Source organism: Salvelinus namaycush, chromosome 12 (assembly GCF_016432855.1).
Source record: "Salvelinus namaycush isolate Seneca chromosome 12, SaNama_1.0, whole genome shotgun sequence".
NCBI classification, from domain to species: domain Eukaryota; kingdom Metazoa; phylum Chordata; class Actinopteri; order Salmoniformes; family Salmonidae; genus Salvelinus; species Salvelinus namaycush.
The window spans coordinates 13,241,043-13,385,221 of NC_052318.1; the positions used below are offsets into that span (position 1 = coordinate 13,241,043).

Consider the following 144,179-nt stretch of genomic DNA (forward strand, 5'->3'; position numbering starts at 1 on the left):
CAAATGTTGTGTTTGGACCATGTGGTAATGGTTGAAAATCAAGCTGAATGTTATTTACCCTATTACATAGATACCGTCACCCAATTGTTGAGCTGCAGTTTAAGATGGCATATATGGTCAGTTAACTGTAGGTAGGATGCTAAGGTGAAGAGACATAGAACATGTTGGGATAGAGAGAAGAAATGTGAACGTGAACACAAATATCTTCAACAGATGACAAGTTTATTTCAACTCAAATAATTTACAGTTGCACTGGAGAAAAGTTTTGGTCATCGTTACCTTTGACCCCTTGTATTCACATTTAAACAGAGGAGCTATTTACTGGGATGGTGCAGCAGGTTAGTGCAAAAGGCACAATGGCTGCTATAAGAAATGAAGGAAAACAAGGTCAACTGGTTGCCATGCTCAGTATTGGGGGATGGATGTCGTAACATTTAAGGTCCGGGTGAGAACACATAACTAATATCCTGTGCTGTGAGAGTAAGGTCAAATTCATGTCTACCAAATTCATACCTCCTGTACCATAATACAAAATGTTGGTGATCGTATAGTCAACTATTCTACATATAGGGTGTGACAAAACCCAGGGACACCTTTAGCAAGCTAAGCCTGATGTGATGCCTATGGAGATAATTCTGAATGACGGGATGATGAGCATGAACTGAAAGCAAAACAGACAGACCTACAGCCATCTACTTCGAGGACAAAAACAACAAAGTAATATTAAGGCAATCTTTCAAATGGGCAGGCATTTCTCACAGGGAAGAAAAGGACAAAATCATAGGAATTACAATGAATGGTTGCTGGGCTGACAACACAATGCTTTGTTTGTCACCCATCAACCCAGGACACAGTCTTTACTATGTACTTATGAAATGACACACTACAATGTAATATATTCAGCTCTGACTGAAAGCACTAGTTTTAACCTTAACATGAACTTCTGAAATAACAAGAGAGGAGATATCAGTGGAATTAATGCAGTTCTATGGAGGGGGAGCATGTATTGTATGCCACACTCGGTTAGCTACTGCAGGAAAACCAAGTTGATATGACAGCACCCTTAAAACCCATTTCAAATGAAATCCGAAAACCAATTCTAAAAATGATAAGGGATCAATTAAATCATCTGCAAATAAAAGCTAGGATCATACTGACATGTTTGAGAAACTGACAGATGAAAAATATGCAATTTAAATAAAGTAATTGCAACAAGAAAAACAACAATATAATGAAAATACTGTTCTGTCAAAACAAAACTGGAAATTAAAGTTTGGGGTAAAGGCTCATTGACAAAACTAAAATCTAATCAAAAAGGTACATCACATTCCAAATTGTTTGGAATACATTTTTTTACATTTAGTTATCATAGTTGTAATGTTGGATCGCTGCTGTAAATTGATTGTGTACCTTTTACATTCATTAAGTACTGTATATCAATAACGGAACAAATTGAAATAATTTTAAAAAACAGAGGTGAATCAAAATGGATTAATCGTTGCCAGTGAAGAGCTTTGTCATATACAGTAAATCATTCCACAATTACACACTTCTCCATTACCAGAACCCACATTAAAAAAAGTGCTTAAAATAGAGCACAAAAAATTATTAACGTGCATTCCAACATTCAATTACTCAAGGGCATACCAGTCGTCAGCATACACTAAATTCAAGGAAAAAGAGCGTTCTTTCTGCTATGCATGACAAGCTTAGATGTCAGAAGTATCACAACACTTGATTTAAAGCAACAAGCTTATTGGAAGAACATAGGAGATGGAGGTTGACATTTTGTTGCTACCAATCTTTCTAGAAGTCCACTTGACATAGCCAGGCCTCTTGTCAGTTAAAATTTAACTTCCAGGTGCTATAAAAGGCTTGTGGCCTAAAACACTCCTGAGGCGGGTAAGCCGGCCTCCCACACACACAATTGCAGGACTTTCAGAATGCAAGCAAGGATAAACCACTCAAGAATACACAAGTGAATGATGAAGAAACTGAAGTGGAAGAGAAGGCAGCAAAATCTTATTTCAGTGTGACAAAGGCCCGTTGTCACGAGGAAACCAAAAACTTTTCACCATACACACATGAAGAGACGCAGGAACTTGTATTACCCGGACTGGATTATGTGAGGGTCAAATGTGTGACGAAAATGGGACAAAGACTGGTGACAATGTGGAAGTGCAGTTCCCATTCAGTCAATTTTGCATTAGGACTTCTAGCTTTGCTGATATTGCATTTTGGAATTTTGTCACCAATGGCACGGGGGGGCTCAGGCAAACTGTTTCTGTACTGAATTCAAGAGTTCCTACAAATATTTACACAGTAGATACAGGCACTTATATGTCTTTGGTTGGAGTGATCCAACATTGCAGAAAAATGCATTCACAGAGCTGTACAGCCCAGTATTATTTTCAGGGTTCAGTAGGCAACTGGTCTTTTTTTATTTTACTTCATCCTCGGTTATATTTCAGTTCTGATGGCGATCCTAGAGTTCTTCTTACCCCTCTGACAAGGCCACCTGAGAGGAGAGAAAAAAGAAATTCATGCTACTGCAGAATCATCCCTCTAACCGACTAGTCTGTCACAGCGTACAAATGAGGACCCTAGGGATGTTATGCTGAATAACAGTTTCCTAATGAGCCAAGTCAACTGTAAAACAGGAGCAACCAGATCTTTGTAGTGCTCAGGCATGTCGGGAATGCTCCGTCAGATACTGTAATCAGACACCTGGAAATTGGTTTAATTTTCAAGTTTTAATGTCACATGCACAAGTATGTATGTGCATATATAAATATTATGTGTGAGTGAGCAGATTGACTGAGTGTGTCGGGCCTGTGAGTGTGCATAGAGTCAGTGTAAAAAGAAAAAGGCCAATAAGGATAACTCCGTATGTGTGGCTATTTTGCTAGCTATTTGTCAGTCTTATTGCTTGGGGTTAGAAGCTGAGAGCCTGTTGGTGCCAGACTTGATGCACCGGTACCGCTTGCCGTGCAGAAGCAGAGAGAAAAGTCTATGGCTTGGGTGGTTGGAGTCGACCGATTTTCCGGGCCTTCCTACAACACCGCCTGATATAGATGTCTTGGATGGCAGGGAGCTGTGCCCCAGTGATGTACTGAGCTGTCCGCACCACCCTCTGTAGTGAGGTGCTATTGCCATACCAGGCAGTGATGCAGCCAGTCAAAATGCTCTCAATGGTACAGCTGTAGAACTTTGAGAATGAGGGACCATGCCACATTTTTTCAACCTCCTGAGATGGAGGCGCTGTCGCCATTTTAAGCCTTTAGTGATTTGGATACGAGGAATTTGAAGCTCCCGTCAATGTGGGCATTCTCACCCCCCCATTAGCTCCTTGGTCTTACTGACGTTGACGGAGAGGTTGTTGTTCTAGCACCACACTGCCTGGTCACTGACCTCCTCCCTGTAGGCTGACTCATCAGCGCCAGTGATCAGGCCTACCACCGTCATGTCGTCAGCAAACTTGATGGTGATGAAATCGTCCGTGGTCACGCAGTCGTGGGTGAACAGGGAGTATAGGAGGGGAATAAGCACACCCCTGTGGCACCCCTGTGTTATGGGTCAGCGTGGCGTAGGTGTTGAACGCTAAGCTGTAGTCAATGAACAGCATTCTCATAGGTAATCCTCTTATCTAGGTGGGTGAGGAGTGTGGAGAGCAATTGATTGCTTCATCTATGGATCTGTTGGGGCGGTATGCAAATTGAAGTGGGTCTAGGGTGTCTGGGACAGAGTTAACCTTTTGTCAATAGGGGGGCGCTATTTTCACTTTGTAAAAAATCGTGCCCAAATTAAACTGCCTCGTACTCTATTCTTGCTCGTACAATATGCATATTATTATTACTATTGGATAGAAAACACTCAAGTTTCTAAAACCGTTTGAATTATATCTGTGAGTAAAACAGAACTAATTTTGCAGCAAACTTCCTGACAGGAAGTGAAAAATCTGAAATCGAGGCTCTGTTCCAGGGCCTTCCTATTCATTTGCTTGAAATCTATGGATATACATGCACTTCATACGCCTTCCACTAGATGTCAACAGGCAGTGGGAGGTGGAATGGGGTGTCTAGCTTGATCTGAGGTCGAACAAGAGCTCTTGGAATGACGTGACCCCAATTTCCTTTGTCTAGCAAGGCGCGGGAAGGACATCGACATTGGCTTCTGAAAAGCGTTCGGTATAGACGTCTAATAACTCCGGCTTTGATTTTATTTGACACGTGATAATATCACCGTAAAGTATGTTTTTTCAATATAGTTTTATCAGATTATTGAACGTTTATCGGGAGTTTTGGCATTTTCCGTTCTCTGCGTTTGGTGAAGATGGACATCTTCGCGCCACTTGGCTAGCTAAGGTTGCTAATTCGACAGGCGAAGAGGACATTCTAAAACCAAACAGCGATTTATTCTGGACAAAGGACTCCTTGTACAAGATTCTGATGGAAGCTCAGCAAAAGTAGGAACCATTTATGATGTTATTTCGTATTTGTGGAAAATGTTTAGTTCTATTTTCCGCCCTCATTGCAGGCGCTGTCTCGCTATAACGTAAGCTGTATGTCGTACTAAAGTTATTTTTAAAAATCTAACACAGCGATTGCATTAAGAACTAGTGTATCTTTCATTTTCTGTATAACATGTATTTTTTAGTAAAGTTGATGAGTTCTTTGATTAGATGACTGTCCAAAATATCTCCGGATAATTTTGTGCAGTTTGGCTACGTATTCACATTGTAAAACCACGATTTGTACCGCTAAATATGCACATTTTCGAACAAAACATATATGTATTGTGTAACATGATGTTATAGGACTGTCATCTGATGAAGTTTGTCAAGGTTAGTGAATAATTTTATATCTTTTGCGATCGCTACCTTTGCGGTGAATAAATGCGGTTGTGTGGTTGGCTATTGTGGTAAGCTAATATAATGCTATATTGTGTTTTCGCTGTAAAACACTTAAAAAATCTGAAATATTGGCTGGATTCACAAGATGTTTATCTTTCATTTGCTGTACACCATGTATTTTTCATAAATGTTTTATGATGAGTATTTAGGTATTTCACATTGCTCTCTGTAATTATTCCGGCTGCTTTGGTGATATTTTTTATGGTAGCGGCAATGTAAAACTATGATTTATACCTCAAATATGCACATTTTTGAACGAAACATAGATTTATTGTATAACATGTTATAAGACTGTCATCTGATGAAGTTGTTTCTTGGTTAGTGACTAATTATATCTCTATTTGGTCGGTTTTGTGATAGCTACCTATGCGGTAAAAAAATTGTGAAAATATGCGGTTGAGTCTTTTGCTATTGTGGTTAGCTAATAGAAATACATAGTGTCTTCCCTGTAAAACATTTTAAAAATCGGAAATGATGGCTGGATTCACAAGATGTGTATCTTTCATTTGGTGTCTTGGACTTGTGATTTCATGATATTTATATGCTAGTATTTACTTGTGGCGCTATGCTAGGCTATGCCATTCAGCTTTTTTACTGATGAGGATGCTCCCGGATCCGGGATGGTGACCAAGTAGAAGTTAATGTGTGCCATAACCAGCCTCTCAAACACTTCATGATTGCAAAAGTGAGTGCTACAGGGTGGTAGTCATTGTGGCATGAAGCCTTAAGAGTTCTTTGGGGATTACAGACTGGGACAAACGTGGGGATTACAGATGGAAAAGGAGAGGTTGAAAATGACCGTGAATATGCCTGCCAGCTGTCCTGCGCATGCTCCGAGAACACGCTCTGGAATACCGTCGGGCCCCGTGGCCTTGCGTGTGTTAACCTGATTAAAGACCTTTCTCACATCGTTCTCGGAGAACGAGATCACCCAATCCTCTGGGTAGGACGTCCCTCACACCCGGCACGATGTCGTTATTGTCAAAGCGTGCATAAAATGCATTAACCTCGTCTGGTAGAGGCATAGTTGGGCAGATCACGGTTGGGTCTTCCTTTGTAATCCGTAATGGACTGTAGCCCCTGCCACATGCGGCAGAAGTTGGAACCTGTGTAGTATGATTCCACCTTATTCCTATACTGTCCTTTTGCTTGTTTGATGACTCTGCGGAGGTCATAGCGGGACTTCTTGTACTTATTCCGGTCCTCCACTGTTGCTTCAAGATTGTCTACGATAGCTCTGTGTGCAGTAGCCCTGTCCTTTAGCATCAACCTCAGTGTTAATACAGGGCTTGTCTTTGGGGAAACAGCAAACCCTCACTGTGGGGACAATGTCGCCAATCCATTTTCTAATGAAACTGGTGACGGGGGTGGTTAGCTCGTCAATGTTAAACATATTCCAATCAGAGCTAGCAAAGCAGCATAAGCTCCGATTCTGGTGACCATTTCTCAACGGAGAGTGTCACAGGTACTTAATGTTTGAGGTTCTGGAAGCAGGAGTACAGAGTCGTGATCTGATTTGCCAAATGGTGGACGAGGGTGGCCTTGTATGCTTGCGGGTAGAATAACAGTGGTCTAGGACTATCGTCCCTTGGGCCGTTGGAGACGTGTTGATTGAAATTGGGCATCACTTATCTTAGTGAAGCAGAATAAATCTGGCAACCAGAAATCCAGCATCTGGATGTAGATGTTCTTGCTTGATTATAGCCTTGTACAGTTCACTAAGTGCCAGCTTGTTATTTTTCTTATCCTGAGGTGGAGTGTATACAACAGTCACGATAACAGCTGAAAACTCCCTCGGGAGGTAGAAGGGACGGCATTTATTGGTTTTATTAACAAAATGACAGTTTTACCCCAGAGACTCAGCAATATCTTTTCACACTGTTTAATACGATATAAAAGGTGACTAGCTGTGTTGTGCTGTGTATTATTGCTCTGTATTGCATTCTGTTGTACCTTTTCACTCCGGGTGAAGTTTCCTCTAGATACAGATCTAGGATCAGCTTTGCCTCCACCAAACCTCAACCATTAGTGGTGGAAAATTATAAACTGACCCAAGATCAGTGTCTAAGGGCAACTTTACCCTACACCTACCTTTTCAGCGCAAAAGTCAGGGTTGGTGGTTGTCCGTACTTTCCCTGGCCGGCCCTTGATGACAGCATAACAGAACATGGTGATGACCATCACAAAGAGGAAGTAGCTGGTGTGCATTAGGTGCAGGTTGATGAGTGAGCGGTCGTCCTGCAAAAAGAGAGAAATAGCCTCAGCGCCAGGTAAACACTACCTCATGAAGGACAACATACTGCATACTGTACTTGGAAACTGGCTATTTTCTCTAATAGCCAGTTCTCCCCCCCATGTATTGTTCCTGTCATTTCAAATATAAATAATGTTTTAGGAAAACTGGTTGGTAATTGAATAATGCCATTGGTCCCCTAGGATAAATCTGGTTAAAGTCAAATGTAATTTAATTGCAAATTGTGCTTCTGCAATATTGCTCTATCTTTAGTTAGTTAGAACATATTAGCTAATGTGCACTTGGGGATTTAGATTTACAGTTTCCATTATGAATGCATTATAGAATTGAAGAGAACACAGGATGATAAAAATCACTCACGATATGAAGTTACACATAATTAAACTAGACAAGCGCCTATGTCCAAGCTGTATACCAAAAACAGTACTTATCTTCTTAAAAGGACTCATTTTGATTACAAACACTACATGGCTAAAAGTATGTGGACAGCGGCTTGTTGAACATTTCATTCCAAAATCATGGGTATTAATATGGAGTTGGTCCGCCCTTTGCTGCTATAACAGCCTCCACTCCTCTGGGAAGGCTTTCCACATTGCCGCGGGGACTTGCTTCCATTCAGCCACAAGAGCATTAGTGAGGTCTGGCACTGATGTTAGCGATTAGGCCTGGCTCGCAGTCGGCGTTCCAACTCATCCCAAAGGTGTTCGATGGGGTTGAGGTCAGGGCTCTGTGCAGGGCAGTCAAGTTCTTCCACACCGATCTCAACAAACCATTTCTGTATGGACCTCTCTTTTTGCACGGGTGCATTGTCATGCTGAAACAGGAAAGGGCCTTCCCTAAAGTGTTGCCACAAAGTTGGATGCACAGAATCGCCTAGAATGTCATTGTATGCTGTAGCGTTAACATTTCCCTTCAATGGAACTAAGTGGACTAGCCCGAACCATGAAAAAAAAACAGCCCCAGACCATTATTCCTCCTCCAGCAAACTTTATGGTTGGCACTATTCATTGGAACAGGTAGCATAATCGACCAACATAAGTGCCCAACCTCACTAATGCTTGTGGCTGAATGGAAGCAAGTCCACGCAGCCTTCCAAGAAGAATGGAGGCTGTTATAGCAGCAAAGGAAGGACCAACTCCATATTAACGTCATGATTTTGGAATGAGATGTTTGACGAGCACTTTTGGCCATGTAGTGTAAAAGGCTTTACTCTAAAATTTTCTCAGTCTAAACCCTCAGCAAGGTTATCCACAAACACAGGCTGCGTCTGAAATGGCACCCATAGGGCGCTGGTTAAAAGCTGTGCACTAGAGGATACGGTGCCATTAGGGACTCGGACATAAAACAGCCCTGCTGCAGACAGTGGCTGCTGACTCACGTCTGGCACGATGACGGTCAGCTTGGGGTTGAGGGTGTGGTACACCTTCCCGATGGCTCCTTTGTAACACCAGAAAGGGTTGTAGTCCTGCGTGTACTTGGTGTCCGAGTCACGGGCCGTGGTGAAGATCTTGTACCAGGACGTGGCGTTGGTGTAGGTCTCTGGGACACAGTGGGGCGGTTGCCTGGAAGGCAACATTTAATAAACTTGAATACCTTGCCCTGTTTCATTCTATTTTGTTATGGTCAGGAGACGTGGTCATGAAAAATCTTTGTTCTGTGTTAAGACTATTCTGTTTGGACCATGAAGTTTCGCACCAATGCTTAGTACTCAGTTTGATAAAACTTGAATTTAATACAAAAGTCTCCTTGTACCGTAGTACAACTGATATTCTACGAACAGTGTGCACTTAGTTGTCAGTGTTACTGATGTGAGGTTATTCACTGTCATGAGCAAATGACTGATGATTCCATCAGTTTTATTCCAATGTCAAAAATAAATTTTAATATTTCACTATACGTATTACAAGATTGCCTAAATGCAAGTCCAACATTGACTATCAAATACAGGTCTAGTCATGAAATACAAAGATCATTTAGTATATGGATGCATCACAATTCAGGGGTTTAGTGGCACTCACACTGTGACAGGGAAGACGTTGCTGGCAGCAGTGATGGTCATACAAGTGCTAAACACCACTTGTTCACAGTGGCCGTGCAGCACGCACTCATCAGAATTCCATGACGCTGGCAGTGTGAAGGTGATGTTCATCTCCTCGTGGGCATCCCTGCCTTTGAGGACACACACACACGTAAGCAATGTTCCCTCTAAGATGCGTGCAGCTCCCCTCGGACTGCCACACAGAATAAGATTGAACTTCACTCAACTTTCTACAGTTCTCCCCTTTAGTTAACACTGTCAATGTTTCGCTCAACTTTGGGAATTGTGATCGAATCAACGCAATATTAGCCACTTTCAATGTAATATACCGAAACAAAAACAAACTACGCAAGATTTAGTATGCAAAGAGATGTTCTTATAGGTAGTGCCATTAGAATAGGATTCTATTACACTGACAGGCAAGTCAGTACTCTACACAGACCGGTGCGCCATTACCAATCAGAGCTGCAGTAGGCCTATATGCAAATAGGCATTGTCATATATGGATCTGTGCCATTCACTTTGAACTGGACTGTGTTTAGGCTACAGCATGAGCGGTCGTGAATAGATGCGCTTGTTTTGAGATCAAAGTGAGAGTTGCATGTAGCCATGTGTACACATTTGTTCATATTCTTTGCTAGTTAGTGAGTTATTAGCCCAGTTATAGCTCATGTATAGTCAACAATGGAGAGTGATTGCTTCCAACAAAAGCACAACATGTGCACATTTCTAGCCATCTTTGAAAAGCAAGACAGGTAAAGATCTTTATGTCTTAACTTAACTTCTCTAGGGTAGGGGGCAGCATTCGGAATTTTGAGATGAAATGCATGCCCAAATTAAACTGCCTGCTTCTTGAGCCCAGAAGATATGATATGCACATAACTGGTAGATTTGGATAGAAAACACTCTAAAGTTTCCAAAACTGTTAAAATAGTGTCTGCGAGTATAACAGAACTGATTTGGCAGGCGAAAACCTGAGAAAAATCCATTCAGGAAGTAGTTTTTTTTGTTGGTTTTGTAGTTTTCTATTTAATGCCATTAGAGTATCCATTGACTTAGGACTAAAATTGCAGTTTCTATGCCTTCCACTAAATGTCAGCAGTCTTTAGAAATTGTTTCAGGCTTGAATTCTGAAAAATGAGGAAGTAAGAGCAGTCAATGAGTGGACCCTAAAGTTTCACAGAGCTTTTTCATGCGCGAGACCGAGAGAGTGCCTTTCTTGTTTACCTTTTAAATTGACTACGTTATTGTCCAGTTGAAATATTATCGATTATTTAGGCTAAAAACAACCTGAGGATTGAATATAAACATCGTTTGACATGTTTCTATGAACTTTATGGATACAATTTGGATTTTTTTGTCTTCCTGTTTTGACTGCGTTTGAGCCTGTGCATTACTGAAGAAAACGCAAACAAAACTGAGGTTTTTGGATATAAAGAGACTTTATCGAACAAAAGGAACATTTATTGAGTAAATGAATGTCTGCTGAGTGCAACCATATGAAGATCGACAAAGGTAAGGGATTAATTTTCTCTCTATTTCTGAATTGTGTAACTGTTCTACTTGACTGGTTACTGTTTGTAATGATTTGTCTAGTGGGCTATGTTCTCAAATAATCGTAAGGTATGCTTTCGCCGTAAAGCATTTTTTAAATCTGACACCGTGGTTGGATTCACAAGAAGTTAATCTTTAAACCTATGTAAAATGTTTTGTTTTCTGAATTTTTATAATGAGTATTTCTGTATTTGAATTTGGCGCCCAGCAGTTTCACTGGCTGTTGAAGAGGTGGGACGCTAACGTCTCACGTACCCAAGAGAGGTTAAGGATCGGACCCTTTTAAAAAATGAAAATAGCCTAAAATTACATACCAAATCTAACTGCCTGTAGCTCAGTACTTGAAGCAAGGATATGCATATTCTTGATGCCATTTGAAAGTAAACACTGAAGTTTGTGGAAATGTAAAATTAATGTAGGAGAACATAACACATTAGATCTGGCAAAAAAAAAAAGTGTTTCCTTTTCATCATCTTTGAAATGCAAGAGAAAAACCATTATATGACAGGCACAATTTCAATTTTGACCAATAGATGGCAGCAGTGTATGTGCAAAGTGTCAGACTGATCCAATGAACCATTGCATTACTGTTCAAAATGTTGTATTAAGTCTGCCAAAATGTGCCTAATTGGTTTATTGATACATTTTCAAGTTCATAACTGTGCATTCTCCTCAAACAATATAATGCTATTCTTTCACTGTAATAGCTACGGTAAATTGGACAGTGCAGTTAGATTAACAAGAATTTAAGCTTTCTGCACATATCAGATATGTCTATGTCCTGGGAAATGTTACAACGTCATGCTAATCACATTAGCGCACGTTACCTCAATCGTCCCGCGGGGGGGAGGACATTGATCCAGTAGAGGTTAAAAGGAACAGTGTTGTATTTTGAGACAGAATAAGGTAAGTAGCCAATAGGCAGAAGGTAGCATAATGTCTGATTCTGTAAAGTAGTTTCTTGCATCAAACACAACATGTTCAGTCACCTCCTTGTCTGAAGGACAAGTGGATAAACAGGTTAATGGCAAGCCCTGCATGTTTTTGTTTTTCTTAGTCTCATGGAATGTAAGCATTGAACACCACAGAATGGCTGCTACCGTAGGCTGAATGATAGAACAGGGATGTGTTTTTCTCCATTGTTTTTCTTGGTAGGCCACTCTGGTATGCCTACATTATGATCAAATAGCCACAGTAGAATATTTGGCCACTTAAAATGTAAAGCTAGTACAGCCTCAGTGTTCATTTAACATGCACCGGAAGTTGCACCGAGTTTGGTCAGTGCCAAAATTGAGGAAACGTTGCTTGGAAGTACCCCCGACAGGTAAAACAGCATCACAGTTGGCCCCTGGACATGTAAAGAATGTGCAGTTGACAAGAGCTCCACTGTAAGGAATATGACATATGTCCTGCAACAGCCCATTTAGCCTCCATCAATATATGTCATTCAATTCACATGTAAAGTTGTATTGTGGGGGGAAAACAAACGCTGACTGCAGGGTTTTTTTTGCCATTGAAATCCTTGGGCAGGACAAAAAAACTATTGGGATGGAAAAACACTGAGTGTAAACAACTTAATCAGATATCACGCAACACGTCTGCCACGCTGAGCTGCAACACTGGTGCCCCTCAGGGGTGCGTGCTTAGTCCCCTTCTGTACTCCCTGTTCAGCCATGACTGCGTAGCCAAATACAACTCCAACGCCATCATTAAATTTGCTGATGACACAAGTGGTAGGCCCGATTACCGACAACGATAAGACAGCCTATAGGGAGGTTAGAGACTTGGCAGTGTGGTGCCAGGACAACAACCTCTCCCTTAATGTGAGCAAGACAAAGGAGCTAATCGTGGACGACCGGAAAAGGCAGACCGAACCGGCCCCCATTAACATTGACGGGGCTGTAGCGGAGCGGGTCGAGAGTTTCAAGTTCCTTGGTGTCCACATCACCAACTAACTATCATGGTCTTGTATTGCACATTTTTATTTTTGTGTTTTTCTTAACTAATTTCTTTGTTCATGCAAGTGGCTGACTGAACGAATCCTCACTATCAGTAGCTGCAATTTGGCAGTACGCCCAGACCTTGTTTTTACGAACGAAAGAACTCAGTTAAAGGTCTCAGATTAGAGAGAAGAAGCCTCATGAGGTATTGGTCGGTCACATGAATGAAACAAAATGGTAATGATCAATTAATTATGCTAAATCATGCAAATATAACTTGTCTGCGTATAGCCATATATAAGACAACAGCTGGGACTGCCCAGGCAAAGCTCCTGATTGACATGTGTACTATGGTGCATTGAGTTTAGAGGTCGGCCGATTAATCGGGGCCGATTTCAAGTTTTCATAACAATCGGAAGTCGGTATTTTTGGGCGCCGATTTTTTTTTTTTTTTTTACACCTTTATTTAATCTTTATTTAACTAGGCAAGTCAATTAAGAACACATTCTTGTTTTCAATGACGGCCTAGGAACAGATTTTTAACCTTGTCAGCTCGGGGGATCCAATCTTGCATTGATTACATTGCACTCCACGAGGAGCCTGCCTGTTAGCGAATGCAGTAAGCTAAGGTAAGTTGCTAGCTAGCATTAAACTTCTCTTATAAAAAACAATCAATCAATGACTGTCATTGCTCCAATGTGTACTTAACCATAAACATCAATGCCTTTCTTAAAATCAATACACAAGTATATATTTTTAAACCTGCATATTTAGCTAAAAGAAATCCAGGTTAGTAGGCAATATTAACCAGGTGAAATTGTGTCATTTCTCTTGCGTTCATTGCACGCAGAGTCAGGGTATATGCAACAGTTTGGGCCGCCTGGCTCTTTGCGAACTAATTTGCCAGAATTTTACGTAATTATGACATAACATTGAAGGTTGTGCAATGTAACAGGAATATTTAGACTCATGGATGCCACCCGTTAGATAAAATACGGAACGGAATAAACGTTTTGTTTTCGAGGTGATAGTTTCCGGATTAGTCAAAGGTATATGGTTTAGAGAGAAAAAGTCGACGCGTTATAATTTCTGTAATAACTTGCGGCTGAACTTGAAAGGGGTTCCTTCGTTATTTTACCGTTCATGTCTTCCATAGAGAATGTCTTGATCTACTTCAAATAAGGTCTGTGTTTCGTGCAGGCTTAAACCGCCTCGACGTTTTGATACCCGTGTAAATCTCAATAGGATAAGGTAACGTTTGTCAACATATTTTCATAAATCCACTCTACAAAAAAAATGATCTTCGCTTATATTTAGCCAATATTGATCAGAGTTACCTTGTCCTATGGATATCTACACAGTTATAAAATTGGCACAGTGATGTAAGCCTACACGAAACACAGACCTTATTTTAAGTGAATCTAAAAATATCCTATGGAATAAATGAAGGAACCGCTTTTCAGATTTTGCTAGGTGTCATGGGAATTATGACTCGCACTTTGGTTGTCAATTCTTACCATGCCCATTATTAAAATAGGATTTCCTGCATATAGAAATTAAAGTTTTTGTTTTCAACATTCATCACAGGTAACTTACTCTATTTTTATTCAAACAGTTGAGAGTATTTGTCTCCTAAGCAGACTCTTCAGTATCATTGTCACTTCACAGCTGTGTGCGTGTTAGTATTTATGTATTATATTAAGTTAAAATAAAAGTGTTCATTGTTCATTCAGTATTGTTGCAATTGTCATTATGACAAAAATGTGTGTGTGTATGATATATATATATATTCAAAAAAATTATATATATATATTTGTTTTAATAAATCGGCCGATTGATCGGTATCGGCCTTTTTTGTCCTCCAATAATCGGTATCGGCATTGAAAAATCATAATCGGTCGACCTCTAATTGAGTTGGTTGGAACCTCTCTAGCGCGCTGACAAATAAACAATGATTCAATTAAGATAGACTTCGAGTGTCCCTGTGTAAGAATTTCCACGACAGCCCAAACACACCAAGACAGTCGTGAAGAGGGCACAACATATTTTCCCCATCAGGAGACTGAAAAGATTTTGTATGGATCCACAGATCCTCAAAGATTTCTAAAGCTGCACCATCGAGAGCATCCTGATTGGTTGCATCACTGCCTGGTAAGGCAACTTCTCGGCATCTGACTGTAATGCGCTACAGAATATAGCACATACACCCCAGTACATCACTGGGGCCAAGCTTCCTACCATCCAGGACCTATATACTTGGCAGTGTCAGAGACAAGCAGTGCGGAGCGCCAAGTCTAGGACCAAAAGGCTCCTTAACAGCTTCTATCTCCAAGCCATAAGACTGCTGAACAATTAATCAAATGGCCACTCAGACTATTTTACACTGATCCCCGCCATTTGTTTTTACACTGCTGCTACTCGCTGTTTATTATCTATGCATAGTCACTTCACCCCTACCTACATGTACAAATTACCTTGACTAACCTGTACCCCCGCACACCGAATCGGTACCGGTACCCCCTGTATATAGCCTCGTTATTTTATTGTGTTAATTTTTATTTATTTTTTTAAATTTGTTTATTTGGTAAATATTTTCTTAACTCTTTCTTGAACTGCATTGTTGGTTAAAGTTTTGTAAGTAAGAATTTCACGTTAAGGTCTACACCTGTTGTATTCGGTGCATGTGACAAATAAAGTTTGATTTGAAGTACGTAGAAAAGATAATGGACCTCTACATATATTTTTTTTAAATAATATAATCTTTGAGAACTAACAATTCTCAAAATAAAAGCCAGACAGTGAGGGATAACTGAAAAATCCAAGAACAATGAATTTTACAGTATTGATTTTATTATTATGTTTGAGCAAAACACAGCACTGCTTTAAAAACTGTACATTTCTCTCAGCTCCATGGCAGAATATGTAGAATAGCAGGAAATTAGCATCAAATCTAAAAATTATTATCTCAGCTTCATGGAGAAATTTGTAGAGTTGCAGGAAACTGGCTTAAATTAAAAATGTCTTTACACCGCCAAGATGATTGCCTTTAAAATGTCACGCCTCCTACCATGTCCCCTGCCACACCCACCACCTAAGTCCCTTTTGATCCAGAAAACACTGAACTGCAAACATACATTTTCAAACAGTCAGACAGCTTTGAGACTGGCCTACTATGCCCATGCAAAGCCTGCAGGTGACGTGCACGGAGAAGGAATTTGGCATTGATTTCTAATAATCCTTATGTTGACAAGGGACTATTGTCTCAGTTGAGTGGCAAATTGCAACAACAACAACAAAAAAAAGGGGGGGATACATCAATACCTATTCAGTCTGGGCCTGAAACACACTCCGTAGCAACAAAGGCCAAAGGCACTTTGTTCTTCGCCCTACCACGGGACAGACTGGGAGGAGTATCTGGACTACTAGCCACTGATTGACTATACAATGCTTCACTGTTCACTCCCACTGAGCCACTCTTTAAGCTCCCCATGAAAAGTGGTAACTCAAAACCTATCGATAAAGGATTGACTGAACCACCAAAGAACTGGCTAACAACACTCAGACTCCTGAGAAGTTGTGACAAAAACACAAAACAAATGCTTACACAAAGGATGGCTACTTACAGTCATAAATCCACCGCTTTCCTGCATCCACTTACAGGTGAATCGAACTCACAACTAAATAAATAATGTATTGGCTTGGACAGTCAAATAACACACTTCAACACAGAGGGGCTTTTTTAGACTGTGCATCTACCATAGTTGCTGGACCTGTGCTGAAAATGACAATGTGAAAGAAAGCATTTAAGCAGCTCGGTACGATAGTGTGAAAAGGATTAATGCACATAGACCCTGTAACATGTGAAGGAAGAAGGGACTGAAGACACAAGTGGACTCACCGGCCAGGCCGACCTGTCCCACCAGCACGGTGGCGTAGAGGTGGGTGATGTTACGTGAGTAGCCCCCGAAGGGCCTCAAGGGGTCCAGGGTAAGGGTGATGGGCACAGAGATATTGATCGGGCCCGGGTCCTCCAGAAGCAGCGGGGCCTGGGTGCTGGAGCGCGCCTGGCCGCTGGTCACCGTGCTTTCGGGCGTGGTTGACTCGTTCAGGCTGTGCTTAAGCGTCTCATTCTCTGATACGCAGAAGTCAATCTCGTTGAAGCGCAGAAGGAAGATGTTCCAGTCCTGGAGAAGGGGAGGAGACAGTCATGCATCTATCCATCTGTGGCTCTGGTGTTGGATAGCACAGCTTATGGCTGTTGACTATATTTAAATAATCACCAATAGTATGGTTAGGTTAAATTGTGACTATCAAGTCAAACTTCAAGAAATTAGTTTGGCTAAATGAGCTAATAACTTTGATGTATGACAGCCATGTATAGTTCAGCTTCAGATATCAAGAAACCTCCTGCTGCATGGGTTTTGTACATGTTCCTATGACAGCATCAGTATTGATGTACAAGTGGGAGGCGTGTCCCTCCTACCTCAGTCATCTCTGGGGATTTGATCTCCTTGATTTTGAAGAAGTAGCCGATGGTGAGGAAGGCGATGGCCACGGCGCTGACGCTGACCATAAAGATGACCAGTGGCGGACGATTATTGATGTAGCTCCTCAGGTTCTCCAGAGGATTTAACAGGTACACCTGCAGACAGACAAGGCATGCACACCTAATTTGGTTTCACTGTGCCTCAGGCTCACACAATGCCAGGTCTCTCAACTCATCAAGCTTGATGAAAAGTGTCATAGACAAACACAATGGACACAAATACTCAAAGGCATTTGCTGTGTGACTAACTGGAGAAAATAATGAGCTTGAGATACTGGCATAAAATGTATGAAAAAACAGCATGGTTGATTGACTCAACTGGGGCACAGAGAGGGATTGTCTATGACAATCATTAATTGGCATTTACTCCACACAGAAGTGGTTTTCATGGTTCAAGAAACGTATTGCTGCAAAGAGGGAAGAAACAGTATCAGAGCTTGGCATCCTTGTCAGAAAACAAGCGAATTAGGTGGCGTGAGGTAATGAGAATGTCTACTTACCTTTTTCATCAAAGACATGAACACACATCTGACATAACTCCATAGTGAATTGCGTGAGTACATCCCTGGGCCCTCAACAGGGCTGCCAAACCACTATGCACGTTGCCAAAGAGAAACTAATGCGCTGCTTCCCCCTTCTTTGCATACAGCAAAAAATAGATGCCTGAAAGTCAATGTCCTTAGTTCAAGCGCACACTAAAATGGGGTGCCATGCAACCTTGCATAAGACCTGAAAGACAAGGGATATTCCTGTTGAAACATGCTGCACACACTTTGATTGTTGTTGTTTATTACTTAAGGATCTATTTTAGCCTCATCACAGGCTGCTTGTTGGCAAGGTCTTCGGAATCCAATTTGACAGAATATAAAAGGCATGAATGACAACAATGTAACGTTACCTTGGTTGGTACAATTCTAGTTGAGTTGGTTTACAATGCTAACTAGCTAGCTCCCTATCCACCAAGTAAAGTAGAATTACATTACCAACGTTAGCTAGCGCTGGTTGCCATATTAAAAACGAAAATAATACACAAACGTTAGCTAGTAGGTAGCTTATTAACGTTAGTTAATTCACAATGACATGGGTTGATGTGAGTACGCTATAGCGTTAGTTAGCTAACTAACGTTATGGCTGCAATTAGTTAACGTTAGCTAGCTAACGCGTTAAATGCAATACATGAATGGCAATATACTGCCACTGGTAATGATTTTGGCTAGTTTGTTAGCTAACATATGGATTGCAAACAACCGAGTTGATTATTTGTAAACTACCTAAACTAGCTAACGTCAGCCAAAACAATCAACATTTAAAGCAGATGGTGTACTGTAACTAATATAGTTATGCTAACGTCGTTAGCCATCTAGCTAGCCAAATACACCGACACCGGTATTAACTAAAGTTAGCCATCTGAACTATAGTAAAAGGCCTTACTTACGTGGGGTGCATGACGTTAGCTATATCGAACACATGTTAACGATAGATAATAGTTAAATATAATAAAAACTCACCATTTTCTCAGCGCGCACGAAGTTAGCAGATATTGTGTGACTTCGCTGACGGGCTAACTAGCGCGCGCTACTATACTTGCTAGCGGAGTGTCTAGTCGCAGAGTCCCGGGAAAAGTAAAGACCGGAGAATGGGGACAGTCGGGATTTTAGTTTTGAAATAACCACTTACTCATTTCCATTATTTGCCTATCCCAGCGAGGCTCAAATGTTACACATCTGTTTGTTTATTAACCTTGTTTTACTCGGTCGTTTCCCCCCACTGCGAAGATGTGTAGCTAATTTTACGTACTATTTTAATATTCTGAAGAATTTACGCCAAATTTCACCATAGGTGCATTCACAAGCTACACATTTAGCGTATGCGATGACAGAGCATGTTCAGGGTGTTTGCACATTCTCATATCCGGAATTACGTCACGACCACTTTCTCTGGAAGAGCTTCCGAAAATATAGCGGCATATATATTTTCAAAAACTTGAAAGCATAACAAACTACAATGGATAGTTTGTCAAAACTGTAAAGTTGAAGTGTATGTAGACCATTTAGACATCCCATATTACAGTGAACGGCTTGCTAGCTTCTTTCTGGACATAGCTACTGCTAGCTCCCGAGCTAGCTATGTGCCATGGTTGTTCTCAGAGATGGCATGTGTCCTGGATTGAGTGAAGAATTGGTTGTGGCTTTACGGGCAGCAGACATTACAACAGGTACGTGGGTTTTAATACATTTGTTTACTCTGGTTAATCTAGCTAGTTGATGTGGCAATGTTGGTATGACAAAGTATTGAACTACAATAATAATACAATCAAAGTTACATTATCCTTTTTTTAAGTGGAAGATCTGGTGTCATCAGATACAGAAGACCTTGCTCAAAAATGTTCCGTGTCCTATAAGGTAAAAAACATGAAGTAATGCATTTCTATAATTATTATGTGATCTTGCAGACGTTGATTAAACTTTATTAAACGAGCATCATGACCATTCGCCTGAGTAGGGTTGTGACGAGATGGAGTACTGCTACGACCGGAAGTGACGTTTCTTAGCAGGTTAGGAGAATATTTTAGCTAACCCTAAACCTTTTCCTGATCTTAACCTAATTATCCTAACCTGCTCCGTTAATTCTCCTAATACAGAGGTGTCAAACTCAGTCCATGGACGGCCTAGCTGTTTTTTTGGTTTTCCTTTCAATTAAGATCTAGACAACCAGGTAAGGGGAGTTCCTTACTAATTAGTGACCTTAATTCATTAGTCAAGTACAAGGGAGGAGCGAATACCAGCAGACACTCGGCCCTCCGTGGAATGAGTTTGACCTGGTCCTAACCTGTTGCGTAAGTTCTCCTAACCTGCTACGAACAAGTTACTTCTGGTTGTAGCTGTATTCCACCTAGTCAGAACCCCTGAGTAGCCGGTTCTCTGCACGTAGAGAATGAACGTGATGCGCAGATGCCTCAGGAAGCTCCAGATCTTTTATTGCTGCAGACAAAAGATCCTGAAAAAGTTGGATCCGCAACCACTCCGTTTCTATAATGAGACAATGTTACAAACACTTTTGGCCACAGACTAACTCTGCATTTCAGGCCCTGCTGGCTATACGCAGAGTGCTCCTTGCCCAGCACACAGCATTCCCTGTATCAGGTGCTGATCTATATGAAGACCTGCTGAGTTCAACAGCCATCCTCTCCACAGGCAATCCTAGGTGAGAATCTGCACATCACATTGAAGACCCTACATCAAAACTGTCTGAGGGACTTTCTATCAGCCAAAACCAGTCAAGTGCCTGTAGTCTTGATGAGTATAAAAAAACAGAAGAAGTCTAGCATGAGACAAAAGTTATTGGGCTAAGTCTTGAGGGTCGATAATTACAGTTGAAGTCGGAAGTTTACATTTAAACTCAGTTTTTCACAATTCCTGACATTTAATCCTAGTAAAAAATTCCCTGTCTTGGGTCATTTAGGATCCCCACTTTATTTTAAGAATGCAAAATGTCAGAATAATAGTAGAGAGAATGATTTATTTCAGCTTTTATTTCTTTCATCACATTCCCAGTGGGTCAGAAGTTTACATGCATTCAATTAGTATTTGGTAGCATTGCCTTTAAATTGTTTAACTTGGGTCAAACGTTTCAGGTAGCCTTCCACAAGTTTCCCACAATAAGTTGGGTGAATTTTGGCCCATTCCTCCTGACAGAGCTGGTGTAACTGAGTCAGGTTTGTAGGCCTCCTTGCTCGCACACGCTTTTTCAGTTCTGCCCACAAATGTTCTATTGGATTGAGGTCAGGGCTTTTTGATGGCCACTCCAATACCTTGACTTTGTTGTCCTCAAGCCATTTTGCCACAACTTTGGAAGTATGCTTGGGGTCATTTTCCATTTGGAAGACCCATTTGTGACCAAACTTTAACTTCCTGACTGATGTCTTGAGATGTTGCTTCAATATATCCACATAATTTTCCAGCCTCATGATGCCATCTATTTTGTGAAATGCACCAGTCCCCCCTGCAGCAAAGCACCCCCACAACATGATGCTGCCACCCCCGTGCTTCACGGTTGGGCTGGTGTTCTTCGGCTTGCAAGCGTCCCCTTTTTCCTCCAAACATAACGATGGTCATTATGGCCAAACAGTTCGATTTTTGTTTCATCAGACCAGAGGATATTTCTCCAAAAAGTACGATCTTTGTCCCCAAGAGTGATCAAATTAATTGCAAAGTCCCTCTTTGCCATGTTAATGAACTGAATCCCCAAAATAATTTCCACTGCATTTCAGCCCTGCCACAAAAGGACCAGCTGACATCATGTCAGTGATACTCTCGTTACCACAGGTGTGAGTGTTGACGAGGACAAGGCTGGAGATCACTCTGTCATGCTGATTGAGTTCGAATAAGAGACTGGAAGCTTCAAAAGGAGGGTGGTGCTTGGAATCATTGTTCTTCCTCTGTCAACTATGGTTAGTTGCAAGGAAACACGTGCCGTCATTATTGCTATGCACAAAAAGGGCTTCACAGGCAAGGATATTGCTGCCAGTAAGATTGCAACTAAATCAACCATTTATCGGATCATCAAGAACAAGGAGAGCGGTTCAATGGTTGTGAAGAAGGCTTCAGGGCGCCCAAGAAAGTCCAGCAAGCGCCAGGAGCGTCTCCTAAAGTTGATTCAGCTGCGGGATCGGGGCACCACCAGTACAGAGCTTGCTCAGGAATGGCAGCAGGCAGGTGTGAGTGCATCTGCACGCACAGTGAGGGGAAGACTTTTGGAGGATGGCCTGGTGTCAAGAAGGGCAGCAAAGAAGCCACTTCTCTCCAGGAAAAACATCAGGGACAGACTGATATTCTGCAAAAGGTACAGGGATTGGACTACTGAGGACTGGGGTAAAGTCATTTTCTCTGATGAATCCCCTTTCCGATTGTTTGGGGCATCCGGAAAAAAGCTTGTCCGTAGAAGACAAGGTGAACGCTACCATCAGTCCTGTGTCATGCCAACAGTAAAGCATCCTGAGACCATTCATGTGTGGGGTTGCTTCTCAGCCAAGGGAGTGGGCTCACTCACAATTTTGCCTAAGAACACAGCCATGAATAAAGAATGGTACCAACACATCCTCTGAGAGCAACTAATCCCAGCCATCCAGGAACAGTTTGGTGACGAACAATGCCTTTTCCAGCATGATGGAGCAACTTGCCATAAGGCAAAGTGATAACTAAGTGGCTCGGGGAACAAAACATCGATATTTTGGGTCCATGGCCAGGAAACTCCACAGACCTTAATGGCATTGAGAACTTGTGGTCAATCCTCAAGACCCCACAAATTTTGACAAACCCCAAGCATTGATTATGCAAGAATGGGCTGCCATCAGTCAGGATGTGGCCCATAAGTTAATTGACAGCATGCCAGGGCGGATTGCAGAGGTCTTGAAAAAGAAGGGTCAGCAAATATTGACTCTTTGCATCAACTTCATGTAATTGTCAATAAAAGCCTTTGACACTTATGAAATGCTTGTAATTATACTTCAATATTCCATAGTAACATCTGACAAAAATATCTAAAGACACTGAAGCAGCAAACTTTGTGGAAATTCATATTTGTGTCATTCTCAAAACTTTTGGCCACGACTGTAAAGTTGCAAACCATAGTCTGACTTTTTTATGGCGGTTTTGGAGCAGTGGCTTCTTCCTTGCTGAGCGGCCTTTCAGGTTATGTCAATATAGGACTTGTTTTACTGTGGATATCGATACTTTTGTACCCGTTTCCTCCGGCATCTTGACAAGGTCCTTTTGCTGTTGTTCTGGGATTGATATGCACTTTTCGCACCAAAGTACCTTCATCTCTAGGAGACAGAACGTGTCTCCTTCCTGAGCGTTATGACGGCTGCGTGGTCCCATGGTGTTTATATTTGCGTACTATTGTTTGTACAGATGAACGTGGTACCTTCAGGCGTTTGGAAATTGCTCCCAAGGATGAACCAGACTTGTGGAGGTCTACAATTGTTTTCTGAGGTCTTGGCTGATTTATTTTGATTTTCCCATGATGTCAAGCAAAGAGGCACTGAGTTTGAAGGTAGGCCTTGAAATACATCCACAGGTACACCTCCAATTGACTCAAATGATGTCAATTAGCCTATCAGAAGCTTCTAAAGCCTTGACATCAATTTCTGGAATTGTCTAAGCTGTTTAAAGGCACAGTCAACTTAGTGTATGTAAACTTCTGACCCACTGGAATTGTGATACAGTGAAATAATCTGTCTGTAAACAATTGTTGGAAAAATTACTTGTGTCATGCACAAAGTAGATGTCCTAACCGACTTGCCAAAACTAGAGTTTGTTAACAAGAAATTTGTGGAGTGGTTGAAAAACAAGTTTTAATGACTCCCACCTAAGTGTATGTGAACTTCCGACTTCAACTGTATGTGCTCGAATCATATCAAAATGCAGCACTGTTAAAAGATTGTTGCTTATCAAATTGAACCCCTGGAGCGGCAGGTAGCCTAGTGGTTAGAGCGTTGGACTAGTAACCGGAAGGTTGCAAGATCGAATCTCGAGCTGACAAGGTAAAAATCTGTTGTTCTGCCCCTGAACAAGGCAGTTAACCCACTGTTCCTAGGCCGTCATAGAAAATAAGAATTTGTTCTTAACTGACTTGCCTAGTTAAATAAAGGTAAAAAAAAATATTTAAAAAAAATCGAATTGAGCCCTACTGATCCCCAGATGGATAGGCTAGTAGTTTGTCCCAGGCTAACACACACAGTGCTACTACAAGCATTAGTTTGGCTAAACATGTGTACATACACCAGATGACAGGGGAAGACCGGATACATACACAACAATGTAAATCACGGTTATGTGATGGTATTACAACAGACAGCAGAAGACAAATTTCTGTTTCAATGGGCAATTAAGGTTGTGGGCGATTCCAGCCTTATGGATTGTTACATTTGCGTGCAAAATCTCAACTTTAATGTCTCACAGCATGAACAAACAAAATATAAATGAAACTTTGATGTGTGTCTATAGTAGAGGTCGACCGATTAATCGGAATGGCCGATTAATCGGGCAAGTTTTCATAACAATCGAAATCGGTATTTTTGGGCGCCGATTTTTTTAAATTATTTTTTATTATATATATATATATATATATATATATATATATATATATATATATATATATATATATATTTTTTTTTTTACACCTTTATTTATTCTTTATTTAACCTGGCAAGTCAGTTAAGAACACATTCTTAAGATTTTTAACATTGTCAGCTCGGGGGATCCAACCCTTGCAACCTTACAGTTAACTAGTCCAATGCTCTAACACTGATTACATTGCACTCCACGAGGAGCCTGCCTGTGCAGGGAATGCAGTAAGCTAAGGTAAATTGCTATCTAGCATTAAACTTATCTTATATAAAAAATAAATAAATAAATGACTGTCATTGCTCCAATGTGTACTTAACCATAAACATCAATGCCTTTCTTAAAATCAATACACAAGTATATATTTTTAAACCTGCATATTTAGCTAAAAGAAATCCAGGTTAGCAGGCAATATTAACCAGGTGAAATTGTGTCATTTCTCTTGCGTTCATTGCACGCAGAGTCAGGGTATATGCAACAGTTTGGGCCGCCTGGCTCTTTGCGAACTAATTTGCCAGAATTTTACGTAATTATGACATAACATTGAAGGTTGTGCAATGTAACAGGAATATTTAGACTCATGGATGCCACCCGTTAGATAAAATACGGAACGGAATAAACGTTTTGTTTTCGAGGTGATAGTTTCCGGATTAGTCAAAGGTATATGGTTTAGAGAGAAAAAGTCGACGCGTTATAATTTCTGTAATAACTTGCGGCTGAACTTGAAAGGGGTTCCTTCGTTATTTTACCGTTCATGTCTTCCATAGAGAATGTCTTGATCTACTTCAAATAAGGTCTGTGTTTCGTGCAGGCTTAAACCGCCTCGACGTTTTGATACCCGTGTAAATCTCAATAGGATAAGGTAACGTTTGTCAACATATTTTCATAAATCCACTCTACAAAAAAAATGATCTTCGCTTATATTTAGCCAATATTGATCAGAGTTACCTTGTCCTATGGATATCTACACAGTTATAAAATTGGCAAGGTGGTGTAAGCCTACACGAAACACAGACCTTATTTTAAGTGAATCTAAAAATATCCTATGGAATAAATGAAGGAACCGCTTTTCAGATTTGCTAGAAGGTGTCATGGGAATTATGACTCGCACTTTGGTTGTCAATTCTTACCATGCCCATTATTAAAATAGGATTTCCTGCATATATAAATGACAGTTTTTGTTTTCAACATTCATCACAGGTAACTTAAACTCTATTTTTATTCAAACAGTTGAGAGTATTTGTCTCCTAAGCAGACTCTTCAGTATCATTGTCACTTCAGAGCTGTGTGTGTGTGTGTGTGTGTGTGTGTGTGTGTGTGTGTGTGTGTGTGTGTGTGTGTGTGTGTGTGTGTGTGTGTGTGTGTGTGTGTGTGTGTGTGTGTGTGTGTGTGTGTGTGTGTGTGTGTGTGTGTATTTATGTATTATATTAAGTTAAAATAAAAGTGTTCATTCAGTATTGTTGCAATTGTCATTATTACAAAAATGTGTGTGTGTGTATGATATATATATATATAAAACATTTTTAATTTTTTTTATAAATCGGCCGATTAATCGGTATCGGCTTTTTTTGTCCTCCAATAATCGGTATCGGCGTTGTAAAATCATAATCGGTCGACCTCTCGTCTATAGTACCCTTTGGGGGGAGTGTATATCCAAAAAAGCGGACTTATAAATATTAGCATGTTGGAGAAATATAGCAAATAAGAGATGCTATGGATCTTAAATTAAATGGATAAGCTTTTTGAGAAGACTGAACATATTAGCAAAAGTCTGTGAGTTTGTCTTAGATCAAAACACGGTTAGCCATTTCGAAGGAAGGCTTGGCTGCACACAAACAATAATTTAGAAAATACTGTCATTTCCATTATTACTTTTAGAGAGGAAAAACTACCCTTATGGATGTAACACCCCACAAAGTCTGAAATAGACATTTAAATCTTAAAGATTTCTTGATAAAAATCAATCATAACACATTTGTTGTCGTCTGAAACATTTCTAAAATGTCAATTGAAGGCATAGTAACTTAGGACTATATAATTACATGATAGCCTGAATGCATACAATTTTCTACGTTAACCCCATACACTTGTGGAAGTTGTCCTATATAGATAGGACAAAATTGAAATGTTTCTAACAGAAGAACAACCATGGTAGCAATTGAGAGAGAACACTTTGGAGATTATCAGACCTAAGGTAAGGACAACAGTTCACCTGAAACAAGACTGAATCCAAATATTACACTTTTGATTTTGTGTATTTTAAATTTACTGTACTTTTAGCAGCATTTTGTCTATAAAGAAATGAAATACTCTGGATACATTCAGTAACATAATAAGAATATTCATTGACATTTTGGAGTAGGTGCAAGATAAAAGAAGAAAAAGTACAAGGGTTTTAGTGAAAGGTCTAACTGCTGTCTCCAAGTGACCATACACCTCTCCTAACTGTGCACAGTTCCAAAGTAATTGCACTTTTATGACAAGGAAAGAGCCTTCATCTATAAGGTGCTTTTAATTTTTTTTACCTCTCCTAGCTTTGCTATTGAGAAACTGATGCAGGCACAGTTGTTTTTTGTTTGGAATACAGCCCTGTGTCCCCAACATCACACAATTACTGTTGTTGTTTTACACAATCCAAAAGCGTACCATTATACATTTGCAATCTGGGTCAGGTGGGCTTCATTTGAAAGCTAAGTTATAAAATACGATCTTAGTGTTAGGCTTTCAAAAGGCACTTCAGACAAACCGATTTGTAATTTTGGTATACATAGAATGGAGTCACGAGTGCATTCAAGTGCATGTTCCGCAGCAGATTTTCTTCACAATATGCCAAACATAGGCTCATTCTGTTCAGGACAACCCAGGGTATAACGCATGTCATCCTTGTAACTGTGGATCAAACCTAGCGATCATGAACGTTGATCATTTTAATTACATGAGTTTTCATTTGGAAAATGTGAAGTGCGCATTTGGACTCATGGGTGTGTGGTTTGCTTGTATGACATCAAAGCGGTGTCATACAACAAATGTGCAAAAGAAGCGCAACTAGCTGGAGAGGTGGGGGCATCTTCTTGTTACGTGGTGCTCAAATTTCTAATGGCTTTCAGTCAAAACCCATACAGGCTGTGAAGCGGAGAACAAATTAGTCGCGTATTAATGACAATTTGCTATTTTCAATCAGTATACGGGATGACTGGCTGTGAGTGGAAAGGGCTACCTGGTCAAATAAAGCCTGCACTCTGACATTAAGACCTTAAGGATAATTATAAAAGTGGTTTCATTTGTTAATGACTAACTGTATTTTGCATGCTCAGGTTGACTTTCCCACTGAATCGCCCTTTTATTATTGTACTATGACTTGATGGGTTGGTTTTAGCACCGAGCAGGACTTCATAGCCTTGGTGAATGATAGTGTTTCTTTTCCTCCAGTCTAGATAAGCTTCTAGACTCTGGCTTGTACACAGGAGAGCTCACAGAGTTCGCAGGAAGCCCTGGAAGTGGAAAAACCCAGGTGACCTTTTTCCCACAATCGTATGTCATTGGCAAAGTTTACACCTTGCTTATCAGTGTGGTTGGTTTTCATAGAATGACCCAATGGATGCTGGTATCACTACTGTCTAGTGTATTGAGTACAACATGTTTATGCTGCCTACATTTCCCCCTCTTTTAGGTGTGTTTTGGTGTTGCAGTGAATATATCTTACCAACTGAAGCAGAGCGTCATATATGTTGACTCAACAGGAGGACTGTCGGCAAGTCGCTTGCTTCAGATGCTCCAAGCGAAGTCGTGCAATATAGAAGAACAGGTGAGCTGGAAGTGTGACAATGAAAATCTAGTTGAATTAACATATTCATTTTCATCAAATAAATTCTCACCACACAGTTCTTACCCGTTGTTGTGCAGATGGAGGCTCTTCAGAGAATCCAGGTCTTTCCAGTGTTTGACATCTTCTCGTTACTCGACTGTCTACATCATTTTCGATGCGTTGGACTTCAGCAGGTAGGCCTTTGAATGTGTGTGTGCCAAATGGCACCTTATTCACTGGTGCACTAATTTGGACTGGGCCCAAAGGGCTCTGGTCAAAAGTTGTGCACTATATAGTGAATAGGGTGCCATTTGGGATGGACTGTATTTGATGTTGCTGAAATATGAATTCAATTGAGGTTGTTTTAAGATAACTATAATAATGACAACTAACATAACTGATCATTCATTATTGCATCCATCTTGTCATATATTTTACAGGCATCTGCGGGAGGTGGCTCAGTCAAAGCTGTAATTGTGGATTCAGTGTCAGCAGTTATTTCTCCCATACTGGGAGGCAAACAAAATGAAGGTACTATGATGAAGAGTTTCTCATGTGATAATTTCAAGTAGATTATACCTGTTCATTTATCACATATCTTAATAACATTCCCTTTTGAAATAATATTAAGATATAGTATCTAATAACACAAGCAATGCTGTATAAAGGACAGCCAGTGGAATGTAATTGATTTAATGAAGAGAATGGCATAATTGTACTCTGCAAAGGGAGTCACCATTGTGGTTGATATAAAATGCAATTTTAGCATTTATTGCATTGTCTATTTGTATAGCACCATAATGACCTTTGGTGATTGGAATTTCTAGGCATGTCCATGATGATGCAAGTGGCAGGGCTGTTGAAGACAATCGCCAAAGACTTCAATGTAGCCGTTCTGGTGAGGGCAACTGATTTTTTGGTCCTGTTTGGACATCTACACTAAGTGGGGGTTTATTTTGAGACAGTCAGATTCAAACCATGCTGACTGGTAGCCTAGGCTGTACATGTGTAGCGGGGTCCACACAGGCTACACGTTGTGTACATATGTGGTAGAGTAAGGCCCCACAATGTGTTGTAATATTTAAAATTCGCAGCAGCTAATGGGGATCCATAATAACTAGTGTGCTATGACCTGAGCCTAATCAAATGCCACAGTGATAAGAATCATGTACCCTCAGGTTACAAACACTGTGACCAGAGACGGCAATGGGCAGCTGAAAGCCGGACTGGGCCAATCGTGGAGTCACGTACCTAGAATTCGGATTCTACTGCAACGGCTCGAGAGGCCGGGATCCACTTGTTCTAGCGTACACACTGCCACTTTGGCCAAGTCCTCAAGACAGGTAACCTATTGAAGTGTTGACATGGGCTTGTCCATGTTAGTATTCATTCTTAGTCCAAATAAGATAGAAAATGTCATACACATGAGGCCCATTATTTTCAGCCTCAGTTCTATGCAATCACAAGAAAGTGGTGAGATGGAAATCTGTGGTATAACCCAAAAATGTGATGTCATTGAGTCCTGTTGCACTGGAGATGTGTTCAAATAGGACCAAACTTAATGCAGATTTAACCTGTTCTGTCTCTTAGCCTTGTCATCTGAAAGAAGAGTTTGACTTGCAGTGCTGGGGCAGGTCTGAAGAACAGCTGTATGGAAAGTCAGGAAAGAGGAAGCTGGAGAACACTGAGCCCAGCTAGGCCTCAACATCCATGGTGGTGCTCATTAGGTATCAAATGGAAGAAAACTGACAAAGGATATTCAAACCAGTTTATTTTAAACATTAGCACATCAAAGGTATTGTGTGAATTAAAGGATATTTCTGACATAATTTTGTAAACCAGAGTGCAACCAGGTGACAAATCTAACAAACCTCAATTTAGTGTTCCACTTGCCCATAAGAAAAAAACGATTGTTAAAAAAATTGTGACAGTGTCCTGCTAGTCTTTTTTTCCCCTCATCTTGCATTTCATGTGGAGAACATGCATTGTTAGAAGAAGCTCTCTCCTAGATACTATGACAGTCTACTTTCATCATTGGACATGTCCATGACATGTTTAAACTACTTTAACTCTTCCTAATAGTATTGTTATCTACACTACACACTCGATCAAAGGAACCCCGTTTGAAGTGAGCACCTTGGCGTAGGTCAGCTGGACCTAACCCGTTCACACAGCATGGGCACACAATTGCAGAAACCAAACTGATAAAGACTAACTTAAGTAATTATGGTTTATTTGAACCAATGCTACTCGGATACGAAAAAGGACTGGAAACAAAATAAATAGAAAGATCCATGGATGGAAACATTACTCAGCCCATAGTCGACAGATACTACTCCTAGCCTGACGTAGTTAGGTCTATATCTTTCTTAAAACTCTAATCATACTCTGCCATGACCATCACAATATCTCATGATCTGGTCCTGTGTCCTTGTGGTTATATCATTCAACTAAGTTTATATCGGTTTTAGCTTGCATCAAGCTCGGCTGTAAAACATGATCAGCGTATAATGGTCCATTGTTTGTTAAGCCAACACACTTCAAAATCGCACCAGTGTTCAGCTGGGGGGGGGGGGGGTGTAATTAATGTTCATCAGCAGGGAGGCACCACCCGTCTCTTGCGGATACACTCCCAGATCCAGCCGGGGGTGACTCTCTGGGCATGGCTGTCCTCCTCGGGCTCAGTCAGGGTGTGTGTGGCCGAAGCGGCGTCATACTCTGCCACCAGGTCTCCGTCGTAGGCCACAAAGTAGCGCCGCAGCTTGGTGTGGTCCTGCACAGAGTCTGGCAGGACAAGCTTCACCCCACTGAAAATGTCCAGTAGAGTCTGGGGAGAGCAGAGAGGAGGAAGTCTTTAAGACACAATCCTTAGTTTAATTTATTCTATCATTTATTAAAATGACAGTAAATATTACAGATTGCACCTTTAACTAAATACAGTATTACAGATAGATCATCCAATAATAAATAAAAACATTTATGTTCTAATATTTCATCTACTAGCATGTCTTGTTAGAACTTTTTGTTTAGAAGAATTTGAGCGTGAATCGCAGTTGGTGACCAATGGAACAGAAACAATGAAGCACCCACCTTGTCATTCCTGGGTTCTGCCAACTTGGAGGGGGTCATCTTAGTCTTGCTTTGTCCATTACTGTGATGGACAGTTTCAGTCTTTACCTGGAATACATTGGAACGCAGATACATTTTGCGGGATGCAAGGCTGAAATCTAATCTGGATGTGAGAAATGTAATGACCCAATAAAAAAAAGTCTACTGATGCTACTTCGTGGTTCACCTATGCAGCACCCTACAATATTGCCAAATAGGATAACACCAGTTGCTATGGTTGAGTGTAGGGTACCTTCTTTGCGCTGGGCTCTTCTGAGGGCATTTTCCTCTTGGTTGCTGGAACAGGGGAGGGAGGCTCTGTCTTCACTGCCTTAGCTTTGGGGGTATTGCTGTTGCCTGTGCCTAAGGTAATGGAAACATCACATTGAATCAAAATATATTATTAAGAGTCGGGTTGGAACCGGTTCAGGGAACAGAACCTGAAACAAATCGGGAACGAAAGTTCTTTAGTGTTCCCGGAACAGAAGTGTTACTTTCAAATCTTATAAAAATAAATATTCCTAATGTCTAGTATATAATTCAGTGAAGTTATGCTAGTAATAGCCTAAACACATTGCAATTGATGTCATGATGTTCAGCACTTCAAGCCAACCCCCCCTCAATGTCCACCCTTCTCTCTCATCCACCCATTAAATTTGTCGCAGCTCACGCTTGCACTTAACTGACCAATTAAAACATGTAAACTAGCTTTCCCATTCCATATCAAGCTGCTATATCGGTGCTAATTGGTGACGTACAATAATGAGAAATGTAAAAACGATGTTGAGTTCAAGGGTTAAAACATTTACAAAAAGGAACTATATGAATATGACTTTTTTGGGGTTCGAACCGGTTCAGAATTTTATGCTGGTTGGAACACTGGACCGAAAAAAAAGGGGTTCTCTTCGGAATGGAATGATTGGAAAATAATTTTGGTTCCAAGTTGTTAAGAGTACATTATTACTATCATGAGGAGATCGTGTAGTTTCCCTAAAGTTTCAAACAAAAAGGATGGAAATCTCAAACCAAGGAGAGTTGTCATACCATGTTTTTTCTTCCTCTAGGTTTTTTTTATTTATTAGTTGGGTGTACAGATGCAGTACTTTCCAATAATGAATTCTAACAGTACGAACGTGTAAATAAGTATGAATATATACATGTCCGCGTTCAAAATTTCAGACGCACCCATGCATATACACATACTTATTGACATATGTTCATAGTGTTTGTTTGCATTATTGGTGACTAAAGCGTCATCTACATACCCGAGACCAGACCCATGTCTATGGTACTCACTGGTCTTTCTGGGCGTGACTGGTCTCTGGGAGGTGGAGGGTGGAGAGTTGCTCCCACTGTCTCCTGAAGAGCCCTTGTCATCCTCACCTCCTTTGGAGGGCCCTGCTGTCACCTCAAAGTCACACCTCTCCTTGGAGATGCGGAAGAGCTCCTGAGGGAGAAAAACAAAAGTTGTGAAGTTAATTTGCGTATCCCCTAGTAACACTATCTTTGAGGAATAGTTGTGCTGCGTACAACAACCGTTTATGACAGGAAAGGTTTTGCATTATATAGTAGAGATGTAATAACAAAAATACTCAATGTGAGTTTGAGCTATTGCGTATAAACGTCTATTCAGCTCAGACTACCGTATCGCACCAAAACCACCTCAGCAGCAAACCAAATGAAAAGACTCCACTCAATGCCATCTGTGTATAACACATTTTGGTTGCTATTTGAATATCGGTTCACAATTATAGTACAAGTTCCACTGTATCTGTTTGACTAAAAGACAACGGCTGACCAAGTGGTACTGTTTCTAATAGTTGATCACATTTTTTTATCCTTTACTTCTACATGGATATTAAGTCGGTTGCACAGAGCACCTATAAATAAGTATTCAATGGTTTTACATTACAGATTGAAAAAAAACATCCAATAGAAGCCCTACATAGTTGCATGATCAGGGTGTTCCTTACTTTGAGCTGCATCAGGTTGGTGGCGCTCTTCCAGTCCTTGTCGTCACGGACACGCGTCATGCGGGGGAAGCGGATGGATATGCCGTCGGCGGTGTGCATCTCCGACTTGGAGAACTCCGCCCCCGTGATCTCCCACACCGGCGCTTTCTATCTCATGGAGAGAGACATACGAGGATAAAGTCAGTAGAACTCAGGCTGCATCCCAAAACACATTTTAGTCAATTAGCAGATGCTCTTATCCAGAGAGAATTCAGTTTAGCGCATTCATCTTAAGGTAGCTAGGTAAGACAACCACATATCACAGTAAGTACATTTTTCCTCAAAGTAGCCATTGTGTACATTTGTTTGGGGTGGGGGGTGCTGTGTGATTATTTAAGATACTCTTCAACGTAGGGTTTCAGATGTTTTTGGAAGATAGGCAGGGACGCTGCTGTCCTAGCTTCAGGGGAAGCTGGTTCCACCATTGGGGTGCCAGGATTGAGAAGACCTTGGACTGGGCTGAGCGGGAGTTGACCTGCCGTAAGGGTGGGAGGGCCAAGCGACTAGAGGTGGCAGAACAGAGTGCTTGGGCTGGGGTGTAGGGTTTGAGCATAGCCTGAAGGTAGGGAGGGGCAGTTCCTCTTGCTGCTCCACAGACAAGTACCATGGTCTTGTAGTGGACGTGAGCTTCAACTGGAAGCTAGTAGAGTATGCTTAGTGACATGGGAGAACTTGATGTTTGCAGAGAACCACAGGGTCTTGTCCAGGGTCACGCCAAGGTTTTTTGCACTCTGAGGGGGATAATGTGGAGTTGTCAACATTGATGGAGGTCTTGGAGCGGACAGGCCTTCCCCGGGAGGAAGAGCAGCTCCGTCTTGTTGAGGTTGAGCTTGAGGTGGTGTGCCAACATCCAAGCCGAGATATCTGCCAGGCACGCTGAGATGCGTGTCGCCACCTGGGTGTCAGAAGGGGGAAGGAGAAAAGTAGTTGAATGTATTCCACATACCAATGATAGGAGACCATGTGAGGATATGACGGAGCTGAGTGATTTGCTGTATGAAGAGGAGAGGGCCTATAACCGAGCCCTGGGGGACAGCAGGAGTACATGGTGCAGACACAGATCCTCTCCACGTCACCTGGTAGGAACGATCTGCCCGATAGGATGCAATCCAAGAGAGTGCAGAGCCTGAGACACCCAGCCCTGAGAGGAATATCTGATGGTTCACGGTGTTGAAGTCAGCGGCTAGATCAAGGAGAATGAGGAGTCAGCTTTGGCAGTACGGCGAGCTTACGTGACATAGAAGAGCAGTCTCGGTTGAGTGACACGTCTTGACTGGTTAGGGTCAATAAGATTGTTCTGAAAGCGATAACGAGAGAGTTGATCAGAGACATCACACAAGTGTTTTGGAAAGAAAGGAAAGACAGATACTGGTCTTTAGTCACGTGTTTGAGATGTCGTCAACCTTTTCAAAGTGGTTGACGAAGTCGTCCGCAGAGGGAGGGAGTGCAGGATTAATGACGGAGGAGACTGTAAAATAGTTTCCTAGAGTCAGAGGCAGAAGTTTGACAGATAAAGTGGTTTTAGCAGCAGATAGAGGAAAAGGTAGAGGCAGGAAAATGATAATAGGTCCTCCAGAAGTTTAGTACCCCTTCACATTTGGAAAGTATTCAGACCCATTCCCCTTTTCCACATTGTTATGTTACAGCCTCTAAAATTGATCAAATAAAAGAAATTCCTCAATCTACACACAATACCACAATGTCAAAGCGAAAACAAGTTACCTTATTTACATAAGTATTCAGACCCTTTGCTATGAGACTCAAAATTGAGCTCCGGTGCATCCTGTTTTCATTGATCACCCTTGAGATGTTTCTACAACTGGAGTGGAGTCCGTGAGGTCTAAGGAATTGTCAGTAGAGCGCCGAGACAGGATTGCGTTTAGGCACAGATCTGGGGAAGGTTACCAAAAAAATTCTGCAGCATGGTGGTCCAAGAACACAGTGGCCTCCATCATTCTTAAATGGAAGAAGTGTGGAACCACCAAGACTCTTCCTAGAGCTGACTTCCCGGCCAAACTGAGCAAGAAGGACTTTGGTCGGGGAGGTGACCAAGAAACCGATGGTCACTCTGACAGAGCTCCAGAGTTCCTCGGTGGAGATAGGAGAACCTTCCAGAAGGACAAACATCTCTGGAGCACTCCACCAATAAGGCCTTTAGGGCAGAGTGGCCAGACGGAAGCCACTCCTCAGTAAAAGGCACATGACAGCCTAAAGGACTCAGACCATGAGAAGCAAGACTATCTGGTCAGATACCTTAAGCACATAGGAAAACAACGCAGGAGTGGCTTCGGGACAAGTCTCTGAATGTCCTTGAGTGGCCCAGCCAGAGCCCAGACTTGAACATCTCTGGAGAGACCTGAAAATAGCTATGCAGCGAGGCTCCCCATTCAACATGACAGAGCTTGAGAGGTTCTGCAAGAAGAATGGGAGAAACTCCCCAAATATAGGTGTGCCAAGCTTGTAGCGTCATACCCAAGAAGACTCGAGGCTGTAATCGCTGCCAAAGTTGCTTCAACAAAGTACTGAGTAAAGGGTCTGAATAGTTACGTAAAATGTGACAACAGTAGAAACGTCGGTGGAGGGCAGTCTAAATATACACAATTGCTTCCTATCAGTATCTTATTCACAAAGGCTGGCTTGAGCTATAGGTGCTGCACAGATTGGTCAATCTTGATAACATATCGATGGAAGTTGATAAAGATCAGATCAGCCTTGCGATGCATAGTAGTTACATTTATGTGCAATTAAAGAAAAGCTGATGATAACAGTATAAAAAGGTCAGTGATAACCTTCTTAACTTCTCTAGGATAGGGGGCAGCATTTTCACGTTTGGATGAAAAGCATACCCAAATTCAACTGCCAGCTACTCATCCCTAGAAGATAAGATATGCATATTATTAGTAGATTTGGATAGAAAACTCTGAAGTTTCTAAAACTGTTTGAATCATGTCTGAGTATAACAGAACTTATTTAGCAGGCGAAACCCCGAGGACAAACCATTCAGATTTTTTTTCTTTTTTTGAGGTCACTCTTTTCAATGAGTTTATTGGGAACCAGATTTCTAATTGACCCTCTTGCAGTTCCTACCGCTTCCACTGGATGTCAACAGTCTTGAGAAATTGGTTGAGGGTTTTTCCTTTGTGTAATGAAGAAGTAGTCCTGTTCAGAACGAGAGTTGAGTGAAGTGTACTTTTTGTTTGAGGCGCGTAACCAAAAAGTATGCTACAGTTTGTTTTAATCCTGTATTGAACACAGATCATCCCGTCTTCAATTTTATCGATTATTTACGTTAAAAAATACCTAAAGTTGTATTACAAAAGTAGTTTGAAATGTTTTGGCAAAGTTTACAGGTAAACTTTGAGATATTTTGTAGCCATGTTTGAGCAAGTTGGAACCGGTGTTTTTCTGGATCAAACGCGCCAAATAAATGGACATTTTGGATATATATCGATGGAATTAATCGAACAAAAGGACCATTTGTGATGTTTATGGGACATATTGGAGTGCCAACAGAAGCTCGTCAAAGGTAAGGCATGAATTATATTTTTATTTCTGCGTTGTGTCGCGCCTGCAGGGTTGAAATATGCTTCTCTCTTTGTTTACAATGTCGCTATCCTCAGAAAATAGCATCGTTTGCTTTCGCCGAAAAGCCTATTTAAATTCTGACATGTTGGCTGGATTCACAACCAGTGTAGCTTTTATTTGGTCTCTTTCATGTTTGATTTTTATAGTATTTTATTTGAATTTGGCGCACTGCATTTTCTCTGGCTTTTGGCCAAGTGAGACAGTAGCGTCCCGCCTAAACTCAGATTTTTGGATATAAATATGAACTTTACCAAACAAAAAATACATGTATTGTGTAACATGAAGTCCTATGAGTGTCATCTGATGAAGATCAAAGGTTAGTGATTCATTTTAACTCTATTTCTGCTTTTTGTTACTCCTCTCTTTGGCTGGAAAAATGGCTGTGTTTTTCTGTGGCTATGTACTGACCTAACAATTGCAAGGTGTGCTTTCGCCGTAAATCCTTTTTGAAATCAGACACTTTGGCTGGATTAACGAGAAGTTTATCTTTAAAATGGTGTATAATACTTGTATGTTTGAGGAATTTTAATTATGAGATTTCTGTTCTTTTGAATTTGGTGCCCTGCAATTTCACTGGCTGTTGGTTAGGTGGGACGCTACTGTCCCACATATCCCAGAGAGAAGTTAAGAAAGCTGAGACTTTATAGCTTTCTTGTACAGTGCCTTGCAAATGTATTCACCCCCTTGGCATTTTTCCTATTTTGTTGCATTACAACCTGTAATTTAAATTGATTTTTATTTGGATTTCATGTAATGGACATACAGAAAATAGTCCAAACTGGTGAAGTGAAATGAAAAAAATAACTTTTCCAAAAATAAATTAATGGAAAAGTGGTGCGTGCATATGTTTTCACCCCCTTTGCTATGAAGCCCCTAAATAAGATCTGGCGCAACCAATTACCTTCAGAAGTTACATAATTAGTTAAATAAAGTCCACCTGTGTGCAATCTAAGTGTCACATGATCTCAGTATATATACACACACACACACCTGTTCTGAAAGGCCCCAGAGTCTGTAACACCACTACGCAAGGGGCACCACCAAGCAAGCGGCACTATGAAGACCAAGGATCTCTCCATACAGGTCAGGGACAAAGTTGTGGAGAAGTACAGATCGGGGTTGGTTATTAAAAAAAAATATCAGAAACTTTGAGCATCATTAAATCCATTATTAAAAAATTGAAAGAATATGGCAGCACAACAAACCTGCCAAGAGAGGGCCGCCCACCAAAACTCACGGACCAGGCAAGGAGGGCATTAACCAGGGAGGCAACAAAGAGACCAAAGATAACCCTGAAGGGGCTGCAAAGCTCCACAGCAGAGATTGGAGTATCTGTCCATATGACCACTTTAAGCCGTACACTCCACAGAGCAGGGCTGTATGGAAGAGTGGCCAGAAAAAAAATAAGCAAACATGTTTGGTGTTTGCCAAAAGGCATGTGGGAGACTCGCCAAACATATGGAAGAAGGAACTCTGGTCAGATGAGACTAAAATTGAGCTTTTTGCCATCAAGGAAAACACCATGTCTGGCGCAAACCCAACACCTCATCACTCTGAGAACACCTTTCCCACAGTGAAGCATGGTGGTGGCAGCTGTGGGGATGTTTTTTCATCGGCAGGGACTGGGAAACTGGTCAGAAAAATACAGGGAAAGTCTTGAGGGAAACCTGTTTCAGTCTTCCAGAGATTTGAGACTGGGACAGAGGTTCACCTTCCAGCAGGACAATGACCCTAAGCATACTGCTAAAGCAACACTCAAATGGTTTAATTAAGGGGAAACATTTAAATGTCTTGGAATGGCCTAGATGAAGCCCAGACCTCAATCCGATTGAGAATCTGTGGTACACCGGCGGAACCCATCCAACTTGAAGGAGCTGGAGCAGTTTTTCCTTGAAGAATGGGCAAAAATCCCAGTGGCTAGATGTCCCAAGCTTATAGAGACATACCCCAAGAGACTTGCAGCTGTAATTGCTACAAAAGGTATTGACTTTGTGGGGGTGAATAGTTATGTACGCTCAAGTTCTGTTCTTTTTCTTCTTTTCACAAAAAATATTTTCTATCTTCAAAGTGGTAGGCATGTTGTGTAAATCAAATGATACAAACTCCCCATACATCCATTTTAATTCCAGGTTACAACCTGGAATTATTTGTAAGGCAACAAAATAGGAAAAATGCCAAGGGGGGGTGAATACTTTCACAAGCCACTGTATAATGACTCAAAGCCACATCTTAATCACATGTACATTTTAGTCATTTAGCAGACGCTCTTATCTAGAGCGACTTACAGGAGCAATTAGGGTGAAGTGCCTTGCTCAAGAGCACATCGACAGATTTTTCACCTAGTCAGCTCGGGGATTCAAACCAGCAACCTTTCGGCTACCTGCCACTCCACTATGGAGAGCCTAACTTAATTGAAAAGCCTAAAGAAGTCTGGAGATTCACAATTGTTGTCCTTGAATAGAACCCAGCGGAAGATTAAAATGCATTAAACTATTAAATCTCACCTCGGGATCGCGGATAATAAAATCAGGGTAATAGTTCTTGATGATTTTCAACCAGCCAGGGATTTTACTGGGTTCCTGGAGACAGAAATGAGATGTACACATACAAACATTAAAGAACAGTCCTCATACTTTGTGAATTCCAAATACCCTCCTAGGCACTCCTGTATATCTGAAATGAGTGAATAGGTTTAAACAGCATGGTAATTGCTCCATCTTGACTTCTGATAGGCTTGGTGAAATTTGCGCCATACTGCTTACGCCTATTCAGGCATGCCTAGTCCCTAGGTCAGGGGTATTCAAATCTTACCCTACGAGGTCCGGACTACTGCTGGTTTTCTGTTCTACCGGATAATCAACTGCACCCACCTGATGTCCCAGGTCTAAATTAGTCCCTGATTTGAGGGGAAGAATGAAAAAAAAGCAGTGGAACTAGCTTCGAGGTCCAGATTGGAATTTGAGGGCCCAAGTTGGAATTCAGAAAAACCTATTTCACTAACAGGCCACTCAAGAGTGAACTGTCGGGCAGTCCCCCCCCCCCCCAAGCTGCTTGAGTCACCTTGCTGATTTTGATCACATCCAGCTCCTTCTGGAGTCGCGTCAACATGGCGTCATCGTAGCCTCCGGAGCACTTGGTCACGGTACACCACTTCTTAGAGTTGGGGTCAAAGCAGCCCATTAAGAAACTGGACATTATCCCGCCTGGTAGAGACATACAACACATTATAAAAACACATTCAAGTGAGGTATTTTTCTATACCCACAGCCCAAAATGGTCAGATTCTGTAGATGCTGGATATATAGACCACATCCCAAATGGCACCCTATTCTCTATATAGTGCACTAGTTATAGGGCTCTGGTCAAAAGTAGTGCACTAAATAGGGAAAAGGGAAAGATGCCATTTGGGATGTACACAGACTATACTAAGCCACGAGTTGCCATAAGTGAAATGAATGTTAGAGTAGATTTACACTGAACAAAAATATAAAACGCAAAATGTCGGTCCCATGTTTCATGAGATAAAAAAACGAAAACTAAATGTTCAATACGCACATGAAACTGAACAATGGCACCGGAGGAGATGGCTGCCGTTGTATGGGCTCCTAACCAAATGTGCTATTGTGTGCGTTTTTTCATTAAGTCGGACACGAAGGAAATACTTCAGACACCGGACAAGGCCCAAATCCCCGTCATTCGCATGAAGAAGAGACGGGGAAGTAGGTCTGGTGCCTTGTAAAGATCCGACGGCGAGTGGGTAATCCACCTCTACCATTAGTCTATTAGCCAAAGTGCAATCATTGGATAATAAAATGGATGATCTCCGATCAAGACTAACCTGTCAACGGGATATTAAAAACAAATATATTGTGTTTCACAGAGTCGTGGCTGAACGACATGGATAACATACAGCTAGCTGGGTTTTCCGTGCATTGGCAAGATAGAACAGCTGCCTCCGGTAAGACAAGGGGTGGCGGTTTGTGTCTATTTGTAAATAACAGCTGGTACACAAAATCTAATATTAAAGAAGTCTCAAGGTTTTGCTCACCTGAGGTAGAGTATCTCATGATAAGCTGTAGACCGCACTATTTACCAAGAGCATTTTCATCTATATTTTTCATAGCTGTCCATTTACCACCACAAATCGATGCTGGCACTAAGACCGTACTCAACGAACTGTATAAGGCCATAAGCAAACAACAAAATGCTCATCCAGAGTCTGCGCTCCTAGTGACCAGGGACTTTAATGCAAGGAAAGTTAAATCCTTTGAACCTAATTTATACCAGCATGTTACATGTGCAACCAGAGGGGGAGAGAAAAAATAAAATGAAAAAAAACTCTAGACCACCTTTACTCCACACACAGACGCATACAAAACACCTTCGCCCTACATTTGGCAAATCTGACCATAACTCTATCCTCTGGATTCCTGCTTACAAGCAAAAACTAAAGCAGGATATACCAGTGAGTCGCTCAATACGGAAGTGGTCAGATGAAGCAGATGCTAAGCTACAGGACTGTTTTGCTAGCACAGACTGGAACATGTTCCGGGATTCTTCCTATGGCATTGAGGAGTACACCACATCAGTCACTGGCTTCATCAATAAGTGCATTGATGATGTTGTCCCCGCAGTACCGTACGTACATACCCCAACCAGAAGCCATGTATTACAGGCAACATCCGCACTGAGCTAAAGGCTTGAGCTGTCGCTTTCAAGGAGCGGGACTCTAACCCGGACGCTTATAAGAAAGAAAGAAATCCTGCTATGCCCTCCGACCATCAAACAGGCAAAGCGTCAACACAGGACAAAGATTGAATCGTACTACACCGGCTCCGATGCTCGACGGATGTGGCAGGGCTTGCAAACTATTACGGACTACGAGGGGAAGCAGAGCCGCGAGCTGCCCAGTGACACAAGCCTACCAGACGAGCTAAATGACTTCTTTGCTCGCTTCGAGGCAAGCAACACTGAAGCATGTATGAGAGCACCAGCTGTTCCAGGACGACGGTGTGATAGCGCTCTTCGTAGCTGATGTGAGTAAGACCTTTAAACAGGTCAACATTCACAAGGCCGCAGGGCCAGACGGATTACCAGGATGTGTACTCCGAGCATGCGGCGACCAACTGGCAAGTGTCTTCACTGACATTTTCAAACTCTCCCTTACCGAGTCTGTAATACCAACATGTTTCAAGCAGACCACCATAGTCCCTGTGCCCAAGAACACCAAGGTAACCTGCCTAAATGACTACCGACCCGTAGCACTCACGCCTGTTACCATGAAGTGCTGGTCATGGCTCACAACACCATTATCCAGAAACCCTAGACCCACTCCAATTTGCATACCGCCTCAACAGATCCACAGATGATGCTCTCTATTGCACTCCACACTGCCCTTTCCCACCTGGACAAAAGGAACACCTATGTGAGAATGCTATTCATTGACTACAGCTCAGCGTTCAACACCATAGTGGCCTCACAGCTCATCACTAAGCTAAGGACCATGGTACTAAACACCTCCCTCTGCAACTGGATCTTGGACTTCCTGATGGGCCGCCACCAGGGGTAAGGGCAGGTAACAACACATCTGCCACGGTAATCTCAAACACGGAGGCCCCTCGGGGGTGCGTGCTCAGTCCCCTCCTGTACTCCCTATTCACCCATGACTGCATGGCCAAACACCATCATTAAGTTTTCCGACGACAAAACAGTGGTAGGCCTGATCACCGACAACGATGAGACAGCCTATAGGGAGGTGGTCAGAGACCTGGCAGTGTGGGGCCAGGATAACATCTCCCTCAACGTGATCAAGACAAAAGGAGATTGATTGTGGACTACAGGAAAAAGGAGGGCTGAGCACGCCCCCATTCTCATCATAGTGGAGCAGGTTGAGAGCTTCAAGTTCCTTGGTATCAACATCAACAAACTAACATGGTCCAAACACACAAAGATAGTCGTGAAGAGGGCACGACAACACCTATTCCCCCTCAGGAGACTGAAAAGATTTGGCATGGGTCCTCAGATCCTCAAAAAGTTATAAAGCTGCACCGTCGAGAGCATCCTGACTGGTTGCATCACCGCCTGGTATGGCAACTGCTCGGACTCCGACGGCAAGGCACTACAGAGGGTCGTGCGTACAGCCCAGTACATCACTGGGGCAAAGCTTCCCGCCATCCAGGGCCTATATACCAGGCAGTGTCAAAGGAAACTCCTAAAAATGGTCAAAGACTCCAGCCACCCTAGTCATAGACTGTTCTCTCTGCTACCGCACGGCAAGCGATACAGGAGCGCCAAGTCTAGGTCCAAAAGGCTTAAAAGCTTCTACCCCCAAGCCATAAGACTCCTGAACAGCTAATCAAAATGGCTACCCAGACTATTTGCATTGACAACCCCTCCCCCCCATTTTTACGCTGCTGCTACTCCATCTATGCTTCGTCACTTTACCTCTACCTACATATAACTACAATATCTCGACTAACCGGTGCCCCCGCACATTGACTCTGTACCGGTACCCCATTGTAAATAGCCTCTACTGTTATTTTATTGTTGCTCTTTAATTATTTGTTATTTTTCTATTTCCTTAAAATAGTTTATTTTAGTAAATACTTTCTTGAAACTGCATTGTTGGTTAAGGGCTTGTAAGTAAGCATTTCACTGTTATATTCGGCACGTGACAAATAAACCTTGATTTGAAAAGCTTATTTCTCTTGAATTTTGTCCACAAATTTGTTTACATCCCTACTGGTCAGCATTTCTCCTTTCCCAAGATAATCCATCCACCTGACAGGTGTGGCATATCAAGATGCTGATTAAACAGCATCATTGCACCTTGTACTGGGGACAATAAAATTCCACTTTAAAATAAACTCAGCAAAAAAAGAAATGTCCTCACTGTCAGCTGCGTTTATTTTCAGCAAACTTAACATGTGTAAATATTTGTATGACCATAAGATTCAACAGACAAACTGAACAAGTTCCACAGACGTGTGACTAACAGAAATTGAATGTGTCCCTGAACAAGGGGGGGGGTCAAAATCAAAAGTAACAGTCAGTGTCTGGTGTGGCCACCAGCTACATTAAGTACTGCAGTGCATCTCCTCCTCATGGACTGCACCAGATTTGCCAGTTCTTGGTGTGAGATGTTACCCCACTCTTCCACCAAGGCACCTGCAAGTTTCCGGACACTTCTGGGGGGGAATGGCCCTAGCCCTCACCCTCCGATCCAACAGGTCCCAGACGTGCTCAATGGGATTGAGATCCAGGATCTTCACTGGCCATGGCAGAACACTGACATTCCTTTCTTGCAGGAAATCACACACAGAACGAGCTATATGGCGGGTGGCATTGTCATGCTGGAGGGTCATGTCAGGATGAGCCTGCGGGAATGGTACCACATGAGGGAGGTACCTTTAATGCACAGCGTTAATAGCCTGCAATGACAACAAGCTCAGTCCGATGGTGCTGTGATACACTGCCCCAGACCATAACGGACCCTCCACCTCCAAAATCGATCCCGCTCCAGAGTACAGGCCTCAGTGTAACGCTCATTCCTTTGACGATAAACGCGAATCCGACCATCACCCCTGGTGAGACAAAACCGCGGCTCGTCAGTGAAGAGCACTTTTTGCCAGTCCTGTCTGATCCAGCGACGGTGTGTTTGTGCCCATAGGCGACGGTGATGTCTGGTGGACCTGCCTTACAACAGGCCTACAAGTCCTCAATCCAGCCTCTCTCAGCTTATTGCGGACAGTCTGAGCACTGATGGAGGGATTGTGCGTTCCTGGTGTAACTTGGACAGTTGTTGCCATCCTGTACCTGTCCCACAGGTGTGATGTTTGGATGTACCGATCCTGTGCAGGTGTTGTTACATGTGGTCTGCCACTGCGAGGACAATCAGCTGTCCGTCCTGTCTCCCTGTAGCGCTGTCTTAGGCGTCTCACAGTACGGACATTGCAATTTATTGCCCTGGCCACATCTGCAGTCCTCATGCCTCCTTGCAGCACGCCTAAGGCACGTTCACGCAGATGAGCAGGGACCCTGGGCATCTTTCTTTTGGTGTTTTTAAGTCAGTAGAAAAGAATCTTTAGTGTCCTTAGTTGACATAACTGATCTTAATTGCCTCCCGTCTGTAAGCTGTTATTGTCTTAACGACCATTCCACAGGTGCATGTTCATTGAACAAGCATGGGAAACAGTGTTTAAACCCTTTACAATGAAGATCTGTGAAGTTAATTTGATTTTTACATTTGAAAGACAGGGTCCCGAAAAAGGGATGTTTCTTTTTTTGCTGAGTTTATGTAGTTGTCACAACACGTCTATTGCCAGAGAATTGAAAGTTAATTTCCCTACCATAAGCATCCTCGAACGCCGTTTTAGAGATTTTTGCACTTTCTAACCGGCCTCACAACCGCAGACCACAACAGCCCAGGACCTCCACATCAGGCTTCTTCACCTGCGGGATTGTTGAGGAGTACTTCTGTCTGTAATAAAGCCCTTTTGTGGGTAAAAACTCTGCGCCTGGCTCCCCGTTATATTTAGCAGCCATGTCCACCTTTGGGCCAATGCCCTCCCAGGCCCACCTATGGCTGCACCCCTGCCCAGTCGTGAAATCCATTAGATTAGGGACAAATACATTTATTTCAAATAGATTGATTTCCTTATATGAACTGTAAAACCTTTGAAATTGTTGTATGTTGTGCTAATATTTTTGTTCAATTTACAGTTGAAGTCGGAAGTTCACATACACTTAGGTTGGAGTCATTTAAAACTTGTTTTTCAACCCCTCCACAAATTTCTTGTTAAGTATAGTTTTGGCAAGTCGGTTAGGACATCTACTTTGTGCATGACCCAAGTAATTTTTCCAACAATTGTTTACAGACAGATTATTTCACTGTATCACAATTCCAGTGGGTCAGAAGTTTACATACACTAAGTTGACTGTGCCTTTAAACAGCTTGGAAAATTCCAGAAAATTATGTAAAAGCTTTAGAAGCTTCTGATAGGCTAATTGACATCATTTGAGTCAATTGGAGGTGTACCTGTGGATGTATTTCAAGGCCTACCTTCAAGCTCAGTGCCTCTTTGCTTGACATCATGGGAAAATCAAAAGAAATCAGCCAAGACCTCAGAAAAAATTGTAGACGTCCACAAGTCTGGGTCATCCTTGGGAGCAATTTCCAAATGCCCAAAGGTACCACATTCATCTGTACAAACAGTAGTACACAAGTATAAACATCATGGGACCACGTAGCCATCATACTGCTCAGGAAGGAGACGCGTTCTGTCTCCTAGAGATGAACGTACTTTGGTGCGAACAGTGAAAATCAATCCCAGAACAGCAGCAAAGGACCTTGTGAAGATGCTGGAGGAAACAGGTACAAAAGTATTGATAGCCACAGTAAAACGAGTCCTATATCGACATAACCTGAAATGCCGCTCAGCAAGTAAGAATCCACTGCTCCAAAACTGCCATAAAAAAGCCAGACTACGGTTTGCAACTGCACATGGGGACAAAGATTGTACTTTTTGGAGAAATGTCCTCTGGTCTGATGAAACAAAAATAGAACTGTTTGGTCACAATGACCATCGTTATGTTTGGAGGAAAAAGGGGATGCTTGCAAGCCGAAGAACACCATCCCAACCGTGACGCACAGGGGTGGCAGCATCATGTTGTGGGAGTGCTTTGCTGCAGGAGGGACTGGTGCACTTCACAAAATAGATGGCTTCATGAGGCAGGAAAATTATGTGGATATATTGAAGCACCATCTCAAGACATCAGTCAGGAAGTTAAAGCTTGGTCGCAAATTGCTCTTCCAAATGGACAATGACCCCAAGCATACTTCCAAAGTTGTGGCAAAATCGCTTAAGGACAACAAAGTCAAGGTATTGGAGTGGCCATCACCAAGCCCTAACCTCAATTTTATAGAAAATGTATGGGCAGAACTGAATAGGCATGTGCGAGCAAGGAGGCCTACAAACCTGACTCAGTTACACCAGCTCTGTCAGGATGAATGGGCCAAAATTCACCCAACTTATTGTGGGAAGATTGTGGAAGGATACCCAAAACGTTTGACCCAAGTTAAACAATGTAAAGGCAATGCTACCAAATACTAATTGACTATGTACATTTCTGACCCACTGGGAATGTGATGAAAGAAATAAAAGCTGAAATAAATCATTCTCTACTATTATTGTGACATTAACATTCTTAAAATAAAGTGGTGATCCTAACTGACCTAAGACCGTAATTGTGAAAAACTGAGTTTAAATGTATTTGGCTAAGGTGGATGTAACCTTTCTACTTCAACTGTATATATTAAAATGAGAATCATGGTTGATCCGAGTCATTTTTCTACAGCAACCCACTTTTGGGGGACTGCCAGACAGTTCATTAAAAAAAAGAAAAGTTGATTAGCTCAGTCAGGTCAGGTGTCAGTGTAGGGCTAGAACGAAAATGTGGTCTGTTGTGATTGTCCTAAGAGAGGGTTGGGAAACACTGCCTTCTATAGCATTACGTCGTATTAATTAGTGCTAAACGTTTTACAACAGAAACCGTTTGTATCACATTGTAGTCTTTAGGGCAAACAGTTCATGTTGCAAAGCGGTGTGCTACGGTGTTTACTAATGAATATGACCCTGGTATACTGACCATTTGAGCCTTTGCCATAGAAGGCTCCCAGCACCACCAGGTCTGCTGTGTCGGCCATTGCTCCCTCATTCAGGTAGTCCTTCTTTACCTTCAGCCAGTGGCGCTTCCCTGGCTCATAGGTGCCCTTTGAATTCACAGATTATGATCAATTCACATCTGTGTATTGTTACATAGGTGTGTTTTTACATTATATCAACCCTCTATTCAGGAGAAATAAATACATGTTTGCCATTTCCCACAGATAAAATGCTGTAGAAAAAAATATTAAGACTTGGCTTCTTGTTTCACATTGTTCCTAATAACATCAATTGCTCATTCCCAAGCCCCCAGATGTACAGGCTATCGGTAGTAAAGATGTGTACAGTAGAGTCAGGGGCCTAGCCCAAAAACAACCCCTAGCCCCTACTACCTCGGCACTTAAATAGATTTAAGAGGATTGGATAGGTATAAGCAAAAACAGAAACAAAACATTACACCACCTATCGAAGGGCAAAATTGGAGCTACTGCCTTAATTGCTTATATATCTTTCAGATGTACATTAAGTACCTACCTAGGTGGTAGGTGCTAGAGGTTATTCCTGGGCCGGGTTAGAAGTTATTTCTGTCTCACCTTGAGGTCTTTGAGGACCAGCCCCTCCAGTCCCTCTCTGATAACCCGTGTGATCATCTCGGCCAGGTCAGCCGCCCTCTGTGACAAGACAGTAAACGCAAACAACCAGCACATCAGGGTCATGTTCAGTAGGCACAAAAACGTTATGAAACAGATAGTACCTCCGTTTCTATGTGAATTTGCCCAGTAAGAAACATTTGTCTTAGTTCTCTGTTGCAAAATGTTTTGCTACGGTGTCCCCGAATGAACGTGACCAGTTTCACTCTGCTACATGCGAGAATCCATTGGCTTGGTTGATAAGTTCGAAAGACACGGTTGAAGGAGAGTAGTTGCAAATATATATATTTTTTTTAATCTGGCACACGAGACACCCGTCTGATTCACGCCTGTCTCAGTGGACTAATCCATTGCGGAGGCTGCGGGGTTAGCACACCAGTATCACCAGTGGTACATTTACCGTTAATTCTCATAATTTCTAATCTACAACGTTTGTTTGGTTACGGTCATTTCTGTTAAAGCATTCAATATATTAGTCTTTTACCGTTCTCATTGTCGACACTATTTGCGGACCGCACAACCTAGGCTACACATGTGAGGAACACATTTTGGTTATATTCATTCCATTTAAGAGTTGTCAATTTATTAATTGTCTTTTGTTTGGAGTGCTCCTGTCAATGGTGAGTAGGAACGCGCAGCTGATTACGCATAGAAGTAGGCCTAGGCTACCTGGCCTGCGCGCAAATGTAGGCTAAATGTGCCCATTTGGGGATCTGATAGTATTTCTGATTGTGGAGCTTCTTAAAGTAATTGTTTCTTTGCCTCAAACAGTAAGTAAGCAAAGTCTGTTTTTACATCCATTGAGAATGACAAAAGTTCCTCAAAGTAGCCTATTTGTAAAATCTTTCCAGCCCTCTTTCGATAATCACACAAAGATATCATGCTCTGATCCGGTGGGAACATCATAAAATAGGCCTACCCGATATAGCCTACAGCTGTGTCTGGCCAGAGCTCACTGGTGCAGGAATATTTTATACAATGTAGCAAGTGTGCTAGCAGGTGCTTCAGGTGGGACGAAGTTGATACAATGTTTAAAGTTCCTTGCACAAGCAATATAATATTTATTTTTAAAATCAGGATATTGTCTACCTGCAGGCTGCAATGTTTTTATTTGTTTGGCTTTATGTAAGCTATTTTTTACAAAGTTAGCAATGGAAGTTACTTCTAGAATTTTGATTAACCACATAATGAAACTGTTCCATGAAAACTGGCACACAGATCGGTAGAAATGGTAAGATAAATTGGCACGCCAAATGGAAAAAGGTTGCCGACCCCTGGTGTAGCCTATTACCAGCAACTTCAGGAGCTTAACAGCAGAATCTGCAAAGGCCAGCAGCAGCTGGAGGAGGGGTCAGGAACAGTTTTTCCCCCATCTGGTTACGCCATCTTGATCTTGGCTCCCTCGAGTCATTTGTGTGTATTAATTATTTAATCACAGTGTGCTTAAAGCACCAGACAAGCTCAGTAGCCTACATATAGTTGATTTTATTAAAAACAGTGTGTCTATATAGGGAAAAATACACGTTTAAAAATGTAGACCAATCAATTGGTCGAAAAGAAAAAACAAATCTCGGTCAACCAAGATTTGTTTGTTGTTGTCAGGGACAGCCATAAAGGAGAGAAGTTTCAGACGTGACGTGGGTCTACATACAGTGACGTGCTTCATCTCGGAGAACAGGATCCTGTTGGGAACCTCCACCATGTTGTCATGGAGGAACTTCCTTCGTTCGTACAGGGGCCTGTGGAGGAGAGCACGGTTGCGTTCAAATAGCCACGTAACAGAAGAAAATGCTCCAAAATGGAGTGAAAGAGGGAGATACCATCTAAACTTCTCCAATAAGAGTCGCTCATTTTCCACTGCAAAATGTTTAAAGGTTTTGCTATGGTGAGCCCCAATGAACATGACCCAGGCTGTGACTTTGAATGTGTGTATAAAAAAATAAATTTAAAAAAGACTGGATCAAACAGAAATGAATGCAGACAGACAATGAACATGATATTCACAATATACAGTACATCAAAGCTTCTACAATAGGAGTTGAGTGGACACAAGTAAACTGTCCATGCAGTTGTTAAAAAAAAATATTTCAGCCAACTCAAGGATGAGTGAATGTAAGTTCATAGTGAATTCAATACAGGCCTCAGTGTTGTAAATCTACAGAGAGAAGTGACTACAGAAAAACTTACTTCTCCATCAGGCTTACGCCGTTGAAATAGATGCAGTCGAACACAAACAAGCACACTTTGGCGTCTTCGAAGGCTGCTTTCTAAAAAAGGAGAGAACCATTTCTCCTGACACGCTCTCTTGCTCTGTATCACACACACAACAGCCCCCCTTACCATCACACACACCAGCCAACACCCCCTCACCCCACACACAGCCCCGCAAATCCAAACAAGTGTACACTCCAAAGAGAGGTCAGTGGAAAGATACATTTGGCAGGCATGCTCACCTTGTGCACCCCCAGTGTCCCGAAGGGCAGTGGCTTGCTGGTGTTGGTGTCGATGAGGAGCACCTCGGCATCCAGGATCATGCTGTTGCCACCAACGAAGGCCTGAGGGATGAACTCTTTAAAATGGGCCACCTGGAACACAGAGGCTTTGGGTTAGATATGGAAAGGCATCAAAACACCAAGGGGCATCAGAAGGGGAAAATGCTTTAAAAACAAATTATACTTTTTTGGCTCAAACACATTTAATCTTGTTTGTACAGAGGACACATCTAGGCTAGGGAGCAGTCTAGGGAATCAGTGAAAGGGATGGCCTTGAAAAACAAATGGTCTATGCTGCCCAGTCCTCAAAACCGTAATCAAACAGAGGATTTGTTTTACACTTTCCGACTTGCTTATCCAGAATCGGTAAAGAGTTCAGGTGGAGTTGAACCATGCAGCTTCTCTCAGAGTGTGTGTGTGGTCTGACCTTGTGTGGCAACACAGGTTTAAGGCTGCGGCTGAAGTAGCTGAAGTGGTCTCCATTCTTGTGGACCTGCACACGCTCGCCGTCGTACTTGATTTCAGAGTACATGCCGTTGGGGCACTTCTTCATGGCGTACTGGATGGACTTGCATGCCTCAGCCTGGGAGGGAGAACCAATGACTTGTATTAGCCCCATACATTGGACTAGGGAAACCTATAATTATAGTTGGGTCTGCCTTCAGTGTATTCAGCTCTTCCTAGGTTTGCAGACTCTGCATTGGAAACCTGGGTCTGTATGTATCAAGCGTCTCCGAGTGGGAGTGCAGATCAGTTTCGCCTTTTATATCACAAAAAATAATTTTACATGGACACGGGGACCTGATCCAAGATCAGCACTTCTACTCTGAGACACTTGATACATACTGTACAATGCATTCGGAAAGTATTCAGACCCCTTCACTTTTTCCACATTTTGTTACGTTACAGCCTTATTTTAAAATGGATTAGATTGATGGGGAAAATAATACAATAATAATAATAATACAACAATAATGACAAAGCAAAAACAAGTTGACATTTTTGCAAATGTATTAAAAATAAAAAACTGAAATAACATTTACATAACTATTCAGACCCTTTACTCAGTACTTTGTTGAAGCACCTATGGCAGTGATTCCAGCCTCGAGTCTTCTTTGGTATGACGCTACAAGCTTGGCACACCTGTATTTGGGGAGTTTCTCCCATTCTTCTTGCAGAACCTCTCAATCTCTGTCAGGTGGGATGGGGAGTATCGCTGCAAAGCTATTTTCAGGTCTCTCCAGAGATGTTCGATCTGGTTCAAGTCCTGGGTAGGCCAATCAAGGACATTCAGACTTGTTCCTAAGCCACTCCTGCATTAACTTGGCTGTGTGCTTAGGGTCGTTGTCCTGTTGGAAGGTGAACCTTTGCACCAGTCTGAGATCCTGATTCACCGTAGGGATGGTATTGGACAGGTGATGAGAGGTACCTGGTTTCTTCCAGACATGACACTTGGCTTTTAGGCCAAAGAGTTTTGGCCTTCATCAGACCAGATAATCTTGTTTTTCATGGTCTGAGAGTCCTTTGGTGCCTTTTGGCAAACTCCAAGCGGGCTGTCATGTGCCTTTTTGGTAGAGTGCTGCAGAAATGGTTGTCCTTCTGGAAGGTTTTCCTCTGTGGAGATGGGAGCTCTGTCAGAGTGACCATCGGGTTCTTGGTACCCTCCCTGACCAAGGCCCTTCTCCCCCGATTGCTCAGTTTGGCCGGGCGGCCAGCTCTAGGAAGAGTCTTGGTTGTTCCAAACTTCTTCCATTTAAGAAAGATGGAGGCCACTGTTCTTGGGTACCCTTCCCCAGATCTCTGCCTCGACACAATCCTGTCTCAGAGCTCTACGGACAATACCTTTGACCTCATGTCTTGGTTTTTGCTCTGACATGCACCGTTAACTGTGGGACCTTAGACAGGTGTGTGCCTTTCCAAATCATGTCCAATCAATTGAATTTACCACAGTTGGACTCCAATCAAGTTGTAGAAACATCAAGGATGATCAATGGAACCAGGCTATACCTGAGCTCAATTTTGAGTCTCATAGCAAAGGGTCTGAATACTTATGTAAATAAGGTATTCATTTTTTTAAATATAAATTAGCAAACATTTCTAAAAACCGGTTTTCTCTTTGTCATTATGGGGCATTGTGTGTAGATTGATGGGGGAAATAATTATATGAATCCATTTTAGAATAAGGCGGTAATGTAACAATGTGGAAAAAGTAAGGGGTCTGAATACTTTCCGAATGCAGCGTACATATGGCCCCTGGTTGGGAGGGAGGTCTTACTGTAGGTCTGCTTCAGTGTTTAAGAGGAACCTAATACACTGAAGCAGACCTTTGTTAACATTTAGTTGAGGGATGATAACCCACTCACCTTGGGGCAAAATACATTAAAGTAATACTGTACAGGTTGGAAAGCTGTTCATTTTTACTGTTCTGTACGTGGGTAGCATGCTTCAAATGTTAAAGAACATACAATTTTACTGCGAGGATACATTTACATTCCATTCATATTTCTGCTGTGTATACACGTTGTGTCTGAGGTGACTTGCGCACAGCATGTCTTGCGACATCGCTCAGTTGTAGTCAATTGCTCTTGGGAATACACAGTTTTTCTGATCACAGAATCCCTTTCTCAACCAGCTGAAACGTTAAATGAGCCCATCAAATCACATGTTATTGGTCACATACCCATATTAGCATATGCTACTGCAGGTGTAGGGAAATGCTTGTGTTCCTAGCTCCAACAGTGCAGTAATATCTAACAATTCACAACACACACAAATTTAAAGAAAAAGAGTTAAGAAATATCAATATTAGGACGAGCAATGTCGGAGTGGCATGGACTAAAATACAGTATATACATATGAATTAAGGCAGTATGTAAACATTAAAGTGACCAGTGATTCCATGTCTATATAGGGCAGCAGCCTCTAAGGTGCAGGGTTAAGTAACCAGGTGGTAGCCAGCTAGTGATGGCTATCTGATGGCCTTGAGATAGATGTTTTTCAGTCCCAGCTTTGATGTACCTGTGCTGACCTCACCTTCTGGATGGTAGTGGGGTGAACAGGCCATGGCTCTGGTGGTTGATGTCCTTGATTATATATTTTTCCTTCCTGAGACGCTGTAGGTGTCCTGGAGGGCAGGCAGTGTGCACCCGGTGATACATTGGGCAGACCGCACCACCCTCTGGAGAGCACTGTGGTTGCGGGCGGTGCAGTTGCCATACCAGGCGGTGATACAGCCCGACAGGGTGCTCTCAATTGTGCATCTGTAAAAGTTTGTGAGGGTCTTAGGTCCAAGTTGAATTTCTTCAACCTCCTGAGGTTGCGCTTTCTTCACCACACTGCCTGTGTGGGTGGACCATTTCAGATTGTCAGTGATGTGTACGCCGATTAACTTTTTGAAAAAGCTTTTCACCTTCTCCACTGCGGTTTTGTCAATGTGGATAGGGAAGTGCTCGCTCTGCTGTCTCCTGATGTCCACAGTCAGCTCCTTCGTTTTGTTAACGTTGAGGGAGAGGTTATTTTCCTGGCCCAACTGCCATCACCTCCTCCCTGTAAGCTGTCTCATTGTTGGTAATCAGGCCTGCAACTGTTGTGTCATCTGCTAACTTGACCATTGAGTAGGAGGCATGAGTGGCTAAGCAGTCATGGGTGCCCTTCAGGAAGTCCAGGACCCAGTGGCAGAGGGCGGGGTTCAGACCCAGGGCCTCAAGCTTAATGATAAGCTTGGAGAGTACTATGGTGTTGAATGCTGAGCTATAGTCAATGAACAGCATTCTTACATAGGTATTCCTCTTGTCCAGATGGGTTAGGGCAGTATGCAGTATGATGGCGATTGCATCATCTGTGGATCTATTGGTGCGGTATGCATATTGAAATGGGTCTAGGGTGTCAGCTAAGGTTGATGTGACATGATCCTAAACTAGCCTCTCAAAGCAATTCATGATGACAGAAGTGAGTGCTACGGGGCGATAGTCATTTAGTTCAGTTACCTTTGCTTTCTTGGGTACAGGAACAATGGTGGCCATCTTGAAGCAAGTGGGGACAGCAGACTGGGATAGGGAGAGATTGAATATGTCCGTAAACGCGGCTAGGGATGAGGACGTCGGCCACGGAGAACCAACTGTACTTGGGAGCGGGCAGCGTCGGTGGCACTGTGTTATCCTCAAAGCGGGTGAAGGTGTTTAGCTTGTCCGGGAGCAAGACGTCGGTGTCTGCGACGTGGCTGGTTTTCCCTTTGTAATCCGTGATTGTCTGTAGACCCTGCCACATACGTCTCATGTCTGAGACGTTTGTCTCTGTTCTGACATTTTGCCTGGTTGATTGCCTTATGGAGGGAATAACTACACTGTTTGTATTCAACCATATTCCCAGTCACCTTACCATGGTTAAATGCGGTGGTTCGCGCGAATGCTGCCATCTATCCACGGTTTCTGATTTGGGTAGGTTGTAATAGTCAAAATGGGAACAACATCTGCTATCCACTTCCTGATGAACTCAGTCACCATGTCAGTGTATACATTCAGTAGCAGGTGTGTGTACTGACTAAGTGTGTGTCAGAGTGAGTTTGTTTGTGTGTCAAGTTCATGTGTACAGGGCGAGTATGTATGCAGAGGGCGAGTGTGTGCATGTCTGCTGAGTGTATGTGTGCATCTGTGTGTGTGAGAGCATGTGTGTGTATGTGTGTGAGCTCACCAGCATAGGCTGCACTGGGGTCATGAGGGAGGCTTCAATAGTGAGGAGCTTCCTGGGGCCTGAGCCGTTGATGGCGTCCTGCTGGTTCCTCAGCACGCGCTCTATCACGTCCCCTAGGTTACGGGAGGCCTTGAAAGCGTCGTAGGCATTCGGGTCCACTGCATCCAAGCTGTTCATAAGATACATTTGATTGAGAAGTTGGTTCAAATATACTGCAATAAGTTTCAAAGTTCATGTATGCTTTGAAAGCTCTAGTATATTAGGTTTAGAAGTTGTAGCGTAGGGTTTTAATGTTGTCGTGTCAGGTTAGGAGTAAATCTAAGGTGACTTACACATGCTTAGCTCCAGAGTTCATCTTTAGATCATGCTTAATGAGTCTGATGATACATTTCAGGTCATTGCCGGTGCATCTGCAACAAAGACAGGGTTGACTTGTGTGAGTATGGCTGCAGTTATATAATTTGATTATATTCAGAAGTTGACTCTGTCCCTTAGTCTTTAGATGCATAATATGTTGGTGCAGTAGAAGGAATTGTGGACAGATACTGAATTACTAGGAATTTTAAGATGTCAAATCATTAAGTATAGGTCTGCTAATAGGAAGACATTTTTTTTTTACTTTTTGGATATGTCCTCTAGCTCTTTCTGCTGGTCATCCTCCTTGGTTAACTGGGCCAGACGGGTAAGGGACGCATCCACTTCCTGAATCGTGAGCAGACTCTTGGCGGCTGGCGGGAAAGACTTGCCTTCTTCAAAAAACATCCTCACTGTCTCCGACACATCCCCCTGTACGCCCAGAATAAAAATTATACTCAATACACGTCAGTCCTGAAACCCCCAATTCTGGGACCACATGGGCTGTATGTTGTGATAGCCTACTCAGCATAACCTACCATTTATGTCTGACTATGTACTAGTGTTTGTTCCCAGCTGTGTTTTGTGTATGCAATGAGAGATGTGCTAAGATTGTCCTCTTATATGACAATGAACATGAATCTGAATAACTTGTCAGAAGCACTGACTGTCATGTTCTGGACTCAACAAACACTGGCCTGTTCCAGATCTCGCACCATCTCCTCCTGGTTGCAGTTGAAGATGCGGCTGAAGAGCTTGACTATCTGTTTGTCGTTGAGGTTGTACACACTCTTCACCACCCCTGGGAGAAGCAGCTTCACCGTCAGGTACACATCTCCCTTGAATTTATCTGGTAGGGAGAAGAGAAAAAGAAAATTAGGTATTTAAGTAATTCTACTTGCCTACTTAAAAAACTACCTTTGAGGACAACATTCAATGCAGTACAATACTGCAGAGACAATTTACAACATAAATTAAGCTACGCACGCACGCACGCACGCACACACACCTCCCCCTGAGCCTTTCTTCAGGAAGTCATGGATGATCTGTGTCTTGACGTTGTAGCTATTCTTGTCTGCCACCATGGCACAGAGCTTGCGGAACTCCCGGAGCAGGCTATCCTTGTGTTTGGGGTCACAGAGCTGTGCGGAAAGAGGACTGCCCTGGTTGGGTTTGGCTGGGGATGGGCCTGGGCTGCTTGAGCTCCCAGCTTTAGTAGCTGATTGGACAAAGGACAATATGATTGAAAAAAATAAAGACAAGATAATACAGCAGGGTTATGTTCTGGTGGAATGGACAGAATAAAATAGTTTTGAAACTGAAAACACAAACATTTGCACTTTTGTAGCAGGACTAGCTAGTTTTCAGATGTGCACACTGGTTGATCCATCCACTGGAATACCCTCTCACCTGTGAAGCCAGAGAACTTCCGTGGTGCATTCAGAGAAGGGTCAGCAGGCGGAGCTGATAGCTGACCACTGTTGTTCAGCTTGGCTTGCACCTTCTTCTTTGGGCTCACGTTAGCTTTGGCCATCAAGTCTGAAAGAGAATTAAAGAGTTGTTAACTGGCGTCTCAATTAACATGACAAGAAACAAGAAAAGTTTAAAGACGTCAAAATATTTTCTTCCATGGTGAACAACACCAACTTGAATGCCATGACATGCACCCTATGAGTCGGTCAGTATATGCATTACAAAAAACATTTAATTTCGGCATGTGGAACTTAATCTTGCTACATTGACGGAAGTATATAAACATTGTACCTCCAACAAGTTTGTTGATGAGCTCCTTGTCCTCATCCTGCAGCTCCTCCCAGCCCTCCAGGTCTGTGATGTCCTCGATCTTCTTAGTGGTGGCCCGGGCCCGCTCCAGCTTATCAAAGATACACTTCACATGGTACCACTCCTTCATCTCCCCGGCAGACTCACTGAACGGGTTAGGCACAATCTTCCCGATGCGGGTCAAGCCCTTCATGATTTTGTCCTTACACTTCTTACATCCCGCAGTGCCACGTTTGGCATACTCCACACAGTATCTCTGTTCAGCCATGTCTGTCTGGTTAGTACAATAGTGACGCCAGCAAATCTTGAAATTGGAATCTAGTGAAAGACTGCGATTCCAAGGGGGCTTGGTGCACTGATGGCAGTCCAAGGGATAGGGGAGGATGCCCCTACAATGGGGTAGAATTTGGAAGTTTGCAGATAAGGGATAAGCGACAAACAGTTTCCAGGTGGGTTGACACCTGCACAGTTTCCCAAAATGTATATTGTAGACAGTCTTAAGTGCCAATGAAATACAGAATCTCTGCATCCAATTTGGTTTGGTGATATCTAAAATGTAAAAAGGTTCAAGGTTATTCACAACGATGCATTGCAGTATAGATAATAGCCAACTATCTGCCTGGAATATAGCTAACTAGTTAAGTAATTAGCTAGCTAGATGGTGCTCTCCCCCCCGCATTTGGCGATTAGCCAGCTAGCTAATAGTTAGCCAGCTAGCTAACAACAAACCCATAAAAGCTAGTTCGTGTATGGAAATGGAGATGCTGTCCAGACAACGCCATATAGTATGTATGGAGTAGCGTATTACTCCCTAAAGTAATGAACGTTTCACAACAACACTTAACCGTAGCAAGCTAGAAGTATGACAACTCGCTAAAACTCGTTACATGATTGCAGTCATTGGCTAACTGGTTGCTACCTAGCTAACGTTAGCTTTTAGCTAACTTTAACCAAATGTGGTAAGGTTCAAAATGGGCTCAAACATGTTATTTACCTTGGTTTAAAGTGGGGGAGGAGGCTCATTAGCTTAAATATTAGAAACACGGTTCACTTATACTAGCTAGCAGCTATAGGCTACACAGTCATTGAAAAGGCAACACTCAGTTCCCTTTAAGTCCTAGCTAGCTACCACGCTTCCTCTTTGTTCGCCTGCGTTTCCTGGGTTTTGCGCATGTGCGGGTATGCAGACAGAAATGGTAATGAGACGCAAGACCAAATCAAATTGTATTTGTCACATGCGCCTAAGACAACGGGTTTAGACCGTACGGTGCTTTCAAGCCCTTCCCAGCGATGCAGAGTTAAAAACAATAACACTAAGACAAATACTAACACAGGAGGAATAAAATATACAAGAAAGGAGCTTTATACAGTGATTAGCAGTAGGCTACCAGATCAATATGCAGGGGTACGAGGTATTTGAGGTAGATTTTTTATGTACACGAAGGCAGGGTAAAGTGCAGGCAAAGTTTACATGATTGAAGATTATTCTAAATTCTAACCTTGTGTCATTATACCATGCATTATTACTACACAAACACCGCCAGAGTGCTACCCTGAGGGTCCTTTACTGCAGGGTTTCCCAAACTCGGCCCTGGGGCCCTAACCAACTCATCATCAAGCTTTGATTATTTTAATCAGCTGTGTAGTGCTAGGGCACAAACCTTAAAGTGCACCCAGGTGGGGCCCCAGTACCGAGTTTGGGAAACACTACTTCACCACTACACGCAAATACTTTTCCAAAAAATATAGAGCTCGCCAGCTTGTAGTCCTAAAAAACTGAAATTAGTTATTGGTTCGTTCAGCCATTCCTATGGGGAAAGAATGTAGTTTTGGGATAACTGACGAAAATAAGATCTGAGGTTAACACAGACTTAGGAGATCTTATACATTTTGTCCTAAGAGATAATATCAGTCAGTCATGACCTTTATGAATTATGAAGCCTTTATGTGCTTTATGTTCTTGTTTTGATTAAATAAAATGCTTCACTAGCTGATTAATATTATCTCATAGAACAAAATGTATAAAATATACTAAACCTGTCTTTACCACAGACCTTATTTTTGGTATTTGTAAAAAAAAAAAAAAAAAAAAAATCACCATGGGCTTTGGCCAAATCAAATCAAATGTTATTTGTCACATGTGCCAAATACAACAGGTGAAATGCTTACTTACAAGCCCTTAACCAACAATGCTTTAAGAAGTTAAGAAAAACGTGTTTAAGTAAAAAATAGATAAGTAAGAAAAATTGAAAATAAAAGTAACAAATAATTAAACAGCAGCAGTAAAATAACAATAGCGAGACTATATACAGGGGGTACCAGTACAGTGTCAATGTGCGGGGGCACCGGTTAGTAATTGAGGTAATATGTACATGTAGGTAGAGTTAAAGTGACTATGCATAGATAATAAACAGAGAGTAAAAGCAGGGTAAAAAGAGGAGTCTTGGTAGCCCTTTGATTATCTGTTCAGGAGTCTTATGGCTTGGGTTTAGAAGCTGTTAGAAGCCTTTTGGACCTAGACTTGGCGCTCCGGTACCGCTTGCCTTGCGGCAGCAGACCATTTTTAGGGCCTTCCTCTGACACCGCCTGTTATAGAGGTCCTGGATGGCAGGAAGCTTGGCCCCAGTCATGTACTACCCTCTGTAGTGCCTTGCGGTCAGCGGCCAAACAGTTGCTATACCAGGCAGTGACGCAACCAGTCAGGATGCTCTCGATGGTGCAGCTACAGAACCTTTTGAGGATCTGAAGACCCATGCCAAATCTGGCTTTGTTGTGCCCTCGTGCCCTTGTGTTTTTATTTTTTTTATTTTTTTATTTTACCTTTATTTAACTAGGCAAGTCAGTTAAGAACAAATTCTTATTTTCAATGACGGCCTAGGAACAGTGGGTTAACTGCCTTGTCAGCTCAGGGATTCGATCTTGCAACCTTCCAGTTACTAGTCCAACACTCTGACCACTAGGCTACCTCGCTCGACCTGCCACCCCAGGTCGAGCCATGGCGGAGTTAGTGCCTACAAAAAAACACCATTACTGTTGCTCTCTATTGAGAAAATATTGCACAATCCAGGGCACGTTCACCAAGACGCAAAGTTTTGGAACGTTCAGATAGCATAGTTCTATGTAGAACAAACATGCCTCTCTGATCGCTGCCAAATGTTTTTCTAACATGTATTGACTCAGGAGGTGAAAACTTATCTAATCAAGCATTGTACTTGTGTATTAATTTACTCATACCGTAATTTACTCATACCTTTTATGAACGTTTTCGATTATTGAAATGTAATCGAACATGTTCATAAAAGACATTAGGTTGGAGTAAATTAATACACAAATATTAATATAATTTTAGACATATCTTAAATTACAGCGTTTTCATGAATTTGATGATATCATCTTGAAGTCCATTCAAGAGATTATGGGACATGAAGTAAAGTGGAAGTGGCCGTCACTTTCACAGGGTATACCCAATTTTAGCTATCCACTTACCTGGCTAGAAATACTTTAAGGGATGAGAAATTCTTAGTGTTTTTGGCCTGGCCATAGACTAAGATAGACATCCCATCTTTGTATCTGTCCCATTATGGCATCTGTAAGAGCATGGGCAGCACCATTGAGGTCATCTTCATTTTAAAGTAGTCAATTTACTTCTTCTACTACTTCTATGAGTTGGCAAACAAACTGAAAGGGTGCATACTGCCACCTCGAGTGTGTTGTTTGAACAGTTATAAAACAGGTATAAAGCCAAGGTTGGCGATTTACAGCCACCTGCAGTTATGGAATGTTTGCTCATGAGTACAATTCATTGGCTTATCTCTCCTGATGACCTAGATGGAATTACAGTTGAAGTCGGAAGTTTACATACACTTAGGTTGGAGTCATTAAAACTTGTTTTTCAACCACTCCACACATTTCTTGTTAACAAACTATAGTTTTGGCAAGTCGGTTGAGACATCTACTTTGTGCATGACACAAGTCATTTTTCCAACAATTGTTTACAGATTATTTCACTTATAATTCACTGTATCACAATTCCAGTGGGTCAGAAGTTTACATACACTAAGTTGACTGTGCCTTTAAACAGCTTGGAAAATTCCAGAAAATTATGTTATGGCTTTAGAAGCTTCTGATAGGCTAATTGACATAATTTGAGACAATTGGAGGTGTACCTGTGGATGTATTTCAAGGCCTACCTTCAAGCTCAGTGCCTCTTTGCTTGACATCATGGGAAAATCAATTGAAATCAGCCAAGAAAAAAAATTGTAGACCTCCACAAGTCTGGTTCATCCTTGGGAGCAATTTCCAAACGCCTGAAGGTCCCACGTTCATCTGTACAAACAGCAGTACGCAAGTATAAACACCATGGGACCACGCAGCCGTCATACTGCTCAGGAAGGAGACACATTCTGTCTCCTAGAGATGAACGTACTTTGGTGCGAAAAGTGTAAATCAATCCCAGAACAACAGCAAAGGACCTTGTGAAGATGCTGGAGGAAACAGGTACAAAAGTATCAATATACACAGTAAAACGAGTCTTATATCGACATAACCTGAAAGGCCACTCAGCAAGGAAGAAGCCACTGCTCCAAAACCGCCATAAATAAGCCAGACAACAGTTTGCAACTGCACATGGGGACAAAGATTGCACTTTTTGGAGAAATGTCCTCTGGTCTGATGAAACAAAAATAGAACTGTTTGGCCACAATGACCATCATTATGTTTGGAGGAAAAAGGGGAGGCTTGTAAGCCAAAGAACACCATCCCAATCGTGAAGCACGGGGGTGGCAGCATCATGTTGTGGGAGTGCTTTGCTGCAGGAGGGACTGGTGCACTTCACAAAATAGATGGCATCATGAGGCAGGAAAATTATGTGGATATATTGAAGCAACATCTCAAGACATCAGTCAGGAAGTTAAAGCTTGGTTGCAAATGGGTCTTCCAAATGGACAATGACCCCAAGCATACTTCCAAAGTTGTGGCAAAATGGCTTAAGGACAACAAAGTCAAGGTATTGGAGTGGCCATCACAAAGCCCTGACCTCAATCCCATAGAAAATGTGTGGGCAGAACTGAAAAAGCATGTGCCAGCATGGAGGCCTACAAACCTGACTCAGTTACACCAGTTCTGTCAGGAGGAATGGGCCAAAATTCACCCAACTTATTGTGGGAAGCTTGTGGAAGGCTACCCAAGTTAAACAATTTAAAGGCAATGCTACCAAATACTAATTGAGTGTATGTAAACTTCTGACCCACTGGGAATGTGATGAAAGAAATAAAAGCTGAAATAAATCATTCTCTCTACTATTATTCTGACATTTCACATTCTTAAATAAAGTGGTGATCCTAACTGACCTAAGACAGGGATTTTTTACTGGGATTAAATGCCAGGAATTGTGAAAAACGGAGTTTAAATGTATTTGGCTAAGGTGTATGTAAACTTCCAACTTCAACTGTGTGTGATCCTTTCTTAACCCATATGTCGTCCCACCCAGTTGACTACTTCATGGCTCTGCTCAGAGCCATATATTAAGAGAGTTCGGCCAGGTTTTACAACGACTCCTTGTTAGCGCCTTTATTCTCAACATTTTGGTGATATAACTGTACAAAAGCGCCTAAGACAATTCCCTATGAAATGACCAGCTGTAAACAAGCAAAACATAGCAGCGAATTTAACAGAAGTTTTCTTTGATTAGCATTCAGGATAATGTGTATCCAAGTTGGTTCTATGTTGTGATATCAACAAATTGCAAATCTGCTTTCACTGGACATCTTCATAGGTTTAGAAAAATATCAGAAATAAACAGCACAATGTGAAAGCGTCAATTATCACTTAGCAACAGCTATGGAGGAGAAAGTGGTGCTCTCAAAGTTCAGACAGAAACTGCATTGGCTCAAACTCTGGCACTGCCCATGCTAAAATAGGCTTTTGGACACTAGAGTCCTCTATATATCTACCTCTATGGACCGGTCTCATTATTATTAATTCTTCTTCTTCTTTTCACATGTAATGATTTTTATTCTATAAAGATCGTTATTCTGTCAATATTTTGTGTATATTGTAGAAAAATGGTCTCAGAATATACCATTAATGTGAAAGATGGATAGTAGACAACCGTATGCTCCAACTTTAGTCTATCAAGTATTCTGACATGGTTTTCCTGCCTGATAATAGATATCTATTTCTACTATTGTACTATTGTACTGTTACTGTACTAAGTTACTTAGATGACTAAAATAACTACATCCTAACTTAGATAGGTTGGCAAATTTTGTGTTTGTTCACTATCACTTTCACCTCCATGTGATGGATGAGCTGTTAGGTTGTTTTCTAGACACAAGTGTGAAAGTGTTTGGTGTAAGATGATGTCATTCAGGACAGTCTACAGCCCTTTAGTGAGTCAAACAGTTTGTATAAGTATGTGTAATTGATTTATGAAACAAAGCAACTAATTACAGTATATACACAGAGTGTACAAAACATTAGAGGACACCTTCCTAATATTGAGTTGCAACAAGTAGTTTCTAAAAATTATTATTATGTAACTGGTTCCTCAGCCATTTTTTGTTTACTCAACTTTTCGGTCCAAGTGTTAACTTAGCTCCAACTTGAGAAAACTTTGGCAAAAATTCAATCAATTTAAAATGATGTGTTTGCTCAAATTCTCTCATATGTTCATTCAACTATAAATTATTTGAGCATCATACCTAAAAAAAGGCTGTGGAACTAGTTACACACAGGGCTTTTAACATAATGTTTTCCACTTACAAACAGTGCATTCAGACCCCTTGACTTTTTCCACATTCGGTTACGTTACAGCCTTATTCTAAAATGTATTAAATGTTTTTTCCCCCTCATCAATCTACACACAATAGCCCACAATGACAAAGCAAAAACAGGTTTTTAGAAATGTTTGCAATTTTTTTTTAAATAAAACAAACAAGGAAATATTACATTTACAGTACTTTGTTGAAGCACCTTTGGCATTGATTACAGCCTCGAGTCTTCTTGGGTATGACTCTACAAGCTTAGCACACCAGTATTTGGGGAGTTTCTCCCATTCTTTTCTGTAGATCCTCTCAAGCTCTGTCAGGTTGGATGGGGAGCGTCGCTGCACAGCTATTTTCAGGTCTCTCTAGAGATGTTAGATCAGGTTCAAGTCCGGGCTCTGGCTGGGCCAAGTACATTCAGAGACTTGTCCCGAAGCCACTCCTGCGTTGTCTTGGCTGTGTGCTTAGGGTCGTTGTCCTGTTGGAAGGTGAACCTTCACCCCAGTCTAAGGTCCTGAGAACTCTGGAGCAGGTTTTCATCAAGGATCTCTCTGTACTTTGCTCCGTTCATCTTTCCCTCGATCCTGACTAGTCTCACAGTAGCAGCCGCTGAAAAAAAAATCCCACAGCATGATGCTGTCACCACCATGCTTCACCGAAGGGATGGTGCCAGGTTTCCTCCAGACAGAGAATCTTGTTTTTCATGGTCTGAGAGTCTAAGTGCCTTTTGGCAAACTCCAAGTGGGCTGTCATGTGCATTTTACTGAGGAGTGGCTTCCGTCTGGCCATTCTACCATAAAGGTCTGATTGGTGGAATGCTGCAGAGATGTTTGTCCTTCTGGAAGGTTCTCCCATCTCCACAGAGGAACTCTGGAGCTCTGTCAGAGTGACCATCAGGTTCTTGGTCACCTCCCTAACCAAGGCCCTTCTCCACCGATTGCTCAGTTTGGCCGGGCGGCCAGATCTAGGAAGAGTCTTGGTGGTTCCAAACGATGATGGAGGCCACTGTGCTCTTGAGGACCTTCAATGCTGCAGACATTTTTTGGTACCCTTCCCCAGATGTGTGCCTCTACACAATCCTGTCTCGGAGCTCTACGGACAGTTCCTTTGACCTCATGGCTAGGTTTTTACTGTGACATGGACTGTCAACTGTGGGACCTTATATAGATAGGAGTGTGCCTTTCCAAATCATGTCCAATAAATTGAATTTACCACAGGTGGACTCCAGTCAAATTCTAGAAACATCTCAAGGATGATCAATGGAAACAGGATGCACCAGATCTTAATTTCGAGTCTCATAGCAAAGGGTCTGAATACTTATGTACATTTTCTAAAAACCTGTTTTCACTATGTCATTATGGGGTATTGTGTGTAGATTGATGAGGACCATTTTGTATTTAATACATTTTAGAATAAGACTAACGTTACAAAATGTGGAAAAAGTCAAGGGTTCTGAATACTTTCCGAATGCACTGTATTTGACACACATGATTACATTGTCCATGTTCATTTATTATACAGTAATTGTTGTTCAACATGTCCTCTCCTGAGATTTGAACTCACAATCTCCTGGATTTATGGCATTTTTCTGTATAGTTGTCTAATTTTGGTGGGACAGATTTCTTTAATGTTACTCTTTAATCACTATGATAAATAAAATAGGTATATCATGGCTGAGATTTAAGTTGAAGTGCAAAGTGTAGCAAAATCAATCATTGACACAGACATGGTGGCATAGCAGGAAGATTGGAATGCATTGAACCAAATCAAATCAAATCAAGTTTATTTTATATAGCCCTTCGTACATCAGCTAATATCTCGAAGTGCTGTACAGAAACCCAGCCTAAAACCCCAAACAGCAAGCAATGCAGGTGTAGAAGCACGGTGGCTGGGAAAAACTCCCTAGAAAGGCCAAAACCTAGGAAGAAACCTAGAGAGGAACCAGGCTATGAGGGGTGGCCAGTCCTCTTCTGGCTGTGCCGGGTGGAGATTATAACAGAACATGGCCAAGATGTTCAAAATGTTCATAAATGACCAGCATGGTCAAATAATAATCAGGAATAAATGTCAGTTGGCTTTTCATAGCCGATCATTAAGAGTTGAAAACAGCATGTCTGGGACAGGTAGCACGTCCGGTGGACAGGACAGGGTTCCATAACCGCAGGCAGAACAGTTGAAACTGGAACAGCAGCAAGGCCAGGTGGACTGGGGACAGCAAGGAGTCATCATGCCCGGTCGTCCTGACGCATGGTCCTAGGGCTCAGGTCCTCCGAGAGAGAGAAAGAAAGAGAGAAGGAGAGAATTAGAAAGAGCATACTTAAATTCACACAGGACACTGGATAGGACAGGAGAAGTACTCCAGATATAACCAACTGACCCTAGCCCCCCGACACATAAACTACTGCAGCATAAATACTGGAGGCTGAGACAGGAGGGGTCAGGAGACACTGTGGCCCCATCCGATGATACCCCCGGACAGGGCCAAACAGGAAGGATATAACCCCACCCACTTTGCCAAAGCACAGCCCCCGCACCACTAGAGGGATATCTTCAACCACCAACTTACAATCCTGAGACAAGGCCGAGTATAGCCCACAAAGAACTCCACCACAGCACAAACCAAGGGAGGGCGCCAACCCAGACAGGAAGATCACGTCAGTAACTCAACCCACTCAAGTGACGCACCCCTCCTAGGGACGGCATGAAAGAGCACCAGTAAGCCAGTGACTCAGCCCCTGTAATAGGGTTAGAGGCAGAGAATCCCAGTGGAGAGAGGGGAACCGGCCAGGCAGAGACAGCAAGGGCGGTTCGTTGCTCCAGAGCCTTTCCGTTCACCTTCACACTCCTGGGCCAGACTACACTCAATCATATGACCTACTGAAGAGATAAGTCTTCAGTAAAGACTTAAAGGTTGAGACCGAGTCTGCGTCTCTCACATGGGTAGGCAGACCATTCCATAAAAATGGAGATCTATAGGAGAAAGCCCTGCCTCCAGCTGTTTGCTTAGAAATTCTAGGGACAATTAGGAGGCCTGCGTCTTGTGACCGTAGCGTACGTGTAGGTATGTACGGCAGGACCAACTCGGAAAGATAGGTAGGAGCAAGCCCATGTAACGCTTTATAGGTTAACAGTAAAACCTTGAAATCAGCCCTTGCCTTAACAGGAAGCCAGTGTAGGGAAGCTAGCACTGGAGTAATATGATCAAATTTCTTGGTTCTAGTCAGGATTCTAGCAGCCGTACAACCAAGAGGTTGTGTTCAAATCCCAGGTGAGGACAGGTTGAATATTAAGGTTCTATTCAATCCGCATTGCGGAAGTTCAGCTTTACAGCGTGATTGAGATTTAAAGGCAATGTTCCCGCTTTAGCGGAGACTGCATTCACGTTAAACGCTGCATATGTCGGCTCAATCGGAAATTACCTTTACATTTCTATCACGAAATCTGGAACGCAGATTGAATAGACCATAATTACTGTATAAATTAACATGCACAATGTCAATGTGTGTCAAATATGTAAATTGAATACATTTTACCTGTATGTTAAACGCACTGTGTGTTTGTTCCACAGCCTTTTTTATGTAAGATGCCCAAATAATCATTTCTAGTTGAATAAACATATGAGACAATTTGAGGAAACACATTTTAAATTGGAGCTTTTAAGTTTTTAGTTTAGGTAACACTTGGACTGAAAAGATGAGTAAACCAAAAAAAAGCCTGCGGAACCAGTTAATAATAGTAAGTTGAAATAGCTAGATTTTCTTTTACAGTGTACTGCAATCCCTAAAGAGGAGGAGACTGGTGATGGCTGATGAGCTCAGGCGCATAACAGATCAGGACATGGAGGAAGATGACTATGAAGGCATGGATTTCGAGGAGAAGGAGGACCTTCTGGATGCAGAGCTGCTGTATGGCGATTATAGCAATGAAGAGCAGATGGAGGTGGAAGAGGAGGAGGAGATGGACACTGATCTTCAGCAGAGACCATCATCAGATGGGTAAGTATGTGTGTAAGTAGATTATGTGTGTGTGTGTTGATATTTGTTTTGTTTTCTTGTTTGAATAATATTCCCATATATTCATGTCTGGAACTGTTAGTATTAACATGTAATAATACATATATTAATGCCAATATATCCTCGTTCAATGCAGAGATTCCTCCTCAACAGTATTGATATCCATGACGGCATGCATTACTACATCTGTTCAAAAGATGGCAGTGATGACATTACTTGGGAGTTCTTGCTCTAAAATATTAATGCCATGGTTCAAAACCAACACACATACTCTGGGCCTATCACACATTCCCTCGTTTACAGACAGAAATATTTCATTCTGAGAGATGGAGCACTTGTGAGAGGGAATAGGGGAATTTAACCAATTTCCTCGCCAGAAAATGACTCCTTCTCAGACAGTGCTGAATGGGCATGGGCCCTGAAAGGAAACATGATTAAAAGCAAGACCACAAACACTACTCACTGAGTGTAATACGTTACATCCCAGACTCAATGATATGGCAAAGCATTCATTCCCGCCATTTCCCACAGCAAACAGTTGTTTTATACAGCCATGATCAAAGTAAAGAACAATGCTCCAAGAATGTTATAGAAAGAAAGTGCACTGCTAAGTAAATCAATATATGTATGTGGATGCTCTTATACCTGTGTAGTAACACTAATTACACTTGAAAGAAAACAGTATAAACTTAGTATTTTAGTAATTTCATCAGTACTAGACATGTATAAGAGCAATTTAATGTAAATCATTATCATTTAATGTAAAGAATTCTGAGAATTCTGGCATGCACCTTATGATGTATTTCAAATTCATTTTTGCTGGAATATTTCATTTCCATATGATCTTTCTGACATGATCTATTACACGCAAGCTTTCGTTGACAATGGATCAGTTCTTCCTATTCATTCTTTAAGAATCTGGTGCAAAGGTTGCCCCCGGAAATTCTCATTCCCCCTTCTCACATAGCTGACATGGGGCACAGACAAATGGTCCTATTAAGCTTTGCTGTCAGAGGTCATAAATCATTGCATCACCAAAACTTAAAACTAAATGTTGCTATTGAGAGCACACAATGAAAAACCTGAGAGCCTAACAAGTAACGGACAATCATTCCATCATCGTTACACTCATTACATCCCTAAAGCCTATAAAAAACAACTTTACATCACATTCTCAGATCTATTATGACATACTGAAAAGTAAGAAAAACCTCACTAAGATGGTGAAATATAATCAATATAGCGAGGATACCACCTTATTTGAGCAAGGGAGCACAAAGATAACATAGGATTTCAAATCATAACCAGAAACCACTGAAGTAATTCATTTTAAATCCGCAAAAGCCAGTCTCAGTGCAGTTTATGACTCCGGGACCAAATGTTCCCCCCTACTGAGACTCGACTGCGGTAGTAATTTAATGCCAGGCATCAGGGAGCTAATGTCTTACGCAGTCAAACGGGTAAACATTTAAACAAGCTTAAGGGAAGACAGAGAGCATCACCTACCAGTGGGAACAGAATTTCATTGCTATCCATTTGTTGTCCATCCACTCCATCAATAGTCAGAGGATTCTCAAGTCATAGAGGATAATGGGGGCTGAGAAGTAGCCCCCGACTGGGCCTTGTATCACTCTCTTTAGTTCTTAAAGGGCCAGTGCAGTCAAAATCAATTTTTCCTGTGTTAATGTGTAAAAAAAAATCTAATGGATCAGTGTTATTTCCTGATAGTTGCTGGTTGAAAATAAACACATTCTAATCAGCAGGGTTGCATGGGCATGAGTTTTGGCTTTCCATGGTGATATCACCATGCGGTAAATTGGTTAATAGACTAATGACAAAGGGAGTTCCAAACCTCTCTGCCAATAACAGCTAGTTTTCAGTTTTCCCCTCCCTACTCAGACCACTCCCAGACAGTCCTAGCAACATTATTGCTCGAGAAATTGTTTGCTAAAAAGCTACTTTTGCCATTTTTTTAATGGTAATCTGTTACAGTAAGGTACATAACTGAAATTATTTGATATTGGTGTAAAAAAACAGCTGCATTGGGCTTTTAAAGGGTATAGCATCAAGCTAAAGGTTGGTACTATTAGGCTATATTATTCCAAATGTTAAGGTTTCTGTATTTGAATATATACTGAGCAAAAATATAAACACAACATGTAAAGTATTGGTCCCATGTTTCATGAGCTGAAATAAAAGATCCCAGAAAATGTTCCATACGTTTACATCCCTTTTAGTGAGCATTGCTCCTTTGCCAAGATAATCTATCCACCTGACTGGTGTAACATATCAAGAAGCTGATTAAACAGCATGATCATTACACAGGTGAACCTTGTGCTGGGAATAAAAGGCCACTTTAAAATGTGCAGTTTTGTCACACAACACAATGCCACAGATGTCTCAAGTTGAGCATGCAAATTGGCATGCCGACTGCAGGAATGTCCACCAGAGCTGTTGCCAGAGAATTTAATGGAATTTAATGTTAATTTCTCTACCTTAAGCCGAGTAGTTTTCGAGAATTTGGCAGTATGTCCAACCAGCCTCACAACCATAGACTACGTGTAACCACGTCAACCCAGGACCTCCACATCTGGCTTCTTCACCTGCGGGATCGTCTGAGACCAGCCCCCTGGACAACTGATTAAACTGTGGGTATGCACAAACAAAGAATTTCTGCACAAACTGTCAGAAACCGTTTCAGGAAAGCTCACCGCATGCTCGTCATCCTCACCAGGGTCTTGACCTGACTGCAGTTTGGCATCGTAACCGACTTCAGTTGGCAAATGCTCACCTTCGATGGGCATGCTGGAGAAGTGTGCTCTTCATGGATGAATCCTGGTTTCAACTGTACTGAGCGGTTTGCTAATGTCAATGTTGTGAACAGAGTGCCCCATGGTGGCAGTTGGGTTATGGTATGGACAGGCATAAGCTACGGACAATGAACACAATTGCATTTTATCGATGGCAATTTGAATGCATAGAAATACCATGACGAGATGTTGAGGCCCATTGTCGTGCCATTCATCCACCACCATCACCTCGTATTCAAGCATGATAATGCACAGCCCCATGTCGCAAGGATCTGTACACAATTCCTGGAAGCTGAAAATGTCCTAGTTCTTCCATGGCCTGCATATTCACCAGACATGTCACACATTGAGCATGTTTGAGATGCTCTAGATCGACGTGCAAGACAGCGTGTTCCAGTTCCTGCCAATATCCAGCTCTTTGCAAAGCAATTGAAGAGGAGTGGGACAACATTCCACAGGCCACAATCACCAGCCTGATCAACTCTATGCGAAGGAGATGTGTCGCACTGCATGAGGCAAATGGTGGTCACACCAGATACTGACTGGTTTCCTGATCCACGCCCCTACCTTGTTTTAAGGTATCTGTGACCAACAGATACCTATCTGTATTCCCAGTCATGTGAAATCGATGGATAAGGGCCTAATGAATTTATTTAAATTGAATGATTTCCTTATATGAACTGTAACTCAGTAAAATCATTGAAATTGTTGCATGTTGTGTTTATATTTTTGTTCAGTGTAATTTAACTTTTGAAGGGAATCTGAAATAAACAATATGAAAGTCATTGCTATTCTGTGCAGCATCCTAATGAAACACAATATAATTAAACTTCTCTACAGAGTAAAGAAAGCCACTCTGATTAAGCATATAAATGTATATGAAGCCAGTTGAATTCTGGTAGTGTGTTTTCAGAGGCTGGTTGCAGAGGACCTCAGGGACCCAAGGCCGACAGAAACATCCCACCCAGTTGATTTGCATTTCACAGAACTGCATGTTAATAAATACAGAGCTCATCAGGTTGAGGATGACTTCACAATCAAATTAAAAAATGAATTAAGGACACCCCCACACTGCATATCTTCATGAGCAAACTGTCCTGTGCTGTTCTGTGGAGAGAATTCAAAAACAACTTCTGAGAGGGATGGGGAAAGTGTATTAAAGGGAAACTTTATGGGTACTGGTTAGCAGTAGTGCAAAGTACTTAAGTAAAATAATTTAAATTATTACTTAAGTCATTTTTTGGGGTATCTGTACATTCACTTTACTATTCATCTTTGTGACAACTTTTACTTCACTACATTCCTAAAGAAAAATGTACTTTTTACTCCATGTGAAAGATTATTGAAATCTGTGTGGGTAGCTGGACAGGTAGGATGACTGACAATAGTGAAGGTGAACAGGTGGTCACGGGTCAGGTGACAGAGGAATGGATGAGACTGAGGCAAGAATTCCATTAACCACAAAATTATATATTTACTGGGTAGTTTGTCTGTGCTGCATAACAAAGGAAACAGAATAACATATATCCAATCAAATTGAAATCAGAAAGTCAAATCTTAACAATCGAAAAAAACTTTATTTGTCACACGCGCCGAATACAACAGGTGTAGTAGACCTTACAGTGAAATGCTTACTTACAAGACCTTAACCAAAAATCAAATCAAATCAAATGTATTTGTTACATACACATGGTTAGCAGGTGTTAATGCAAGTGTAGCGAAATGCTTGTGCTTCTAGTTCCGACCATGCAGTAATATCTAACAAGTAATATAACCTAACAATTTCACAACAACTTCCTTATACACACAAGTGTAAAGGAATGAATACGAATATGTACATAAAAATATATAAATGAGTGATGGCCGAACGGCATAGGCAAGATGCAGTAGATGGTATAGAGTACAGTATATACATATGAGATGAGTAATGTATGGTATGAAAACATATAAAGTGGCATTGTTTAAAGCGGCTAGTGATACATTACATCAAGATGGCAAGATGCAGTAGATGGTATAGCGTACAGTATATACATATGAGATGAGTAATGTAGGGTATGAGAACATTATATAAAGTGGCATTGTTTAAAGTGGCTAGTGATACATTTAATTACATCAAGATGGCAAGATGCAGTAGATGGTATAGTGTACAGTATAAACATATGAGATGAGTAATGTAGGGTAAGTAAACAGTATATAATATAAAGTGGCTACTGATAAATTGATTACATCAATTTTTCCATTATTAAAGTGGCTGGAGTTGAGTCAGTATGTTGGCAGCAGCCACTCAATGTTAGTGATGGCTGTTTAACAGTTTGATGGCCTTGAGATAGAAGCTGTTTTTCAGTCTCTCGGTCCCCGCTTTGATGCACCTGTACTGACCTCGCCTTCTGGATGATAGCGGGGTGAACAGGCAGTGGCTCGGGTGGTTGTTGTCCTTGATGATCTTTTTGGCCTTCCTGTGACATCGGGTGGTGTAGGTGTCCTGGAGGGCAGGTAGTTTGCCCCCGGTGATGCGTTGTGCAGACCTCACTACCCTCTGGAGAGCCTTACGGTTGTGGGCGGAGCAGTTGCCGTACCAGGCGGTGATACAGCCCGACAGGATGCTCTCGATTGTGCATCTGTAGAAGTTTGTGAGTGCTTTTGGTGACAAGCCGAATTTCTTCAGCCTCCTGAGGTTGAAGAGGCGCTGCTGCGCCTTCTTCACAACGCTGTCTGTGTGGGTGGACCAATTCAGTTTGTCCATGATGTGTACACCGAGGAACTTAAAACTTTCCACCTTCTCCACTACTGTCCCGTCGATGTGGATAGGTGGGTGCTCCCTCTGCTGTTTCCTGAAGTCCACAATCATCTCCTTTATTTTGTTGACGTTGAGTGTGAGGTTATTTTCCTGACACCACACTCCGAGGGCCCTCACCTCCTCCCTGTAGGCCGTCTCGTCGTTGTTGGTAATCAAGCCTACCACTGTAGTGTCGTCCGCAAACTTGATGATTGAGTTGGAGGCGTGCATGGCCACGCAGTCGTGGGTGAACAGGGAGTACAGGAGAGGGCTCAGAACGCACCCTTGTGGGGCCCCAGTGTTGAGGGTCAGCGGGGTGGAGATGTTGTTACCTACACTCACCACCTGGGGGCGGCCCGTCAGGAAGTCCAGGACCCAGTTGCACAGGGCGGGGTCGAGACCCAGGGTCTCGAGCTTGATGACGAGTTTGGAGGGTACTATGGTGTTAAATGCTGAGCTGTAGTCGATGAACAGCATTCTCACATAGGTATTCCTCTTGTCCAGATGGGTTAGGGCAGTGTGCAGTGTGGTTACGATTGCGTCGTCTGTGGACCTATTGGGTCGGTAAGCAAATTGGAGTGGGTCTAGGGTGTCAGGTAGGGTGGAGGTGATATGGTCCTTGACTAGTCTCTCAAAGCACTTCATGATGACGGAAGTGAGTGCTACGGGGCGGTAGTCGTTTAGCTCAGTTACCTTAGCTTTCTTGGGAACAGGAACAATGGTGGCCCTCTTGAAGCATGTGGGAACAGCAGACTGGGATAAGGATTGATTGAATATGTCCTTAAACACACCAGCCAGCTGGTCTGCGCATGCTCTGAGGACGCGGCTGGGAATGCCGTCTGGGCCTGCAGCCTTGTGAGGGTTAACACGTTTAAATCTTTTACTCACCTCTGCTGCAGTGAAGGAGAGCCCGCAGGTTTTGGTAGTGGGCCGTGTCAGTGGCACTGTATTGTCCTCAAAGCGAGCAAAAAAGTTATTTAGTCTGTCTGGGAGCAAGACATCCTGGTCCGCGACGGGGCTGGTTTTCTTTTTGTAATCCGTGATTGACTGTAGACCCTGCCACATACCTCTTGTGTCTGAGCTGTTGAATTGTGACTCTACTTTGTCTCTATACTGGCACTTAGCTTGTTTGATTGCCTTGCGGAGGGAATAGCTACACTGTTTGTATTCGGTCATGTTTCCCTGGTTAAAAGCAGTGGTTCGCGCTTTCAGTTTCACGCGAATACTGCCATCAATCCACGGTTTCTGGTTTGGGAATGTTTTAATCGTTGCTGTGGGTACGACATCGTCAATGCACTTTCTAATGAACTCGCTCACCGAATCAGCGTATTCGTCAATGTTGTTGTTGGACGCAATGCGGAACATATCCCAATCCACGTGATCGAAGCAGTCTTGAAGCGTGGAATCAGATTGGTCGGACCAGCGTTGAACAGACCTGAGCGCGGGAGCTTGCTGTTTTAGTTTCTGTTTGTAGGCTGGAAGCAACAAAATGGGGTCGTGGTCAGCTTTTCCGAAAGGAGGGCGGGGGAGGGCCTTATATGCGTCGCGGAAGTTAGTATAACAATGATCCAAGGTTTTACCAGCCCTGGTAGCACAATCGATATGCCTTGTTAAAATCCCCAGCTACGATGAATGCAGCCTCACGGTGTGTGGTTTCCAGTTTACATAGAGTCAGATAAAGTTCGTTCAGGGCCATCGACGTGTCTGCTTGGGTGGGAATATATACGGCTGTGATTATAATCAAAGAGAATTCCCTTGGTAGATAATGCGGTCGACATTTGATTGTGAGGAATACTAAATCAGGTGAACAGAATGACTTGAGTTCCTGTATGTTGTTATGATCACACCACATCTCGTTAATCATAAGGCATACACCCCGCCCCTCTTCTTACCAGAAAGATGTTTGTTTCTGTCGGCGCGATGCGTGAAGAAACCAGCTGGCTGCACCGACTCCGTTAGCGTCTCTCGAGTGAGCCATGTTTCCGTGAAGCAAAGAACGTTACAGTCTCTGATGTCTCTCTGGAATGTTACCCTTGCTCGGATTTCATCAACCTTGTTGTCAAGAGACTGGACATTGGCGAGTAGTATGCTAGGGAGTGGAGCGCGATGTGCCCGTCTCCGAAGCCTGACCAGAAGACCGCTTCGTTTGCCCCTTTTACGGCGTCGTTGTTTAGGGTCGCCGGCTGGGATCAGATCCATTGTACTGGGTGGAAGGCAAAACACAGGATCCGCTTCGGGAGAGTCATATTCCTGGTTGTAATGATGGTGAGTTGACGTTGCTCTTATATTCAGTAGTTCCTCCCGACTGTATGTAATGAAACCTAAGATTACCTGGGGTAACAATGTAAGAAATAACACATAAAAAACAAAATACTGCACAGTTTCCTAGGAACGCGAAGCGAGGCGGCCATCTCTGTCGGCGCTGGAAGTCGGCGTCGGCGCCGGAAGTAAGGAATTCTAGGTCAGGTGAACAAAATGACTTGCGTTCCTGTATGTTGTTATGATCACACCACGACTCGTTAATCATGAGGCATACACCCCCGCCCTTCTTCTTACCAGAGAGATGTTTGTTTGTCTGCGCGATGCGTGAAGAAACCAGGTGGCTGTACCGACTCTGATAACGTATCCCGAGTGAGCCATGTTTCCGTGAAACAGAGAATGTTCTGCCAGTTCGTGGCGAGTAATCGCTGTTCTGATGTCCAGAAGTTATTTTCGGTCATAAGAGACGGCAACAGCAACATTATGTACAAAATAAGTTAAAAAATAAGTTACAAACAACGCAAAAAAACCAACATAAAACACAATCGGTTAGGAGCACGTAAAACGTCAGCCATCTTCTCAAGCACCGTTTTGTCGCTCTGAGACTTTGAAGTAGTTGTTTCCCTCGCTCTACAAGAGCTGTGGCTTTTGTGGAGTAGATACAGTAGGTAACGATGTTTCGAGGATGAGTGTTGTCGATGTGTTCAGAAGGTCCCTGGTTCAAGCCCAGGTTGGGGAGAGAAGAGGGACGGAAGTAAGACTTTAACATCACATCACAGCTGGGATTGTGTGACGCACAAAAAGATATTAGTAGGAGTAATATCTCCCAGAAGACATTTTGAGTAAGAAAATTATTGATTTCCCCCTTTTGTAAATTATCAAGTTACACTTACTCACTTTATATGTGGATGTCCCACAGTACAAATGCAAAAGGAGGACAAATGAAATGACTCAGCATTCATTATATGGTTGCTGGGCTACAAGTAAGAAGAAAGTAAATGGCTGTGTCCCAAAACGTACCCTATTCTCTATATAGTGAACTAATTTTGGCTCAAGCCCTATGGGCCCTGGTCAAAAGGGGTGCACTTCATTGCGAATAGGGGGCCATTTGGGACGTTGACAATGACACTGCAACCAGACTCTCGAAGGGGTAATAGCTAAGCTCATATTACATCCAGAGAGGGAAAAAAGCTAGATAGAGGTCTGCTGACTGAACACACTCACACCTATTGTGACATATGTTTTGATTAGCATTGACATGACATTTAGCAGTTACATGACATTTAAATTACAGTAGTCCTATTTAGTTCCAGTAAATCAATAATCAGTTCCAGTACATTGGTTGAAGGTAACAACGCACTGCTCACAGAAGTTTGGCAATTTCAACAGATTCCCCATTACTTTAAAAAAGCCTATTACTATTTTCATTTGAGATATTGTGCTATACCTAGCCTGTAACATTTAACATTTAAAGGGTACACACCAATACATAAATCTATTAGCTTTGACAAGACCTATATGCAATGGAAACTGTTTTTTTCTCCCCTTTGATGAAAATGTGCATTATAACATTATCATACACATGGATTTCTGCCCAACCAAATGACAAGGTATTGAATATTTTATTTAGTATTAGCTGCTTTTCTCCTGCTCTCTTTCTCATTTTCCCCCTGAATGTAAATCAATATTGGCCTTGAGAGTTCACTATTGCACCCAGGCTTTTCCCTGAGACTTGTCCCCTTCAGCAACTCACAATTAATCTCTGCTCTCTTTGAGTTTGTGTTTAGGCTGTTTGATTTCTAATTAAGCCTTCCTGTAGGCCCAACCTAGCTGAGTTTTTACCTCGTTGAGTATTGAGTAATCGAGTGGCGACATACCGGAGGCCTGATCTGAGACAGAGATAGTGGTTAAATAATGTGATATAAATACAGTGTAGAAGTTAGAAGCATTACCTAATACTCAAGGCTGGGATTCAATTCGTGGCGCATAGTGCAGGTCACTAACTATACAGCCGACAATGCAGCTTTTAAAGGCATTATACCCGACGGTCACGTAGATCGCATTCATGGTAAATGCTGTGCATGTCGGCTAAATCATAAATTACCTTTAAAAGGTTGTTATAGTGCGCAAAGCTATAACCCGGCTTGCATTGGGGCGGCAGGTAGCCTAGTGGTTAGAGAGTTGGACTAGTAACCGAAAGGTTGCAAGATCGAATCCCCTAGCTGACAAGGTCAAAATCTGTCGTTCTGCCCCTAAACAAGGCAGTTAACCCACTGTTCCTAGGCCGTCATTGAAAATAAGAATTTGTTCTTAACTGACTTGCCTAGTAAAATACAATTTAAAAAAAATTGACACCCAGCCTTAAGTCTCTGGATCTGTAATGACAGACTTACCAAGTCCACGGCTAGCTCTGGCGAGACTCCTTGGTCAACCAGGCCAAGCAGTTAACAATGTTTAACCATTGTATTGGTGACAAAAATAAATAAAAAGGAAACAAAAGAAGGCATGCCAAAGCTAAATGTTTGACTAAACAAACTCAGGGAAGGCCCTGCCATGCCGAGTTGCTTCTGTCCACCTCTCTCTCACTGATTGCCGATTACAACACCTGTGTAATCAACACTTATCAAGCCCGGCACAGCACCTGGTCCGTTTGCTGCCGCCACCTAGGGATGGGGGCAGTGGTGGAAAAAGTACCTAATTGTCATAGTTGAGTAAAAGTAAAGATACCTTAATAGAAAATGACTCAAGTAAAAGCGGAAGTCACCCAGTAAAATACTAATTCTTATTCTCCATATCCCCAGATTCCTACCACAAGTTCTGAACCTCTTCACCTGGATCATCGCAGCTAGCTAGCTGCTATCCGATTGGCTTTTTCTGGCTAACGTCTCTGTCCCAAAGCAAGCACCAATTAGCCTGGAGCTAGCCTATGCTATGCCCATTTCCCGGCTAGCTGAAAAGGTCCATCACCCACTCCTTGGGCTACAATACCTATTTTGCCAATTGGCCTTGACCCCTTTTATTGCCGATACGGAGCCCCGCCGATCCTGCACGACAGGACTACCAACGTCATCCGCCCAAGGGGTTTTTTCAACAGGCTCACCCATCGCGACATCCCCTGAATGCCCGCCTGCTAGCCACAGCCCGCTAGCTGTCCAGAGCACACCGGACTGTTAGCTGAAGAAGTCCATCAGCCAATTTTTGGGGGGTACTATACCTATTTTGCCAATTGGCCTGGACCCTTTTACTACACGGAGCCCTGCTGATCCATCACGAATGATCTGCCGATAACTGCACGAAGGGGCTACAACTGACTTCTTTCATTTCGACGTCCCTCTAAGGCCCTTCTGCTAGCCTGCTATCCCCGGCCCGCTAGCTGTCTGAATCGCTCATCCAGCTCGCCCAGCTACTCACTGGCCCCAATGATCACTCGGCTACGCATGCCTCACCTTAATGTCAGTATGCCTTGTCCATTGCAGTTTTGGTTAGTAATTATTGCCTTATTTCATTGTGGTGCCTCTAGCCCTGCTCAATACGCCTTAGCTAACCCTTTAATTCCACCTCCCACACATGTGGTGACCGCACCTGGTTTAAATGATGCTTCTAGAGACAATAGATCTCTCATCGTCACTCAATGCATAGGTTTACCTCCACTGTATTCACATCCTACCATACCTTTGTCTGTGCATTATGCCTTGAATCTTTTCTACCGTGCCTAGACACCTGCTCCTTTTACTCTCTGTTCCCGAACGTACTAGACAACCAGTTATTTTAACCTTTAGCCGCACCCTTATCCTACTGCTCCTCTGTTCCTCTCATGATGTAGAGGTTAACCCAGGCCCTGCAGTGCCTAGTTCCACTCCCATTCCCCAGGCACTCTCATTTGTTGACTTCTGTAAATGTGAAAGCCTTGGTTTCATGCATGTTAACATTAGAAGCCTCCTCCCTAAGTTTGTTTTATTCACTGCTTTAGCACACTCTGCCAACCCAGATGTCCTAGCCGTGTCTAAATCCTGGTTTAGGAAGGCCACCAAAAATCCAGAAATTTCCATCCCTAACTATTACATTTTCCGACAAGATAGAACTGCCAACAAAGGGGTGGAGTTGCAATCTACTGCAGAGATAGCCTGCAGAGTTCTGTTATACTATCCAGGTCTGTGCCCAAACAACTCGAGCTTCTACTTTTAAAAATCCACCCTTCCAGTCTCTCAACGTTGCCGCTTGTTATAGACCACTGTCGTGTCTTTGACTATGCCAGATTAATTGCTATGACATGCTATTCTATAAAATAATTTCTCCGTAATTAATATTACCTGATTGAACTAATCATGTAAATGTTAATTAACTAGAGAGGGACACCACGAAAGAATATTTATAGAGCTGTTATCTTTCGAATATACTCTTAAAGATTTAGTAAGATTTTACATCCATAACAGTCACATTAATCGTCATTTTATTCAGTCTCATCTGAAAGTTGTAAATCCTTGATTATCTGCAAGAATCCTGGCTAACAAGTTGAATCAGCAATACAAAATTGGGTTTAATTATTTATTTACTAAATACCTAACTAATCACACAGAATCACACATACACAATGAAATCATAACTTGATCACAAATTACGTCACAGAAAAACGTCCCTAGCGGGCGAAATAGATATGACAGCTTGTTACACAAAGAAAAGGGGCGGGATTTTAGTGAAAGAGCGGGAGACTGGAACAGAGGCGAAGCTGTGCTATCGTAAATACAGTATCTTATGCATTCTAAATTACCGCCCATTCGAAAAGGAAAATGCAATAAATATTTACTCTGAGCTGCGCTTCAGTAGGTTGGTGGTAGATGGGCCGTGTCGCCAACCCGAGTCCTCTGTCCTTTGAAGAATGTCTCTGGTAGTCACGGGATACGTTGTGTGTAGTAGACGGGATACTCGGACTGTCCTTCCTAACCTGCGTTTAGCTGTTGCTAACTCAACGGCTAGGAGATATCACTTCTGTAGTGAATACGAGTTCAAAGTTCATACCATTCACAATCAAAGTCCATGCTGATGTTGGCTTAGTTCTGTAGTTATTATCTGAACCATTCTGACACCGGATCGTCATCCTAGCGTACCCGGAACAGAAAGTTATATTCTTGTCAATGGCTTTTATAGTGGAAGGAGAGGGGTGTGTCTGAAAAGTTTATAACCCATGCCTCTTCACAGGGGCGGGCCACTGTGAGCAGAGGAACACTTATGAAAGTCCAGATCTCTCATTTGGAAGCTAAAATTACATTTCACCTCTTCACAAATAATGTCATATTCAAACATTTGAATTAAACAACAATTCCATGTGAATCCGATACCTCTGACGTTTAGACTTTCCACAGTAGAGTTTATGTCATTCTATCATTGATGAGAATGTGTCAGAGGGCAACCGAACTGACATAATATACCTTAAGTACCACCGCATATGTTCAGTTGGTCGGATTACCAGAATATAGTTCATTTCCCCCCACTTCTGATGTTCCCAGAACCTCTATGTTAACCAAGGGGTTTTCTTATGTCACATCAGTTATAGTAGGGAGAAGGAAAAGGGGGAAAGAGGTATTTATGACTGTCATAAACCTACCCCCACTGCCAACGTCATGACACCACCTTCTGCCCCCAGTTGTGCCCTGGACACCATATGTGAACTGATTGCCCCCCATCTATCTTCAGAGCTCGTGCTGTTAGGTGACCTAAACTGGGACATGCTTAACACCCCGGCCATCCTACAATCTAAGCTTGATGCCCTCAATCTCACACAAATTATCAAGGAACCTACCAGGTACAACCCCAAATCCGTAAACACGGGCACCCTCAAAGATATCATCCTGACCAACCTGCCCTCCAAATACACCTCTGCTGTCTTCAACCAGGATCTCAGCGATCACTGCCTCATTGCCTGGGTCTGTAATGGATCTGCGGTCAAACAACCACCCCTCATCACTGTCAAACGCTCCCTAAAACACTTCAGGGAGCAGGCCTTTCTAACCGACCTGGCCCGGGTATCCTGGAAGGATATTGACCTCATTCCGACAGTAGAGGATGCCTGGTTAATCTCTAAAAGTGCTTTCCTCACTATCTTAAACAAGCATGCCCCATTCAAAAACTTTAGAACCAGGAACAGATATAGCCCTTGGTTCACTCCAGACCTGACTGCCCTTGACCAACACAAAAACATCCTGTGGCGTACTGCACTAGCTTCGAATATCCCCCCAATATGCAACTTTTCAGGGAAGTTAGGAACCAATATACACAGGCAGTTAGGAAAGCAAAGCCTAAATTTTTCAAACAGAAATTTGCATCCTGTATCACAAACTCCAAAAGGTTCTGGGACACTGTAAAGTCCATGGAGAATAAGAGTACCTCCTCCCAGCTGCCCACTGCACTGAGGATAGGAAACTCTGTCACCACCGATAAATCCATGAGAATTGAAAATTTCAATAAGCATTTTTACATGGCTGGCCTTGCTTTCCACCTGGCTACCCCTACCCCGGTCAACAGCCCTGCACCCCCCACAGCAACTTGCCCAAGCCCCCCCCCCATTTCTCTTTCACCCAAATCCGATAGCTGATGTTCTGAAAGAGCTGCAAAATCTGGACCCCTACAAATCAGCCGGGTTAGACAATCTGGACCCTCTCTTTCAAAAATGATCCGCCAAAAATTGTTGTAACCCCTATTACTAGCCTGTTCAACCTCTTTTTTGTATCGTCTTTTTGTATCGTCTGTATCCCCAAAGATTGGAAAGCTGCCGTGGTCATCCCCCTCTTCAAAGGGGGACACACTCTAGACACAAATTGCTACATACCTATTTCTATACTACTCTTCCTTTCTAAGGTCTTCAAAAGCGAAGTCAACAAACAGATCACCGACCATTTCGAATCCCACCTTACCTTCTCCGCTATGCAATCTGGTTTCCGAGCTGGTCATGGGTGCACCTCATCCACGCTCAAGGTCCTAAACGATATCATAACCGCCATCGATAAGAGACAATACTGTGCAGCTGTATTCATCAACCTGGCCAAGGCTTTCGACTCTGTGAATCACCACATTCTTATCGGCAGACTCAACAGCCTTTGTTTCTCAAATGACTGCCTCGCCTGGTTCACCAACTACTTCTCAGACAGAGTTCAGTGTGTCAAATCGGAGGGACTGTTGTCCGGACCTCTGGCAGTCTCTATGGGGGTGCCACAGGGTTAAATTCTCAGGCCGACTCTTTTCTCTGTATACATCAATGATGTCGCTCTTGCTACTGGTGATTCTCTGATCCACCTCTACGCAGACGACACCATTTTGTATACTTCTGGCCCTTCTTTGGACACTGTGTTAATTAACATCCAGACGAGCTTCAATGCCATACAACTCTCATTCCGTGGCCTCCAACTGCTCTTAAATGCAAGTAAAACTAAATGCATGCTCTTCAAACGATTGCTGCCCACACCTGCCCGCCCATCCGGCATAACTACCATGGACGGTTCTGACTTTGAATATGTGGACAACTACAAATACCTAGGTGTCTGGTTAGACTGTAAACTCTCCTTCCAGACTCACGTTAAGCATCTCCAATACAAAATTAAATCTAGAATTGGCTTCCTATTTCGCAACAAAGCCTCCTTCACTCATGCTGCCAAACATACCCTCGTAATACTGACCATCCTACCGATCCTTGACTTTGGCGATGTCATTTACAAAATAGCCTCCAACACTCTACTCGGCAAATTCGATGCAGTCTATCACAGTGGCATCCGTTTTGTCACCAAAGCCCCATATACTACCCACCACTGTGACCTGCATGCTCTCGTTGGCTGGCCCTCGCTACATATTCGTCGCCAAACCCACTGTCTCCAGGTCATCTACAAGTCTTTGCTATGTAAAGCCCCGCCTTATCTCAGCTCACTGGTCACCATAGCAGCACCCACCCGTAGCACGTGCTCCAGCAGGTATATCTCACTGATCACCCCCAAAGCCTATTCCTCCTTTGGCCGCCTTTCTGTCCAGTTCTCTGCTGCCAATGACTGGAACGAACTGCAAAAATCACTGAAGCTGGAGACTCATATCTCCCTCACTAACTTTAAGCACCAGCTGTCAGAGCAGCTCACAGATCACTGTACCTGTACATAGCCCATCCAACTACCTCATCCCCTATACTGATATTTATTGTATTTATTTTGCTCCTTTGCACCCCAGTATCTCTACTTGCACACTCATCTTCTGCACATCTATCACTCCAGTGTTTAATTGCTATATTGTAATTATTTCGCCACTATGGCCTATATATTGCCTTACCTCCCTTATCTTACCCCATTTGCACACACTATACTGTATATAGACCTTTTCTATTGTATTATTGACTGCATGTTTGTTTATTCCATGTGTATCTCTGTGTTGTTGTTTGTGTCGCACTGCTTTGCTTTTTTTTGGCTTGGTCGCATTTGTAAATGAGAACTTGTTCTCAACTAGCCCACCTGGTTAAATAAAGGTGAAATAAAAAAATAAAAAATAAAACTTGAATAAAAGTCTAAAATTATTTGGTTTTCACTATACTTAAGTATCAAAAGTACATTTAATTGCTCAAATATACTTAAGTATCAAAAGTAAAAGAAAAGGTATAAATCATTTCAAATTCCTTATATTAAGCTAATCAGACGGCACCATTTTCTTGTTTTTTTAAATTTACGGATAGCCAGGGGCACACTCCAACACAGACATCATTTACAAACTAAGCATTTGTGTTTAGTGAGTCTGCCAGATCAGAGGCAGTAGGGATGACAAGGGATGTTCTCTTGATAAGTGTGTGAATTGGACCATTTTCCTGTCCTGCTAAGTTTTAAAAATGTAAGTAGTACTTTTGGGTGTCAGGGAAAATGTATGGAGTAAAAAGTACATTATTTTCTTTAGGAATGTAGTGAAGTAAAAGTAAAAGTTGTCCAAAATATCAATAGTAAAGTAAAGTACAGATACTCAAAAAAACAACTTAAGTACTACTTTACTTTACACCACTAGATGGGGGAGTGTGGAAGTGGAAGTATAGTGACCTGTGCACCTAAACCGAACTAACCTCCATTAGTAACACCAGCAAGGCATAGATATAGTTCATCTTGCATAATCTTGTATGTGGCTGGGTTCACCATGGTCCATTACCATGTGAAGATAACGTAACATGACTTCAGAGGGATTTTGAGGAATTTTTTGATTTGATTTGATTTTGATTTGATTTGATTTTGAGGGAAAAGTGTTCCATTCCACATTGTACTAATTGTATCGTAAGACTTCATCTGGCCACCGTACCGACACACTTTGACAAATCATACTATACATGCTGTAACTGAAGAAAGTCTACTTCACCCAAATGAAAAAATGTGCCTCAATAAAAAGGGATGAGGAGTCTTTCCAGTATAAGCCACAGTCACATTTACCCCAAACTCTCAAAAGTGCTGAGCTGTTGAGTGGATTAGTGAGCTTAAAGGGGCTCTTTAATTCAGTCCTAACCTGTGGGGAGACTAATAGTGGGGAGTTGTAATGATCTTAATCCTCTTAAGGCCTTCATTTCATTGAGAGCACTCCCCGGCGTATACTTCAAAAGTAATCAAATGTCAAGGTTTATGATATGCTAATTATTATAGGTCAGACATGGCGGTAGTGTATTCTGAGTCCAGCTGCTGAATGAACCAATAGCCCAATACCAGGTGTGCATTCTACTCTTGATCACAGAAACCTGTTCACATACATGTGCATGTTCATACTGTGTACCTTAGCCTGGGTTCCAATAATGATGAGTTTGTCAACACAATACAACCCCAAATTAGAGGTGTAAGGATGACCACCTTTACTTTCCAAAAAGCCAATTTTTAACTGGACTGATATTTAAACAGTCAACAATCAGCCCACTTCTAAGGTTGAGGATATACATGAATACGATGTGTAATTATTAGGAAAGACAACATGTTGAAGTACCACCCCATTGTACAGCCACACATGACCTTTTAGTTGCTCTAATCAGCCATGCATCAGAATTTAGCCTTTGGTTCATGTGTAAATCTCCCACAGCCTGCATTTTCCAATATATATTATCGGAGACAAGATAAAAGGAAATGGGAACAGAGACAATAATGGGATCGAGGCTCACAGTAAGTCACCAGTGATACGTAAGCACAGCCAAGTGAGAGTTATACTTGACTGTATTTCCCCGTTTATTCTCACCTGCTGTGTACACCCCCCTTTTTCTGAGTACCATCTTCTAACCCGTTGTCTTTCCCCAGAGGACCCAGGTGTGTTTAAAAAATAATGTTGATATAAGATGGTGGGTGCAATGAGAGACTTTTGAACTGAGGCAATAACACAGCGTTGTTTTTCCGGCATCAGTCTTGAAAACAAGATAGTCAATAGACAGACATGGATAACCTCAGGGTTTGTAATTTTCTATCCTACTGACAGGCAGGTGACAAACTAACACGGAGTTGTAACATACGGCTAGTAATAAAAAAGGGGTATACAGAATGAAAAATTTGTGATTTTGTTAAGTTTTGTGGTTCCGGTTGCCTGCTAGGAGCTGCTCTATTGGGAATATACAAGTGATTGATTGAGGTGGGTTGCAGCATAAAAAAGCGACATATTTTCCTCTTGTACATAATGGATCCATGTGCATTTGGAAAGTACTCAGACCTCTTGACCTTTTCCACATTTTGTACCGTTACAGCCTTATTCTCAAATGTATTAAATTGTTTTTTTCCCCTCCCTCATCAATCTACACACAATACCCCATAATGACAAAGCAAAAACAGTTTTTTAGAATATATTTAACATTTATTTAATAAAATAAACTGAAATATCACATTTGCATAAGTATTCAGACCCTTTACTCAGTACTTTGTTGATGCACCTTTGGCAGCAGTTACAGCCTTGAGTCTTAGGTGTGACGCTACAATTTTTTATTTTTTATTTTTTATTTTTTATTTATCCTTTATTTTACCAGGTAAGTTGACTGAGAACACATTATCATTTGCAGCAACGACCTGGGGAATAGTTACAGGGGAGAGGAGGGGGATGAATGAGCCAATTGTAAACTGGGGATTATTAGGTGACCGTGATGGTTTGAGGGCCAGATTGGGAATTTAGCCAGGACACCGGGGTTAACACCCCTACTCTTACGATAAGTGCCATGGGATCTTTAATGACCTCAGAGAGTCAGGACACCCGTTTAACGTCCCATCTGAAAGGGTGGGACACAGCTGTATTTGGCGAGTTTCTCCCATTCTTCTCTGCAAATCCTCTCAAATTCTGTCAGATTGGATGGGGAGCGTCGCTGCACAGCTATTTTCAGGTCTCTCCAGAGATGTTCACCTCCGATTTGACACACTGAACTCTGTCTAAGAAGTAGTTGCTGAACCAGGCGAGGCAGTCATTTGAGATACCAAGGCTGTTGAGTCTGCCAATAAGAATATGGTGATTGACAGAGTCGAAAGCCTTGGCCAGGTCGATGAATACAGCTGCACAGTATTGTCTCTTATCGATGGCGGTTATGATATCGTTTAGGACCTTGAGCGTGGCTGAGGTGCACCCATGACCAGCTCGGAAACCAGATTGCATAGCGGAGAAGGTACGGTGGGATTCGAAATGGTCGGTGATCTCTTTATTAACTTGGCTTTTGAAGATTTTAGAAAAGCAATGCAGGATGGATATAGGTCTATAACAGTTTGGGTCTAGAGTGTGTCCCCCTTTGAAGAGGGGGATGACCACGGCAGCTTTCCAATCTTTGGAGATCTCAGACGATACGAAAAATAGGTTGAATAGGCTAGTAATAGGGGTTGCAGGGGATAATAGGGGATACTTTTAGAAAGAGAGGGTCCAGATTGTCTATCCCAGCTGATTTGTAGGGAACCAGATTTTGCAGCTCTTTCAAAGCATCAGCTGTCCGGACTTGGGTGAAGGAGAAGCGGGGGGGGGGGGGGGGGGGGGGCAATTTGCTGCAAGGGGTGCTGAGATGTTGGCCAGGTAGAGGTAGCCAGGTGGAAAGCATGGCCAGCCGTGGAAAAATGCTTCTTGAAATTATCGATTATCATAGATAATAATTGTAATTATCGGTGGTGACAGTGTTTCCTATCCTCAGTGCAGTGGGCAGCTGGGAGGAGGTGCTCTTATTCTCCATGGACTTTAGTGTTTCAAAACCTTTTGAAATTAGTGCTACAGGAAGCAAATTTCTGTTTGAAAAAGCTAACCTTAGCTTTCCTAACTGACTGAGTATATTGGTTCCTGACTTCCCTGAAAAGTTGCATATCGCGGTGGCTGTTCGATGCTAATGCAGAACGCCACAGGATGTTTTTGTGCTGGTCAAGAGCGATCACGTCTGGGGTGAACCAAGGGCTATATCTGTTCTTAGTTCTAAATTTTTTGAATGGGGCATGCTTATTAAAGATGGAGAGGAAAGCACTTTTGAAGAGCAACCAGGCATCCTCTACTGACGGGATGAGGTCAATATCCTTCCAGGATACCCGGGCCAGGTTGATTAGAAAGGCCTGCTCGCTGAAGTGTTTTAGGGAGCGTTTGAGAGTGATGAGGGGGGGTTGTTTGACCGCGGACCCAGTACGTAAGCAGGCAATGAGGCAGTGATCGCTGAGATCCTGGTTGAAGACAGCAGAGGTGTATTTAGAGGGCAGGTTGGTCAGGATGATATCTAAGAGGGTTCTCATGGTTATGGATTTAGGGTTGTACCTGGTAGGATCCTTGATGATTTGTGTGAGATTGAGGGCACCTAGCTTAGAATGTAGTACGGTCGGGGTGTTAAGCATGTCCCAGTTTAGGTCACCTAACAGTACGAACTCTGAAGATAGATGGGGCGATCAATTCATATATGGTGTCCAGGGCACAACTAGGCGCCGAGGGGGGTCTATAACAAGCGGCAACGGTGAGAGACTTGTTTCTGGAAAGGTGGATTTTTAAAAGTAGAAGCTCGAATTGTTTGAGCATAGACCTGGATAGTATAACAGAACTCTGCAGGCTATCTCTGCAGTAGATTGCAACTCCACCCCTTTGGCAGTTCTATCTTGTCGGAAAATGTTATAGTTAGGGATGGAAATGTCAGGATTTTTGGTGGCCTTCCTAAGCCAGGATTTAGACACGGCTAGGACATCTGGGTTGCAGAGTGTGCTGAAGCAGTGAATAAAACAAACTTAGGGAGGAGGCTTCTAATGTTAACATGCATGAAACCAATACTTTTAAGGTTACAGAAGTCAACAAATGAGAGTGCCTGGGGAATGGGAGTGATGCTGGGGGCTGCAGGTTCTGGGTTAACCTCTAAATCACGAGAGGAACAAAGGAGGAGAAGGAAGAGTATGGCTAAAGGCTATAAGAACTGGTCGTCTAGTGCGTTCGGAACAGAGAGTAAAAGGAGCAGATTTCTGGGCGCGGAAGATTAGATTCAAGGCATAATGTACAGACAAGGGTATGGTAGGATGTGAGTACAGTGGAGGTAAGCCTAGGCATTGAGTGACGATGAGAGAAATTTTGTCTCTAGAGGCACCTTTAAGCCAGGTGCGGTCACCGCATGTGTAGGGGGTGGAACATGCTAAGGCATATTGAGCAGGGTTTGAGGCTCTACAGTGAAATAAGACATAAATTACTAACAAAAACAGCAATAGACAAGGCATATTGACATTAGGGAGAGGCATGTGTAGCCGAGGGATCATAGGATCCAATGAGTAGCTAGTCGAGCTGGAGGCACGGCGATTCAGACAGCTAGCAGGCCGGGGCTAGCAGCAGGCTAGCAGATGGGCCTCAGGGGGACGTCGCAACGGGAGAGTCTGTTGAATCCCCCTCGGACGGTTACGTCGGCAGACCAGTCGTGATGGATTGGCGGGGCTCCGTGTCGGCAGCAAAGGGTCCATGGCTAATTGGCAGAAGAGGTATTGTAGCCCAGGAATTATCTGATGGAATTCTTCGGCTAGCCGGGAGAAGGGTCTAGCTCGAGGCTAGCTCCAGGCTAACTGGTGCTTGCTTCGGGACAGAAACCAGATCGGACGGTTACGTCAGTAAACCAGCCATGATGGATCGGCTGGGATCCGCGTCGGCAGCAAAGGGTCCAGGCCAATTGGCAGAAGAGCTATTGAAGCCCAGGAATTATCTGATGGAATTCTTCGGCTAGCCGGGAGATGGGCCTAGCTCGAGGCTAGCTCTAGGCTAACTGGTGCTTGCTTCGGGACAGAAACCCCATCGGACGGTTACGTCAGTAGACCAGCCGTGATGGATCGGCTGGGCTCCGTGTCGGCAGCAAAGGGGCCAGGCCAATTGGCAAAAGAGGTAATTGAAGCTTAGGGATTGCTTGATGGAATCTCTTCGGCTAGCCGGGAGATGGGCCTAGCTCGAGGCTAGCTCCAGGCTAACTGGTGCATGCTTCGGGACAGAGACGTTAGACAGGAGTAGCCACTCGGATAGCAGCTAGCTAGCTGCGATGATCCGGAGTAAAGGTTCAGAGCTTGCGGTAGGAATCCGGAGATGTGGTAGAGAAAAGCAGTCCGATATGCTCTGGGTAGATATTGCGCTGTGCAGGCTGGCAAGAGTTTTCCGGGCTGAGGCTTGCAGTCCGAGTTAACGGTGATGACCGCTAGCTGTGGCTAACTGACTACTAGCTAGTAGCTAGTTACCTGGCTAGCTTCTGACGGGTGAGGCGGGTTGCAGGACAGTATGTTCAGTCTGTAGATGGAAAATGAGATTTAAAAAAATAATAGAAATATATACGAAGAAAAACGATATATACAAGGGACGGGACAAGACATTCAAAACAGACACACCCACTGCTACGCCATCTTGGAGTGAGCGAAACCCAGGAAACATTGTAACTGCACCCTGGACGTAAGTTGAGGCCAATCTACCACTGCTTTCACTTTTCCAGGATCCACTTGGACATTTCCCTCAGTGATGACATAACCCAGAAAGGAGATTGTAGAGCGGTGGTACTCACACTTCTCTTCTTTCACAAACAATTGGTTCTCCAGGAGGCGCTGAAGGACTTGTCTGACATGAATAACGTGTTATTGGGCAGACCGGGAAAAAAACAGGATGTCGTCAAGGTAGACGAACATGAAGCAGTTTAGCATGTCCTGGAGCACATCGTTTACCAGAGCCTGGAAGACAGCTGGTGAGTTCAAACAGCATGACCTGGTACTCATAATGTCCACTGGCTGTGTTGAATGCTGTCTTCCACTCATCTCCTTCGCGTATCCGAACCAGGTGGCAGGCATTCCGAAGGTCCAGTGTGGAAAAAATGTTGGCCCCCTGGAGAGGTTCGAAGGCCGAGGAGAGGAGTGGAAGGGGGTAACGATTCCTGTTCGTTATATCATTCAGACCCCGGTAGTCAATGCACAGATGCAGGGTCTTGTCCTTCTTCTCCACAAAGAAAAACCTCACGCCGGCAGGAGATGCAGATGGACGGATGCCTCCAGTAGCCAGAGAATCCTCAATGTACTCCTCCATGGCCTTGGTCTTTGGGCTGGATAGAGAATACAGCCGACCACGAGGTGGTGTGGTGCCTCGGAGGAGATCAATGGCACAATCATAAGGACGGTGCAGGGGAAGAGAAGTAGCCCGTGCCTTACTGAAGACCTCCAGGAGGTCATGGTTCTCAGCGGGGATGGCAGACACATCTGTGGCTTTGCTTACATCCTGAGGGGGACGTCTCAAGGACGGTTGTGCCGCTTTTAGGCAATGAGAATGACAAAATGGGCTCCAACCCAGGATGGAGATCGTGGTCCAGTCAATAACAGCATTGTGTTTCTGGAGCCAAGAAAATCACAAAACCACAGGAACATGGCGGGAAATTGATGAGGAGGAACTGTTTGGTCTCACTGTGGTTTCCTGATACCCGTATATAAATGGGCACAGTGCTATGGGTGACTCTTCCAATAGAGCGGCCGTCCAGTGCCCTTGCATCCACGGGGACAGAGAAGTTGAGTGGGAAAACCTAATTCATAAACCATGGTAGCGTCCATAAAACTCTCATCAGCCCCAGAGTCAATGAGCATCCGGAGAAACTTAGACTGGTCTCCCCACAGCAGAATCACAAAAAAGGTGGACAGGTGATGGAAGTTAGGGGACTCCCAGTCTGGCTTACCAGAGTACTTGTACCCACTAAAGAAAAGGGCTTCTTAACTGGGCAAGTGGCTTTATAATGTCCCGCCCCTCCACAGTACAGACAACAGTTAGAATTCAGCCTATGTGAGCGTTCCCCAACCAATTACCTAGGTCTTCCCAGTTGCATGGGCTCAGGAGTATCCAACTCACCTGTCGCCGATGATTCTCTGGGAACCTGAGTGTTTTCGGCTCTCCTCGGAAATACCAACTTCCGGGATTTCCGGATTCCTTCGGACAGGCACCAGCACTAGCAGACGAACGAGTGTTCCCGAGACCCAACCTTTTCTCACACCGGCATTCTCGTAGGCGCCCATCAATCCTAATCACCAGGGCGATGAGGGAATCGAGGTCCCATGGTATTTCCCGAGCTGTGAGCTCATCCTTTATCCCCTCCGACAGTCCGTGGAGATGGGTGTCAAATAGAGCCTCCGGATTCCAGGAACTCTCGGCGGCCAATGTGCGAAAATCTATTGCATAGTCTGGCACATCACGGGAGTTCTGATGAACCTGCAGTAGTTTGAGCCGCCTCCCTCCCGGGCACTGGAGAATCGAAAACCTTCCTCACTTCCTCCATGAATTCCTCCAGGCTATGGCACACAGCGGATTGCTGCTCCCACACAGCCGTTGCCCAGGAGAGCGCCCTTCTGGACATTAGTGTGATTAAATACGCTGTCTTCGATCGGTCCGACGAGAACGAAGAGGGCTGGAGTTAAAAAATTAGGGAGAACTGGGAAAGGAATGCCCGGCAGGTACCAGGATTGCCTGCATAACGCTCCGGAGGAGGTAAGCGGGGTTCTCGTGGAGCCAGGGTAGGTTGAACAAATCCACTAGTAGTAGAAAGGTTACTGGGTGGTTGGGAGGTCTCAGAGGTGGCGGGCTGCCTATGAGCTAACTTACTGATTTGCTCCATTATAACCTTGTGGCGTTCCGTCAGGGAACAAATCCCTTCCAAAAGGTCCAGCAGTAGCTCCTTATTTCTCCCAATGGTGGCTCCCTGCAGGGCGACAGCGTGACGGAGCTGGTCCCAGTCTGCTGTGTCTGTCATGGTCAGTTCGTACTATAAAGGCACAAGGCGAGACCCAAATGCAGACACAGGAGGCAGATGGTTGAGCTGTGATATTTGTTACACCAAAAGGGGTAGGAAAAGGCAGGTCGGAGACAGGCGAGAGTTCATAAACCATGTCAGAGTCCAAACAGTACCAGGGGATAGGCAGGCTCGAGGTCAGGACAGGCAAGGGTTCAGTGAACAGGTCCGAGTACAAACAGTACAAGGGGATAGGCAGGCTCGAGGTCAGAACAGGCAGAGAGGTCAGGCAGGCAGATTTGGTGTCAGGACAGGCAAGGGTCAAAATCAGGAGGACTAGGAAAAAACAGAGACTGGGAAAAATACGAGCTAGGAGAGATGTTGGTTGACTTGACAAAACAAGACGAACTGGCACAGAGAGACAGGAAACATAGGGATAAATACACCGGAGATAATAAGCGACACCTGGAGGGGGTGGAGACAATCACAAGGACAGGTGAACCAGATCAGGGTGTGACAAAGAAGGAAAGAAATTCCACAAATTAACTTTTAACAAGGCACATCTGTTAATTGAATTCCATTTCAGGTGACTACTGGTTGAAGCTGGTTGAGAGAATGCCAAGAGTGTGCAAAGCTGTCATCAACGCAGATGGTGGCAACTTTGAAGGATCTAAAATCTAAAATATACTTTGATTTGTTTAACACTTTGTTGGTTACTACATGATTCCATATGTGTTATTTGACAGTTTTGATGTCTTCACACCCTCGACAACTATTGTGATTATTATTATTTGACCATGCTGGTCATTTATGAACATTTGAACATCTTGGCCATGTTCTGTTATAATCTCCACCCGGCACAGCCAGAAGAGGACTGGCCACCCCTCATAGCCTGGTTCCTCTCTAGGTTTCTTCCTAGGTTTTGGCCTTTCTAGGGAGTTTTTCCTACCCATGTGAGAGACGCAGACTCGGTCACAACCTTTAAGTCTTTACTGAAGACTCATCTCTTCAGTGGGTCATATGATTGAGTGTAGTCTGGCCCAGGAGTGTGAAGGTGAACGGAAAGGCTCTGGAGCAACGAACCGCCCTTGCTGTCTCTGCCTGGCCGGTTCCCCTCTCTCCACTGGGATTCTCTGCCTCTAACCCTATTACAGGGGCTGAGTCACTGGCTTACTGGTGCTCTTTCATGCCGTCCCTAGGAGGAGTGCGTCACTTGAGTGGGTTGAGTCACTGACGTGCTCTTCCTGTCTTGGGTTGTGCCGTGGCGTAGATCTTTGTGGGCTATACTCGGCCTTGTCTCAGGATGGTAAGTTGGTGGTTGAAGATATCCCTCTAGTGGTGCGGGGGCTGTGCTTTGGCAAAGTGGGTGGGGTTATATCCTTCCTGTTTGGCCCTGTCCGGGGGTATCATCGGATGGGGCCACAGTGTCTCCTGACCCCTCCTGTCTCAGCCTCCAGTATTTAGGCTGCAGTAGTTTATGTGTCGGGGGGCTAGGGTCAGTCTGTTATATCTGGAGTACTTCTCCTGTCTTATCCGGTGTCCTGTGTGAATTTAAGTATGCTCCCTCTAATTCTCTCTTTCTCTCTTTCTTTCTTTCTCTCTCTCGGAGGACCTGAGCCCTAGGACCATGCCTCAGGACTACCTGGCATGATGACTCCTTGCTGTCCCCAGTCCACCTGGCCGTGCTGCTGCTCCAGTTTCAACAGTTCTGCCTGCGGCTATGGAACCCTGACCTGTTCACCGGACGTGCTACCTGTCCCAGACCTGCTGTTTTCAACTCTCTAGAGACAGCAGGAGCGGTAGAGATACTCTTAATGATCGGCTATGAAAAGCCAACTGACATTTACTCCTGAGGTGCTGACTTGCTGCACCCTCAACAACTACTGTGATTATTATTATTTTATGAACATTTGAACATCTTGGCCATGTTCTGTTATAATCTCCACCCGGCACAGCCAGAAGAGGACTGGCCACCCCTCATAGCCTGGTTCCTCTCTAGGTTTCTTCCTAGGTTTTGGCCTTTCTAGGGAGTTTTTCCCTAGCCACCGTGCTTCTACACCTGCATTGCTTGCTGTTTGGAGTTTTAGGCTGGGTTCCTGTACAGCACTGAAATATCAGCTGATGTAAGAAGGGCTATATAAATAAATTAGATTTGATTAGATTTGATTCACTCTTATTCTACAATGTAGAAAATAGTAAAAATAAAGAAAAACTCTTGAATGAGTAGGTGTGTTCAAACTTTTGACTGGTACTGTATATAAATAAGGGATTTCTTTTGTTTTATTTTTAATACATTTGCAATACATAAAACCTGTTTTTGCTTTGTCATTATGGGGTATTGTGTGTAGATTGATGGGGGGGGGGGGGGGGACATTTCATAATAAAGCTGTAACATATCAAAATGTGAAAAATGTCAAGGGGTCTGATATGATATTTTGATCAAGTTGTTTTTGTTGTACAGATGTAGGATCTTAATTTGATCACCCTGCAATGCAGGAAATTTAAAACTAGTAGTGTATTTGAGGTTTAAAAAGGCTTCTGAAATTTCAGACTTGATTTTCACTTTACAAAAAATGTATCAACCCCTGCCAAAATCTCCATGAATTATCCACACAATAATTCACATTACCTGTTGCTGCAGGATTATTTTCCTGCTGTGAGAAACTGATCATATCTGTATTTGTAGGCTAAACTCTGGTTTCCTGTGGTAATAATATCTAAACCAATACTTTCCCGTGTAAAAAACCTATTGTATAAAAAATACCATAGAGCAGCAGCCATGACATACCATATAATTTGTGAATAACAGGTGAGAGGAATTTGCTGCTTTGCTGTGAGGTGCTTACCGATGTAGGATCTTAATTTGAGCCCCTTTGTTTCAGCAGGAATATAATCCTGCAGCAGCAAAAAAAATTGAATTATGTGCATTATAATGAATGGATTTTTATTTGTAGGGGTTGATATATTTTTCATTTGAGCAAATCAAGTCTGATATTTTAAAGTGGAAATTATTAACTTTAGAAGCTTTTTTAAACCTCAAATACACTACAAGTTTGCATTTCCTGCTGTGCAGGAAATTTCTCAGCAACAAAAGAGTGATCAAATTAAGATCCTATACATCTGTACTTGTTGAATTTCTCCCTGATATGATGCAGGCCCACAGGGAATGTGGTCTAGCTGGGAGAAAAACAATAACAATGGAAGGAAGATAGATGAGCAAGAGCTAAAAAAATGTATAGATGGGAGGGTCTGGATGGGTTCTTAATAACGTGAGATTAAAGTTAGATTAGGGAAGGAGGTTCAGAAAACAGTGAAACTGAGCCTTGAATATATTGTGATAGAAGAGACGTGATGCGCAGATAGGTAAGGAGAGATAGCTGAGTTGATGCTTTGGAGAAACAGAGGTGGGTAACGAGAAAAAAATAGATTAGAGTAGAGATTGGGTGGATGGGAGGAGGTGGGAGAGAAGTCTCAAGTGAATATATGTTTGTCTGTGAACAAGAGACAGAAGGAGGAGGTAAATTGCCTTTAAAGTGGGAATTTGGAGTAGACAAAGACCCTAGTTGATTATTGTTTAGATTATAGGTAAGGCATGTCAGCAAGGAAGAGAAAGTCTGAACAAAGAGGCAAGACACAATGATTCCCAAGAAACTGCCAGAGGCAGACAGTCAAAGAATTGAGAGCTGAGAGGGAAGTATTGAGAGACACCCTGTCAAATTGGTGTCGTACACCTGCATTCATTGCTGATATGGAATAATTTATTGTCAGAGTCAATAGATTTCTGCATTTTGTCTGAAGTATCCCTAGACTCTTTAACTTTTGCAATCCATATAATCCTGAACTTTGACAACAAGCATTCATTTATCACATGATTCTGATGAAAATATATCTGACCATATCTTTTAGCGACGACTAGGAGTTTTTCCTGACTAAATGATGTGACCGGGAATAACTCCAACCTCAAAGATATTAGAGTTTTTCTTGGTCAGGTCTCCTGCTCCTGGTCTAGACTAGTTTTGGTTGTTTGCTCAGTTTCCTTTTAAGCCACAAGAGAGCACTACATTCTCACTCAATTTGTATGCTGTGCACATACAGGCTGGGTTGGCTAAATCTTATGGAATATATCAAATTCGATTAACATGCATTTAATATTTGTCAGGAAATAGCACAACAATGAGCATACAGCAAAAATCGTAGTACTGTTTTGTGTTGTGTTTGAACGTCTTAATAATCACAATTCAAGTTAATGTTTACTCCCTTGATTCATGAATTGATGTCATACTGTATGCTAGATAAGTAAAAATGGCATCATAAAAGCTTTTCTGTCTCTAACTTACCATAAAATAGGTTCCTTAGAATATGACCCCTGTGAGTTACCATTGTATCTGTGCAACCAAAACATACCCGGGGCAATCTGTGATTGGTACATACATTTTGGGACTTTTAAATTAATGATACAATGCCATTGACTCTTGAAGAATATACATAAGAAACACCTCATCAACTTAGTTCAACTGTCATACTCAATCGGAACCCATAAGATACTGATACGTTGGGATAAAACATGTTGACATGCTTCTTGAAAGAAACACCCACAAGGGATCAACCATTGCTGGTTGAATCAACATTGTTTCCACGTCATTTCAACCCAAAATAAACAATGTGATTGCGTTGAATCAATGTCGAAAACTAATTGGAATTGCAAAAAGTCATCAACGTAGGGGCATTTTCTTTCACCCAACGTTTAACCTACGTAAATCCAATAACACATTGAATTCACATTAGACAACTCAACCAAATGTAAATCAAAACTAGATGTTGAACTGACGTCTGTACCCAGTGGGTTGGCTCTATTGAAAACTCACACTCAATAAGAAAGATTACACTGTATCGGGTGTATTTTACCACATTAAAACCAGCACACTTCTTATTGTGGACAGTGTCATTGAATACTAGCATGAAACCACAACTGTATTTAAGATCCAGCATTTCTGAGTGAATCCACAGTGAGGTTCTGAAATGGATTGTATTGGGGCCTTGGTGATTTTGTGCATTTAAAACATAAAGGGTTAAAAATGAACAAAACCATGTTGTGCCCGGGGTGCACTGAAATAGGCACACCCTGGAGGCAAAGGCGTATCTCTGCAATGCAGATAAAACCAGTAGAAGCTCAACTAATCTAGCTCTGAGGAAGAGAGTGTATGCCCAGAGACTGGGCCAAGACTGCTGACACAAGAGACAGAGAGACTGCATATAAAACAACTTCGATTTTAATTTTAGGAACTGAAGCAGGTGCAAAGAAGTCCATACATGGACGAATATCATCATGCATGACCTTTAAAATAAAAAATTGGTAGGGTTGTTCACAATTTAAAAAAAAGCTATATTATTATAAAGAAGGAGCTTGACACCATGTGATTAGGTGTTTTCTTCTCCTAAAACTACCAGTGGAGTTCCCAAGAGTCAAGCAAAACCAATCAAAGAACAACATTTATTTATTAACGTCTGCAACAGAGATCTTAAGATATACCTTGCATTGAATCTAATCCAATTATCACTAAAACGTAAGACTGTACAACGCATTTGGCACAACAGTTGTGATACAACAGCAAGGTGTTATGCACAAAAAGTATTGCACAAGCATTGGGGAGATATCAGTTGAATCACAACCTTTGTGTCAAATGTTCTGTAGATCAGTTGTACAACCTTAGTGTGTACAGGGCCAATGAATCCAAATCAGCAAGTCTTGGATTAAAGGCACTTTTGGCACTCCTGTTTTTCATACAAATACTGTATAAGCATTTACCAGTCTCACAAAGCAAGCTCCCACAACACACTAATTGACACAAAAAGTACATATACAAAACAATAATGAGCTGAATATGAAAGGGGAGAGAATAACATCAACCTTGTCAATCTTCATTAACCCCCAGCACCATGTGTACCTTTCAACAATTAGAGTACGATTAGAGAGAACATTTCATCAAGAAGGTACAGAGGTTGAAACATAAAAGTCACTTGAGTAATCAAAAGTGTTGTATATCGTAGAGGACTCGAACGTGTCATACATGACTCAATATAAACGAGTAGTGCAGGTGAAGGCAACATTTGAATATTCTGGTGATATTATGGTGCCGGTTAGTTTTCATTGTAATATATTCTATTATTCCATTGGCCACTGAGACATGATTGATTATCTGCCGAGGCTACAATCTGTATATACCGTTGGTCTCCCTCGTACCTATCAGCATGAGACAAAGGGATACATGTGCCAGCCCTGTTAACTGCCTGTGCTGTCCTGCTAGGCTCACACAGCGGGCAGGAGAGGAGATGGGGCCTCTTCCCGAGAAGCTAAAAACAACAAAGTGACTCAAACAGTTACCTGTCAAGGTTGCATTATCTCCCCCTACTATTTTAACCATCACCAAGACGACCACAACCCTCCATTGAGAGAAACAATTTGCATGCTCTACCCTTAGTAACGAACACAGAAAAAATATTGGGTTTAGAATCCTCTACCCATCAAATTGGTGGACGTGACTTGTGTTGCTTTTCTTTTATCAAGCTATTCTTTGTGCTCTCTTCCTATCCACACCTATTACTACCCCATCAGTGGGTTTAGTGTAGAGCGTGTTTCTACAACACTCTGGGATGGAAAACACAGAATCATGTGGGTAAATGCAGTGCCCCATTATAATTATGTCTGTGTGTCTCTCAAATGGTACCCTATTCCCTATATAGTGCAATACATTGTTTGAAATGCCACCTGGATTAAAAAATATATATATTTGATTTGATCACTAGTTCATACATATGTTGGTAGGCATGCTGAAGATCTGATTTTTAAACCAATGTACATTGTAAACATAAATATATAGATACTAGCTGCTTTAATTTGTGTTTGAAATGATAGAGTACACAAATAAGAATATAAAAAACAAGATAACCATTTACAGCAGAGCATTGGTGTCAACAGGGAGCTGCAAAAGTGTTGGGTCAGTGACACATTTGTTGTTGTTTTGGCTCTGTACACCAGCACTTTGGATTTGAAATGGTACTATGAGGTTAAAGTGCAGACTGACAGCTTTAATTTGAAGGTATTTTCATCTACATTGGGTGAACCGTTTATAAAGTATAACACTTTTTGTCCTGGACCACAGTGCACTATGTAAGGAATAGGGTGCCATTTGAGACCTATCTATGTTAAGTGCACAGTGTTTCATATTGCAGCATTTTAGGCTTATTTTCTGGCAGGGTTCTTCAATGAGGCAATAGCAACGATCGCCAATTCCCTTATCAAACAATTACAGTGTGATTTAGAGTCACAGATATTTTTGCAACATTCCACCAATATGACAAACAGAATTTGGCTCTACACAGCCAAAATGTGTGATTTTCTGCTTAACCTCCTCCTTAGATGAACACTGCTGTTCAAAAGTTTGGGGTCACTTAGAAATGTCCTTGTTTTTGAAAGAAAAGCTATGGTCCATTAAAATAACATCAAATTGATCAGAAATACAGTGTATACATTGTTAATGTTGTAAATGACTATTGTAGCTGGAAACAGATTATTATTTATGGAATATCTACATAGACGTACAGAGGCCAGCAACCATCACTCCTGTGTTCCAATGGCACGTTGTGTTAGCTAATCCAAGTTAATAATTTTAAAAAGCTAATTGATCATTAGAAAACCCTTTTGTAACTATGTTAGCACAGCTGAAAACTGTTGTGCTGATTAAAGAAGCAATACAACTGGCTTTCTTTAGACTAGTTGAGTATCTGGAGCATCAGCATTTGTGGGTTCAATTACAGGCTCAAAATGGCCAGAAACAAATAACTTTCTTCTAAAACTCATCAGTCTATTCTTGTTCTGAGAAATGAAGGCTATTCCATGTGAGAAATTACCAAGAAACTGAAGATCTCGTACAACGCTGTGTACTACTCCCTTCACAGAACAGCGCAAATTGGCTCTAACCAGAATAGAAAGAGGAGTGGGAGGCCCCGGTGAACAACTGAGCAAGAGGACAAGTACATTAGAGTGTCTAGTTTGAGAAACAGACGCCTCACAAGTCCTGAACTGGCAGCTTCATTAAATAGTACCCGCAAAACATCAGTGTCAACGTCAACAGTGAAGAGGCGACTCCGGGATGCTGGCATTCTAGGCATAGTTGCAAAGTAAAAGCCATATCTCAGACTGGCCAATAAAAAGAAAAGATTAAAATGGGCAAAAGAACACAGACACTGGACAGAGGAACTCTGCCTAGAAGGCCAGCATCCCGGAGTCGCCTCTTCACTGTTGACGTTGAGACTTGTGTTTTGCGGGTACTATTTAAGGATAGGGGGCAGCATTTTCACGTTTGGATGAAAAGTGTGCCCAGAGTAAGCTGCCTGCTACCCAGGCCCAGTTGCTAATATATGCATATTATTAGTAGATTTGGATAGAAAACACTCTGAAGTTTCTAAAACTGTTTGAATCATGTCTGTGACTATAACATAACTTATTTGGCAGGCAAAACCCCGAGGACAAACCATTCACCCGGCCTGAAACTGAGATGCCTCCTACAGAATTCATTGTATCACTGACTGAATGGACTCTTAATCATAACATCTTTATCTTCCAGGACCGTATTTTTAAACAGGTCAAAGGATGTGCCATGGGAGCTTGCTACAGCCCTTCCTACGCTGGTTTGTACTTGGGTAAATGGGAAAATGACTTCATTTTGGATCCTTCTAATAACCATTTCTTTGACCGGATTATATGGTGGGGACGCTATATTGATGATGTTTGCCTGTTTTGGTCCGGCTCAGAAGATGAACTTATTTCCTTCCACCAATACCTTAACAGCATTAACCCTAACATCAAACTAACTATGGAATACAGCAAGGATAACATTCATTTTTTGGACCTCGACATTAGTAAAAATGACAAAGGTTGTTTGCACACATCAATCTTTAGGAAGCCTACAGATGGGAATACCATTGAGGGCAGACAGCTTTCACCCCAAAAGGCTAAAAGAGAATATTCCATATGGCCAATTCCAAAGAGTCCGCAGAATTTGCGATCAGGAAACAGACTACAGTGTCAAATCTGCTGAATTGGAGAATCGCTTTTTGAATCGGGGCTACAGCGTTCAGGTCCTGAAAGATGCTGGTATAAGGGCTGGATTACTTGACAGAGAGAACTTTTTACGAAGAGGAGTGCCTCGTGATACATCAGAGAGAGTGTATTTTGTTACAAAATACAGCACTGAAGCAGAGAACATTAAAAGAATCATTAAAAATAATTGGGGAATCATCCAAAGAGATACGCTACTACGCCAAGTCTTTCCTGAACCACCAGTCATAAGCTTTAAGAGATGTCCTACCCTAAATGACAAATTAGTCCACAGTTATCTTCCGGGTGACTCTCAAAAAACTTGGCTTGACCACAAACCCAAGGGCTCTTTTAAATGTAACCAGTGCAACCATTGCAGAAATATTGCACAAAAAAAGTATTTTGTTGACACAGCTTCCAAAATGGAGTATTACGTCAAGCATTTCATTAACTGCAAAACCACTCATGTCATCTATAGATTGGAATGTCCACAGTGCAAGGTGTTCTACATTGGACGGACAAAGAGACGCCTTCAAGATCGCTTGGCGGAACACAAGTACGCCATACGGGTAGGCAATGAAGACTACCCCATGGTAAGGCACTACAAGTCCTTACACCATGGCAACCCTGCCTCCCTACAAGCTATGGGTATCGATCATATTTCGGCCTCTATTAGAAAAGGGGACCGTCTTAAACAGTTAAACCAAAGGGAAAGTTTTGGGATTTACAAACTACAGGCCACTAAATACCCTGGTTTAAATGAAGATATGGATTTCTCACCCTTCCTGTAGGGTCGTGATAGGTCCATTTGCTGTCATCTCGTGGACATTTTGCTCAATTGCCCTCAGCTATTTTTAGACTGTTGTTCATGTTTTGCTGTGTTCTAGTGTACTATGGAATATATTGCTTTCTTATTCTAGACACTTCTCCCAGTCATATTTAAGGTTAGAACTACCTTTTAGTGTTCTGATACTTCTAGCTTGGAGTTGTATGCTTATGATAACATAGCTACAGTATTTCACCTTTTAATGTGTATATTATTGCTTACTAGGTGTGTCCAATTTGGTAACCACTCCCTCTTCTAATTAGGGCTAATTGGAAAAGCCTTTCAAAAGAGGACATTGTATTCTCCTTTTTTTGTACTCCCTGACGAAGGCCATGCAGCCGAAACGCGTCGGTTTTTAAACAACTTTGTTTCTATTGAACATGCCATACTAATAAAGGCATTTTAATTAATTATATGAAGAGTGCCTTGGTCCTCCTTTCTTTTTGATGACAAACCATTCAGATTTTGTTTTTGAGATCACTCTCTTTTCAATGGGATTTTCATTGGGAATCCAGATTTCTAAGGGACCTTCCTGCAGTTCCTATCGCTTCCACTGGATGTCAACAGTCTTTAGAAATTGGTTGAGGTTTTTCCTTTGAGAAATGAAGAAGTAGCCATGTTCAGAATGAGGCTCGAGTGAAGTATACTGTTTGTTAGAGGCGCATGACCAGAAAGCATGCTACACATTGTTTTCCTCCGGTATTGAACACAGATCATCCCGTCTTCAATTTTATCGATTATTTACGTTAAAAATACCTAAAGTTGTATTACAAAAGTAGTTTGAAATGTTTGGACAAAGCTTACAAGTAACTTTTGTAGTCATGTTGAGCGAGTTGGAACCAGTGTTTTTCTGGATCAAACGCGCCAAATAAATGGACATTTTGGATATATATAGACGGAATTAATCGAACAAAAGGACCATTTGTGATGTTTATGGGACAAATTGGAGTGCCAACAGAAGAAGCTCGTCAAAGGTAAGGCATGAATTATATCTTTATTTCTGCGTTTTGTGTCGCGCCGGGAGGGTTGAAATATGATGGTCTGTGATTGTTTGCTGGGGTGCTATCCTCAGGTAATAGCATTCTTTGCTTTCGCCGCAAAGCATTTTTTAAATCTGACACATTGGCTGGATTCACAACAAGTGTAGCTTTAATTTGGTATATTGAATGTGTGATTTCATGAAAGTTTAATTTTTATAGTAATTTATTTGAATTTGGCGCTCTGCATTTTCACTGGATGTTGGCGAGGTGGGACGCTACCGTCCCACATATCCCAGAGAGGTTTTAATGAAGCTGCCAGTTGAGGACTTGTGAGGCGTCTGTTTCTCAAACTAGACACTCTAATGTACTTGTCCTCTTGCTCAGTTGTGCCTCCCGCTCCTCTTTCTATTCTAGTTAGATACAGTTTGCGCTGTTCTGTGAAGGGAGTAGTACACAGCATTGTATGAGATCTTCAGTTTCTTGGCAATTTCAAAAACAAGGACTTTTCTAAGTGACCCCCAAACCTTTGAACAATAGTGTATGTGGGTGTGCTGCACAGTCTTCAACTGATCAGCTTTCATTCTAGTTCACTCCACTTTGGCATGGTTGAACTAGCTTTATTACTTAAAAGCCTCTGTTTGGGTTGTATACCTAGATCAGGTTGTCTAATTTAGGTATGCAAAAATGATGCAGACATAACGTAATACCAAGGCTTTCTTGAATGTTTGATTCTGGTTGTTCTAAAAGTAGCTCCAACAACTAGTTCCTTAATAGCCTACCGTTCAATATCACTACACAAAACAGACCTTACTGGCAACAAAGTTACAGGTATCGTTGGCAACCATAGAAACTGAAATTACATTTCTTATCCCCACTGTTGAGATGGGGAGAGAAGTATGGAAAAATCCCATTCCTCCAAACATACTCATTCTATGTGATCTAAGAGTGATGGCTAAATATAAATGTAATGTGAACTCCAAGTGCCACGTAGCCCTCTACATCTTCTCACCCTTTTACTAAGGGCTCCTTGCTTCATTAGATGGCAAATCGCCCCCATCAGCCTTTCACCATTGTAGCTCACTTTCTCATTTCCTTCTGAAAAACTCCATGCCATTAAGTACATGATATGCTTGTTTAAGTACTCACAGCAATGTTTAAAGTTAGGTGGAGAAAATAATAAATGGCCATTAGAGAGGGTGGAATCCTTCCTTTGATGGGTGGGTATCTGTCACTGTTTGTCAAGTTAAAGTAGCTTCCTCTGTTTGATGATGTGTTTCGTATTATGCCAGTATGTTTACCAAAGTGGACATATATGACTATTATTGTACCATTGGAGATCAGTCCAAACAATTGTCATTGTAACTGCCACCACTGATTGTAAACAAAGCTATATAGGCCACAATTCAATCAATTGCAGATACAGAACAACCTCACTATTTATTAAAAAAATATATATTTCACCTTTATTTAACCAGGTAGGCTAGTTGAGAACAAGTTCTCAATTACAACTGCGACCTGGCCAAGATAAAGCAAAGCAGTGTGACACAAACAACAACACAGAGTTACACAAACAAACGTACAGTCAATAACACAATAGAAAAATCTATGTACAGTGTGTGCAAATGTAGAAGAGTAGGGAGGGAAGGCAATAAATAGGCCATAGATGCGAAATAATTACAATTTAGTATTAACACTAGAGTGATAGATGTGCAGATGATGATGTGCAAGTAGAGATACTGGGGTGCAAAAGAGCAAGAGGGTAAGTAATAATATGGGGATGAGGTAGTTGGGTGTGCTATTTACAGATTGTCTGTGTACAGGTACAGTGATCGGTAAGCTGCTCTGACAGCTGATGCTTAAAGTTAGAGAGGGAGATATAAGACTCCAGCTTCAGTGATTTTTGCAATTCGTTCCAGTCATTGGCAGCAGAGAACTGTAAGGAAAGGCGGCCAAAGGAAGTGTTGGCTTTGGGGATGACCAGAGAAATATACCTGCTGGAGCACGTGATACGGGTGGGTGTTGCTATGGTGACCAGTGAGCTGAGATAAGGCTGTGCTTTACCTAGCAAAGAGTTATAGATGACCTGGAGCCAGTGGGTTTGGCAACGAATATGTAGTGAGGGCCAGCCAACAAGATCATACAGGTCGCAGTGGTGTGTAGTATATGGGGCTTTGGTGACAAAACGGATGGCACTGTGATAGACTACATCCAGTTTGCTGAGTAGAGTGTTGGAGGCTATTTTGTAAATGACATTGCCGAAGTCAAGGATCGTAGGATAGTCAGTTTTACGAGGGTATGTTTGGCAGCATGAGTGAAGGAGGCTTTTTTGCCTAATAGGAAGCCGATTCTAGATTTAATTTTGAATTGGAGATGCTTAATGTGAATCTGGAAGGAGAGTTTACAGTCTAGCTAGACACCTAGGTATTGTAGTTGTCCACATATTCTAAGTCAGAACCGTCCATAGTAGTGATGCCGGATAGGCGGTAGGGTGCGGGCAGCAATCGGTTGAAGAGCATGCACTTAGTTTTACTAGCATTTAAAAGCAGTTGAAGGCCACGGAAGGAGAGTTGTATAGCTTTGAAACACGTTTGAAGGTTTGTTAGAACAGTGTCCAAAGAATGGCCAGATGTATACAGAATGGTGTTGTCTGCGTAGAGGTGGATCAGAAAATCACCAGCAGCAAGAGCGACATCATTGATATGTACAGAGAAAAGAGTCGGCCTGAGAATTTAACCCTGTGGCACCCCCATAGAGACTGCCAGAGGTCCGGACTACAGGCCCTCTGATTTGACACACTGAACTCTATCTGAGAAGTAGTTGGTGAACCAGGCGAGGCAGTCATTTGAGAAACCAACGCTATTGAGTCTGCCGATAAGAATGTGGTGATTGACAGAGTCGAAAGCCTTGGCCAGGTCGATGAAGACGGCTGCACAGTACTGTCTTTTATCGATGGCGGTTATGATATCGTTTAGGACCTTGAGCGTGGCTGAGGTGCACCCATGACCAGCTCGGAAACCAGATTGCGTAGTGAAGAAGGTATGGTGGGATTTGAAATGGTCGGTGATCTGTTTGTTAACTTGGCTTTTGAAGATTTTAGAAAGGAAGGGCAGGATGGATATAGGTCTATAACAGTTTTGGTCTAGAGTTTCTCCCCCTTTGAAAAGGGGGATGACTGTGGCAGCTTTCCAATCTTTGGGGATCTCAGATGATACGAAAGAGAGGTTTAATAGGGGTTGCAACAATTTCGGCGAATCATTTTAGAAAGAGAGGGTCCAGATTGTCTAGCCCAGCTGATTTGTAGGGATCCAGATTTTGCAGTTCTTTCAGAACATCAGCTGTCTGGATTTGGGTGAAGGAGAAGCGGGGGGGGGCTTGGGCAAGTTGCTGCAGGGGGTGCTGAGATTTTGGCCGGGGTAGGGGTAGCCAGGTGGAAAGCACTGCCAGCCGTAGAAAAATGCTTATTGAAATTATCGATTATCATATATTTATCAGTGGTGATAGTGTTTCCTATCCTCAGTGCAGTGGGGAGCTGGGAGGAGGTGCTCTTTATCTCCATGGACTTTACAGTGTCCCAAAACTTTTTGGAATTAGTGCTACAGGATGCACATTTCTGTTTGAAAAAGCTAGCATTAGCATTCCTAACTGACTGAGTATATTGGTTCCTGACTTCCCTGAAAGTTGCATATCGCGGGGGATATTCGATGCTAATGCAGAACGCCACAGGATGTTTTTGTGCTGGTCAAGGGCAGTCAAGTCTGTGGTGAGCCAAGGGCTATATTTGTTCTTAGTTCTACATTTTATGATTGGGGCATGCTTATTAAAGATAAGAGCAACCAGGCATCCTCTACTGACGGGATTAGGTCAATATCCTTCCAGGATACCTGGGCCAGGTCGATTAGAAAGGCCTGCTCGCTGAAGTGTTTTAGGGAGCGTTTGACAGTGATGAGGGGTGGTTGTTTGACCGCAGACGCAATACGCATGAAGGCAATGAGGCAGTGATCGCTGAGATCCTGGTTGAAGATATCAGATGTGTATTTAGAGGGCAAGTTGGTCAGGATGATATCTAAGAGGGTGCCCATGGTTACGGATTTACGGTTGTACCTGGTAGGTTCCTTGATGATTTGTGTGAGATTGAGGGCATCTAGCTTAGATTGTAGGATGGCCGGGGTGTTAAGCATGTCCCAGTTTAGGACACCTAACAGTACGAACTCTGAAGATAGATGGGGGGCGATCAATTCACATATGGTGTCCAGGGCACAGCTGGGTGCTGAAGGGGGTCTATAACAAGCGGCAATGGTGAGAGACTTGTTTCTGGAAAGGTGGATTTTTAAAAGTAGAAGCTCGAATTGTTTGGGCACAGACCTGGATAGTATAACAGAACTCTGCAGGCTATCTCTGCAGTAGGTTGCAACTCCGCCTTCTTTGGCAGTTCTATCTTGTCGGAAAATGTTATAGTTAGGGATGGAAATTTCAGAATTTTTGGTGGTCTTCCTGAGCCAGGATTCAGACATGGCTAGGACATCCGGGTTGGCGGAGTGTGCTAAAGTAGTGAATAAAACAAACTTAGGGAGGAGGCTTGTAATGTTAACATGCATGAAACCAAAGCTTTTAAGGTTACAGAAATCAACAAATGAGAGCGCCTGGGGAATGGGAGTGATCCTGGGGGCTGCAGGGCCTGGGTTAATCTCTACATCACGAGAGGAACAGAGGATACGTAGGATAAGGGTACGGCTAAAGGCTATAAGAACTTGTCGTCTAGTGCGTTTGGAACAGAGAGTAAAAGGAGCAGATTTCTGGGTGCAGAAGAATAGATTCAAGGCATAATGTACAGACAAAGGTATGGTAGGATGTGAGTACAGTGAAGGTAAACCTAGGCATTGAGTGACGATGAGAGAGGTTTTGTCTCTAGAGGCACCATTTAAGCCAGGTGAGGTCACCGCATGTGTGGGGGGTGGAACAAAAGGGCTTGCTAAGGCATATTGAGCAGGGCTGGAGGCTCTACAGTGAAATAAGACAATAATCACTAACCAAAACAGCAATAGACAAGGCATATTGACATTAGGGAGAGGCATGTGTAGCCGAGTAATCGTAGGGTCCAGTGAGTAGCAAGGCGAGCTGGAGGCACGGCGATTCAAACAGCTAGCAGACTGGGGCTAGCAGGCTAGCAGATGGGCCTCTGGGGGACATCGACAGACCAGTCGTGATGGATCGGCGGGGCTCCGTGTCGGCAGTGAAGGGTCCAAGCCAGTTGGCAAAATATGTATTGTAGCCCAGGATTTGGCTGATGGATGTCTTCGGCTAGCTGGGAGATGGGCCTAGCTAGAGGCTAGCTCCATGCTAACTGGTGCTTGCTTCGGGACAGAAACGTTAGCCAGGAGTAGCCACCCGCCTCACCCGATGTGGTACTGATCTGCTATTTTTTATACTTTAAAACCGGAACCCCCATCAAAGGCTAGCCAGCTAGCTAGCTGCGATGATCCGGTGTAAAGGTTCAGAGCTTGCAGTAGGAATCCGGAGATGTGGTAGAGAAAAAGCGGTCCGATATGCTCTGGGTTGATATTGCGCTGTGCAGACTGGCAGGAATTGACCGGGCTGAGGCTTGCTGATGTCCGAGTTAACGGTGTTGACCGCTAGCAGTGGCTAACTGACTAGTAGCTAGTAGCTAGTTAGCTGGCTAGCTTCTGTTGGGGGTTCCAGTTCTAAAGTATAAAAAATAGCAGATCAGTACCACATTGGGTGAGACAGGTTGCAGGAGAGTATGTTCTGTCCGTAGATAGAAATTGAAATAAAAAATATATACGAAGAAAAATATATGTACACGGGACAGGACAAGACAAGACCAAACAGATGTCCGACTGCTATGCCATCTTGGATGTTATTAACTATGGGTTCACCTAGTCGAAAGTATTGATTGTGTTGAAATGACACCCGCTAGTTAGTGGTGTGGGCAAGTAGGGTTCAATCGGTGGCGTTACCCGCTCTGAGACCTAGAAGTAGTTTTTTCCCTTGATCCGCAAGAGCCGCGGCTTTTGTGAAGTGACAAGTATCGATGCTTCATGTGTGACAGTTGTTGATGTGTTTAGAGGGCCCCTGGTTCGAGCCCAGGATGGGGCAAGGAGAGGGACAGAAGCAACACTGTTACATTGGTGCTGTTGACCCTGATCACTCAATTGGGCTCTGCCCAGCGGCTGGGGTTGCTGAGCAGAAGGCAAAAGGGGGTGGATGTAGCTGATGTGAAATGCCCAGCTAGTTTTCATAATTTCATTGTTTCATTTATTTTAGGGGCAATGTTTCAGTTCATTTTCACTTTATGCTTTCATGGTAATGTGTAAACATTATCAGTGAACCCGCAGCGTTTATTTTTTTTATTTTTTTTTGCAATTTATCGAATTGGATCTATAATGTACAGTGTCCATACTAAGACAGTCACACTCCCACTGACATGGAAGTTGTAGCCTAAAGTTGAATCCAAGCCTGGGAAAGCTGCTCCATGTGACTTCAGTCCCCTTCAGAACAATCTGCTCTGTACTAATGAATACCTTTGATGATTTGAAAAAAAGGCTTCATCCACATCTCAATGTCTCATACTCCAGTGTTATTACAAAGTACACAACCACCAATGGTTCCTATACTCAGGACAGATCAAACTAGACTGCTTTTCATCTTGTACCTATCTAACACTGACTCCTCTGAAGTGTTTTTTTTCTTCTTTTAAGATAAATGTTTTTCTTCAAATACACATTTTATATGGATGTAGACAACCACAATGATCAATCATCAAGCCTACTTTCAAACAAGTGTATGAGCTTTTGTATTATGCAGTTCAGGGAAGCAATTCTTATCTTGTCCTGAGCAATTCTTATCTTGTCCAATTCTTGTCCTGAGGATGTACTTTCTTCAAAATCGTGATTATTGGCAGATGAGTTAAAAATAAATATATACAAGAGGCTTTGAAAGTGATTTGCATTTGATATTCATTTCTGATGTCTGTGGTGAAATGTACTATCTTTGAGGAGAAAATAAATAAATACAATTGGTTTAGCAGGAGATAAACAAAAGTTTCTAAACATCATTTCACAACTCTTTTTTGTTTCACTCTAACCTTAATGGGGCAATCTTTTTGGTAACCAGCTGAGGAATGGGGCTGGAAAAATGTAACCACTCTCAAATTCATAGATGGAGCTATGGATGTAAGGACTGATCATCCATGGGATCAAAATGACAATAAAACAAAATAAAATGAAGAATATAATAATATTGTGCTTGGAAAATATATTGAAGGTTTGGTTTATAGATTCATATCATTATGCAAACCGTTTTTATGTGATATGAGTTTACACACAATACATGACAGAAAACACAATTTCACAGTACTTATGATCTGTAGTCTTTATCATTCCAATTTCCAGATGGACACATTTGTACACATTAATAACCTTTTACTGCAGTGGGCTAAATCAGGGTCACACAGAGTATTTCTTGGTAGTCTTAACAAAAGTATACACCTCACACACATGGTTATAGGCTTACAAAAAATAATACACCTGTACCATGTCAGATATAGAGTTGAAATGTATTACATTTTGAGTTTGCATCCCAATACTTTATATACAGTGCATTTGGAAAGTATTCAGACCCCTTCCCTTTTCCCACATTTTGTTACGTTAAAGCCTTATTGTTTTTTTCCCCTCATCAATCTACACACAATACCCAATAATGAAAAAGCGAAAACAGGTTTTTAGAAATTTTAGCAAAAAAGAAAATGTATCAAATCAAACTTTACTTGTCACATGCGCCGAATACAACAGGTCTAGACCTTACCGTGAAATGCTTACTTACAAGCCCTTAACCAACAATGCATTTCAAGAAAGAGTTAAGAAAATATTTACCAAAGAAACTAAAGTAAAAAATTATAAAAAGTAACACAGTAAAATAACAATAACAAGGCTATATATAGGGGTACCAGTACCGAGTCAATGTGCAAGGGTACAGGTTAGGCAAGGTAATTTGTACATGTAGGTAGGGGTAAAGTGACTATGCATAGTGACTATGCAGACCCTTCGCTATGAGACTCGAAATTGAGCTCAGGTGCGTCCTGTTTCCATTGATCATCCTTGAGATGTTTCTACAACTTGAGTGGAATACACCTGTGGTAAATTCATTTGATTGGACATGATTTGGAAAGGCACACACCTGTCTATATAAGGTCCAACAGTTGACAGTGCATGTCAGAACAAAAACCAAGCCATGAAGTCGAAGGGATTGTCCGTAGAGCTCAGGATTTTGTCGAGGCAGAGATCTGGAGAAGGGTACCAAAAAATGTCTGCAGCATTGAAGGTCCCCAAAATCAGTGGCCTCCATAATTCTTAAATGGAGGAAGTTTGGTACCACCAAGGCTGACCAATCGGGGTAGAAGTCAGGGAGGTGACCAAGAACCCAATGGTGACTCTGACAGAGCTCAGACTCTGACAGAGTTCCTCTGTGGAGATGGGAGAACCTTCCAGAAGGATAACCATCTCTGCAGCACTCCACCAATCAGGCCTTTATGGTAGAGTGGCCAGACAGAAGCCACTCCTCAGTAAAAGGCACATGATAGCCTGCTTGGAGTAGAGGTCGACTGATTAATCGGAATGGACGATTAATTAGGGCCGATTTCAAGTTTTTATAACAATCGGAAATCGGTATTTTTGGAGCACCGATTTGGCCGATTTTTGATTTTTTTAGTGTTTTTCTTTTTTACACCTTTATTTAACTAGGCAAGTCAGTTAAGAACACATTCTTATTTTCAATGACGGCCTAGAAACAGTGGGTTAACTGCCTCGTTCAGGGGCAGAACGACAGATTTTTACCTTGTCAGCTCGGGGGATTCAATCTTGCATCCTTACAGTTAATTAGTCCAACGCTCTAACCACCTGATTACATTGCACTCCACGAGGAGCCTGCCTGTTACGCAAATGCAGTAGAAGCCAAGGTAAATTGCTAGCTAGCATAAAACTTATTTTTTTTTTTTAAAACAATCAATCATAATCACTAGTTAACTACACATGGTTGATGATATTACTAGTTTATCTAGCGTGTCCTGCGTTGCATATAATCGATGCGGTGCGTATCGTTGCTCCAATGTGTACCTAACCATAAACATCAATGCCTTTCTTAAAATCAATACACAGAAGTATATATTTTTAAACCTGCATATTTAGCTAAAAGAAATCCAGGTTAGCAAGCAATATTAACCAGGTGAAATTGTGTCACTTCTCTTGCGTTCATTGCACGCAGAGTCAGTGTATATGCAACAGTTTGGGCCACCTAATTTGCCTGAATTTTACGTTATTATGACATAACATTGAAGGTTGTGCAATGTAACAGGAATATTTAGACTTATGGATGCCACCTGTTAGATAAAATACGGAACGGTTCCGTATTTCACTGAAAGAATAAACGTCTTGTTTTCGAGATGATAGTTTCCGGATTCGACCATATTAATGACCTAAGGCTCGTATTTCTGTGTGATATTATGTTATAACTAAGTCTATATTTTATGATCTATGATTTGATAGAGCAGTCTGACTGAGCGGTGGTAGGCAGCAGCAGGCTCCTAAGCATTCATTCAAACAGCACTTTCCTGCGTTTTGCCAGAAGCTCTTCGCTGTGCTTCAAGCCTATCAACTCCCGAGATTAGGCTGGTGTAACCGATGTGAAATGGCTAGCTAGTTAGCGGGGTGCGCGCAAATAGCGTTTCAAACGTCACTCGCTCTGAGACTTGGAGTAGTTGTTCCCCTTGCTCTGTATGGGTAACGCTGCTTCGAGGGTGGCTGGTGTCGTTGTGTTCCTGGTTCGAGCCCAGGTAGGAGCGAGGAGAGGGATGGAAGCTATACTGTTACACTGGCAATACTAAAGTGCCTATAAGAACATCCAATAGTCAAAGGTATATGAAATACAAATGGTATAGAGAGAAATAGTCCTATAATTCCTATAATAACTACAACCTAAAACTTCTTACCTGGGAATATTGAAGACTCATGTTAAAAGGAACCCCCAGCTTTCATATGTTCTCATGTTCTGAGCAAGGAACTTAAACGTTAGCTTTCTTACATGGCACATATTGCACTTTTACTTTCTTCTTCAACACTTTGTTTTTGCATTATTTAAACCAAATTGAACATGTTTCATTATTTATTTGAGGCTAAATTGATTTTATTGATGTATTATATTAAGTTAAAATAAGTGTTCATTCAGTATTGTTGTAATTGTCATTATTACAAATAAATTTAAAAAATCGTCAGATTAATCGCTATCGTCTTTTTTTTGTCCTCCAATAATCGGTATCGGTATCGGCGTTGAAAAATCATAATCGGTCGACCTCTAGCTTGGAGTTTGCCAAAAGGCACCTAAAGGACTCTCAGACCATGAGAAACAAGATTCTTTGGTCTGATGAAACCAAGATTGAAATCTTTGGCCTGAATGCCAAGCGTCACGTCTTTTTATTTATACTTTGTTTACCCCCAATTTCATGGTATCCAATTGGTAGTTACAGTCTTGTCTCATCGCTGCAACTCCCGTACGGACTCGGGAGAGGCGAAGGTCGAGAGCCGTGCGTCCTCCAAAACACAACACAACCAAGCCGCACTGCTTCTTGACACAATGCCCACTTAACCCAGAAGCCAGCCACACTATTGTGTCGGAGGAAACACCATACACCCGGCGACCATGTCAGCGTCCACTGCGCCCGGCCTGCCACAGGAGTTGCTAGTGCGAGATGGGACAAGGACATCCCTGGCGGCCAACCCTCCTCTAACCCGGACGACGCGGGCCAATTGTGCGCCGCCCCATGGGTCTCCCGGTCACGGCCGGCTGCGACAGAGCCTGGACTTGAACCCAGAATCTCTAGTGGCACAGCTAGCACTGTGATGCAGTGCCTTAGACCACTGCGCCACTCGGGAGGCCCCACGGTGTCACATCTGGAGGAAATCTGGCACCATCCCTAAGGTGAAGCATGGTGGTGGCAGTATCATGCTGTGGGGATGTTTTTCAGTGGCAGGGACTGGGAGACTAGTCAGGATAGAGGGAAAGATGGACAGAGCAATGTACAGAGAGATCCTTGATGAAAACCTGCTCCAGAGCGCTCAGGACCTCAGACTGGGACAAAGCTTCACCTTCCAAAAGGACAACAACCCTAAGCACACAGCCAAGACAATGCAAGAGTGGCTTCGGGACAAGTCTCTGAATGTCCTTGAGTGGCTCAGCCCGGACTTCAACCTGATTGAACATCTCTGCAGAGACCTGAAAATAGCTGTGCAGCAACACTCCCCATCCAACCTGACAGAACTTGAGAGGATCTGAAGAGAATAATGGGAGAAACTCTCCAAATACAGGTGTGCCAAGCTTGTAGCATCATAGCCAAGAAGACTCAAGGCTGTAATCACTGCCTAAGGTGCTTCAATAAAGTTCTGAGTAAAGGGTCTGACTACTTACAGTATGTAAATGTGATATTTTAGTTCACATTTTTTATACATTTGCTAAAATGTCTAAAAACCTGTTTTTGCTTCGTCATTATAGGGTATTGTGTGTAGATTGATGAGGGAAAAATAATAATAATTATATTTATATGTCTGTAACGTAACTAACAAAACGTGGAAAAAGTCAAAGGGTCTGAATACTTTCCGAATGCACTGTACATCACAGAAGACTAAAATGTAACACAACCACTTGACATACTGTAGAAACACCGGATTTTCTTCGGGTTTTAGATTTATTTGTATTAATTATGAAATGATTAACAATATTAATAACATTCCCCCCACTTGGTCATTTGACTGCATGAAAGGGCTATCGACACATTCAGGGATAAACTTGTGCTCAGTCTGCTATTCATTAAAAAACAACTATTATTACTTATAGTGTACTCAATGAGTGAACTTGTCACGTTCTGACCTTAGTTCCTTTGTTTTGTCTTTTGTTTTAGTATGGTCAGGGCGTGAGTTGGGTGGGTTGTCTATGTTAGTTTTTCTATGATTTTCTATTTCTGTGTTTGGCCTGATATGGTTCTCAATCAGAGGCAGCTGTCAATCGTTGTCCCTGATTGGGAACCATATTTAGGTAGCCTGTTTTCTGTTGGGTTTTGTGGGTGGTTATTTTCAGTCTTTGTGTGTCTGCACCAGACAGAACTGTTTTCGGTTGTTTCTTTGTTATTTTTTTATTCAGTGTTCTGTTTTGATGATTATTAAACATCATGAACACTTACCACGCACCTTGGTCCTCACCTTCTTCCACCGACGACAGCCGTTACAGAACTGCCTTATATCATTCATTACAACTGTTCTGCTCATTAGGGCTCGTCGTAATCTAAACACCGTGATCTGATTGGCTAGTAGGAAAACATGTATGTTAAAGCCTCAGAAAATACAACTTGAATTAAGTTTCCACCACCGGATTAAAGGGGCAATGTGCATTTCAAACAATAACAAAGTGGACAACCCGCCACTTTTTTGGAAACAGCTGAGGGATGCGGCTGGAGAAGGTAACCACTCTCAAATTCATAGACAGAGCTATGGGTTCTGAAGTCGTACGACAGTTGAACTAAGCTCATGGGGCATTTATAAGTTATATTCTTCAAGAATCAATGAGGTATATCATTTATTTAAAAGTTAAAAAAAATGTATGAAGCAATCACAGATTGCATCTTTAAGCACTCGGGAAATGTAACAATGGCCATAACGCAACAACAACAATGGTATAACTGCAATGCAATGGGCTCCATTTAATTGCTTATTCATAAACTGGGCGCAAACCTTTGTCAGCTTGATTTACTCGTTCAAACGAGAAGCAGTCGCACGTGTAAATTATTTCTATTGTAGAAGCTCAACAAGAATTTCCACTCATCAGTGGGCCCATTCCCACATATTGTATTACTGATGAGATCGCTGGCATTCTTCAGACTCCCCATAAAGTACAGTATGCCACAAATATGCAATAAAGGGAGAGAAATTATGCATGACTAAACAGTATAATCATGTTAATTATGGGCAGTGTGCACAGATGCACTCGGGTAATGTCAAGCACTGTTGAGGGCATCTATTGCCATTTGAACAACAGGGAGTATTTTCAAGGGGAACATGAGCGGCCGTCCTTACACCCGTAACCTGGTGGTAATTATAGCTACACACGGCTGCAGTCAGCCATGACTGCTTCGTTTTGCACATGGAAACTTTTGACTTCCCTATGACCTGCAGTACAGTATAATCCACATGTATAGGCCTATAGCAATTTAGAGAGAAGGATAATTACACCATTGTTACTTCGGTATCACATTTAGCATTCTAAGAGGTGTAACATTGTTGAAATCATGTCATTGTCAATCAATTTGTTATGATCTAAAGCATAAACTGTATTTGCAAAAAAATGTATGTTAAGATTCAAATATAAAAGAAGACAATTGGAGGTTGTAGGATACTTGTTTTTCTTCCAATGATTCACCAAGACAACCTCCTTCAAAAGGAAAATCTTACACTTGGAGTGTAAAATGGCCAATGGAAGCTGTGTTTGTGTGTGTATGGCTATCTGTAACGGCTGTCTTCGTCCTCCTCGTTTGAGGAGGAGTAGGAGATATCGGACCAATACGCAGCGTGGTGATTATTCATATTTATTTAGAATACTTGAAACAAACAAACAAAATAACGAATAAACTAACGAACACGAAACAGTCCCGTATGGTGAACAAACACAGAAACAGGAACAATCACCCACCAACCACAATACAAAACAGGCTACCTAAATATGGCTCCCAATCAGAGACAACGACAAACACCTGCCACTGATTGAGAACCATATCAGGCCAAACACATAGAAATAGACAAACTAGACAAACAACATAGAATGCCCACTCAGATCACACCCTGACCAAACAAAACATAGAAACATACACAGCAAACTATGGTCAGGGCGTGAAACTATCAGAAAGACACAGTGAACATCAGTTTGTCTTAAACATCAGTTTGTCTTAAACATCAGTTTGAACTCACTGATTTGACATTTGAAATAGTTTCAGGTCCTTAGCTTGAGCCCCATTCCCTATAATATCAGATATTGAGATATATGGCAAATAGTAGGATTTACTGCAAATACATCCTTACACATGAATTATGCAACCTTATGACATAAAATATATACCACAAATTGCCCTGACAACTACATTCTAATTTGTTTATTTTGTATTGCAACCACCCGAAAGTTTGATGGTGTGACGTTAATTTTATTTATTAGTTCATATAAAAGGAACTCGACATACTCACACGACTGCATAAATTATGTCTGGGGAAAATGTTAACAATTTTGAAGTTATTTTTCATATAGTCATGTGTTGACTGCAGCATGTTCAATGTTGATCTGCTATTACCGATTTGTGCTCTGTATGGTAGACTCTTTGTACACGAAAGGGTTAACAAAGAAAGTGATTATCTGTAAAAATCCAGAAGCGGCTCTGGGCGTTACACCTTGCCCAAACCGGCTGCGCGTGTGCGCCATCGTGCGCTATCGTGCATACATTTATTCCCCCCCCCCCCACACCAAACGCGATCACGACATGCAGGTTAAAATATCAAAACAAAATCTGAAACAATGACATTAATTTGGGGACAGGTCGAAAAGCATTAAACATGTATGGTAATTTAGCTAGTTAGCTTGCACTTGCTAGCTAACGTTAATTTGTCCTATTTAGCTAGCTTGCTGTTGCTAGCTAATTTGTCCTGGGATATAAACATTGACTTGTTATTTTACCTGAAATGCACAAGGATCTCTACTCCGACAATTAATCCACACATAAAACGGCCAACCGAATTGTTTCTAGTCATCTCTCCTCCTTCCAGGCTTTTTCATCGTTTAAATTATATGGTGATCGCATCTAAACTGTCATTTTATTACCACGACTACCGGCAAAACAGTTACACTTCGAACACACCGACTGCGTAATTGTGTTTCGATACACCAGAAGTACATTCATTTCCAATGGAACGCTGCATTTGCCTTGCAGCATTGCATTGCAGAGGCAGTTGCAGTGCGTTCTGTGTGATCAAATTGTATGAGTGGACTTGACAGAAAGTAGCAAAATATGAATGTAGATTTTTTTTTTTTTGCACACATATTCAGTAAAAATTTGGGATTACATAAAAACAGTTTGATTGCATAATTTCTTTACATTTTTTATTAATTTATTTGCCAAGTATATTATTTATTCGATGACAGCCACAAATTAATTGTGAGAGCCTATAATATAATTTCCCTCCAAAATGCAGCCCCGCCGAAAGCGCAGGTCTGTGTGGGTCCAGAGATGGTTAAAGTCCCGAAAGCAGGCAGGGGAGTTCCACCGTCTAATTCAAGAGCTTCGACTGTTTGGAGAGGAATTCCGAAGTTACTTTCGTCTGGACCGAAGCCAGTTCGATCACCTGCTCCAGATGGTTGGAGCCAGGATCACCCGGATGGATACCAACTACCGGGAGTCCATCAGCCCAGTTGAACGCCTGGCGATTTGTCTCTGGTAAGCTACATTCTAGTACATTTTTAAAGCTTTTGATACCATAATTGATTGATACATTGTTTTTATGTGTAACCTAGCTAGCTAAAGGGCTCTAGTTAATAGTCCCTATTTGATATCAGATGTACTTTTACAGAATGTTCATTAGGAATATAACTTTTCCCAAAGTTGTTTTATAATCCTTTTTTAATTATGCAATGTTACCAAATGAAAAGAAAGGTGCCTTCTGCCCTGATGAAGGTAGGCTAGTCTTCTCCAGGACCCATTGTTGTTCAAGACAGTTACAGTCATTCATTACATTCTTATTCTTATTGGACCCTTCTGCTTTCCCCATAGGATAACCATTTTTGGTTCCAGGTATAATACTTAATACATGGAACCCAATAGGGTTCTACTTGGAACCAAAAGGGGTACTACCTGGAACCTAAAAGGGATCTCCTATGGGGACAGCCAGAGAACCCTTTTAAGTAGATAGTACCATTCTTTCTAAGAGTAGAGTTGGCCTGGACTACAGTTTATTGATATAGTCATAGACTGAATTGTACTGTTTCAAGGCATTGTTAATGATGGTTGATGAGTATTACAATATAATTAGTATAGCATAATAAACAGTAATGAGGTAGCTATATGAGTAGATATAATATGTGGGTGGAATTCAAGTTATACACAATATTTATCATTATTTTGAATTATATTTTAGATTCTTGGCGACAGGGGACTCCTACAGGACCATAGGATTCAGCTTCCGAGTTGGACGGTCCACGGTGGCAGGCATTGTCCCCTCTGTGGCACAAGCCATTTGGGACTGTCTGGTTGGTGAATACATGCCTGTCCCCAAGGAGGAAGACTGGAGGGCCATCGCTGCCGAGTTCCTGGAGAGGTGGAATTTCCCCAACTGTCTTGGCTCCATTGACGGGAAACATGTAGTAATACAGGCTCCACCGTGCTCCGGTTCGCAATTCTACAACTACAAGGGTACATATTCAGTTGTACTCTTGGCTATAGTAGATGCCATCTACTGTTTCCGTGTTGTCGATGTTGGTGCTTACGGCAAACGAAGTGATGGCGGGACCCTCCGGGACTCTGCCTTTGGTCAGGCACTTCAGGATGGCACCCTGGATATTCCACCACCTGCATCACTCCCTGGGGCTGAAGACCTGGGACCTGTTCCCCACGTCTTCGTCGGCGATGAGGCCTTCCCTTTAAGACCCAATCTCATGAGGCCCTACGCTGGACGCCAGCTGCCATTGCCAAAGCCTGTAAGGATCTTTAACAAACGACTGTCCAGGGCAAGGTTAGTTGTTGAATGCGCCTTTGGGATTCTGGCAGCCCGATGGAGAATGTATCGGAGAGTGCTTGGTCTCAGCCCCTCAAATGTCGATGCCTGCGTGAAGGCCACATGTGTTCTCCACAACTACCTGCGGAGGTCATTTCAGGAGCCGCTCCGGATGGAGACGGGCACGCCAAATGGTCACCTTCCTGATGTCACCAGGGCAGGTGCCAACAACGCCCCCAGACAGGCACTCCAGGTGAGGGAGAAGCTGACCACCTACTTGTCATCGCCGGCAGGTGAAGTCCCATGGCAGTATGCCGTGGAGTGAAACGGCTCTTTTAAGAGCCCCATAACACAAAGGTTATTTTAAGAACCATCCACCGTTGTCCATAAAATTGCATTTTTCCCCCAGATTACTTTATGTATCATTGTCTCTCTTCATTTGGAAGCTATATTTAAGTGACATTTGGGAGTAAAGACCACACTTTAATAACCCCTTCCCTCTCCCATTAACGTCAGTATTATACACACCTGGTACATCAGGTGAGCGGGAGCACTAATTAAGTATTCAAGTACAGGAAAGAACATGACAGGTATGTGTGTTGTAAAAATGTTTAAAAAAAATAAAACTATTGAAAGAGGTGTGTGTGCGTGTAAAAAAAAAAGAATGTATAGCCTGTAATCTGTAAGAGAACAGCAAGAGCATGTATTTTTGGCACAACTGCAGACCGATACAGGGACTACTCATAAAGCCTAGACGTAGTAGGGGAACTTCAGACATGGCCATAAAGAGAGAGAGGGCAGGGCACTGGAGATCTGAGGTATGAAGAGGTGTGTGTGTGTCTCTGTCTCTGAAAAAAAGTAAATAATATGTAGCCATAACACAGCTAAACAAACAAATGGCCCCTGGACGTCATGGACCAGTCGATGGAACATAACTTCACAAAAAGTTAACACCCTGGTTTTCAAGTGGTTTTAAAGGAAATAAATATATTGACCTTTAGTCTCGTAAGAGACCAAGAGCATCTGTGAAAACTCCGTATGAGTTTCAATTCAGAAATCTATGTAACACTAATAATGAATGCTATCCTAAGACTTTATAAACAAATGACTTTATGAATTGACTGAATTTAAACAGAACTGACGTGTGTGAAAAGAAAGGTACAATGAGGGAGGTCAAAACAACAAACAGACAACTCCTCTTCCTGTCCTTCCTCTCCTCTTCCTGTCCTTCCTCTCCTCTTCCTGTCCTTCCTCTCCTCTTCCTGTCCTTCCTCTCCTCTTCCTGTCCTTCCTGTCCTTCCTGTCCTCTTCCTGTCCTTCCTCTCTTCTTCCTGTCCTTCCTCTCTTCTTCCTGTCCTTCCTCTCCTCTTCCTGTCCTTCCTCTCCTTCCTGTCCTTCCTGTCCTTCCTGTCCTTCCTCTCCTCTTCCTGTCCTCTTCCTGTCTTTCCTCTCCTCTTCCTGTCCTTCCTCTCCCCTTCCTGTCCTTCCTCTCCTCTTCCTGTCCTTCCTGTCCTTCCTCTCCGCTTCCTGTCCTTCCTGTCCTCTTCCTGTCCTTCCTGTCCTCTTCCTGTCCTTCCTGTCCTCTTCCTGTCCTTCCTGTCCTTCCTGTCCTCTTCCTGTCCTTCCTGTCCTCTTCCTGTCCTTCCTGTCCTCTTCCTGTCCTTCCTGTCCTCTTCCTGTCCTCTTCCTGTCCTCTTCCTGTCCTCTTCCTGTCCTCTTCCTGTCCTCTTCCTGTCCTTCCTGTCCTCTTCCTGTCCTCTTCCTGTCCTTCCTGTCCTCTTCCTGTCCTCTTCCTGTCCTCTTCCTGTCCTCTTCCTGTCCTCTTCCTGTCCTCTTCCTGTCCTTCCTGTCCTCTTCCTGTCCTCTTCCTGTCCTTCCTGTCCTTCCTCTCCTCTTCCTGTCCTTCCTGTCCTTCCTCTCCTCTTCCTGTCCTTCCTCTCCTCTTCCTGTCCTTCCTCTCCTCTTCCTGTCCTTCCTCTCCTCTTCCTGTCCTTCCTCTCATCTTCCTGTCCTTCCTGTCCTTCCTCTCATCTTCCTGTCCTTCCTGTCCTTCCTCTCCTCTTCCTGTCCTTCCTGTCCTTCCTCTCCTCTTCCTGTCCTTCCTGTCCTTCCTCTCCTCTTCCTGTCCTTCCTGTCCTTCCTCTCCTCTTCCTGTCCTTCCTGTCCTTCCTGTCCTTCCTCTCATCTTCCTGTCCTTCCTGTCCTTCCTCTCCTCTTCCTGTCCTTCCTCTCATCTTCCTGTCCTTCCTCTCATCTTCCTGTCCTTCCTCTCCTCTTCCTGTGCTTCCTCTCCTCTTCCTGTCCTTCCTGTCCTTCCTCTCCTCTTCCTCTCCTTCCTGTCCTTCCTCTCCTCTTCCTCTCCTTCCTGTCCTTCCTCTCCTCTTCCTGTCCTTCCTGTCCTTCCTCTCCTCTTCCTGTCCTTCCTGTGAGCTGGTCGGCTAAATTGACTCCATTTCTGAAAGGGAAGAGAAAAACAACACATACAAGCTTAACATAATATGACACCATAAAAGGTGAGATTTATGTTAACTAAATACTGCTTGTATAGTGTAGTTAGTGGCATAAATATAGGAACAGTGTGGTAAAGTTGGTAATACTTGCTGTTTACTCATGGAATTTGTATTTCAGATCAAAAGATGAATATGACAGGCAAATATTTAGACAGCAAACTGTTTTGGGATATTTTCTAACCCAGAAACAACAGCTATACATTTGCCTCATATTAATACTTTGATCTGAAATACCAATTAACCTACATGAGTATACTCTAAAAATGACCTACTTTACTTCACTGTCGCACACTTATGACACTACCTGTGATGTGGAGAAAAAAAAAGTACCATTGAACTCGGCTTCGAAAAGCAGCTGATACTTTTGAACCTTGACTGCTGCTTTTCTTTGATGAGGCAGCCTCTTCAGTGTTGGCACCAGGCTCATGGCAAAGAGGGTCTCTTCATCCTCCTTCCTGTGAGCATCAGGTTGGGCTGCATCCCTCTCGACGGCTTGGAGGAGCCTCTGTTGAAATGAGTTGAGTGGATCTGGGGGTTGGTACCTCTGACGCATGGCGTGACGTTGTTCCTCTTCGTTTCTCTCTCTGTTTCTCTCCACGGCCACATCCTGTTCAACGAGGTCCTCAGTGGTCACTTCCGTGAGGTTCATAATAATCTCAGGTGGTCCCAGATCCAGAGGTGCTTCCTCCATTTCATCATCTTCCATGGCTGCACCGGTGGTGGTCATACTCGTGGATGATGTTGTAGAGGGTCTCACTACACCGGTGGAGGTGATGGTCGCACTTGTAGGTGACGTTGAGGGTCTTGATGTACCGGTGGGGACAACACTTGTGGATGACGTAAGGGGTCTGGCTGTCAAATTGCCACTCGTTACCCTAGATGGATCCATAAATGGATCCAGAAAAGAATGTGGCAGAAGCGCCAAAGCTGTTGGCCTGAAGCTGCTGACCCAGACCTCTTCTTCTCTTTCTCTGCCCTTCTCTCTCGGATACCTGTCCCTGAGTCCTCTCCACTTCCTCCTACAGTCTTCTTCTACATAGACATGAACATGATAAGCCAAACCATTACCTAGCATAACTATAGTTATTAGATAGCTATCATGGACATGTCACCTACTGTACACATAAACACACATGGTTATCTGACCAAATTATCAAGGGTACAGTAGTATCTACCATTTCTATTTATCTAGCATACACACTCACACTCTTTCAAACATGAAAATTTGGTAAAGTTATCAGGGGTAGTAACTAGCATAATTTATTTGACTATTTCTTTCACACACACCTCATTGGCTAGGTTAGCTAGCTAGCTAATGCTAACTAGCCACATCTAGCACAAGCTCACTACTAAACTGACCTGGCAATCCTACTATCGTGGACACTTGTCTCCAAGCAGCATTTTCTGTGTTTATGTCCCTGTAGCTGTCAGCAGTTGTGTCAAAAAGACACGGTTTTGAGGATACTGCGAAAATGATTCTCTCCTCCATGTGTCCAACTGCATGCGACCATTTGCAAAAGGTACCTGCATCAGTATAGTTGCCTAGCTGCGCAAAATGTTATGCAGCAGTGATGCAATGGCGCAGTCGGTGTGTTCGAAGCGTTAGTCTTCCTATCACCCACGTGGGTATAACCAATGAGGAGATGACACGTGGGTACCTGCTTCTATAAACCAATGAGGAGATGGGAGAGGCAGGACTTGCAGCGCGATCTGCGTCAGAAATAGGAACGACATCTATTTTAGCCCTTGGTGTCGCAGATGCTCGTTGGCGCGCGCAAGCAGTGTGGGTGCAATAATTGAATAACATGGATTTCTAAATTTATTTTGCGACGCACGCGACATGTCCGGTCTGGTCAGCCTGTTAGGCTATACCTATCGTGGACATTTCCATTGGCTGCACCGATCTGCAATACGGGATTAGAAATCCCATGCAGCCGTGTTACAAATTCAAACGTTGGAATGTTGGAATGTTGTAATGAACGAGGGGAGACAGAGAGCTGGTTTCAAGCGCAGTGCACAGCAGGTGTTGATTTGCAAAGGACCACAGGAGGAGGAAGGTAGCTGCGTCCAGGGGCAGGTAGAAGGTCGTACACAGGGGGTCCAAAAGGGAACAGTACAGGCAGGGAGAAGGCTAGTAACATGGTCCGGGAGATGAGGCAATAGGTAGATAACAGGAAATCCAATAGGCTAAAGTACAGGCAGGGAATAGGCGTCATAAGTGAGGCAGGCAAAAACTATCATACACAGGTGGCGTAAATCACAGGACACCCAGCGCTCTGAAAGACATGTCACAAAACAAACAATACCTCACAGTAATGGGGTGCAAAGAACTGAGCTAAATAGTGTGCGGTAATGACATACAGGTGTGTGAACAGGTGATTAGAATTCAGGTGATTGGGATCTGGAGAGTGAGCTGCGTTCAGGGGATCTACGTGTTTGAGGGTGTGAGTTGGAAGCAGACGTTACAAATGTGTGATGTAATCTACACCTCAATTAGGCTAATATAAATCCTTATTATTTTGTTTAATAATTGTACATTTGATTGTCATTATTTATAGCCTACACTTGCCTACACTAACCCGGGTGGGATGGGTTTGGCTTTGTTACAAGAGCAGCCGCTCACAGATTTGACATCTCAAACGCAGAGACACTTCCGACATTGCCTAAACAAAAACATTGATATCCCCCTGGGCACACCCAATGACGTACAATACAGTCAAAAGTTTGGACACACCTACTTATTCCAGGGTTTTTCTTTATTTTTACTATTTTCTACATTGTAGAATAATAGTGGAGACATCAAAACTATGCAATAACACATATGGAATCATGTAGTAACCAAAAAAGTGTTAAACAAATCAAAATATATTTTATATTTGAAATTCTTTAAATAGCCACCCTTTGCCTTGGTGACAGCATTTCACACAAAATATAAAATACAAGTACTGTATATAAACCGTGGATAGTTACGCTATGGCTTGGCCAATAAGAGCCTTTGAAGCCACCAGGCCACCATTATCATACTCCTCCTTTTGGGACTTTGAGCAGTGGAAGTGGATCAGGGAAAAACAATATCTCTCATTAAAATAGCCAACTTGTCAATGATGCAACAATGTGTGGCATATGAATGCAGCCAGCACCAATTCAAGGGATGTGGGAAGACATGTCATATGTTGGTGTAGAACATGTACTTTTTGGTCTATTTTGAGAGATAGACTTATCCTGACAGCTTGTGGTACTGTGTAACCATAGCAATGCATGCAAGCACATTTGTTCATGTGCATTTTGAAGCATTTATGTAATTACAAAAAGCACATGAAGCACATAAAGGCTTCATAATTCATAAAGGTCGTGTTAACTGACTGAAATTAAATATGCCACAATGTGCTTTATGTGCTTTATTAAATATCAGTTATGGGCTTTTTCTAATTACTTAAATGCTTTAAAATTCACAAAAAATGATGTTAGCTGATGAAGATCATCTCATAGAACAAAACGTATAAGATCTACTAAGCCTGTGTTTACCACAGACCTTCATTTAGTCTTTTATCCAAAAACTCCATTAATATTCCCATAGGCTTTGTCCAACAAACCATGGCGGAGTTAGTGCCTACAAAAAGACGCAATTACTATTGCTCTCTATGTCCGTTTATGGTACAAAATGATAACCCATTGTTGATGTTATTAAGCATGGATGAAGTGATGATACAGTACAGGTGTAAAATGTAACTAATGTTCTTATGTATTTTCTAATTGTCCTTTCACCTGTAGAGATTTGGATACACCTGGTCAGTCAATTACTAATATACGAATAATCTTCGTAAAGTTATTTATCTTCAACTCGCAATCTGTGTCACGAATCCCGCTTCCTGAGTCTGGGTTTGCCTGTGTGTCTGTCCTGGAGTGTGTTTCAGGTGTCCTGGAACGCACCCTGTCTGGTTGCCGGGCGAATTAGCTTGTTGGGAGATTGATGTTCACCCGCACCTGTGTCCCATCAGTATTCTGCACACCTGTCCTGATCATCATCTCTCCCCTTCAAAAGCTCTGACCTGACTTCCATTCCCTGCCGGATCGTTAGCCATGAACAGTATGTTGTGCCATAGTACCAGACTCAAGTTGGATAGTATTTGTTTTGTTGTTTTTGTTTACGTATTGCTTGCCTTGAACTTACCTCCGTTTGTTTTGCCTTCAGTTACTCACCCGGATCATTCACCCCATTCCCGCCTGGTTGACGGAGGATTCCGCTACTCCATTGGATTCACCTATTTCCTCTCATCAATTCACCACCGCTGCCCGCTACGCCATCTGGATATATCTACCCTTTCACATTTAATTGTAAATAAATACTCACCTTCTTCCTATGCTCCTTGTCCTGGTCTGCTTCTGGGTTCGATCTTGAAAGAACGTGACAGAACGATCCGGCCAGTGATGAACCCAGCGGACCTGGACTCCGTTTGCCATGCAATCACCCAGCAGGAGAAGATGTTGGGACAACACAAGACGGCGCTACACGAGATAGCGGGTTCGATCCGAAACTTATCGGATAGATTAACGAGTATCCAGGATCAGCTCAGGTTGCCGGTGGATCATCTACCACCTGTTTCACCCATATCACCTGCCGATTCGGGAGCGGGTTCCTTCCGTGAGCCCAAGGTTCCGACACCGGATAAGTACGAGGGAGATCTGGGAGGATGCCGTTCATTTCTTTTGCAATGTGGGTTAGTTTTTGATCTGCAGCCCTACTCTTACGCCACAGATAAGGCTAGGATAGCTTTTGTTATTGAGCTGCTGCGTGGTAGAGCTCTTGAATGGGCTTCAGCTGTTTGGGAACGACGGGACACCTGCATGACGTCATACCAGGGGTTCACGGCAGAGATGAGAAAGCTTTTTGACCATCCAGTCCGAGGTAAGGACGCAGCTAAACGTTTGTTCTCTCTTCGCCAAGGAACTCTCAGTGTGGCAGACTTTGTGATAGAATTCAGGACATTGGCTGTGGAGAGTGGTTGGAATGAGGAATCACTACAAGCGGTTTTTTACCAGGGGTTGTCGGAGCAACTCAAGGACGAGCTGATCTCCTATCCAGAGCCTAGTGACCTAGATAGTTTGGTCACCTTAGCTATCCGGGTAGATAATAGAGTCCGAGAGAGGAGGGAGAAGAAGTGTGGTAGTTCGGGACATTACATCTCCGTTTTTCCTCAGCGCCCGTTAAACTGCTCGGCTCGTTAAGTTTGGGAGGTTTGTTAGCGAGCCAGTTTCAACCTCTTAAGAGTCCTGTCAGACCTCGTTTCCCTGCTACCCTCATAAATAAGGATCAGAGTTTAGCGATTAACGCTTTCATCGATTCAGGTGCCGATGACAGCTTCATTGATGCCGACTTAGTGGAACAGCTGGGGCTTTCCAAGGAGCAATTACCGGAAGCCATTGAAGCAACCACTCTGAACGGCAGTGTTCTGGCACGGATCACTATGAGGACTGAACCGGTTAAGATGTTGTTGTCGGGGAATCATTCAGAGGTTATTTCTTTTTTCATTTTGCCTTCCCCCCCATGTACCTCTGGTTCTTGGATACCCCTGGCTAAAGGAACACAATCCCTCGTTCGATTGGGTGACTGGAAAGGTAACTAGTTGGAGCATTGAGTGCCATGCTAACTGCCTCAGGACTGCCTGTTCTCATGCTGTCCCCAGTCGGGTCTTTGAGTCTGCTTCTCCTGATTTGTCCCTGGTTCCTGAAACATATCACGAGTTGGGTGAGGTGTTCAGGAAGCAGAAAGCTCAGTCACTTCCTCCCCACCGACCTTATGATTGTACAATTAAGCTGTTCCCTGGAGCTGCCTTTCCCAAGGGGCGGTTATACAGTATTTCTCGACCTGAGCGGGAAGCCCTGGAAACCTACATAAAGGAGTCTCTTGCTGCAGGTCTCATTCGTCCCTCGTCATCACCCCTGGGAGCTGGATTTTTTTTTGTGAGTAAGAAGGATGGCTCTCTTCGACCGTGTATTGATTATCGGGGGTTGAATGATATTACGGTCAAGAACAAGTACCCCTTGCCCTTGATGAGCTCCGCTTTCGATTCTTTACAGGGTGCTACTGTGTTTACGAAGCTTGATCTACGCAATGCGTATCATCTGGTTCGGATCAAGGAGGGGGACGAGTGGTTGACTGGATTCAATACACCTATGGGACATTTCGAGTACCTGGTGATGCCGTTTGGACTTTCCAACGCTCCAGCAGTGTTCCAATGTTTGGTGAATGACGTGCTGAGGGATATGATCGGTCTGTTTGTGTTCGTTTACCTGGATGACATCCTGATTTTCTCCAAGGAGCTTTCCAGCCACATCCAGCATGTTAAGCAGGTCCTGCAGCGGTTATTGGAGAACCGTCTGTTTGTGAAGGCAGAGAAGTGTGATTTTCACGCCCACACTACATCCTTTCTCGGGTACATCATCTCCAGGGGAGAGATCAAGATGGACCAAGAGAAGGTTCGGGCGGTTCGGGATTGGGTCCAGCCCGGTACGAGATTGCAGCTCCAGAGATTCCTGGGGTTTGCGAACTTCTATCGGAGGTTTATCCGTGATTACAGCCGGGTGGCCGCCCCATTAACTGCTCTGACGTCTTGCACCAGAAGGTTCTGTTGGACTCCTGAGGCAGACCGAGCATTTCTGGATTTGAAGAGTCGATTCACCAACGCCCCGATTCTCTCTCAACCTGACACTTCCCGTCAGTTTGTTGTTGAAGTGGACGCGTCTGATGTGGGGGTGGGCGCCATCCTGTCCCAGCGTAGCTCCACTGACGGTAAACTCCATCCCTGCGCTTTCTACTCTTGTCGTCTTTCTCCAGCTGAAAGAAACTACGATGTGGGTAACCGGGAGCTTCTCGCTGTGAAGCTTGCCTTGGATGAGTGGCGTCACTGGTTGGAGGGAGCGGAGCAACCGTTTGTGGTCTGGACTGACCACAAGAATCTGGCTTACGTGCAATCGGCTAAACGTCTCAACTCCCGTCAGGCCAGGTGGGCTTTGTTTTTTGGACGCTTCAATTTTTCCCTGACGTTCCGACCTGGGTCGAAGAACGGCAAGGCGGACGCCTTGTCCCGGATGTTCTCCAAGACGGAGGAGAGTGGGGCCAAGACTGAGACGATTCTTCCCCAGAATCTTGTCGTGGGAGCCGTTACATGGAGGATTGAGGAGGATGTGATGGCGGCCCTTCGGACGCAGCCCGGCCCTGGTAACGGTCCACCCGGTCGGTTGTTCGTGCCTGAGTCGGTCCGTTCTGCTGTTCTTCAGTGGTCCCACGCCAGCAAGATAGCTTGTCACCCTGGCGTTGCTCGGACTATGGCGCTACTGCGCAGACGATTTTGGTGGCCTGCCATGGGAGAAGATACCCGGAGGTTTGTTGCCGCATGTCCTGTTTGTGCTCAGAACAAAAGTACCAATCGGCCCAGCTCTGGGCTTCTTCACCCTCTACCTATTCCTCGGCGACCTTGGTCGCATCTGGCCCTGGATTTTGTCACGGGATTGCCCCCTTCTGTTGGGAACACGGTCATTCTGACCATTGTGGACAGATTCAGCAAGTTTGCTCATTTTGTTCCTCTCTCCAAGCTTCCATCGGCTACGGAGACGTCTGAGATCCTGGTTAGGGAGGTTTTCAGGGTCCACGGATTGCCCAGTGACATTGTTTCTGACCGTGGTCCTCAGTTTACCTCTGCTGTTTGGAGATCTTTCTGTTTGGCCATTGGAGCTACAGTCAGTCTCACTTCTGGATTTCATCCTCAATCTAATGGTCAGGCGGAGAGAGCCAACCAGAAGATGGAGTCCACGTTGCGTTGTCTTGTCTCTTCTGATCCTACCTCTTGGTCATCTCAATTACCCTGGGTCGAGTATGCCCATAATACCCTTCCGTCATCTGCCACTGGGATGTCCCCCTTCCAATGCCTGTACGGTTACCAACCTCCTTTGTTTCCTTCTCAGGAAAGGGATCTCTCGGTTCCCTCTGTCCAGACCCACATTCGTCGTTGCCACCGGACCTGGCATCGGGCCAGGAAGGCTCTCCTTAGAGTGTCTGACCGGTATCAGATCCAGGCGAATCGTCGCCGTAGTCCTGCCCCAGCTTATACGGTCGGAGATAAGGTTTGGTTGGCTACACGGGATCTTCCTCTACGGACTGAGTCGAGAAAGTTGTCACCGAAGTTCATTGGTCCGTTTGTAGTGGAGAGAATCATTAATCCTGTTGTGGTTCGACTCAAGTTGCCTGCAACTCTTAGAGTACATCCCACCTTTCATGTCTCCTGCCTCAAGCCGGTTCACCTCAGTCCTCTGTTGCCCCCTCCTCCTCGTCCTCCTCCTCCTCGGATGATCGGAGGTGGTCCTGTCTACACGGTGCGCCGCATCATGGACTCCAGACGGCGGGGTCGAGGGTACCAGTATTTAGTGGATTGGGAAGGATATGGTCCAGAGGAGAGGAGTTGGATTCCTCGGCGTCAGATCCTGGATGACGACCTGCTTCGTGACTTCTACCGCCTCCACCCTGGCGCTCCAGGTAGTCCGCCCGGTGGCGTTCGTCGGAGGGGGGGTACTGTCACGAATCCCGCTTCCTGAGTCTGGGTTTGCCTGTGTGTCTGTCCTGGAGTGTGTTTCAGGTGTCCTGGAACGCACCCTGTCTGGTTGCCGGGCGAATTAGCTTGTTGGGAGATTGATGTTCACCCGCACCTGTGTCCCATCAGTATTCTGCACACCTGTCCTGATCATCATCTCTCCCCTTCAAAAGCTCTGACCTGACTTCCATTCCCTGCCGGATCGTTAGCCATGAACAGTATGTTGTGCCATAGTACCAGACTCAAGTTGGATAGTATTTGTTTTGTTGTTTTTGTTTACGTATTGCTTGCCTTGAACTTACCTCCGTTTGTTTTGCCTTCAGTTACTCACCCGGATCATTCACCCCATTCCCGCCTGGTTGACGGAGGATTCCGCTACTCCATTGGATTCACCTATTTCCTCTCATCAATTCACCACCGCTGCCCGCTACGCCATCTGGATATATCTACCCTTTCACATTTAATTGTAAATAAATACTCACCTTCTTCCTACGCTCCTTGTCCTGGTCTGCTTCTGGGTTCGATCTTGAAAGAACGTGACAATCTATGGATTCTATTCGATTAGATAGATTCAAATGGTATGTTAAACATCACAGCATAGTTGAAAGATATATGGCGCACAGAAATCCAAAAGGGGTGGCCAGTAGAGATATGTGGGATGGGCTGAGGGAAGCTGAAGGTTGAGATGTGGAACTGGAGACAATTGGGAGTGGAGTTGCTGGGCAGGGGATAGAATGTCGGTCAAAGATAAAAGTAAAAAATTAAGTCTAAATAAACAAAACAAAAAAGTAAGTTTGAATGACACTGAGGGGTATTGCTGTTACAGCCCATGCCTGTTTGCCTGAGGCTGATGTCGCACAGGTGCTTGTACACATGTACACATGCATATACACATGCTCTCATTCAAATGACATGTGCACACACACAAACACATACACACATGTAAATAGTGCCATACATGAACTCAAACGTATACAGTTGGCCTTGCTGTTTTGATTTGTGTTGTCCTTGATGTCTTTTGTTTTTGCATTGTTGTTTTCTATTGTTTTCCCTTGTTTTTTCCCTCATTTTTGTCTTTTGTTCATTTTGTTGGTTGTTGGTGCATTGGGGGACGGTGGCTTGGGGGTGGTGGTTTGGAGTGGGGAATGGAGAGAGAGGTTTTTTCCTGGGGGGGTTGGTTGGTCAGATGGTTGGTGGCCTGGCGGCTGGGAGCTTCGGCCAGTGGCTCGGGTTCATGTTTTGACTTGGTGGGAGGGTGTTGACCCTGTTTTTTTCTGTGGGTCACGCTGGATGGGAGTCTGTTAGATGACTGAATGTAATGTAAATGTTGAGTGGTATCACTGCAGGTAGATTGTATGTTTTAATATTCAATAAATAGAAATAATAATAATAAATAGTCCTTTCACAAATGTTGAACAAATATTGTGTATTGCCAATGAATGTGACGCTAGCAGCCAGCCTAGTACCTACATGACATGATGTATAGAAAAAAGGCCACCAGTGAACACAGTGTTTTTTACAGTGTGACTGAAACTGTTCTTAGGTTTATTGTACTAAAAGTCATCTATTGATATTGACTATATTGCATTTCTTTTTACTGGCTTCATGGAGAGTAACTTTAAAACAGATTGATCTTAAATTGGTCAGCAATATTGAAAACATGTTATTATGGGATCATGCATTAACTTCTCCAGCTTCACATTATAGTAATCATGTCACGCCCTGACCGTAGAGAGCTTTTTATGTCTCTATTTTGGTTTGGTCAGGGTGTGATTTGGGTGGGCATTCTATGTTCATTTTCTATGTTTTGTATTTCTTTGTGTTTGGCCGGGTGTGGTTCTCAATCAGAGGCAGCTGTCTATCGTTGTCTCTGATTGAGAATCATACTTAGGCAGCTTTTTCCCACCTGTGTTTTGTGGGTAGTTGTTTTGTGTCTGCACCAGACAGAACTGTTTCGTGGTGTTACATTTTGTTATTTTGTCTCAGTGTTCAGGTTAAATAAATAATCATGAACACTTACCACGCTGCGCTTTGGTCCGATCCTTCTTCATCCGACGACCGTTACAAATCAACATTGTGTTGCTTTGTAGTGTAGAGAGGTGAGCTTTTTCAATTCAACAACTACAGGTTTTGGAATATAAAAAATCATTGAATAGTATTGTATGAACTGAACAAAATCCAATAATTTCTTAATAAAAATGGAAATTATAAAAACGTTTAGATTTTTTTTTATTGAGTTATGTTGCAGTCCCCACTACAACAAATAAATACTTAAATGCATGTATTTTTGTCCTTGAAACATTACATTGAAATACTGTAAATTCCCATTAATTCCTATGGAGGTTGTTCCTTATGACGAGAATCATAATGGCGGAAAGTGACTTCAGAACAGCACCTTCTGTCAGTCATCTAGGGAATACATATATATTATTGGGCACACCACGTCATTTCAACATGGATAATTGGGTATTATTTGGTTAAGACGTTGATCAATAAGATAACTCCATAAACTGAGTGTACAAAACATTAGGAACACTTTCTCTTTCCATGACACTGACCAGGTGAAAGCTATGATTCCTTACTGATTTCACCTGTTAAATTCACTTCAGTGTAGATGACGGGGAGGAGACAGGTAAAGAAGAATTAAGCCTTGACAAAATTGAGACATTGGTTGAATTGAAGTGCCTTTGAACGAGGTATGAAAGTAGGTGCCAGGCGCACTGGTTTAAGTATGTCAAGAAATGCAACACAACTGTGTTTCCCGTCTGTATTAACAGTTTCACATGTGCATCAAGAATTGTCATCCAGCCAACTTGACACAATTGTGGGAAGCATTGGAATGAACATCCCTTGTAGTCCATGCCCTGAAGAATTGAGGTTGTTCTGGGGGAAAAAGAGGTGCAACTCAATATTTAGAGGTTGTTCTTAATGTTTTGTACACTAATGTATATTTACCCACTCAAAAAGGGAACCGAAGGTTACACTTCGAACACACCTACAGCATCATTGCATTTTGGGACATCAGAATTACATTCATTTCCAATGAAACACTGTTTGCCTTGCAGCATTGCGTTGCAGAGGCAGTTTCAGTGCATTTGGTGTGGTGCATACATTGGATTTATCGAACGTATGCGTCAAACTGTATGCGTAGACGACTTGACAGAAATGGTGAATGTTGAACTTTTGTTACATATCCAGATGATGCTGCATACTATTTTGCTCAATGCCGCTGTTGGTGTGTTCGGAGCGTTAGTTGAATTTCCAATGTGTTATCATTATGTTTTCAACCATCTAAAAGTCCAACCAAATTCCAATGGAAAAACAATGTCTGATTTTCAGGTTAGTTGTCACCCAAATGTCTATCACTGGACTTTCAACCATGTAAAAGCCCAGCAAAGTTCAAATGGGAATACAATGTCAGATATGTTTATTTAACAGATTCATATGTTATGACTGTCCTTTATCTAATAGCAGAACCAAACTACCTGGATTGCAGTTAAGATTACATTAAAAGTATATGGTGCAAGTTATCAATGCCTTTCGAGATTCTCCGCAGATTATTACAATTGTGAATATCTCCACAGACCTGCTATGACCTATGCATGCGATCTTAAACATGCAAGCTTTCTATGATTACATAAGGAGACATTTATAGTTGCAGTAACCTCAAAATGTGGCTATGGATGTGTTACTCATTTTAATGTTGAATGTTACATTATTTTGTAAGATATCCTTAACTTTAGGCTATTTACAGTATTACAAAAGTAATATCGAATTGTGTTTGGTTGACAATACAACCAAATATCAACATTTAAAGTAGATGTATCTACTGGTGGGATCATCATCTGCTCATCTATCACTCCAGTGTTAATCTGCTAAATTGTAATTACTTCACTACTGTGGCCTATTTATTGCCTTACCTCCTCATGCCATTTGCACACACTGTATATAGACTTTCTTTTTTTTCTATTGTGTTATTGACTGTACGCTTGTTTATTCCATGTGTAACTCTGTTGTTTCTGTCGCACTGCTTTGCTTTATCTTGGCCAGGTCGCAGTTGTAATTGAGAACTTGTTCTCAACTAGCCTACCTGGTTAAATAAAGGTGAAAATATATATATATTTTTTTAAATAGTTCCATCTGAGCCACTCGCCTAATCCTATTCTTTAACTTACATTTTTGGTTAAGTTAATAGGCTATTTACTGCATTTCAAAAGTGATATTGAATTGCGTTTGGTTGTGAACGCAACTATATATTGACATTTGAATTCCAGTTTCCAGTTTGTCTCTAAATGTATAAATTATATATTGGATTCACTTCTCCATTTCAATCCCCAAAAGTTAAAGAATAGGACTAAATCCAATCAAATTGTAAAAATATTTCAAAGATAAATACACAACGCAGAGGATGAGAGGTCAATAGAGTACTAACGATCAATGGAAATAGTGGTTTTTCTGTAATATCAATGGGTCAGTGACATGGGAGGAATTTCCGTCTGGGACTCATAGCTACATGGCAAGTTCTCATTGGTCCAAATTGTTTATACATTGAACCTGAAATAGGATACTTGGTCATTGGCCCAGTTTTTATTGCAAGGAATTCTAATTGGTCAACCACAGGCTAGGGCTGGGTTATAAAACTCCATCCTGTCGCTTTGTTCTGTGGAGATAATCACAGGAGAGAATCACTGAGGACAGGGGAGCATGAACATCTACCATCTACCTCCCCGCATGATTTGTTCTCTTTGAATAAACCCTCCCTCTGATTTGCTTTGGGGTCTGTGTTATTGAGGAATAACATTAACTGCAAAAACTTGGTGCCGTGATCCGGATTAATTGGTCCAAACAACAAGAAAACTGTGCGTTGATCCAGAGCAGTGGTTCCCCAAACTTTTATAGTCCCGTACCCCTTCAAACATTCAACCTCCAGCTGTGTACCCCCTCTAGCACCAGGGTCAGCGCACTCTCAAATGTTTTTTGCTATCATTGTAAGCCTGCCACACACACTATACAATACATTTATTAAACATAACAATGAGTGTGAGTTTGTCACAACCTGGCTCGTGGGAAGTGACACAGAGCTCTTATAGGACAAGGGCCACAAATAATAACAATCAATAATTCTGCTCTTTATTTAACCATTTTACATATAAAACCTTATTTGTTCATTGAAAATTGTGAATAACTCACAGGTTAATGAGAAGGGTGTCTGTCTGTCTTAAATAATTTTCCACACAGTCTGTGCCTGTATTTAGTTTTCATGCTAGTGAGGGCCGAGAATCCACTCTCACATAGGTACGTGGTTGCAAAGGGCATCGGTGTCTTAACAGCGCGATTGGCCAAGGCAGGATACTCTGAGCGCAGCCCAATCCAGAAATCTGGCAGTGGCTTCTGATTGAATTCAATTTTCACAGAACCGCTTGTTGCAATTTCGATGAGGCTATTTTGTTCAGATATTGCTAAGTGGACTGGAGGCAGGGCATGAAAGGGATAACGAATCCAGTTGTTTTAGTCATCTGTTTCGGGAAAGTAATTGCTCACCCAGCTCACTCAGGTGCTTCGTGCTTGTCCGTAAGCTTGAGTTCATTTGCACACAAAAAATCATACAATGATGGAAAGACCTGTGTGTTGTCCTTGTTAATTCAGACAGAGAAGAGCTCCAACTTCTTAATCATAGCCTTAATTTTGTCCCGCACATTGAATATAGTTGCGGAGAGTCCCTGTAATCCTAGATTCAGATCATTCAGGCGAGAAAAAAATAGGCCAGTCGTGTAAGAAACTCGTCATCATGCAAGCAGTCAGACAAGTGAAAATTATGGTCAGTAAAGAAAACTTTAAGCTCGTCTCTCAATTTAAAAAAATGTGTCAATACTTTGCCCCTTGATAACCAGCGCATTTCTGTATGTTGTAAAAGCGTTACATGGTTGCTGCCCATATTATTGCATAGTGCAGAAAAATACACGTGAGTTCAGGGGCCTTGCTTTAACAAAGTGTACCATTTTCACCGTAGTGTCCAAAGCGTCTTTCAAGCTGTCAGGCATTCCCTTGGCAGCAAGAGCCTCTCGGTGGATGCTGCAGTGTACCCAAGTGGCTTCGGGAGCAACTGCTTGCACGCGCGTTACCACTCCACTATGTCTCCCTGTCATGGCTTTTGCACCATCAGTACAAATACCAACATAAGCAGCAGCTACGTTTGGCTACATACGGACCGTTAGTGGAATTCCCGCAAGAGAGTAACAGTTCATGTAATTGGATGTTAATTATTTGACTATGCTACATGTATTTGACATTGTGTTGTTATTTCGCTGAACAATAGATGGTTGGAAAAAAAAATGGCAGTGAAACGAGGCTACTCAGGCAAGAAAAAAACATCACCCAAATGTATATTTCCCCATTGAAAAATATAAATGGACTGTTTGAAAATGTGAAGAAAAAAATATATAACAATTTTAACATTTTTATTGTTTAATTTGAATCACATTTTTATTTGGAATACCCCCAACAACATTGCGCGTACCCCTGGGGTACATGTACCCCCGTTTGGGAATACCTGATCAGGGGAAAGAAGGCTGAGCGCAACCCACTTTGGGAGTCAACTCTTAATCTACTGACTGACGGCAGAAGTGCTGGGTGAGTCGAGACCAATATAATTTTAAAAGAACTAAATCAGGTTAAAATGTGTGCATGCAATGAGTGATATGTATCTGTGATACATATCACTATGAACCCCTATAAATCTCTATTATAGGGGTTCAAGTCCTCTAAAAGGTTAGAGTCCTTTTCGTAAAACCTTGTTGCATAGAAGTGAGTTGCTAGTTGAGTATCAATTTTTCCACGTGTGTGTAATGTAAGCCTTCAACAAGCTTTTGAAGTGAACACAAGTTTTATGGGTAACCAGGCCCTACAGAAACAATGTGTTCTAGAAGATAGAAGGTCTAGAAGATAGAAGATATAACCCCTCAAGGGGATATAAATACATATATAAACTCAGCAAAAAAAGAAACGTCCTCTCACTGTCAACTGCGTTTATATTCAGCAAACTTAACATGTGTAAATATTTGTATGAACATAACAAGATTCAACAACTGAGACATAAACTGAACAAGTTCCACAGACATGTGACTAACAAAAATGGAATAATGTGTCCCTGAACAAAGAGGGGTCAAAATCAAAAGTAAGTTAGTGTCTGGTGTGGCCACCAGCTGCATTAAGTACTGCAGTGCATCTCCTCCTCATGGACTGCACCAGATTTGCCAGTGCTTGCTGTGAGATGTTACCCCATTCTTCCACCAAGGCACCTGCAAGTTCCCGGACATTTCTGGGGGGAATGGCCCTAGCCTTCACCCTCCGATCCAACAGGTCCCAGACGTGCTGAATGGGATTGAGGTCTGGGCTCTTCACTGGCCATGGCAGAACACTGACATTCCTGTCTTGCAGGAAATCACGCACAGAACGAGCAGTATGGCTGGTGGCATTGTCATGCTGGAGGGTCATGTCAGGATGAGCCTGCAGGAAGGGTACCACATGAGGGAGGAGGATGTCTTCCCTGTAACGCACAGCTTTGAGATTACCTGCAATGACAACAACCTCAGTCCAATGATGCTGTGACACACAGGCCCAGACCATGACGGACCCGCCACCTCCAAATCGCTCCAGAGTACAGGCCTCGGTATAAAGCTCATTCCTTCGATGATAAACGCGAATCCGACCATCACCCCCGGTGAGACAAAACCGTGACTCATCAGTGAAGAGCACTTTTTGCTCTTGGGTTTGTGCCCACAGTCGACGTTGTTGCCTGTGATGTCTGGTGAGGACCTGCCTTACAACCGGCCTACAAGCCCTCAGTCCAGCCTCTCAGTCTATTGCGGACAGTCTGACACTGATGGAGGGATTGTGTGTTCCTGGTGTAACTCAGGCAGTTGTTGTTGGCATCCTGTAGCTGTCCCGCAGATGTGATGTTCGGATGTACCAATCCTGTGCAGGTGTTACACGTGGTCTGCCACTGCGAGGATGATCAGCTGTCCATCCTGACTCCCCGCAGCACTGTCTTAGGCGTCTCACAGTACGGACATTGCAATGTATTGCCCTGGCCACATCTGCAGTCCTCATGCCTCCTTGCAGCATGCCTAAGGCACGTTCACGCAGATGAGCAGGGACCCTGGGCATCTTTCTTTTGGTGTTTTTCATTGTCAGTAGAAAGACCTCTTTAGTGTCCTAAGTTTTCATAACTGTGATCTTAATTGCCTACCAACTGTAAGCTGTTAGTGTCTTAATGACATTTCCACAGGTGCATGTTCATTAATTGTTTATGGTTCATTGAACAAGCATGGGAAACAGTGTTTAAACCATTTACAATGAAGATCTGTGTAGGTGTTTGGATTTTTATGAATTATCTTTGAAAGACAGGGTCCTGAAAAAGGGACGTTTCTTTTTTTGCTGAGTTTATATATATATATAAACATATAGATATATATTATACAACTTTTGAAGTTTAATGTGATGCCATTGTTAGTTGAGAAAACCACTCTGGAGAAGGGCGGAACAGCTCCTCCGGATGTGAGCATGAAAGACATTTTAAATTCACTGTCTAGAAAGTAGAGAAGTGTAGGCAAGAGATAATAAATAAATATTCCGTCATTGTTGACAGAGATTGAATATGGAATCTGGCTGATATACAAAAAGCTTGGGGAAAAATACAGAGAATGTCTAACTCGTTGGAAAAAACAGGATGGTCTTTAATTGTTGAAGCCAAAGTAAGAAAACGGGATGAGAAATTTTCTGGAGAATCATGACAGGACATTGAAGAGAGATAAAGAAAGTTTGAGGGCTGTTGGTGAACAGATAAAAACCTTTTTAAAGATGAATTTCAACAATTACAGGAGGCAAGGGTGGCAGACTTGACCCCCACCTTTGGACCCTTTTTTCCCTCCATCTACGCTCACACTGAGTTGCGCAAGGATGATCGGGTTTCAACCATCTGGTCAGCACTGACTGACTTTGAGTCAACAGATACTGACAGTTGTGACGAACGATGTCTTATGCCAACCAGAACACAGGCTGTAAAAGGAAGTAAAGACAAACCTCATGTGATAGTAATCACACATAAATCAGCCTCTCCAAAACAGTTGAATGAATGTTTAAAAACTTTGAAGCATCCATAAGACGTGGGTATGTATAAGGGCACAAGGCGAGACCCAAATGCAGACACAGGAGGCAGATGGTTGAGCTCCGATATTTATTATACCAAAAGGGGTAGGCAAAAGGCAGGTCGGGGACAGGCGAGAGTTCATAAACCAGGTCAGAGTCCAGACAGTACAAGGGGATAGGCAGGCTCGAGGTCAGAAAGGCAGAGTGGTCAGGCAGGCGGATTCGGCGTCAGGACAGGCAAGAGTCAAAACCAGGAGGGTTAAGAAAAAACAGAGACTGGGAAAAATAGGAGCTAGCCTGTCTAGGAACGGGATTCCGCTAGTGGAACCCCTCGCCAACAGCCAATGAAATTGCAGGGCACCAAATTCAATCAACAGAAATCTCATAATTCAAATTTCTCAAACATAAGTATTAGACACCATTTTAAGATGCTTGTCGATATTGACTAGCAACTCATTTTTCCACCTGAGATTGCTTCTACCAACCTTAGGCCAGACATGGTACTCTGGTCCCCTTCACGAAAGGCTGTGTACATCATAGAGCTCACAGTCCCGTGGGAAAACGAGCGTAAGAAACTGCGTTACAGAGTTGGCAGCAGACGCAACTCAGCGTGGCTGGAATGCAAAAGTCTGGCCAGTTGAAGTGGGATGCAGAGGATTCGTGGCTTCTTCCACCATCAGGTTGCTGAAAGAACTTGGAATCCATGGACAGGCTCTGCGGCAGACCGTCAGAGCAGTTTCTCAAGCAGCTGAAAGAGGCAGCCAGTGGATCTGGATCAAACGGAAGGACCCTTGCTGGGCTATAACTTCATAACCCCCCACCCCCACCTGAGAACCCAATTCAGATCTGAGGTATGCGGTCAGCTGTAGGGCTGGCTCAGGGAAGAGGACGCCCCTGCCTTACATAGTCCCGTGGGAAATCTTAATTGGGCATGGGACACAAGCTAAGGCTTGATCACCCTTTAGCTGGCCACCTTTGATGAGGGTGTTTAGTGATTAACTTCTCTAGGGTAGGTGAGACGCTAACGTCCCACCAGGCCAACATCCGGTGAAACTGCAGAGAGCTAACATTTTACGACACCATTCGTTGTATTAAACATTCTTGTAAATACATGTATCTTACATCATTTAAAAGATGAACGTCTTGTTAATCCAGCCGCTGTGTCAGATTTCAAAAAGGTTTACTGCAAAAGCAAACATGTGATTTTCTGAGGACGGCGCCCCACACACACAAGTATTACTAGCATTTTCCAACCAAGCATTAGCGTCACGAAAGTCAGAAATAACAAAATAAATCGCTTACCATTGAAGATCTTCCTCTGGTGGCAATGCCAAGTGTCCTAACTATACAGTGAATGTTCGTTTTGTTTGATAAAATCAATTTTTATAGCCTAACATGAAACATTTGTAAACCGGTTGCGTCGTGATTTCTGTCTCATTCAACTTTGGACGAAGCGTTCGTGGTAATTACACGCACTAAACAAATGTTTATCCAGTCATGGTTGGTTTTATTGCAATCCTCTGGTTGTTACTAACACAACCATACATGATGGTTCTTTTCCCGGGACGTATTGACCGAAGCAAACCGATTTGAAGGCACCAATCAATTACCTCATTACGCATCAATGGTAGGACCGGTCTATCGTTGATTGACTGTATTTTGGCCCAATGACCACTGCTTTGTGTTATTGAAGAATAACATCAACTGCTAACAAAATCAAACTTTAAGCACTTTAAAGTTATTTGATTTAATCATATTCTTTAACTTAGATTTTTGGTTGAGATGGAGACATTAATCCATCATATCAATTATTAATTTGTTGACAAACTGGAATTAAAGACAGATTAATTTAGTGGCACAGATGGAACTATCCAAGCAGAAGATATATCTCCTTCAAATGTGTCAACAACCAAACTATACAATATAACTAAATATCATTACATTTTAAATCAACCAGAGCTTGAAACTCTAGGCCTAGTGTATGTATTGTCTATTTTTAGTTGAATCTTGGGTTGAAATGAAACAATAGAGGTTGATGACTTTGCAAACACTATATATAGGCCTAAATAGCATAATTGATGATATGAGTGATAAAGTATGGTCACATTTAATTTGCTCTGTTAAACCTACCCTTTAGAATGATTTCAATAGCAACTGTGAATATTTTGTTTTAAGTGGAGGTCTCTCAACAATCATTCTCACGATAGCACATTGGTAATAGTAAGTGACAAATATCATAGCCAAGTAGCACTGGGCTTGGTTAAAACCCTGGATGGGAGACCAAATGAAAGTTTTACCTAAGATAACCCATCATTTAAAAAACACTTAACAAATTACATACAGTACAATACATTCAGACATGACAACAAATTAAGATCATATGCTCATTTTGTTTAATCAAGAACTAGCCGGATTAAAACATTCCTACATTTCTGTTACCATAGTCTCTCCTTGCACAGACCTCAAGTTGAGGGTCATTATTCTCCTTTTCGTTTAGCCTCAGACAGGTGGCTGTAGACACAGACATGTGTTTGCTATCAGTGGGGTGCACTGACCACAGCAGACAACTCTCCCAAATGTCAGGTGGCAACCTAGCAGGGCACCTTTTCAGGGTACCTGTGCAATTACTCCACTGTGAGTGTTCCTCCAGTTATGAGGGCAGACAACTGTTTATTTGAGGCCAACCTTTCGCCATCTGATTTGGGTCAGTGATTATCACTGAAGGGGAAAGTGTTCAACTGCCCAAAAGAGATTCAACTATGAAGATAGGCACTGCTATGCAGTAGTGAATTACAAAATAAATAAAGGGGAGCAGTGGATTTTTTTTTTTTTTTACGGTAATACCACTGCAATTAAGTAGATCTGAATATTAACAGTGAGCACTGAAACAACATGAAGGCTTTCAGCTCTAGAGAAAAGCCAGCCCTTTTTAGAGGA

The 144,179-nt window shown here is 42.7% G+C and overlaps 3 protein-coding genes across 5 annotated transcripts; 1 reads left to right on the top strand and 2 right to left on the bottom strand.

Annotated features, from left to right (window-relative positions):
• Nucleotides 1–201: 201 nt before the first annotated feature.
• On the bottom strand, nt 202–19,109 carry tmem248 (transmembrane protein 248). 3 transcript variants are annotated; one of them, XM_039005208.1, is made up of 9 exons: nt 18,753–19,109; nt 17,745–17,973; nt 17,564–17,651; nt 17,182–17,340; nt 16,597–16,882; nt 9,185–9,335; nt 8,545–8,728; nt 7,004–7,150; nt 202–2,518 (listed from the first exon to the last, which is right to left on the bottom strand). In XM_039005208.1, exons 4-9 carry the CDS (start codon nt 17,269–17,271, stop codon nt 2,498–2,500), a joined length of 879 nt encoding a protein of 292 aa, XP_038861136.1. In that variant the 5' UTR covers nt 17,272–17,340; nt 17,564–17,651; nt 17,745–17,973; nt 18,753–19,109; the 3' UTR covers nt 202–2,497. The 3 variants fall into 3 exon arrangements, with proteins under 3 accessions (XP_038861136.1, XP_038861134.1, XP_038861135.1); XM_039005206.1 differs by lacking the exon at nt 17,564–17,651; XM_039005207.1 differs by lacking the exons at nt 17,564–17,651; nt 17,745–17,973.
• Nucleotides 19,110–19,143: 34 nt separating this feature from the next.
• On the top strand, nt 19,144–31,472 carry rad51d (RAD51 paralog D). The gene is made up of 10 exons (XM_039005209.1): nt 19,144–19,459; nt 19,585–19,646; nt 20,330–20,448; nt 27,801–27,882; nt 28,042–28,176; nt 28,275–28,370; nt 28,617–28,707; nt 29,004–29,074; nt 29,355–29,519; nt 29,767–31,472. The coding sequence occupies exons 1-10, from the start codon at nt 19,378–19,380 to the stop codon at nt 29,872–29,874; spliced, it is 1,011 nt and encodes a 336-aa protein (XP_038861137.1). The 5' UTR covers nt 19,144–19,377; the 3' UTR covers nt 29,875–31,472.
• Nucleotides 29,931–58,660, bottom strand: lig3 (ligase III, DNA, ATP-dependent). The gene is made up of 21 exons (XM_039005205.1): nt 58,507–58,660; nt 57,495–58,061; nt 57,141–57,269; nt 56,740–56,949; nt 56,429–56,580; nt 55,996–56,162; nt 55,709–55,786; nt 55,377–55,545; nt 51,115–51,270; nt 50,649–50,780; nt 50,383–50,462; nt 49,847–49,934; nt 48,139–48,216; nt 47,529–47,652; nt 39,942–40,084; nt 39,386–39,460; nt 33,258–33,404; nt 32,581–32,731; nt 31,538–31,647; nt 31,267–31,353; nt 29,931–31,003 (listed from the first exon to the last, which is right to left on the bottom strand). The coding sequence occupies exons 2-21, from the start codon at nt 58,039–58,041 to the stop codon at nt 30,770–30,772; spliced, it is 3,057 nt and encodes a 1,018-aa protein (XP_038861133.1). The 5' UTR covers nt 58,042–58,061; nt 58,507–58,660; the 3' UTR covers nt 29,931–30,769.
• Nucleotides 58,661–144,179: the final 85,519 nt, after the last annotated feature.

Coding starts and splice junctions, on each gene's coding strand:
- tmem248 (XM_039005206.1), bottom strand. CDS start 17,807: ATGTACTCACGCAATTCACTATGGAGTTATGTCAGATGTGTGTTCATG. Junction 17,341..17,744: donor TCATGTCTTTGATGAAAAAG/GTAAGTAGACAT, acceptor GTCTGTCTGCAG/GTGTACCTGTTAAATCCTCT. Junction 2,519..7,003: donor CTGACTTTTGCGCTGAAAAG/GTAGGTGTAGGG, acceptor CTCTCCTCTCAG/GTGGCCTTGTCAGAGGGGTA.
- lig3 (XM_039005205.1), bottom strand. CDS start 58,041: ATGCAGAGATTCTGTATTTCATTGGCACTTAAGACTGTCTACAATATA. Junction 56,163..56,428: donor TGGTGCGAGATCTGGAACAG/GCCAGTGTTTGT, acceptor CTGGGCGTACAG/GGGGATGTGTCGGAGACAGT. Junction 40,085..47,528: donor CTATGGCAAAGGCTCAAATG/GTCAGTATACCA, acceptor TGTCTCTACCAG/GCGGGATAATGTCCAGTTTC.
- rad51d (XM_039005209.1), top strand. CDS start 19,378: ATGGTTGTTCTCAGAGATGGCATGTGTCCTGGATTGAGTGAAGAATTG. Junction 19,647..20,329: donor AATGTTCCGTGTCCTATAAG/GTAAAAAACATG, acceptor TCTGCATTTCAG/GCCCTGCTGGCTATACGCAG. Junction 28,371..28,616: donor GATGCGTTGGACTTCAGCAG/GTAGGCCTTTGA, acceptor TATATTTTACAG/GCATCTGCGGGAGGTGGCTC.